The 144,179-nt window shown below is 45.3% G+C and overlaps 2 protein-coding genes across 11 annotated transcripts; both read left to right on the top strand.

The window, feature by feature from the left end:
• Positions 1-43,585: 43,585 nt before the first annotated feature.
• GRB2 (growth factor receptor bound protein 2) lies at positions 43,586-87,249 on the top strand. Of its 2 annotated transcripts, none has more exons than XM_077251707.1 (6): positions 43,586-43,725; positions 67,499-67,709; positions 83,744-83,841; positions 84,758-84,880; positions 84,996-85,200; positions 85,432-87,249. In XM_077251707.1, the coding sequence occupies exons 2-6, from the start codon at positions 67,632-67,634 to the stop codon at positions 85,615-85,617; spliced, it is 690 nt and encodes a 229-aa protein (XP_077107822.1). In that variant the 5' UTR covers positions 43,586-43,725; positions 67,499-67,631; the 3' UTR covers positions 85,618-87,249. The 2 variants fall into 2 exon arrangements, with proteins under 2 accessions (XP_077107822.1, XP_077107824.1); XM_077251709.1 differs by having other exon boundaries at positions 84,996-85,164.
• Positions 87,250-92,914: 5,665 nt separating this feature from the next.
• On the top strand, positions 92,915-118,899 carry SLC25A19 (solute carrier family 25 member 19). 9 transcript variants are annotated; one of them, XM_077251715.1, is made up of 8 exons: positions 92,915-93,032; positions 93,716-93,773; positions 96,412-96,556; positions 97,595-97,750; positions 97,845-98,015; positions 102,294-102,468; positions 113,013-113,143; positions 114,228-114,656. In XM_077251715.1, the coding sequence occupies exons 3-8, from the start codon at positions 96,425-96,427 to the stop codon at positions 114,426-114,428; spliced, it is 966 nt and encodes a 321-aa protein (XP_077107830.1). In that variant the 5' UTR covers positions 92,915-93,032; positions 93,716-93,773; positions 96,412-96,424; the 3' UTR covers positions 114,429-114,656. The 9 variants fall into 9 exon arrangements, with proteins under 9 accessions (XP_077107830.1, XP_077107831.1, XP_077107827.1 ...); XM_077251711.1 differs by having other exon boundaries at positions 92,954-93,032; positions 102,294-102,477; positions 114,228-115,234; XM_077251713.1 differs by having other exon boundaries at positions 93,028-93,143; positions 102,294-102,477; positions 114,228-116,161.
• Positions 118,900-144,179: the final 25,280 nt, after the last annotated feature.

Consider the following 144,179-nt stretch of genomic DNA (forward strand, 5'->3'; position numbering starts at 1 on the left):
AACCCCGAATTACAAAAGAAAGGAGAAACCAAAGTAGCAGAACTAGCCCGATTATTAAGGGCAAACTCGGCCAACGGCAAAAAAGTAACCCAGTCGTCCTGATCAGCAGAAACAAAACATCTTAAATAAGTCTCCAAGGTCTGATTAGTTCGCTCGGTTTGGCCATTCGTCTGAGGATGGAAGGCCGATGAAAAAGACAAATCAATGCCCAATTTAGCACAAAAGGTCCGCCAAAATCTAGACACAAACTGGGATCCTCTGTCAGAAACAATGTTCTCAGGAATCCCGTGCAAACGAACCACATTTTGAAAAAACAGTGGAACCAACTCGGAGGAGGAAGGCAACTTAGGCAAGGGCACCAAATGGACCATCTTAGAAAAACGATCACACACCACCTAGATGACAGACATTCTCTGAGAGACCAGGGAGATCTAAAATAAAATCCATGGAAATGTGCGTCCAAGGCCTCTTCGGGACAGGCAAAGGTAACAGCAAACCACTGGCTCGAGAACAGCAAGGCTTAGCCCGAGCACAAATTCCACAAGACTGCACAAAGGAACGCACATCCCGCGACAAGAAAGGCCACCAAAAAGACCTGGCCACCAATTCTCTGGTACCAAATATTCCAGGATGGCCCACCAACACCGAAGAATGAACCTCGGAGATGACTCTATTGGTCCATCTATCCGGGACAAACAGTCTCTCCGGTGGACAGCGATCAGGTCTATCCGCCTGAAACTCTTGCAGCACACGTCGCAAATCTGGGGAGATGGCAGACAAAATCACCCCTTCTCTAAGAATACCAGCCGGCTCTGAATCTCCAGGAGAGTCAGGCACAAAACTCCTAGAAAGAGCATCAGCCTTCACATTCTTCGAACCAGGCAGGTACGAAACCACGAAATCAAAACGAGAGAAAAACAACGACCAACGAGCCTGTCTGGGATTCAGCCGCTTGGCCGACTCGAGATAAATCAAATTCTTGTGATCAGTCAAGACCACCACACGATGCTTAGCTCCCTCGAGCCAATGTCGCCACTCCTCAAATGCCCACTTCATAGCCAACAACTCCCGATTACCGACATCATAATTCCGCTCGGCAGGCGAAAACTTTCTTGAAAAGAAAGCACATGGCTTCATCACAGAGTCATCGGAGCTTCTCTGCGACAAAACAGCCCCCGCTCCAATCTCGGAAGCATCAACCTCCACCTGGAAGGGAAGTGAGACATCCGGCTGACATAAGACCGGAGCCGAAGAAAACCGGCGCTTCAGCTCCCGAAAGGCCTCCACAGCCGCAGAGGACCAATTAGTCACATCAGAACCTTTCTTGGTCAAATCCGTCAAAGGCTTAACAACACCAGAAAAATTAGCTATGAAGCGACGGTAAAAATTAGCAAAACCCAAGAACTTCTGAAGACTCTTAACCGATGTAGGCTGCGTCCAGTCATGAATAGCCTGAACCTTGACTGGGTCCATCTCAATAGTAGAAGGAGAAAAAATGAAACCCAAAAAAGAAATCTTCTGGACTCCAAAAAGACATTTTGAGCCCTTCACAAATAAAGCATTGTCACGCAGGACCTGAAAGACCATCCTGACCTGCTTAACATGAGACTCCCAATCATCCAAAAAAAACAGAATATCATCCAGATACACAATCATAAACTTATCCAGATATTCACGGAAGATGTCGTGCATAAAGGACTGAAAGACTGAAGGAGCATTAGAAAGTCCAAAAGGCATCACCAGGTACTCAAAATGGCCTTCAGGCGTATTAAATGCAGTTTTCCATTCATCATCCTGTTTTATACGCACAAGGTTATACGCACCACGAAGATCTATCTTGGTGAACCAACTAGACCCCCTAATGCGAGCAAACAAATCAGTTAACAATGGCAAAGGATACTGAAATTTGACCGTGATTTTATTCAAAAGGCGATAATCAATACAAGGTCTCAGGGAACCATCCTTCTTAGCCACAAAAAAGAATCCCGCACCAAGAGGGGAAGAGGACGGGCGAATATGTCCCTTCTCCAAAGACTCCTTTATATAACTCCGCATGGCAGCATGCTCCGGCACAGATAAATTGAAAAGTCGTCCCTTAGGAAACTTACTACCAGGAATCAAATTTATAGCACAATCACAGTCCCTATGAGGAGGTAGAGAATTGAGTTTGGGCTCCTCAAATACATCCTGGTAGTCTGACAAAAATGTAGGGACTTCAGAAGGAGTGGACGAAGCAATTGACACCACAGGAGCGTCACCATGAATTCCCTGACAACCCCAACTTGACACAGACATAGCTTTCCAATCCAGGACTGGATTATGAGTCTGCAACCATGGTAGACCCAACACGACAACATCATGCAAATTATGCAATACAAGAAAGCGAATCACCTCCTGATGAACAGGAGTCATGCACATGGTCACTTGTGTCCAGTACTGAGGTCTATTCGTAGCCAATGGCGTAGAGTCAATTCCCCTTAGTGGAATAGGGAATTTTAAAGGCTCCAAATCAAAACCACAGCGCCTGGCAAATGACCAATCCATCAGACTCAGGGCAGCACCTGAATCTACAAAGGCATTAACCGGGTAAGATGACAGGGAACAAATCAGGGTAACAGACAAAATGAACTTAGGCTGTAAAATACCAATGGTGACAGATTTATCAACCTTTTTTTGCGCTTAGAGCATGCTGAGATAACATGAGCTGAGTCACCACAGTAAAAGCACAACCCATTTTGCCATCTATAATTTTGCCGTTCACTTCTGGTCAGAATTCTGTCACATTGCATAGATTCAGGTGTCTGTTCAGAAGACACTGCCAAATGGTGCACAGGTTTGCGCTCACGCAACCGCCGATCAATCTGAATGGCCAGAGTCATTGACTCATTCAGACCTGCAGGCGTAGGGAACCCCACAATGACATTCTTAATGGCTTCAGAAAGACCTTCTCTGAAATTTGCAGCCAGGGCACACTCATTCCACTGAGTAAGCACCGACCATTTCCGAAATTTCTGGCAGTACACCTCTGCTTCATCTTGCCCCTGCGAGAGGGCCAATAACGCTTTTTCAGCCTGGTTCTCAAGATTAGGTTCCTCATAGAGCAATCCAAGGGCCAGAAAAAAGGCATCCACACTGAGCAATGCAGGATCCCCTGGCGCCAATGCGAAGGCCCAATCTTGAGGGTCACCACGCAAAAAGGAAATAATAATCCTAACTTGCTGAACGGCATCACCAGAGGAACGAGGTTTCAAAGAAAGAAACAACTTACAATTGTTCTTAAAATTTAGGAACCTAGATCTATCTCCAGAAAACAACTCCGGAATAGGTATCCTAGGCTCAGAGATAGGACTGTGAACAACAAAATCCTGAATACTCTGAACTCTAGCAGCAAGATGATCCAGACTGGAAGCCAAGCTCTGGACATCCATGTCAGCAGCTGAACTCAGAGCCACACCAAGATTAAGAGAAGGAGAGAAGCTAGCACAGCAGCTAGACACACGGCAACAACAAGAAAAAAAAAAAAAAATTCTCAAGGCTTCTTTTCTTCTGCTTCTGCCATGCAATTAACACTTTGCGGGCCGGCTGTACTGTTATGAACCCTAGTGGCTGAGGATCACAAATAGATCAGCAAGTGATTAAACTAAGGACGAGCTCTAGGGAGATGGTAACTGGACTGATCGCAAATCTGAACCTATCCAAAACAACTAGAGGTAGCCGGTGAACGTGCCTAAAAAATTCCTAGACGTCTCGAGCCAGCCTGAGGAACTAGCTACCCCTAAAGAGAAAGAAAGACCTCGCTTGCCTCCAGAGAAATAATCCCCAAAGATATAGAAGCCCCCAACAAATATTAACGGTGAAGTAAGAAGAAGGCACATACATAGGGATGAAATCAGATTCAGCAAAAGAGGCCCACTAGTACTAGAAAGCAGAAAATAGAGCAGGGGTCTATGCGATCAATAAAAAACCCTTACAAAATATCCATCCTGAGATTTCAAGAACCCACACACCAACTAACTGTTGTGATTTTGCTTTTTGCTCCCTCTAGTGGTCATTAGTGATTTGACTCTGGAGCGTCTGTCTTTTCCTATATCCTCACCTGGGCCGTTAGTTCAGGGGCGTTGCTATATAAGCTCCCTGGACCTTCAGTTCAATGCCTGGCATCGTTGAAATCAGAGCTAATCTTTTGTGCTCTTGTCCTCTGATCCTGGTTCCTGTTTTTCAAGCTAAGTCTGCTTCTTTGCTTTTTGCTTTTGTTTTGTTTGGTATTTTTGTCCAGCTTGTTCCTATCTGTATCCTGACCTTTGCTGGAAGCTCTAGGGGGCTGGTGTTCTCCCCCCGGACCGTTAGACGGTTCGGGGGTTCTTGAATCTCCAGCGTGGATTTTTATAGGGTTTTTGTTGACCAGATAAGTTATCTTGCTTTATTCTGCTATTAGTAAGCTGGCCTCTCTTTGCTGAACCTGGTTCATTTCTGTGTTTGTCATTTCCTCTTACCTCACCGTTATTATTTGTGGGGGGCTTGTATCTTGCTTTGGGGTCCCTTTCTCTGGAGGCAAGAGAGGTCTTTGTTTTCTTCTCCTAGGGGTAGTTAGATTCTCCGGCTGGCGCGAGTCATCTAGCGATCACCGTAGGCATGATCCCCGGCTACTTCTAGGGTTGGCGTTAGGAGTAGCTATTTGGTCAACCCAGTTACCACAGCCCTATGAGCTGGATTTTTGTATCTTGCAGACTTACACGTTCCTCTGAGACCCTGTCCACTGGGGTCATAACAGTATGCCAGGCCAGTATTAAATGTTTAATGCATTGCAGAAGTGGGATTATAAGAAAGAAAATTTTGAGGTTTTTTTTTTTCCCTCTCTCATTTTTTTTTTTCTTTTCCCCTTTACCTCAGAGTGGCTTAAGCTTGCTGCAGACATTAATGTCCAGACCTTGATTACAAGTGTGGACCAGCTTGCCGCTCGTGTGCAGGGTATACAAGATTATGTTACCAGAAATCCTAGGTCTGAACCCAAGATTCCGATTCCTGAACTGTTTTCAGGAGACCGATTTAAGTTTAGGAATTTCAGGAATAATTGTAAATTATTTTTGTCCCTGAAACCTTGTTCGTCTGGAGACTCTGCTCAACAAGTAAAAATTGTTATTTCATTCTTACGGGGTGACCCTCAGGATTGGGCTTTTTCGTTGGCGCCAGGAGATCCGGCATTGGCTGATATTGATGCGTTTTTTCTGGCGCTCGGTTTACTTTATGAGGAACCCAATCTTGAGATTCAGGCAGAGAAAGCCTTGCTGGCTATGTCTCAGGGCCAGGACGAGGCAGAGGTGTATTGCCAAAAATTTCGGAAATGGTCCGTGCTGACACATTGGAACGAGTGTGCACTGGCCGCTAATTTTAGAAATGGCCTTTCTGAGGCCATTAAGAATGTTATGGTGGGTTTTCCCATTCCCACAGGTCTGAATGATACCATGTCCCTGGCTATTCAAATTGACCGGCGGTTGCGGGAGCGCAAAACCGCAAATTCCCTCATGTTGTTGTCTGAACAGACACCTGATGTGATGCAATGTGATAGAAAAACCGCAAATTCCCTCATGGTGTTGTCTGAACGGACACCTGATTTGATGCAATGTGATAGAATTCTGACTAGAAATGAGAGGAAAATTCATAGACGCCGGAATGGCTTGTGCTACTACTGTGGTGATTCTACACATGTTATCTCAGCATGCTCTAAACGTATATCTAAGGTTGTTAGTCCTGTCACCGTTGGTAATTTGCATCCTAAGTTTATTCTGTCTGTAACTTTGATTTGCTCACTGTAATCTTATCCTGTCATGGCGTTTGTAGATTCAGGTGCTGCCCTGAGTCTTATGGATCTCTCATTTGCTAAGCGCTGTGGTTTTATTCTTGAACCATTAGAAAATCCTATCCCTCTTAGGGGTATTGATGCTACGCCATTGGCAGAAAATAAGCCGCAGTATTGGACACAGGTTACCATGTGCATGACTCCTGAACACCGCGAGGTGATACGTTTTCTCGTTCTACATAAAATGCATGATTTGGTTGTTTTGGGGCTGCCATGGTTACAGACCCATAATCCAGTCCTTGACTGGAAGGCTATGTCAGTGTCTAGTTGGGGCTGTCGTGGTATTCATGAGGATTCCCTGCCTGTGTCTATTGCTTCTTCTACGCCTTCGGAAGTTCCGGAGTACTTGTCTGATTATCAGGATGTCTTTAGCGAGTCCAGGTCCAGTGCATTGCCTCCTCATAGGGAATGTGACTGTGCAATAGATTTGATTCCAGGCAGTAAGTTTCCTAAGGGAAGACTGTTTAATCTGTCGATACCTGAACATACCGCTATGCGTTCATATATCAAGGAGTCTCTGGAGAAAGGACACATCCGTCCGTCTTCTTCCCCTCTTGGTGCGGGATTCTTTTTTGTGGCTAAAAAGGACGGATCTTTGAGGCCTTGTATTGACTATCGGCTTTTAAATAAGATCACTGTCAAATTTCAGTATCCTTTGCCGCTGTTGTCTGACTTGTTTGCCCGGATTAAAGGTGCCAAGTGGTTTACCAAGATAGACCTTCGTGGTGCGTACAACCTTGTGCGCATTAAGCAAGGGGATGAATGGAAAACCGCATTCAATACGCCCGAAGGTCATTTTGAGTACTTGGTGATGCCTTTTGGGCTCTCTAATGCCCCTTCAGTTTTTCAGTCCTTTATGCATGACATTTTCCGGAACTATCTGGATAAATTTCTGATCGTTTATCTGGATGATATTCTGTTTTTTTCTGATAATTGGGACTCGCATGTGGAGCAGGTCAGGATGGTCTTTAAAATTTTGCGTGAAAATTCTTTGTTTGTCAAGGGCTCAAAGTGTCTTTTTGGTGTACAGAAGGTTCCCTTTTTGGGGTTCATTTTTTCCCCTTCTGCTGTGGAGATGGACCCAGTCAAGGTCCGAGCTATTCTTGATTGGACTCAGCCCTCGTCAGTTAAGAGTCTTCAGAAGTTCTTGGGTTTCGCTAACTTCTACCGTCGTTTTATCGCTAACTTTTCTAGCATTGTGAAACCTTTGACAGATATGACCAAGAAGGGCTCCGATGTGGTTAATTGGGCTCCTGCTGCCGTGGAGGCTTTCCAGGAGTTGAAACGTCGGTTTACTTCGGCGCCTGTTTTGTGCCAGCCTGATGTCTCGCTTCCCTTTCAAGTTGAGGTGGATGCTTCAGAGATTGGAGCAGGGGCCGTTTTGTCGCAGAGAGGCCCTGGTTGCTCTGTTATGAGACCTTGCGCCTTTTTCTCTAGGAAGTTTTCGCCTGCGGAGCGAAATTATGATGTGGGCAATCGGGAGTTGTTGGCCATGAAATGGGCATTTGAGGAGTGGCGTCATTGGCTCGAGGGTGCTAAGCATCGTGTGGTGGTCTTGACTGATCACAAAAATCTGATGTATCTCGAGTCTGCTAAACGCCTGAATCCTAGACAGGCCCGCTGGTCATTGTTTTTCTCCCGTTTTGACTTTGTTGTCTCGTATTTACCAGGTTCAAAGAATGTGAAGGCTGATGCTCTTTCCAGGAGCTTTGTGCCTGATGCTCCTGGAGTCGCTGAACCTGTTGGTATTCTTAAGGATGGTATTATCTTGTCAGCTATTTCTCCAGATCTGCGACGTGTGTTGCAGAGATTTCAGGCTGATAGGCCTGATTCTTGTCCATCTGACAGACTGTTTGTGCCTGATAAGTGGACCAGCAGAGTCATTTCCGAGGTTCATTCCTCGGTGTTGGCAGGTCACCCAGGAATTTTTGGCACCAGAGATCTGGTGGCCAGATCCTTTTGGTGGCCTTCCTTGTCTAGGGATGTGCGGTCATTTGTACAGTCCTGTGGGACTTGTGCTCGAGCTAAGCCTTGCTGTTCTCGTGCCAGCGGGTTGCTCTTGCCCTTGCCTGTCCCTAAGAGACCTTGGACACATATCTCCATGGATTTCATTTCTGATCTTCCGGTGTCTCAAGGCATGTCTGTTATCTGGGTGATATGTGATCGCTTCTCCAAGATGGTCCATTTGGTTCCTTTGCCTAAGCTGCCTTCCTCTTCCGATCTGGTTCCTGTGTTTTTCCAGAACGTGGTTCGTTTGCACGGCATCCCTGAGAATATTGTGTCAGACAGAGGATCCCAGTTTGTTTCCAGATTCTGGCGATCCTTTTGTAGTAGGATGGGCATTGACTTGTCGTTTTCGTCTGCTTTCCATCCTCAGACTAATGGACAGACGGAGCGAACTAATCAGACTTTGGAGGCTTATTTGAGGTGTTTTGTCTCTGCTGATCAGGACGATTGGGTGACCTTCTTGCCGTTAGCTGAGTTTGCCCTTAATAATCGGGCTAGTTCCGCCACCTTGGTTTCGCAGTTTTTCTGCAACTCTGGTTTCCACCCTCGTTTTTCTTCGGGTCATGTGGAACCTTCTGACTGCCCTGGGGTGGATTCTGTGGTGGATAGGTTGCAGCGGATCTGGAATCTTGTGGTGGACAACTTGAAGTTGTCACAGGAGAGGGCTCAGCGCTTTGCCAACCGCCGCCGCGGTGTGGGTCCCCGACTACGTGTTGGGGATTTGGTGTGGCTTTCTTCCCGCTTTGTTCCTATGAAGGTTTCCTCTCCCAAATTTAAACCTCGTTTTATTGGTCCTTACAAGATATTGGAAATTCTTAATCCTGTGTCCTTTCGCCTGGATCTTCCTGTGTCGTTTGCTATCCACAACGTGTTTCATAGGTCCTTGTTGCGGCGGTACGTTGTGCCTGTGGTTCCTTCTGCTGAGCCTCCTGCTCCGGTGTTGGTTGAGGGCGAGTTGGAGTACGTGGTGGAGAAGATCTTGGATTCTCGTCTCTCCAGGCGGAGGCTTCAGTACCTGGTCAAGTGGAAGGGCTATGGTCAGGAAGATAATTCCTGGGTGGTCGCCTCTGATGTTCATGCGGCCGATTTAGTTCGTGCCTTTCACGCCGCTCATCCTGATCGCCCTGGTGGTCGTGGTGAGGGTTCGGTGACCCCTCACTAAGGGGGGGGTACTGTTGTGATTTTGCTTTTTGCTCCCTCTAGTGGTCATTAGTGATTTGACTCTGGAGCGTCTGTCTTTTCCTATATCCTCACCTGGGCCGTTAGTTCAGGGGCGTTGCTATATAAGCTCCCTGGACCTTCAGTTCAATGCCTGGCATCGTTGAAATCAGAGCTAATCTTTTGTGCTCTTGTCCTCTGATCCTGGTTCCTGTTTTTCAAGCTAAGTCTGCTTCTTTGCTTTTTGCTTTTGTTTTGTTTGGTATTTTTGTCCAGCTTGTTCCTATCTGTATCCTGACCTTTGCTGGAAGCTCTAGGGGGCTGGTGTTCTCCCCCCGGACCGTTAGACGGTTCGGGGGTTCTTGAATCTCCAGCGTGGATTTTTATAGGGTTTTTGTTGACCAGATAAGTTATCTTGCTTTATTCTGCTATTAGTAAGCTGGCCTCTCTTTGCTGAACCTGGTTCATTTCTGTGTTTGTCATTTCCTCTTACCTCACCGTTATTATTTGTGGGGGGCTTGTATCTTGCTTTGGGGTCCCTTTCTCTGGAGGCAAGAGAGGTCTTTGTTTTCTTCTCCTAGGGGTAGTTAGATTCTCCGGCTGGCGCGAGTCATCTAGCGATCACCGTAGGCATGATCCCCGGCTACTTCTAGGGTTGGCGTTAGGAGTAGCTATTTGGTCAACCCAGTTACCACAGCCCTATGAGCTGGATTTTTGTATCTTGCAGACTTACACGTTCCTCTGAGACCCTGTCCACTGGGATCATAACACTAACGGTGTGTGGGGAGAAACTCAGCCCACTAGAGCAACCAGCAAGCGAGGGAATTACATATTAGCAAGCTGGAACAGAAAACATGATAAACACTGCTGATCAAAAAATGAGCAAACAAAACTTAGCTTATCCTGGATGGACTGGGAGCAAGGTAGTCAGAAGGAATCTGAGTAGCACTGATTACATCGACAGCCAGCAACAAGTGGAAGTAAAACAGAGCTATATAGGAACCTCACAGAGGATAACGAACCAGCTGATAGCCAGAGACCAGCAGGATAACAGGCAAAGCCACCAGGGGGAGCCCAAAGCAAAAGTCACACCATACCACCAGTGACCACAAGAGGGAGCCTGAACACAGAGTTCACAACAGACGAGATGTCTCGGGAGTGACAGGAACATTCCACGGCTACTTCTAGTGTTGTGTTAAGTTTAGGATCTGCGGTCAGTAAAGGTACCACCTCCTCCAGAGCACATCCCATGTTGCTCCTAAACCACCAGATCATAACAGTTTCCAGCATTTAGCTTACTGTGTGCGCACGGAGCACTACTTCCGGTAATGCGCAGTGGTGTGGCACGCAGGCTACAGCCTTAACGTGGAACGCTGAAGTTACCAGCTCTAGACGGAGGTTAGACTTCCGTTCATGCGTACTAGAATGGAAGCACGCTGCAATTTGAATTTGCGTTAAAGGGGTTGTCCACTACTTTCAATTACCCCCCCTATGTATCCCCCCGGGGCCCCTGATGATTTGTGTAAATACCTTCTTTAGCCGTTTTCCCCTGTGAGCGGCGCTATGCTGGTGCCTGAGTCCGGGTCACGTGACCCCCAGGCTTCAGCCGCCGCTCATTTCCGCCGACGTCACGTCAATTTCCAGACTCTGGAAATTGACGTGACGTCAGTAGCAGGCGTGTCCCCAGGCTCCACAGACAGCAGTCACTCATAAAGAGTGACTGGGCTGTGGGCGGGGCTGAGGCTGACTGCGGGGCTGTGCTGGGGGCGGGCGGGGCTAGGCAGGGATGTGCGGGCGGGCGCCGGTGCTGTGCGGTCCCGGGCGCCGGCGATGTGCGGTCCCGGTCCCCGGCGCTGTGCGGTCCCGGGCGCCGGTGCTGTGCGGTCCCGGTCCGCGGCGATGTGCGGACCGGTATGTGCTGGGGGGTGGTGTGTGTGTGTGTGTGTCTGTCTCTGTGTGCAGGCATCGTCCGATGGGACAACAAGTCCCATCGGGCTCTGCCTGCTACAGTGGCAGTGAGTGACACATTAGCCAATGATGGGACAGTAGTAGTCCCATCATCCGGCTAATGTGTTGAATGTAAAAAAAAATATATATATACAGTACATACATACATACATACAACACACGACATGCGACGACACTCACCATGCGACGACATGCGCCATGCAACTACATGCACCATGCGGCGACATGCACCATGCGGCGACACTCACCATGCGGCAACATGCGCCATGCGATGGCATGCGACATGCAGCATGCGATGACATGTGCCATGCAACAACATGCGACATGCAGCATGCGACGACATGCACCATGCAACAACATGCGACATGCAGCATGCGACAACATGCGCCATGCGACGGCATTCGACATGTACCATGCAATGACATGCGCCATGCGACGACATGGGACGACATGCGCCATGCGATGACATGCGCCATGCGACAACATGCGACATGCAGCATGCGACAACATGCGCCATGCGACGGCATGCGACATGTACCATGCAATGACATGTGCCATGCGACGACATGGGACGACATGCGCCATGCGATGACATGCGCCATGCGACAACATGCGACATGCAGCATGCGATGACATGCGCCATGCAACAACATGCGACATGCAGCATGCGATGACATGCACCATGCGACGACATGCGGCATGCGACGACATGCGGCATGCGACGGCATGCGCATACAGTACATACATACAGTACATACATACATTACATACATACATACATACATTACATACATACATACATATAGACATACAGTACATTAAACATAGATTACATACTCACTATCACTTGTCACTTTGATCCCCGAAGCCATTGTCATCTGTAAAAAATATTAAAATAATAAACAAACACTATACTCCCTGATCCGCAGAAATCCAATTAAAACGAGTGTCCCTCGACGATCTCCCGTGGAGAGCTGGAGCATCTGCTGATGCAACCACTCACCAGGGGCTCCAGGAACACAATGAGGGGAGGAAGGTATCCTTCCACAATGTATTCCCCACAATGTATTCCTACGCCCCTGTGAGAAAATAGTCCCTAGTCTCACTTTATGGCATGCTGTATGAGAAAGCTCCCATGCAGCTTTTTGCCATAAAGTGAGACCAGTGAACTTTAGTAACCTCAGTGATACACTGCAGGAGCCATTGCCTCCTGTCAGTATGTCACTGAGGGTCCTATAGAGCGGTGACATCAACCCTAACCCTAACCGTAAACATGACAGAAATACGTGGCACTTTAATACGTGACACTGAAATACGTGGCACGTGGCACTTACATACGTGGCACTTAAATCCGTGGCACTGAAATACGTGGCACTTACATAGGTGGCACTTAAATCCGTGGCACTGAAATACGTGGCACTGAAATACGTGGCACTTACATATGTGGTACTTACATAGGTGGCACTGAAATACGTGGCACGTGGCACTTACATACGTGGCACTTACATACGTGGCACTGAAATACGTGGCACTTACATAGGTGGCACTTAAATCCGTGGCACTGAAATACGTGGCACTTACATAGGTGGCACTTAAATCCGTGGCACTGAAATACGTGTCACGTGGTACTTAAATACGTGGCACTTACATATGTGGCACTTACATACGTGGCACTTACATACGTGGCACTTATATACGTGGCACTTACATACGTGGCACGTGGCACTTATATACGTGGCACTTATATACGTGGCACTGAAATACGTGGCACTGAAATATCGTGGCACTATGTCAGAAAATGTTCATTAAACGGTTAGGGGTGAGGTTAGGGGTAGGGTTAGGGCTTGGATCCCTTTATCACCCTGATGGTGGTGGGTGATGTTTCAGTGTTTTTTTCTGGTTTTTTCTATAAAAACGCATGCGTTTTTAACGCAAATGCATGTTGCTTAAAAACGCATGCGTTTACATAGACAGCAATGCATTTTTTTGCCGCAAATAAACGCATGCGTTTTTTTGCGGCAAAAAAAAAAGTATGAAACTGAGCTGTGAAATAATGAATCCGGCCTTGGAATCTGTTTTTTCATGCATGTTTCCATTCAAATCATGCACATTTTCCGTTTATTTACTTATTTCCAAAAACGGCATTAAAACCGCGCATAAACCGCACCAAAAAAAGTATCAAAACTGCACCAAAAACTGCATCAAAACCTGGTGCAGTTTTGCAGTTTTGGTGCGGTTTTGATGCAGTTTTTGGTGCGGTTCTGATGCAGTTCTTGGTGCGGTTTTGGTGCAGCTTTTTCTGCAGCATGTGCACAACAAGTCTGCGGCTCCCATAGACTTACATTGGTTGTGCACTACACTGCGGATTTGATGCAATTCAGTGCAGCAAAAAACGCTGCGGATCTGCAATCAGATCCACAACGTGTGCACACAGCCTTAGCATTTAGTGAACCTAGCCAAAAAGCCAAGCAAAAAACAAGTGTGGGATTGCACTTTTTTGCCATTTCATTGCACTTTGAATTTTTTTCACATTTTCTGCTACACGACATGGTAAAACCAATGCTGTCGTTCAAAAGTAGAACTTGTCCCGCAAAAGATCACATGGCCATATTGACGGAAAAATTATGGCTCTGGAAAGAAGGGGAGTGATAAACGAAAACAAAAAAGCTCCAGGGGGTGAAGGGGTTTAGAAACATGGATATGGACATATCTATGGAAATAGACATAGATCTATCTATCTATCTATCTATCTATCTATCTATCTATCTATCTATCTATCTATCTATCTATCTATCTATCTATCTATCCCTCTATCTGTGTGTAATGGAGTGTGGGTTGGACAAATGTAAAAGAGGAGGTCGGACAGAAATGACATCACAAATCTTTTTGAAGCTAGAGGAGGGAGGGGTTGGGTGTGTTTTGGAGAGGGTGTGCTAGGTTCAGGCTTAGTAGCAGTGCAATGCATCATGGAACTTGTAGTATTAGAGCACAATGACTCAGGAGAAAGGAAGTTGTCGATTAACCCCATGAGAGCTGAATCCAGCACTAAAATGTGCTGCTACAGCATGATAAAAGGTAATATTGCTAAAATAAACACAGTAGATGTTTTCAGTGGCCCATAATAGCAAGATTTATGAAAAAAAAAAAAAAAAAGGTTATAGTAGTGGACAACTTCTTTAACAACATTGAGTGGACTTCCGCACTTGCGCAGTAGGTTTACATCCACGCCGGAGCAGCATGATCTTCTTTGGGATTTGGCAGGTAAACAATCTATCACCCAGGTTGCGTTTTGCCATCATTAATTAGTGATGGCGCTGATTGGAGCACTCGTATGAACGGGGGTACTTAACTCCACCCGTTTAAGCCGCTGGTTATGCTACTCATCCATGGCATCTGGTATCTGACATTTTTCTGACGGGCCTCCTGATGAACCGAACCACGGGGAAACGCGTTGAGGCACAACGTATTCTGATAAGTAACACGCATCATTGCGGATACTTTTGACATACCCTATAGTTTGGCTCAGTGTATCTCTATGGGCATTCTATAGTAATAACTGATGTTGTCAGCCTCATCTATGGGCAGCTATTGGACTGATGATTGATATATATCTGTGCTCAAATCGGCTAGACAACTTACAGGATATAATCATGTGTGGTATGGGTAATAGTTCTTGTTTATACTGAAGTACTATGTTTATGTGGCATATCTGGTAGCATACCCACTGCAAATTAGCAGTATTTAGCGATTAATGTATCGAAGGGGCTGGATCCCTGTAAAAAAAATTACAGCATTTATCCTGCTCCTGCCTTTTTTTTGCTAATTTCATTATATTGTGTTTTTTTTATTTTTTTTACCTTTTTTTGATTTTCTTCATCTCTATTCTTATACATTATTGTTTTCTCACCTGCATAGTAGGGTGAGATAGGGCAGTGAGGGTTAGTCCACGTTGAGTGGGGGCGCCAAAAAATCGTTATTAGGGTGCCAACCTCCACAGCCAGGCAGGTGACAGGAAAGGTTATTGCAGGGTATGCGCTAGACCTTGGTCTTTTTTGTATCTTTTAGGCAGATTTTTTTTTTTTTCCCTGCCATTAAGCACTGGGTTGGTACATTAATTTCTGGAGAATGTCAGTGGGGTTAAAATAGTCGCTACACCCCTAGATGATTTATATGAGTGTGTTTTGCAAAATGGGGTAACTTTTTGGGGATTTATGCTATTTTGGAAGCTTAGGGACTCTGCAAATGGTGCCTACAACTACTCCATGAAACTCAGTTCCTGCCATACACCCAAACAAAAGTGTATGACACATATAGGGTATTGCTGCATTTGGAATATATTGCTTTATAAATGTTTGGATCCATTTCCAACATATTAGTTTTTATAATAATAAAAAACTCAGGGCTATAATAACATTTTCGTGTTAATAAATGTCATTTTTCATTTTCAATGTTATAAAATTCTGTGAAGTACCTGTGGGTTAAATATGATCAACATACCCTTAGATGAATTTGTTCAAAGGTGTAGTTTCCAAAATGAGGTAATTTGTGGGGCAGTTTACTGCTCTTCTGGAAGTACAATGGCTGTATAAACAAACAAATTGGGCATTCCATTTTCTCTTTTTACCCTTATGAAAACGAAAAATTTGGGGCTAAAGCAACATTTTTGGGTTAAAAAAGGGAGCTCTTAATTTTCATACCCCAATGTTTTAAAATTCCATGAAGCACCTGTGGATTCAAGATGCTCACCACACCGCTAGATGAATTCCTTCCCTTCCGAGCTCTACCGTGTGCCCAAACAGTAGTTTTCCACCACATATGGGGTATCTGCGTATCAGGAGAAATTGCATAACAAATGTCGGGGGGCCATTTTCTCCTGTCACCCTTTTCAACATAAAAAAATTTGGTCTAAAACAACATGTGTGTTGGAAAAATGTGAATTTATATTTTCATGGCTCAATGTTGTAAAATTTTGGGAAGCACCTGGTAGCTCAAAGTACTCACCACACTCCTAGACAAATTACTAGAGCAGTCTGCTTTCCAAAGTGGGGTCACTTGTGAGGGTTTCCACTATTTCGACACGAGGGGCTGTGGAAAAATTGCATTGGCGTCTGCTATCGATTCAAGCCAATTTTGCTCTCCAAAAGTCAAATGTTGCTCCTTTTCTTCCATTCCTGCTGTGTGTCCAAACAGTAGTTATCCATCACTTATGGGGTATCGGCATACTCAGGAGAAATTGCACAATAAATTTATCCTGAAAATGAAAAATTTTGAGCTAAATATTTTATTTCTGTAAAGTGCCAGGGCGTGATGGAGGAGCAGCAGCTCTGTCATGACTACTGATTGTGGTCACTTTACATATGAAGGTGAGGAAGAAGAGGAACAAAGAAAGGAACTTTCCACTTCAGTATTGAAAGAAATTTGTGCCCGATGGTCAGAATTGCAAAGTATTTTTGAAAAGAATCACTAACAGAGCTGGAACAAACTGTATTATTAACTGAGGGAATGACCATATTATATCGAACTTTAGAATGATCCTTAAGAAAAGACTAAAGCAGGTTTCTAGAGAGGTTTTTAGTGAGGTGGCCATCTACGCCTAAGTTGAAGAACGACAAGCATAAATGCAGACTAAAGAGTAGAGTCCAGAAGGTAAATTATCTTCAATCATTATTGAAACGGTGGACCCCTTCCAAACAATATCTTCTTCCTCCATTCCTCACCACCATTCAACGAAGCCATCTATTCTCTTTTTTTTTTAAAGTGAGGTATTTAGATTTATGGTACTGTAATGATAAAATTGATTTTTTTTTTTCAGTTAAACATTTGAAACAAACCCATCTTTTTACATATGCTGTACTATGAATAATATAAGGTATTTCGTTTTTGGTATGTGCTAGAAGTCAGTAAATACATTTTCATTATTTTTTCTGAGAAAAAATGTGCTCGGCACTTGAACTTATCAGTTCTCGACTCGCATTCCAAAACGGATTGTGGTCAAGTGCTGAGGTAGCACTGTAATTCTAAAGGATACTCAATTACTAAGAGGAAGTTATCATAGCTTGACCAAGTCCGAGAAAGGACCATGCAGCAGTAATTTCCAAGGATCCTCATAGCACAATCTAACAGCAGATAAAAACCAAATTAACAAGATTAACTCCGTAGCTTCTCGACTGGCCAGAGCCACAAGTTCCATGAATAAAAAGGTTCGATGCTATCAAGCATCACCAGCAGCAAGTGTGGCACCGACTAGAGGCCGAAGCAGAAACCGGAACAGATGTTACAGGAGAGCTCCAAGAGGGGAAGGTTTAGGGAGACTACGATGAGCTCTTTCTACCGCAAACATTACTGAGAACTTGACTCTGCAAAATACATTTGTAATTTTACCAAAAATGCTTACAGTGCAAGTTCCTCTGCCTTTTCAGGGAGCTCATTAACATAGAATTTACACCTGCAAAGGCGGTACTCCTGGTCACTATGATGATGGAGCTTCGTTATGTTTTCTTCTGCTTCCCTTAATGGCAAGTCAAAGGTGTAGCTTGGTCTTCCAGTGTTCTTACTCAGTATTTGGAGCGCCCCCACTGTCGCAGGGTAGAGGGGTACCCGGTACCGGGCCTCTCTGTCTCAATTCGGGGATTGTCACGGTGGCTAGACCCGGTCCGTGACCCTGCTGAGGGGCGTCCAGTAAAAGTTGAGAATGATGTGGTGTGGTGCAGGTCGCGATGAATAACGAGGACACCAGGTTGCAGTCTCTTTACCTCTTTACTGAAGGCTTCAGGATCCTCAATCCAGAGCACGGTTAACAGGGCTGTCTGAGACCGGCCGGTCCGATGGCACTTCCAGAGTTCCCTTTGCAGGTGGAAATCTGTGCCTTCCTTCTAGCGCTTGTGTGTTGTAGTCCTTCCCTGCTGAGCACCACGGGATAGTCCTCACAACTGTTGTGTCTGTTTCTGATGTTCCCTCACAACTGATTCTGATGTTCTTCTCCGTCCCTCAGATGATATGGCTAGGACGCACCCGTATGACGGGTAGGCTCGGAGCTCTTCCTGGACCCTAGTGTCGCCCCTCTCCCACTGTTGCCCCCTATGTCTGCTTAGGTGATTTAGGTGAGACAGCCCGCCTATAACTGACTGTCCTGCCGTTGGTTTGAAGTAAGGCTTGGAGCCAGTACTTCCTCGGCGTTTCCGGCCACCGGCTACGCGCCTCAGTAGGATGTTGCCTCGATCTTACAGCACGACTCCTACTGGTGTTTTCTCCTTGTTGCGTTGATCTCGTTTCTCACTCTTCACAATAAACCTCGCTTCTTGTCCTTTCTTGGGGTACCGCCGCAATGAAGTGCAGGCGCGGTCCTGTAACTTTCTTTCTGTTCGCTAGGCTTCTGTCAGGATCCCACCCCTGACAGGGACCCCCCTGAAACTTCCCCTGCAACACCCTCTGTCACAGGATGTTGCCTGGCTCCAACCCAGTCAGCTTTCTGTCTAATTTCCTATCTAACCCCCAGTTTTACCAGATTGTGAGGAGTGGCCTAATACATAGCACCCTTAGCTCCCCCTGGAGGCCAGACTGTGAAGTGTATTGGTGTCTGTGATACCTGGTCAGGTGAACTCCTTCAGTGCCATCAGATGTACCAACACCCACCTTAGCGGCGGAGCATCAGTACTGTAACGACCAGGACTCTGGGGCGCTGCATATTCAACCTTTGATACCCTCACAGGTGTGTTGTGCAACTTCATGAAGTAATGAGATATCTTCATTTCTTTGTTATTATGGTTTTGGTAGCAAACTTTCAGTACTTTCATTGTACCCGGGTTTAGCTCATTGGTGCAAGGTGCAGGTGGTTCTTAGTTCGTTGGAGGTGACTTGTTCTGAGAGAGTTGGGGCACAGATGATTAGTTTCTGTTCTCTAAAACTTGTCCACTGTCTGGGATTTTACTTTAGGAGGCCCTATGTTTCGTTCTCATTGCTGATTAATAAAATTATATGATAATGGATCTTAAGTAGTGATGAGCGAGTATACTCGTTGCTCGGGTGGTCTCCCGAGTATTTGTAAGTGCTCGGAGATTTAGTTTTCTTTGCCTCAGCTGCATGATTTACAGCTGATACCTTGAATACATGTGGAGATTCCATAGCAACCAGGCAACCCGCATATGTACTCAGGCTGTCTAGTAGCCGTAAATCATGCAGCTGCGTCAACAAAAACTAAATCTCCAGTTACAAATACTCGGAGACCACCCGAGCGTGCTCGGGAAAACCCGAGCAATGAGTACACTCGCTCATCACTAATATTAAGCATTACTCTCCAGAGAATATAAAACTTTGGGGCTAAATAGGGAAATATTCAATTGCATCTGAGGGAAGTTACATGACATACCCAGAATAAGAAGTAGGATCTTGTCTCTCTGCTTCCTTCTCCTCTTGGACTGATCTTTAATTCTCAAAATTTTCAATAGAGACAGATTTTGACATTATGGAAATAGGAGAGAAAACATTTGTGAATTATGAGATTCTATGCAACGTGGGCTGTCTGAGGCAGAGCTCCACCCTCACCACTTCCCCCAGCTACATAGAATGTTATCAGGAGAAGACAAAATAAATGTGCACAAAGAACACAAAACTTATAAAAGGTAAATCTTTATTGATAATATTTAATAAAAACAGGTTAAAAAGTGGGTGTAACGATGGTGTTGGGACTGTGGGCGATAACCAGGTCCCTAAAACTAGGGGAGTCCTAGTTTATCCCTGTCCCCGGTTTACTCTTGAAGGTGGAGACGCTGGGTTCTTGTGTCTTGCTATGCTTCTATATCCACCCTTATCTGTCTCCTCCTTCACCCAGAGTAGAGGGAAGCTGAAGTGTATAGGAACACACTAACAGACAAATAAGGGAAAAAGGATAGGGAAAATGAAAATACCAACCATGAAAAATACACACCAACCAAGTGTGGGACAAAAGGGAGTTAAAGAAAGGAGAACGCAAATAGGAGAGGATGATGATGTGCACACAGACAAAACTCCAAACAACAATCTCCAAATGCCAACTCCAAGCACAAACTACACCACCAACTGCAGAACCAAGCAAGAAAAACTAACACTGGCAATCCCTAGGAGCCAGAGGTGAGAAAATACATCAGAAGGGAGTAGCCAATACTGAACAGCTAAAACAATCCAAGTAGGAAAGCTCCAGGAGCTTCAACTGAACAGATTAACAACTGCACTGCTAGAGAGAAAAAAACCTGCAAAGTTTAATACGATGGTAAAGTACTTCTAACCAGTGCAGGAGTATGCAAAACCAGATGCCGCAGTCCTATAGCTTCTCTCTGTCGTGGTATCCCAATGACAGTACCCCCATTTCTAAGAAGGATCTTTGGAATCTCAGGGTGTTTATCAGGGTGTGTAACACCGGACCAACCTGACAGCATAGACATCAGATGCTGGTACCCACATTCTTTCATCAGGACCGTAACCCTTCCAGTGTACCAGATACTGAGGAGATCAAAGAACCAAATGAGAATCGTTAATCTTAAATTCCAAATTTCCATCAACAACAACCAGGGAAGTTTGTGGTGGAGATGGTTCAGAGGAATCAATGTATTTTTTGGAGTAGAGATTAGAGATGGGTGGACACCTGGATATTTGGGTTCGGCAGAACAGTTAAAAAAAAGTTTGGGTTCGGGTACTTGGGTACCAGAACAGGACCCAGACCCCATTCAATTGAACAAGGTCTGGGTCTAGAACATCTAGTGTTTGCCATGCTGTCATGTGCATGACAGCGCGGCAAACACTGCTTCTGATTGATGGTAAAATCATTACTGCCGGACAGAGAGCCGCGGTTCCCACGCTGTCAAATAACAGCATGTGCCCGCAGCTGTGATCGGAGGTGTAAAGTTTACCTCCGTCACTGGCGTGGGCTGATGGGACTACTACTCCCAGCACTCTACGCCTGCTGCTGCTAATAACAGCGAGAGCAGGAGCGGCTGATGGGAGTATTCATCAGCTGGTGCCTGCGCTCTAAATAATTTTTTTTTTAAACGGTGTGGGTTCCCCTGTATTTTTTATAACCAGCCATTCAAAACTGACAGCTGGGGGCTGCAATCCTCAGCTGTCAGGGTTAGCAAGGCTGGATATCAAGAAAAGAGGAGTCCCCACACTGTTATTTTAATTATCTAAATAATTTTTAAAAAAGGCGTGGGGTTCATTCCATTTTTGACAACCAGCCTTCCTAAAGCAGACAGCTGGAGGCTGATATTCTCATGCTGGTAAGGGGCCACGGATATTGCCCCCCCAGCCTAAAAATAGCAGCCCACAGTCGCCCAGAAAAGGTGCATCTTGATGCGCCAATTCTGGTGTATTTGCCTGCTCTTCCCACTTTCCCTGTAGCGGTGGCTAGTGGGGTAATATTTTTTGGGGTTGATGTCACGTTTGCATTGTTTTATCAGCCAATGCCAGTGACCTGAGATAAACTATATACCTCCGATCACAGCTGCGGGTTCACACTGTCATTTGACAGTGAGGGAACTGCAGCTATCTGACAGGCAGTAATGATTTTGCCACCGATTAGAAGCAGTGTTTGCCGAGCTATCATGCACATGGTAGTGCGACAAAAAACACCCAATGTTCGGGGGGCCAAACCCAAACAGTAACACCGACTTCATGGTGAAGTTCGTGTTCGGTGTCCGTGCCCAAACAGTAGGTGTTCGGTAAGGAAGCCGAACTTTACTGCTCAGGTTCGCCCATCTCTAGCAGAGATCGGTGAAACACATTATGAATCCTAAAAGTAGGTGGCAAAGCAAGGCGAAACTCTACTGGATTGACGACAGCCACAATCTTATAGGGACCATTGACCCTGGGCCCCAATTTTCAAAAAGGTACTTTAATGTCCCTTGAGGACAACCACACCAAATAACCAACACACAGGTCCGAACCCACCAAACGTCTCCGATCAACCACACTGTTATATTTGAACCCCATCTTCTTCAACTTATCAAGAACACCTTGCCACACTGATGTAATAGCTGAAGAAGACCGTTCCTTCTCAGGTACTCTTGAAGAATGATTCCTATTAAAAGAGTAGGGCTGAGAATTAAATCTGTTAGCCCCGAAGAATGGGAACTTGCCAGTAGAATCATGACAACTGTTATTCCCAGCGAATTCAGCTAGAGGTTAGTACCGTATTTTTCGGACTATAAGACACACTTTTTTCCCAAAAATGGGGATGCATTTTATAGCCGGAATGTACTTACAGTTAGTGTGGTGGGAGCAGGAGTCGGACGATTCTTCTGGTGGTCCGAAACTGCAGGGCCATGATCTCGCTCCCATCCCAGTCTGGTGTGGCTGGTGCTGCAGTTTTGGTGGTGCTCGGTGGTGCGTGGGGCTCAGATGACATTTTGTGATAACCCCCGCACTTCTATTGCCTTGATGCTGTGGCCTCCGGGAAAATGGCTGCTGGAGGCGGCGCATGCGCAGATTGAAATCTCGGCTGCAAGATTTTGTCCCCGAGATCTCAATCTGCGCCTGGGGAATCAATCTGGCCTCCGTAAAAATGGCCGCCGGAGACGGCGCAAGCGCAGATTGAGATCTCGGCTCAAGAAATCGGCGGACATTTTCCCCCGAGGCCACAGCATCAATAGACTATCACAAAATGTCATCGGAGCCCCACGCACCACCAAACCTGCAGCACCAGACTGGGATGGGATTTCCTGGAGACTACCGCATCGCAGCAATGGATGTGTGGGGGCTCTGGGCTTTCATAAAATGTCATCATTGCCCCCCGCACCGCCGACCAGTCTGGGTCATATCTTCGCTGGACTACCAAACACCCCCTGTGACTCCGCTACACCAGTGCTGCTGATCCCCCCGGGTAAGCTGAATTCAGAACTATAAGACGGACCGTTTGACGTATTTTTTTTTTCCCCCATTTTCATTCTGAAAATTTGGGGTGCGTCTTATAGTCCGAAAAATACAGTATAAGTAACTCAATCTTCCTGATTTTCAGACACAAAGCAACTAAGATAAGTCTCAAGATTCTGGTTTACATGTTCAGTTTGCCCATTAACCCGTGGATGAAAGGCTAAAAAAAAGAAAGATGATCCCCAAACAAGTGCAAACTGCTTTCCAAAATTTGGGAAAAAACTGCAGCCCCTAGTTGGACATAATATCAGTAGGAATCCAATGTAACTTCATGATTTCTTTTCCAAAAATTTGAGCCAAGTTCTTGGCGGCAAGTAAAGTGGGTAATGCAATGAAGTGAGACATCCTGCTAAATCTGTCCTTGTCCACCACCACCAATATTACCTGCAGATACGAGTAGATCAGTAATGAAATCTACTGACAAATGCATCCAAAGTCTACTGGGAATCGCTAAGGGTTGAAGACAGAGCCCCAGACTGATAAGTACTGCAGGCAGCTACATACTCCCGAACATCCTTGTGCAAACCAGACCATCAAAAACACTGAGTAAGGAGATCTAAGGTGGCTTTACTACCAGGATGCTCAGCCAAGATCGAACCATGATGTTGTGATGCAAGTCACTATAGTAAATGTTAGCCCCAGAAGTGTAGAGAAAGACTACAATAGCAGAAAGTAAAAATATACACTACTTACTGAATAAGGAGGTCAAACAATCTGAGGTCAGGTCCAGGAAATGGCGCAGCACAACAAGGGGAAGCCAGAGACAAAATCCAATTCACTAGCTGAGGTCAGGAAAACCAGAAAGACAAGATAGTTTTACAGGGAGCAGGCACAAGAGAAGTCAGGTAACAATCAAGGAGTCTAGGTCCGGGAAGGGAATAAATTCAGGCTGGGTCAGGCACAAAGCACAGAGGGATCAGTCTTACACAGGCAGCAGCAAGTGTACGATTTAGGCTACTTTCACACTAGCGTCGTTCGACGCACGTCACAATGCGTCGTTATGTAGAAAAAAACGCATCCTGCAAAGTTGCCCGCAGGACGAGTTTTTTTCTCCATAGACTTATACATAGCGACGCATTGCGACAGAGTGCCACACGTCGCAACCGTCGTGTGACGGTTGCGTCGTGTTTTGGCGGACCGTCGGCACAAAAAAGGTTACATGTAAAGTTTTTTTGTGCGTCGTGTCCGCCATTTCCGACCGCGCATGCGCGGCCGGAGCTCCGTCCCCTCCTCCCTGGACATTACAAAGGGGCAGCGGATGCGTTGAAAAACTGCATCCGCGGCCCCGGTTGTGCTAATTAACACACTGTCCGTCGGTACGTCGGGCTGACGGTTTGCGACGGCCCATACGGACGGACTAGTGTGAAAGCAGCCTTAGGCCGGCCTCACATTAGCGAGTTTTACGGACGTATGAGCGCATAAACTACGTCCGTAAAATACGCATTAAACATGGCCCAATGATTCCCTATGTCCCAGCTCCTATCTGCCGTATTTTACGGATCCGTAATATACGGTCTTGTACGGCCGTAGAAAATCGCAGCATGCTGCGTTTGTCACCGTGTTGCGCAAAAAAATCGCCAATGAAAGTCTATGGGTGCGCGAAAAATACGGATTACACACGGACCAGCAGTGTGACTTGCGAGAAATACGCCAGACATCTCCAGACAACGCCAGGTGCAAGGAATTGAGCCAAGCCCTCAATCATGAATCCCAGACATGCTAATTAGCTGAAAAAGCCACACAGACATCCCGGAAGTCTGGTGCTCGCCTCCACAGAGTTGCATGCATCATGGCCAGTCTAATTAATGTGGACATGCTCCTCATCCTGGTCCAAGAAAGGCCAGAAATATGGGACCAGCGGGATCCAAACTACTCCAACCGGGCCAGGAAAGAGGCAGCTTGGAGGGCCATCTGTGGCCTCCTATTCCCTGATTATGCCCAATGGCCACGTGCGGAGCAGACAAGACTAAGTAAGTACACTCATGTATTCCCCAGATTTGACTTTACAAGATGCTTTCCCTACATGATGACTTGAAGAATCATTTTTAGATATCTGTGTCATTTATGGCCATTTTGTCAAATCCCAAAGCTGATTAACAAGGCCAAGTGTTTATGTACATAGGTAATCTTGATGTTGCGCGGATAAATATTTATTGGTACTCATACCTCGCCCAGAGGGGTGTTGCCCCTTGTCTTTATTTGTCCTAAATTGTCACATTAGGCTAATTCTTGCAGAAGGCATTTTTATTTCACATTCACAATCCGACCTAATGTATGTTTGCAAGAACAGGGTTCTCTCCCCTCCCAGTCTGTGACTGTAAAGTTTCCAACTGTGACCGATAGATAGACCACTGCATGTAACCCCTTTCACATCTGCTGCACCATGTAAATAATGGTGCAAGAAACCCCCCCACCAAAAAAACAAACAAAAAAAAAAATCACTGACAACTGTAAGAAGCTATGTTCCTACTGATCTTGCTCAATATTTTGGAACATGTAATTGCAGTGGATGATGTAATGACACGATGGCGCAGCATCCGGGACCAATACCGGCGTGAAAGACAGCAGCGGGCAAGAAGTGGGTCATCAGCCCCACTCAAGAAGCGGAAATATATCTACTATGACCGTCTTTCATTTTTGGATGTCAGTATAAAATCTGAGGCAGTAAGTAATAACCTCTCCACACATTTTGAGTGATAATCAATCTTATCTTGTTATTTTTACGGTTCTTACATTGCCAATTACATCTAAGGATGTGTAAATATAGTGCAAAATATAATGTAAACAAGGCTAAATTCAAAAAGGATCCTGGATGAGAGAGGACCCTGCCCGCCAAACATCACTACCTACTACAAGGGATGGATGAGAAGGTAGTAGGCGAGATTAGAAATGTTCATGCAGTGGTTTGTTAGTTGGTTTGTTACTGGATGTTCTGTGATTGTTTGAAGATGTGGGTCTTCCTGTTTTTGTTTGAGCTTGAAATGTTAGGCCACATTATGATGTGTTGTGATAGTGTTGTTAACCTTTGGTGTGATCCCACAGAAAAAACTGGTATATTCATGTGTGAATTTAAGATAAGAGTGGAGTAGATGTTGGTCTGATATGAGGTTGTGTGTATGTTTTTTTACACAATATAGCTCACAGATGTGTAATTAAACAATGGGCAAAAAATAATACCTTTTTTTTTGCCTTTTATTAACAGAACACAGTCTAACCTCACAGAGAGGGAGACCGGGTCGGAATCGGAGGCTCTGATCGATCCTGTAAGTGTTGATGAAGAGGTGGCAGGCCCATCTTTCCAAGCTTCAGCATCCATCCTTGAGGACCCATCAGCATCATCATCACAGCAGGCAGCAGCAAGTGAGGAAGATGCAGCAGCACCACCACCCTCAGCACCACATGATGCTGAAAGGCCTGAGGAACATGCCCAGAGCAGCAGCCCTCCACACCCACTGGTGTCATCCCCACAGGCAGCTGGGCCTTTACGGAGAGCCCGCCGAAGGAGAGAGCTGCAAGCAACAAGAAATGATGTTGACGCTGGGGTCCTCAATTATTTGGCCAGGGCAGCAACGGATGATGGAGAGGAGGCCTTTGCCCGCAGCCTTGCCCGTTACCTTAGACCCCTTCCCCGTGAGGTGAGGCTACGTGTGAGAGGGTGTATGCAAATCCTGATTGATTTAAGCACAGCTCCAAATAACCCCTATGAGGTGTTTGAATATCTTGAGCGAAGGCAGCTTTCCCAAACCAACCTCTTGCGCCTTCAATTCCCTCAACAGGAGCAAGATCAATCAGGATTTGCAGCACCTCCTCCACGTATGCCTCCACCTCAACCCCTCCCACCACCAAATATACAAAGGCCATCAGTCTACCAAATGGCACCCTACAACCCCCAATCCCAATATGGCAACTTTTCCAGACCCAGTGATGTAGGCTGGTCCCAACCTGGGTTTGGACAACATGGCCATTTTGGGCTTGGGTATGATGCAAGCCAATATGTCCGTCAGCATGAGGCACAGAGACAATTGGCTTATGGACACCACCCAACTGGCCAATATGGACAAGGCCAGTATTCTGTGCCACAAGCCAGTGCATCCTCACAGGATGAAGTCACATTGGCCCAACAAAGGCCCCCTGACCAGGACCCAGAGCAGGCACCATCTCCCCCGCCAACTTACAGGGATTTGTAATGTATTGTTGTTTTGTGGCCTAATCTTTATTTTTGGGAGCTGCATACCATGGTTTTGTGTTATTTTTGGCACCATTTAACCTTTTCTGTTTTTTATGGTTTTAAACTTCACCCTAAAAAAGGAAAACTAACATATGAAAAAAATATGTTAACAGGGAAACCAAAAAAGGCTGGATATTTAACTAAAATGTTTTTGAAAAAGCTAAATGATGTTTTGGTCAAAATCATTATTGCATCACACACATATTCTAGAAACATAAACATAGGGTCAATAAGGAAACACAACACACACAGTACTTTTTCTGGGGCATAAAAAATTATATTTGACAAAGACATCAAGAAAATAAGAAAATTACAACTGAGAAACAGCATAATCTTGCCAGGGAGTAGAACCCTGAGGAGATACAAAATAATTTGTCAAAACATCCCTAACTTTGATTCCAGAAAGGGGACGGCGCGGAGGAGGGCCATGTGGTGTTGGCCTAATTACACTACGCAACATGTGTTCATCATTACCATCTGCAAAGCAATCATGTATGCGGGTAAAGTTGTGCAAAATGACTGATGCTTTGATAACTTCAGTGACGGTAGACTCACTGAGCTGTATGGCAGTCTGGAGGACACGCCATTTTGCCACCAGAATACCAAATGCACACTCAACCAGTCTCCGCGCCCTAGAAAGGCGCAAATTAAATATCCTCCGACGGTGGTCCAGGTTGCGCCGGGGATAAGGCCTCATGAGGTGTCTGGTCAGTTGGAACGCCTCATCACCAACCAAAAAAAAAGGCATTGGTTCTGCAGTGGAGCCTGGGAGTGGTTGTGGTGGTGGGAGATGTAACTGGTTGTCACGTAGCCGCCGACCCATTATAGACGAATTGAATACCCTAGAGTCTCCAGTTCGGCCATAGGCCCCAATGTCTACAATTATAAACCTGTAGTTACTGTCAACTACAGCTAACAGTACTACAGAGAAAAACTGCTTATAGTTGTAGAATTGGGAGCCAGAGTTCGGTGGCTTACGTACCCGGATATGTTTCCCATCCACCGCTCCAATGCAGTTTGGGAAGTCACAATTCACCTGGAACCCATGGGCTATTTTGAGCCAATCAGCCTGTTTTGGCTCAGGCATCACAAGGTCCTTGAGTCTATCCCATATTTGCCGACATGTTAAACGCACAATGCCAGAAATGGTTGATTGGCCAATCAAAAACTCCAGGTGGAGTCCCGCAAATGACAATCCAGTGGCCAGGAATCTGAAAGAGAAACACATACCAAAAAATTACATATGGTTCAAGAGTGCACACAAAACATTTTTCATAAAAAAAACCAAAAAAATGCTGGGAAAAAACAAAATTCAAAAGGGAGCTTAACTAAAATATTTTATGATCTTTGTCACATCTGCTTGTGACCTAATGTACACATATTCTGGGTCAAAAATAAAGGAAACAAACCCATAAATACAACAAAAGGTATGTGAGGATGTAGAATACATACCGTAATGTAAGGAGAAGACGTTCCTCGGCGGAGATGGCTTTGCGCATCATTGTGTCCTGAAATGTTATTCCTGGGCGTAATATCTCCAACAATCTGTCAAATGTTTGGATTGTCATGCGGCAGTAGAGATAGAACTTTTCTGGATGTGCCCGCAGAGCTGTATATAGCCGATGAAAATGGCCTTTAGTGAGGCGTTGGGTCAACAGAGGATGCACCCACATTCTTCTGCTCCTCCTTCGCGGATCCACAATCACAGGGTATGCCTGGCCAAACCGACGCGACAAGACCCAGTTAAACAAAACCCGCTGTGTTGGGGTGAACTGCAGGTGGTCAGACATGGTCCAAATGTTAACCCAACACTCCAACAGATGGAAAACCACAAAATGACCATATGGGAGGGAGCCACCTGTTGTAGGGGCCTTAAATAGGGTTGATGATGGTAATTTAAATCAAGTTCAGCCTCAAAAACCGTTAATTGTCCATTTTGTCAAGTTGCGTGAAAAAATGCAATACGGTGGACATACGGATTACATACGCAACATTACCTGCGCAAAATACGCCACCACACCTTGCCTACGGAGTTCGTACGGATCACCGTATTTCGAAGCTTGAGGCGTATTACGGCCGTAAAAAACGGACCGTAATTTTATACGCTGAGTGTGAGGCCGGCCTTACACTGGATGTAGGAGCTAGCATGCTTAATTAGAGGACTAATCAAGGAAAGTGAACACAGATGATTGCAGCACAGGCCCAGCACAACCAAAACAGACTGACAGCCTCTACACAAAGTAACATAGCAGACAGGAACAGAATGGAGATCGTGACAGATGTTCACTTAAACCATTAACCCCTTCATGACCTTGGGATTTTCCTTTTTTCCGTGTTCGTTTTTCGCTCCCCTCCTTCCCAGAGCCATAACTTTTTAATTTTTCCGTCAATATGGCTATGTGAGGGCTTATTTTTTGCGAAACAAGTTGTACTTTTGAACAACATCATTGGTTTTAGCATATCATGTACTAGAAAACGGGAAAAAAATTCCAAGTGCGGTGAAATTGCAAATAAAGTGCAATCCCACACTTGTTTTTTGTTTGGCTTTTTTGCTAGGTTCACTAAATGCTAAAACTGACCTGCCATTATGATTCTCCAGATCATTATGAGTTCATAGACACCTAAAATGTCTAGGTTATTTTTAATCTAAGTGGTGAAAAAAAATTCCAAACTTTGCTAAAAAAATAAATTGGGCCATTTTCCGATACCCGTAGCGTCTCCATTTTCCATGATCTGGGGTCGGTTGAGGGCTTATTTTTTGCATGCTGAGCTGGCATTTTTAATGATAGAAGTTTGGTGCAGATACGGTCTTTTGATTGCCCGTTATTGCATTTTAATGCAATGTCGCGGCTACCAAAAAAAACTGGCGTTTAGAATTTTTTTCTCGCTACGCCGTTTAGCGATCAGGTTAATCCTTTTTTTTTATTGATAGATTGGGCGATTCTGAACTCGGCGATACCAAATATGTGTAGGTTTGATTTTTTTTTAATTGATTTATTTTGAATGGAGCGAAAGAGGGGTGATTTAAACTTTTATACTTTTTTTATTTTTTTTCACATTTTTTTACTTTTTTTTTTTTTTACTTTTGCCATGCTTCAATACCCTCCATGGGAGGCTAGAAGCTGGCATAGCCTGATCGTCTCTGCTACATAGCAGCGATCATTAGCAGAAATCCAGGTGTGCTATGATCTCTGACCACAGGATGGCGCTCACAGCAGGCCGGCATAAGTAACAGGCCAGCATAAGGTCTCAAGAACCTCTATGGTTACCATTCTGACGCATCGCTGACCCCCGATCATGTGACGGGGGTCGGCGATGCGCTCATTTCCGGCCGCCCGGCCGGAAGCGCTGGTTACATGTCGCTGTCAGCGTTTGACAGCGGCATTTAACTAGTTAATAGCAGTGGGTGAAATCCGCCGCTATTGCGGGCACATGTCAGCTGTTCAAAACAGCTGACATGTCCCGGCTTTGATGCGGGCTCACCACCGGAGCCCTTCATCAAAGCGCGGTATCTGACCTCGGACATACTATCACGTCCGAGGTCAGAAAGAGGTTAAGACGGAGATTCATCAGAATAAACAGTTTACCTAAAGGACAGGCAGAAAAGGCATCCCACTGATCCTCTAAAACCTCCCTCACCATATCAGAACACATAGTTGCCCTAATTACCCTTTTCTGTCCCACTGATCCTCTAAAACCTCCCTCTCCATATCAGAACACATCTATTTATATAATCGTCTAAGGTCCACTTCCGTCTGTTTGTCTGTTTCTCTGTCACGGAAATCCCGCGTCGCTGATTGGTCGTGGCCACCTGGGCGCGACCAATCAGCAACAGGCACAGTCCGGCCGTGAATTGGCCCCTCCCTACTCCCCTCCAGTCAGTGTCCCCTCCATACTCCAGTCAGCGCCCACATAGCGTTTTGGCAGTCCGTTAAACGGACTGCGTTACACCGCGGCATAACACAGTCCATTAACGCTGCCATTAACCCTGTAAGTGTGACCAACTTTTTACTATTGATGCTGCCTATGCAGCATCAATAGTAAAAATATATGTTAAAAATAAAAAAAATTATTATATTCTCACCTTCCGGCGTCCCCGGCAGCCTTTCCCGCTTCTCGCGACGCTTCGGTCCCAAGAATGAATTGCGGCAATGACCCCAGATGCCGTAGCGGTCTTGCGAGACCGGTACATCATCACAGGTTATTGCCACAAGGCATTACTGGGAACGGAGCATCGCTAAACGCCTGGGCTGGATCCGGGGGCCGCCGGAAGGTGAGTATATAACTTTTTTCTTTTCTTTTTTTTTTTAACAGGGATATTGTTCCCACATTGCTATATACTACGTGGGCTGTTATATACTGCATAGGCTGTGTTATATACTGCGTGGGCTGTGTTATATACTACGTCGCTGTGCTATATACTACGTGGGCTGTGCTATATACCACATGGCTGTGCAATATACTACGTGGCTGTGCAATATGCTACGTGGCTGTTATATACTGTGTGGGCTGTGTTATATACTACGTCGCTGTGCTATATACTACGTGTAACAACCCTGCCGGCATCACTGCATGGCCTTCCATTCCCCACCTGCCTGTTACATCAACTCTCACCCAGTGCCATGCTGTGAGATCTGTCTGCTGCCGGCTCCATGCCATGTGCTTCATGGCGGCTTGCTCTGTGTACACTTCCTGGCTGTGTGCATAGGGGGGCGGCGCCAGCCACTCCGGATTCTTATTGAGACTGTGTGCACCTCCCTGGGGTGTTCCTGGCCAATAGCCTTGAGGCCTCTGATACTTAAGGAATCCTCACCCATTGGAGGATGCCTGAGCAAACTATTCCCCTCAGTTAGCATTTGCTACTGAGCTGCCAGGTCGTGTCTGTTTCCTGTCTCTGAGGGCTGCAATACTGCAGGCCTTCATCTGTGTTCTGTTTGTGTATCCGTGTCCGTTCCTGTCTGAACTCTGGTCTATGTCTGTTCCTGTTCCTTCTTTGTCATTTATCATTTCCCACTCTGCTGTGTGTACCTCCGCCTTATCTCTCTGCTCTGCTTGCCACTATCAGTGGTTCTGCATCTCTCTGCTCTGTTCTGCCACAACCTGTGGTTCTGTGCTTCTCAGCTTTCCTCGCCACAACCTGTGGTTCTGCACTCTTTTGCTCTTGGCGTTACCTCCTGCGGTTCTGGCTCTTGGTTCCGCCTCCAGCGTCTCCGCTCTTGGCTCCGCCTCCAGCGTCTCCGCTCTTGGTTCCGCCTCCAGCGTCTCCGCTCTTGGCTCCGCCTCCTGCAGCTCCGTCCTTGGCTCTGCCTTCTCCTTCTCTACTCTCTGCTCTGCCTTCTCCTTCTCTACTCTTTGCTCTGCCTTCTCCTTCTCTACTCTTTGCTCTGCCTTCTCCTTCTCTACTCTTTGCTCTGCCTTCTCCTTCTCTGCTCATAGCTCTGCCTTCTCCTTCTCTACTCTTAGCTCTACCTCCTGCTCTTACTCCGCCTCCTGTGATTCTGCTTTGCTTCCACTCTTGCTCTATCTTTATTCTGCAACTTGCTGTACTGGTCTCTGCCTGTTTCTTTATGTTCTCCAGTCTGAACAGGTTCTTACCTGTTTCCATACAACTATCTGAATACCAGTTCCTAACAGAGTATCAGTCCTGTCTGCCAGTGCCAGCCGTGCCCGCCTGTTTGCCTGAGTGCCAGCCGCGCCCGTCTGCCTGCCTGTATCTCCGTCAAGCCAGTCCGCCTGTCTGGGCCTCTGCCAAACCCGTCTGTCAGCCAGTGCCACAACCGTGCCTGCCTGCCTGTGTCTTGTCCCCGGAGGGATCAGCATCCACAGTCCAAACTTCCCTGGAAGGGGCGTAACTAAGTAGCTTCCTAGGTGTTCACTGGAGCCTCTGATGGTGAGGACAGACTTGTGCAATAGGAAGCTACCAGGTACCACTCCAGGGTGGAGTCGGACTGTGGTCCAGTGGGGCCACACCCCCAGGTGCCCGCGCCAACCAGTCTCGGCGCATGCGTTACACTATGTGGGCTGTGCTATATACTATGTGGGCTGTGTTATATACTTCACGGGCTGTGCTATATACTACGTGGCTGTGCAATATACTACGTGGCTGTGCAATATACTACGTGGCTGTGCAATATACTATGGCTGGGTTATATACTGTGTGGGCTGTTATATACTGCATGGGCTGTTATATACTATGTCGCTGTGCTATATACTACGTGGGCTGTGCTATATACTATGTGGGCTGTGTTATATACTGCGTGGGGTGTGCTATATACTATGTGGTTGTGCTATATACTACATGGCTGTGTTATATACTGCGTGGACTGTGTTATTTACTACGTCGCTGTGCTGTATACTACGTGGGCTGTGCTATATACTACATGGCTGTGCAATATACTACGTGGCTGTGCAATATACTACGTGGCTGTGCAATATACTACGTGGCTGTGTTATATACTGTGTGGGCTGTGTTATATACTGCGTGGGCTGTGTTATATACTACGTCGCTGTGCTATATACTACGTGGGCTGTGCTATATACTATGTGGGCTATGTTATATACTGCGCGGGCTGTGCTATATACTATGTGGTTGTGTAATATACTACGTGGCTGTGCAATATACTGCGTGGCTGTGCAATATACTACGTGGCTGTGCAATATACTACTTGGTTGTGCTATATACTACGTGGCGGTGTTATATACTGCGTGAGCTGTGTTATATACTACGTCACTGTGCTATATACTACGTGGGCTGTGCTATATACTACGTGGGCTGTGCTATATACTACGTGGGCTGTGCTATATACTACGTGGGCTGTGCTATATACTACGTGGGCTGTGCTATATACTACGTGGCTGTGCTATATACTACGTGGCTGTGCTATATACTACGTGGCTGTGCAATATACTATGTGGCTGTGCAACATACTACGTGGCTATGCTATATACTACGTGGCTGTGCTATATACTACATGGCTGTGCTATATACTATGTGGGCTGTGTTACATGCTACGTGGGCTGTTGTGAATTCCGTTCTCGGACTCCCTCCTGTGGTCATGAATGGTACTTTGGTTGGTTCTGCTCTTGGACTCCCTCTGGTGGCTTCGAGCGGAACTGCTGGTCACTGAGGTTGGCTTTATCAGCTGCTCTCGTTTATTGCTATTCTGCTTCCCTATTTAACTCCACTCAGATCGTTACTTCATGCCAGCTGTCAATGTTTCAGTATTGGTTCAGATCTCTCTTGGACTTCTCTGAGGACCTGTCTACTCCAGCAGAAGCTAAGTCTTTGCTAGTTCATTTGTTGTTACTGCTAATTTCTAGTCCAGCTTGCTATCATGATATTCCCTTGCTAGCTGGAAGCTCTGGGGTGCAGAGTGGCACCTCCACACCGTGAGTCGGTGTGGGGAGTCTTTTTGCTTACTCTGCGTGGTTTTTTGTAGTCTTTTGTGCTGACCGCATAGTTCCCTTTTCTATCCTCTGACTATTTAGTGAATTCTGGCCTCCTTTGCTAAAACCTGTTTCATTCCTGTGTTTGTGACTTTCCTCTTAACTCACAGTCAATATATGTGGGGGTCTGCCTTTACCTTTGGAGAATTTCTCTGAGGCAAGGTAAGGCTTCTATTTCTATCTTTAGGTGTAGTTAGCTCTTAGGCTGTGAAGAGGCGTCTAGGGAGAGTTAGGTACGCTCCACGGCTATTTCTAGTGTGTGTGATAGGAGTAGGGTTTGCGGTCAGCAGAGTTCCCACTTACCCAGAGCTAGTCCTGATTTTGAATTTACTCATCAGGTTATTCCGGGTGCTCCTAACCACCAGGTCCATAACAGTGGGCTGTGAGACTCTTTCGCCCGGGGCCCTCAAAAACCTGGAGCTCGCCCTGGCTTCACTGATTGGTCACGCCACGTACAATCAGCGACAGATGCAGTCCGTCTGCGAATTGGCACGGGATTTGAACCACGCTTCACTAATTGGTCGAGCGCGGCCGGCCAAATCCTGTGTATTAATTGCATTATTCTGAAATCTTCATAAATAAACTACTCTATTCTAGAATACCCGATGCGTTAGAATCGGGCCGCCATCTTGTAGTTGCAATAACTACCCCTTTCTGTAATATAGGAGCCGGTTCACAATTTTCTACTCCTCCATGAAAACAACGAGATAAGACATCCACTTTAATGTTCTTATTCCCCGGCCAATACCTCACAAAAAAAGTTAAATCTTGTGAAGAACAATGACCATCTTGCCTGTCTAGGTGTTGGATGCTTAGTAGATACCAAATATAAAAGATTTTTATGATCGGCGATTACCATGACCGGATGGATGTACTGCCCCCTCCAGAAAATGTTGCCATTCTTCAAAAGCCACTTTATTGTCAAGAGTTCCCTATTACCCATATCATAATTTTTCTCAGTGGGCGACAGTTTCCTGGAAAACCACACAGACGCCTTGGAGATGCGCCCTGCGACAATACAGCCCCCACACCCACTTCAGACACATTAACCTCTACAATGAATGGCTAAGTGATGTCAAGCTGTATAACAATTGGTGCAGAAGCAAAACATTTCTTTAAAGTACCAAATGCCTCACTGGTTCGACTGGACCACTTAGAAAAGTCCATCACTTTCCTGGTGACATCCATAAGAGGTTTGGCCACTACCGAAAAGTTTTTGATTAACTTACGGTAGTAATGGGTGAAACTTAAAAACCTTTGTAAAGCCTTAAACTCCTCAGGGCGATCCCAATCCAGTATGGCCCGGACTTTCGCCGGATCAATGAGACAACCGGAAGATGATAATATCCCAGAAAGGGATGTCCTGAACAGAGAACATGCATTTCTCTGGTTTGACAAATAATTTATTATCTATGAGTATCTGTAAGACCTGTCTGACATGTACCTGATGTGACTTGAGGTCAGGCGAATAAATCAATATGTCATTAAGATAGACCACCACAAACCTACCAGGTGCCAAAAAATGTAATTTACCAAGTGCTGAAAGACAGCAGGGCATTAGTCAACCCAAATGCATCACAAGGTTTTCATCGTGTACCTTTGGTGTATTAAAGATCTGCTACAGATGGATCTAGATAAGTTGGAAACTTGGGCCGAAAGGTGGCATATGCGGTTTAACAATGATAAATGTAAGGTTATACACATGGGAAGAAGGAATCAATACCACCATTATACACTGAATGGGAAACCACTGGGTAAATCTGACATGGAGAAGGACTTGGGGATCCTAGTTAATGATAAACTTACCTGGAGCAGCCAGTGCCAGGCAGCGGCTGCCAAGGCAAACAGGATCAGGGGTGCATTAAAAGAGGTCTTGATACACATGATCAGAGCATTATACTGCCTCTGTACAAATGTCTGGTTAGACCGCACATGGAGTACTGTGTACAGTTTGGGCACCGATGCTCAGGAAGGATATAATGGAACTAGAGCGAGCACAAAGGAGGGCAACAAAATTAGTAAAGTGGATGGGAGAACTACAATACCCAGAGAGATTAGCAAAATTAGGATTATTTAGTCTAGAAAAAAAGACAACTGGGGGCGATCTCATAATCATGTATAAGCATATAAGGGGACAATACAAATATCTCTCCGAGGATCTATTTATACCAAGGAAGGTGACGGTCACAAGGGGGCATTCTCTGCGTCTGGAGGAGAGAAGGTTTTTCCACCAACATAGAAGAGAATTCGTTACTGTTAGGGCAGTGAGAATCTGGAATTCCTTGCCTGAGAAGGTGGTGATGGCGAACTCAGTCAAGGGGTTCAAAAGAGGCCTGGATGTCTTTCTGGAGCGTAACAATATTGTATCTTACAGTTATTAGGTTCATTAGAAGGACATAGATCTGGGGATTTTTTCTGACGGAATATAGGATGAACTGGAATGACAAATGTATTTTTTCGGCCTTGCTAACTATGTTACTATGTTAAAGGCTGTGCTGTTTTCCACTCATCTACCTCCTTAATTTGAAAGAGATTATATATTCCCAAGGTCCAGTTTAGAAAATCATTTTGCCCCGACGATCTGGTTAAAGAGGTCCAGAATAAGAAGGAGACCATATGGATCCCGGACTGTGTTCTAATTAAATTCACGGAAATCAAGGCAGGGGGGTAACCCCTCACCTTTTTTGTTAACAAAGAAAAAATCAACTGCAACGGATAATGAGGAAGGTCTGACATGACCCTTTGCCAGACTTTCAGTGATATATAGTCCTTCACAGTGCAACCCTAAGGATGATGAGGAGGGAGTTCTTGACATCCCTGTTCGAAAAACACATCACCAAAGTCAGACAGGTATTTCGGCAGAGGCTAACCAGATGCCCAAGCAGTGTCCTTGACAGTATTCACTCCACCTTCTCACCTCCCGAGTCAGCCAGTCCACTACAAGATTATGAAACCTCAGCCACAATTGATCAAGAACCACAGGAGAAGGCAAGCCCTCCAGTATGTAACAATCAAATTCCGAGTGCATGGTCCCTACCTGCAGATGTATCCCTCGGATGACTTCAGTATTTTACCCTTGGCTCAAGGCTGCTGAGTTAGTGGCAATTATGGGTAAAGGTCTAGATAGCTTATATGGCTGGAGACCCTGGTCCTGGATAAATCTGGTGTCAATCAAATTAAACCCTGCCCCACTGTCCAGAAAAGCTGAAAAAAAACCTCCTTACATTTGTCAAAATGGATCTCAGCCGGTGAAAAAAATTGTGACCTACCCACTAAGGAAATATATACACCAGAATTGCTAACCTCTCCGTAACCCGGGCTCCTTAGTTTTTTGGCGACTCTTTGTGGTTAGCTATGGAAGGACAAGTACCCACAAAATTACCCTTCTCAACACAGAAAAAAACACACTCCCCTTTATGCCGAACTACAGGACCAGTAAAATGAGTCATCCCCCCCAACTGCATGGGTTCCACGGTTGACTCAGCCCTACGTTCCTTTGACCCCAGGCCCCTAGAAAGTTGGGGAGTCTCAAATATCTCTGATAAAGGCGGGGTTCCACACACATAGCTAGAGACATGGCAGCTTCCAGAGAAACTGGGGTCTCATATAGAGCAAAAGTGTCCATTACCTTCACAGAAATCCACTGACAGAACGGACTACGGAGTGCAGGGTCATAAAACTTAGTATCCGTGTACCACCTAAGGAACCCAGAATAATATTCCTCAGCTGGCCAGTCACCCTGCTGAAGCTGCCATAGTATAGATGTGGCCTGATGGCCTGAGAGACACGGTCAGGGTCATTGTATATATAACCAAGAAAAAAATCTTCAAGGGTCTGAAGCGACAGCGTCTGACATGAGAGGAAATGCCCAGGCTTAGGGATCACTCTGGAATAGAGAAATTACGATTCCCACCCGTTGTTATACACTTCTGCTCCTGATATCACGCCTGCCTTTTTAGAAAACACCAGTGATTGTCTTACCGCTGTTTCTAACATCATGTCCTCCCTCTATCTGACACTTAACCTGTCAAAAACTGAACTCCTCGTGTTCTCTCCCTCTACTAACCTACCTTTGCCTGACATTGCCATCTCCGTGTGTGGTTCCACCATTACTCCCAAGCAACATGCCCACTGCCTTGGGGTCATACTTGATTGCGAGCTTTCATTCACCCCCACATCCGATCACTGGTTCGCTCTTCTTCTCTGCATCTCAAAAACATTTCTAGAATTCGCCCTTTTCTTACTTTAACTCTGCAAAAACTCTTACTGTTTCACTCATTCATTCTCGTCTGGACTATTGTAACTCTATGCTAATCGGCCTCCCTCTTACCAAACTCTCCCCTCTCCAATCTGTCCTGAATGCTGCAGCCAGGATCATATTCCTCACCAATCGTTATACCGATGCCTCTACCTTGTGCCAGTCATTACGCTAGTTACTCATCCACTCCAAAATCCTGTCATGTCGGACGCTGTTCAGACCAGGTCGTTCGACAGACAGCGGTAATTCCGCTTTTGACCACTATTTGCTCATTGGCGTCGGCTAGATTTTATCTAGCTGTTCCGGGGTTAATTTACCTGATCCTCGGATTGGAAGCTGGGCCATGCCCATTGCCTTTAAATAGTTCTCCTGATCATTGGGCGTCGCCGATTATAGCTTCTGTCTTGTGCGTTGTTATCTCGGTCTGGAGTGGAGAGCTGGTTGTTGGAGATTCGTTGCTGGAGGTGTATTTTCCTTAGTCTTATTTACTCCTTCCTATATTTGTATTTATTTTGCCCTGCACATTTATAGTGTATTCCTGAGTGACTGCGGCGTGGTGTATATTTTCCTTTATCCTTGTCTGTGCTAACTGTGGGTATTGGTGTATTGCCTCTTCACTGGGTGGTGGGCGGAGGTTTCAGCCTAGGGTTGAAACATGAGACAGGGTGAGGTTCGAGGCCTGGACATGCACACCATCAGTGTAAACTTCAGGTAGAGGATCAGTCAGGATTTCCCTAGTCTGAGGGAAATTGCAGGGGCCCGGTGTTATGGTTACCCCAATGACCATGGGAAAAAAATACAAAACGGACTAGCTCTCGGGTGATGGAAACTAAGGTCGACCGTGACCTGAACCTGACCCAACACTTACAGTAGCCGGGGGATGTACCTACGATGCCCTAGACACCACGCGCCAGCCGGAGATCTAACTACCCCTATAAGAGGAATATACAGGCCTGCCTTACCTCCAGTGAGGAACCCCAAAAGATGATAGTAGGCCCCCACAGATATTGACGGTGAGTTCAGAGGAAATGACATACGTAGGATGAACAGCAGATTTAGCACAGTGAGGTCCGCTTACTAGATAGCAGAAGGACAGGAAAGAGTTACTTCACGGTCGACCTAAAAATCACTATTCAAAAACACCATCCAGAAATTACTTTAAACTCCAGTGACAACTCATGCCACTGGAGTAGTAATTTTCTGTCCACAAGAGCTTCCAGCACTGAAGAGTCACATCGCAGATAGCTGGACAAAAATAGCAAAACAAGAAACAAAATTCAACTTAGCTGAACTGGAACTTAAGGCAGGTGAATGCAACAGAATGCTACTAGCACATTGTTGGCCGGCATGTGACTAACAGCCAAGCAGCCTTAAACAGGAAACTCCCCAAGAGGGTGGCGACAGGTAATCAGAGATGGAGGAAGGCACACAAGAGACACTACCATAACAGACCACCGGGGGAGCCCACAAACCGAATCCACAACAGCCCGGGTTATTAGCTCTCGCTCACCTAGTTCCCCCGTGACAAATCCAGTACAAAACTATTACCCTCATCCGCAAAGCACTCCATGGCTCAGCACCGCCCTACATCTCCTCCCTGGTCTCAGCCTACCACCCTACCCGTGCTCTCCATTCTGCTAATGACCTGAGGTTAACATCCTCAATAATCAGGACCTCCCACTCCCATCACCAAGACTTTTCAAGTGCTTCGCCAATTCTTTGGAATGCACTACCCAGGTTAATACGATTAATCCCCACAGTTTGAAGAGTGCCCTAAAAACGCATTTGTTCAAACTGGCCTACCGCCTCAACACATTAACCTAACTATCCCTGTGTGGCCCATTCACAAAAAAACCAAAATCAGGATCCTCGCATCATGTTCTCATACACTTTATGCATCTAATAGCCCTCTGTGTCTGTACTGTTACATGCTTAGGCTGATAACTGGTTCATGCAGCTTTATATGAACACTCGATTCTTACACTATGGCTGGTCCGAACAACAAAAGCAATTGTTACCATCCACCTCTTATGTCTCCCTTTTCCTCATAGATTGTAAGCTTGTGAGCAGGGCCCTCAGGCTATGTGCACACGTTGCGGTTTTTACCGCGGAACCGCAGCGTTTCTGCAGCTGCGGGTCCACAGCAGTTTCCATTGCGTTTACAGTTACATGTAAACCTATGGAAACCGCAATCCGCTGTGCACATGCTGCGGGAAAAAACGCGCAGAAACGCAGCGGTTTACATTCCGCAGCATGTCACTTCTTTGTGCGGAATCGCGGCGATTCTGCACATATAGGAATGCATTGATCGATTGACGATGCGTGAAGTAAGCGGATCATGTGTGGATGGTACCCGGGGTGGAGGAGAGGAGACTCTCCTCCAGGCCCTGGGAACCATATTTGTGTAAAAAAAAAAAGAATTAAAATAAAAAATAATGATATACTCACCTCTCAGCGCTGCACGCGGCCGTCCGGTCGCAGGGTTGCTGTGCGAGCAGGGCCTGCGATGATGTCGCGGTCACATGACCGTGACGTCACGGAGGTCCTTTTCGCACAGCATCTATGGAACCGGACCGCCGCATGCAGCGCCGAGGACATCGGGATGTCAGAGGGTGAGTATATAACCATTTTTTTTATTATTTTTAACATTACTATTGATGCTGCATATTGCTGCATATGCAGCATCAATAGTAGGAGTAAACCCGCAGCGAAAACCGCAAGACAAACCGCGATAAATCTGCAGGGATAACCGCAGCGGTTTTGCCCTGTAGATTTATCAAATCCGCTGCGGGAGAACCCGCAGAGGACCCTCCCTACGTGTGCACATAGCCTCACTCCTCTTGGTATCTATTTTGAACTGTGGTTATTGTTATGCTGTAATGTCTATTGTCTGTACAAATCCCCTCTTTAATTGTAAAGCGCTGTGGAATATGTTGGCGCTATATAAATAAAATTATTATTATTATTTTGTTGCTCTTTGGTACCTGAGTGAGGAGGTAATGTAAAATAGAGTTTGTAGGCCTTTCTGAAAACAGCAAACTTATCCTGACCCACAGAAAACTTATCTGTAGAGAGATCTTAGGCTCCACCAGGGGTTTTCCGAGAACTGTGGGCCCTAAACCTGAGGCACTGGTGGACACAGACAGAAAAGGGCCTTCATGCAATATATGGTCCCTTTGCAGCCTGAGAGCTCCTGAAAATGCAAAATTGCATGTGTTTTTGCGGTGGAAAATGGGCCTCCTTACCTCTTGGGCCCCTGTGTGGCCGCACAGGTTGCACCAATGATATGTCCGCCCCGATGAGGTGTTTGGGTGCTGCAAAATAACAGTGCATAAGTCTACCACCTCTAAGCTGAGTTGCAGCAGATGCCCTAGCAGAGCAGCCACCATCCATAATGGATCAAAAAAGGTATGGGCCAGGATTGATGTCACGATGGTGTTGGGACTAAAGGCGCTAATCAGGTCCCTAAATCTAGGAGGGCCCTAGTCTATCCTTGGTCCCCAGATTACTCCTTAAGGTGGAGACACCCAGTTCTCGTGCCTTGCTATGCTCCTATATCAATCCCTATCTGTCCCCTCCCCCACCTAGGGTAGAGGAAAGCTGTAGTGTATAGGATCACACTAACCAAACAATGGAAAAAGGACAGGGATAAATGAAAATACCAACTATACAAAATACTCACCAAAAACATAGTGGGACACAAGGGAGTTTAAGGAAGCAGAAACCAAATAGGAGAGGATGTGGACACAGACAAAACTCAAAGCAACAATCTCCTGAACAATTTCCAATCACCAACTGCAACCACAAACTACCAGAACCAGGCAGTAAGAACAAACATTGGCAAAGGCAAGCATATATAGCAGAGGGGAGTGGCCAACACTGAACAGCTGAGACAATCCAGGTAGGAAAGCTCCAGGAGCTTCAACTGAACAGATGAACCCTTGCACTGCTAGCAAATAAAAAAAAAAGGCAATTTAATACAATGTTGAAGTTCTAACCGATGCAGGAGTTCGTGAAACATACACCATGGTCTTCTGGCTCCTTTGTCGCGGTATCCCCATGGGAGAGCAGCAAAAAAGTTATGGCTCTTGGAAGGAGACAAAATGCAAACATGAAAATGAAAATTGGCTGCAAAGGCAATGGGGTGATCTCCGGTCACTTCACTGTTGCCTGTCCGCTTGCTTCCTCCAGCGGTCACGTGCCTTACATTATTCGCATGACCGCAGCAATCATTCGCCTCAGTGATCGCACAATATATTGCAAACGTTACTACTGAGACCTGCGATTGGCCTCGGTGGTCACGTGCCTTACATCATTCACTGACCGCTGCAGCCAATCATTGCCCTCAGTGGTCACGTACTATATTGCCAATGTTACTGAGCTCAGCGATTGGCTGCAGCAGTCACGTGCCTCATATCATCTGCATAACAGAAGCAATCATTGGCCTCAGTGGTCATACACTATAGCGGAACCATCACTACTGGGACCTGAGATTGCCTGCAGCGGTCACATGACTGATATAAGGCACATAACCCCTGGAAGACAGGCAACTAGTACTTTTTTCATTCAGGGGAATCACTTTTTATTCAACCCTGTGTTGCTTTTGGTTAATGTTACAAATTCCAGAAAACTCCATGGACCGTGGGCTCCCGTTACCACGGTAACACCGTAATTAGAGAGCAGAGTGTCGTGAACAGGGCAAAAGGGCACAATGCCCACGACTGAGATGGTTGCGTAGTGGCCGCACGTCACACGTCAGCTTCTCCTCGCGGCGGCGCAATGACGCAGTGCGTTCTACGACCGCGGGATCTGACGCGGCCCCGGAAGTCTCGCGGGAGGATCTGTCCCGGGGCGGAGCGGAAGCGGCCAGAAAGAGAGAGGAGAGAGGCGGCTCCGCGGAGAACGGTGAGACCGGCGGACGGGGGATTTTCGCCATGTGTTGGGGGTGGTTTGGTATTGTTAGTGACGGGAGGATGAGGATTGATTAGACTGGCAACCTCAGCGAGGAAGTGAGCAGCCATAACGGCCAGGCAGGCACGGGGTGTCATCCTGCTTCTGGGTGGAGTAACCCGGGGAGCGCTGCCTCATCGGATGACAGTACATGGCAGCTGTGGATGCTGGTCCTGCGTGACATCAGTGCACGGGAGGGTGTGAGAAGTCCTCAGCTGGCCCCCCGTGCACTGAGCGATCCCTGGGGTGGGACCTGACAGCCAGGCTCCTGCTCAGCCAGGGCACCATCCCAGGGCACCATCCCAGGGCACCATCCCAGGGCACCATTAGGGAAGATGCTGGCAGTCCACCCTGGCCGCCCCCTCGGATGTCCTCGTTACAGCATGTCAGTGGGTCCACAGGGCTCCCCACTAATGACCCAGCACCCAAGGGCGGACATACCATCAGAGGGACCACATCTACCTAAAAGAAAAATGGTTCTTGCACCTGGGCCGGTTCTGTCTGTGTCCGCCCTAGTTCCCCATGTACTAGTTGCAGACCCGGCGGCTGTCACCGATGAGGAAATCTCCCAGTGATGAAAGAGGAAGATCCGGCCGTGGGGTTATGGGGTTTGTGCTGCTGCTAGTTGGCGGGACAGGAGGCGGCGTTGTGAGCGGGGAGCTTATTACTACATATTCACTGTACAGCTCATCCTGGTCCTTTCTGCTGCACATTTTCCATTTGTGCAAACAAAATCTGCATCTGATTACGGTACCAGCCGGGAATGTAACGGTTGTCAACCACATCTTATTAATTATTTATATAGCACCATTAACTCCATGGTGCTGTACGTATTGTGGAATCTCTCCACGTGGGGCGGAGGTCAGAACCCACCACATTTCAGTGCCTGCTCTTCTATTTCACCTCTGCTCAGTGTAGATCGGTGAGGTTTTCTGGTCGTTTCACCTCCCGAATGTGCAGCACAGTCCACATCACACCCAATTTGCTGGCGGCGTTGTGACCGTTTCTTTTACTTATCGGTCCATGTAGATATGACCTAAGGGTATGTCCACACAAGATGGAACCGCAGCTTTAAGCACTTGTTGTGGTGGATCTCATTGCTGTTATTGTGGTGGTCCAAGTTACCAGTCAAGAATCACACAAATATCTGAGAAGATAGCCCTTAGAATGATCTGACCATTAGGGTTGGGTCTCTTAGACATGTCATCTTGATTCATTAACCAGCTTTCACTACAGAGCAACCCATCCCCCAATCATGCTGTAATGATATCTCAAGGCTAAAGCGGCACCAATGGTTCCTTGTTCATGATCTGGAATTTGTTGCTTTCATGGCTGAGAAGGTAACCCCACCGGTGATGGACCTTGTACCTTTCCCACTGCTGAGAATGGCCAAATTATTTCCATGGGAGTAAGGCACCCGGAGTAGCTCAGCTGCTCGCTGCTGTTTCCGTGACTCCAGATCCGGTAATCCGAGCTGGACAGTTATTCCCATCTCATCCATGAGCGGCTATGGTGGGAAGAGCCTGATAAGTAATAAGGAGTCCTGAGTTGATTTCTCGCCCTGGCTTCATAATCTGAAAGATCTGCTAATGCAGCGCTCTTCATCTTCTGAAATCGCTGAGTAATGGAATTTTAGAAAACCTCGATGTAACTAGCAAAGTGACATATGTGCACTAATTATAGAGATAGCATCTTTCTACATGCATGGTTAATCTCAAGTGTGATTGTCATTTTGCCAATAGACCTTCATTTTTGGTGGGGGGTTTTCCTCGACTGTATAATGGTTTCCTTGTTGGTCATATTTACAGCTTCACTGACATTAATTGCAGACACATTAATCAATAATGTCTAAAAGGTGCAACTAAAGACTAAAACGTGGCCCTAAGTGCTTGCAGACAAGGCTCCCCCAATACCCAAGATTACAGTACTTGTCAGCTGGATGCGATGTACAGAGGTAGCACATTTTTGTGTTTTGGTGCACATTTCTTATTGCAGTCAATTTTAGCACATATTTAATGATTTGCAGAAATCTGCTGTGAAAAATACATTGTATTGGGGCTGGAAGCGCCATGAGCAGTAAAAGTGTAGCCAACAATTGCCGCATCCCCTTAATTGTCAGGATTGGTGGGTTCTAGAGTTTGGACTCCGAAAGTGATGGCATACATCAAGTGGCGATACCACTTTATTAAAGTGGTAGTCCCATTTTATGTCATTTTTTTTGATAATACATGTTGATATAGGGCAGTACTCATAAAATGGTTCTTGCAAAGCCTTTTTGCACACCTCACAATCTCTTTGCATGGTGCTGTTGTCCAAACATGGTGATCCCGCTGCCAACCCCCTTAGATGACGTGGTTGATGTTGACTGCTGCAACTAAGGGGTTAACTGCCGGCAGCAGAGGTAGCCTCGCATTACTTCTGTGCTGAGCACTCTACATTAGGCAGTGCATACCAGAGCGTCATCATTTGGGAACCAGCACCCGTCTGTGACATATTTGTCCATCATAGGACATCAAGGTGTTAGAATTCTGATGACATGTTGTTCTCATGTACACATTGTTTCTAGGTAATGTTGTTTTGTTAGTAAGGTTACCTGTAAGTAAACACCCGCACAAGGAAACACGGGGAGAACAATCGCAGAGATGTGACTAGATGATGACGATGGAATGTGCAAATCCTGTTCCTCAATAAATGACTGTCCACCTGTTAATACCTGAACTGTCTTACAGGGGTTTTCCACTTCTAGAAAAATGGAAATCAATTGATCAGATAAAAAAAAAAAAAATGCAAATTATGATAGTCCTTGCCCACTCTCGGTCCAGCAGTGTGTTAGTGCCACTGCTTTTCATTCTGTGTTTTAGTTGCAATGGTGAGCTCATGAATGGAGCATAAATCACTACTGCAGCCAATCACTGAGCTCCACGGCCCATGGCGTCACCAAGAGCAGAGCTGCTGAGCTCAGTGAGTGGCTGGGGTGGCGATGCATGCTGTAGTTATGACATCACTGCTGCAGCCAATCACTGAGCGCCACGGCCCATGGCGTCACCAAGAGCAGAGCTGCTGAGCTCAGTGAGTGGCTGAGGTGGTGGTGCATGCTGTAGTTATGACATCGGAGCTGCGTCGGAGAGCCAGCACTGACTGAGGGAGGGTACGTATGATCTTTTATTTTCTAATTGGTTTATGTCCATTTATGTAAAAGTGTAGAGCTCCTTTTTAAGGCCCTCATGCCCATTACCTTGCAGTTGATGGCTTAGGTGACCACTATCTCTCCCAACTCCCCTATACACAGGATTGCTTAGAGTCTAAGCCTAAGGGCTTGTTTCCATTTGCGAGAAACACGTCCGTGTCTCGCATGTGGAAACCAAGCTCTGGCGCCGGCACTCCAGAGCGGAGCGTGCGGCTCCATGTGTTCCTATGCGGCCGCACGCTCCGCTCCGGAGTGCCGGCACCAGAGCTTGGTTTCCATATGCGAGACACGGACGTGTTTCTCGCAAATGGAAACAAGCCCTTAGACGGACATTCTCTATGAGAAAGCCACTGCCAGACTCCTAATACCTCTGCCTAGATCAAGAGGAGTGGAAATCCACCAGACTGGATACTTCTCTGCCAGAAGTGTGGAAGTGAGGAGGCCTACATGCACATTAGACTGCTGATCCTGGTATTATCGGTAATTTGGCAGACTTTTGTCTCATGCATATAAGGTCCTTTACCTGCATCCTAGAGGTTAGTCCTAATCTATTCTATGGATGCACTGCACAGAACGAAGCTGGCCTATCCCATTTTTGTAGACACAGACTACACCACACTGGTATAAGAACAATATGTAGGCAGAATTTTCATTACATGTATATTGCAAGTGTATAATTTTCTATTCTAGATACACATAATAATTCGTAAATATGATTTCATTGACTCAGATGAGTGGATCCCACTGAATTGGCAAGATATGCCTTCAATCAAAGCTGCATGGACATTATAGAAATTAGCATATCACCTGAGAGAGAGATTATTGGCTTGTTCTACCCCAAATCTGCTCTTTTCACATTTCAAAGTCTGTGTTTCTTAGGAGTTTTTCATCCTTGCCCTAAATACAGGTCAAGAGAAGGCTTTTCGGTAATTTAAAACCAGTTTTTGTGCCATGTTGTTGATGACGGTAATAATACGGAGGACATAGAGCATGCTTCTTCTAATAACCCGAAGAGGGGAAAATACAATATATCATTACAGAGGAAATAGGCAGATAAAGGAAATTAGATTAATACTGTCCGAACCAATGGCAGCATGAATCGGAACCTTTGCCGCTCCATTGCAGTCAGGTATGGTTTACTCTGAAAAGCTTCTGGGCTATAGGGAGATACCTGAAAAGTCTGGGTTCTCCCTGCCCTGCTTCAGTTGAGTGATAGGTCTTTCCTTGTCAGGAGGATCATCGCACTCGAAACACTGTCTGACCGGAACAGGGACCCACTTCCTCATTACAGCGGTGATTTGCCCAGAATTGTGAGGAAATAGCAAGAGGAGTCTGGCATATGTGCCCCCCCATCTCTCCATGTAGGCATGTAGCCAGAGAGCGGTCAATAAGCCTACATTCACACACCTATCACTATGGGTCTGCGTGGTACTGCAATATATCAAATTATATAATAAAAGCGATCAGATGATCTCAGGTTCCAGTCCCCTAAGAGGAGTAAAAAATATATTTTAAAAAAATAATATATCAATAGCCCTAATTGTCCTCCATTCAAAATTCCTATTTGGTATCCCAGCGTCTGTAAATGTCCGATTTACCAAAACATAAGATTAACTCGATCGGTAAATGCTGTTAGAAGAAAAAACTCAAAACAATTTTTTTGGGGGTAATTACCTCCCTAAAACTACAATGTAAAGTGATTGTTATTGCCGTACCCCTCTTCCCTCGTGCCCCCCTCTTTTCTTTGTATTGTTTTTCCGATTTTCTCTTTTTCTTTGCTTTCGTTTGTCTGATGTGTTGCAATCAGCTTTAGCAATTTGACAGTTTTTTCATATCCTGGGTTTTTAATGCTCATATGGTGTTTTTCGCATCCTGTATAAACTTCAGGACTTGAGTAGTCAATATTTTGTTATGGTTGATATTGCTACATCCTAATAATTGCTTGTTTCTTTGTATATACCTCGCCACGGTTAGTGCCTTGTGGTTGTATGTTGCTTTTCTCTTTATATATTTAATAAATAAAGATATAAAAATATCATATGTACCCCAAAATATTACCAATGAAAACGTCAGCTCGGCATGCAATAAAACAAGCCCCCACACAGCTCCAATGCTGGGTGAGTAATAATGTTATAGGTCCTGGAAAATGGCCATGCAATTTTTTTTTATTACTAAAAATGTATAATATTTTTTTCAATTACTGGGGAAAAAAAAGCAAGATTAGTCTCCCGCTAATTATCCTGACTTGGAGAAGCAACTTCCAGGTCGTTCTACCACACAATGAACGCCATGGAAACAAAAATTAAAAAAAATGTTGGAATTACATGTTTTCACCATATCACTTAATTTGCAATTTTTCAGTACATTACATAGTAAAATGAATAGTGTCATTCAAAACTATATATATTGTCCAGCAAAAAAAGAAAAAAAAACAAGGAGAGGAGGAGAAAACGAAAGCGCAAACATTAAAAATTGCTTGGTTCCGAAGGAGTGAAAGTCAATGGGAATCCATGCAAAATGGATGACACACTGAGAACGTGCTTTGTACTTCAGGATTCAGTCCGTTTTTCACTGATACAGATTGTTAAAAAGTGAATGGTTGAGTAAAAGTTCAGACAGTCTCCCTGCTTTAGGGGGAGAAAAAGATGGCTAACACAAGAAGGTCTGCTTCTCATGGATATACAGGTCCTTCTCAAAAAATTAGCATATAGTGTTAAATTTCATTATTTACCATAATGTAATGATTACAATTAAACTTTCATATATTATAGATTCATTATCCACCAACTGAAATTTGTCAGGTCTTTTATTGTTTTAATACTGATGATTTTGGCCTACAACTCCTGATAACCCAAAAAACCTGTCTCAATAAATTAGCATATCAAGAAAAGGTTCTCTAAACGACCTATTACCCTAATCTTCTGAATCAACTAATTAACTCTAAATACATGCAAAAGATACCTGAGGCTTTTAAAAACTCCCTGCCTGGTTCATTACTCAAAACCCCCATCATGGGTAAGACTAGCGACCTGACAGATGTCAAGAAGGCCATCATTGACACCCTCAAGCAAGAGGGTAAGACCCAGAAAGAAATTTCTCAACAAATAGGCTGTTCCCAGAGTGCTGTATCAAGGCACCTCAATGGTAAGTCTGTTGGAAGGAAACAATGTGGCAGAAAACGCTGTACAACGAGAAGAGGTGACCGGACCCTGAGGAAGATTGTGGAGAAGGACCGATTCCAGACCTTGGGGAACCTGAGGAAGCAGTGGACTGAGTCTGGTGTGGAAACATCCAGAGCCACCGTGCACAGGCGTGTGCAGGAAATGGGCTACAGGTGCCGCATTCCCCAGGTAAAGCCACTTTTGAACCATAAACAGCGGCAGAAGTGCCTGACCTGGGCTACAGAGAAGCAGCACTGGACTGTTGCTAAGTGGTCCCAAGTACTTTTTTCTGATGAAAGCAAATTTTGCATGTCATTCGGAAATCAAGGTGCCAGAGTCTGGAGGAAGACTGGGGAGAAGGAAATGCCAAAATGCCTGAAGTCCAGTGTCAAGTACCCACAGTCAGTGATGGTGTGGGGTGCCATGTCAGCTGCTGGTGTTGGTCCACTGTGTTTCATCAAGGGCAGGGTCAATGCAGCTAGCTATCAGGAGATTTTGGAGCACTTCATGCTTCCATCGGCTGAAATGCTTTATGGAGATGAAGATTTCATTTTTCAGCACGACCTGGCACCTGCTCACAGTGCCAAAACCACTGGTAAATGGTTTACTGACCATGGTATTACTGTGCTCAATTGGCCTGCCAACTCTCCTGACCTGAACCCCATAGAGAATCTGTGGGATATTGTGAAGAGAAAGTTGAGAGACGCAAGACCCAACACTCTGGATGAGCTTAAGGCCGCTATTGAAGCATCCTGGGCCTCCATAACATCTCAGCAGTGTCACAGGCTGATTGCCTCCATGCCACGCCGCATTGAAGCAGTCATTTCTGCCAAAGGATTCCCGACCAAGTATTGAGTGCATAACTGAACATTATTATTTGATTGTTTTTTTGTTTGTTATTAAAAAACACTTTTATTTGATTGGACGGGTGAAATATGCTAATTTATTGAGACAGGTTTTTTGGGTTATCAGGAGTTGTATGCCAAAATCATCAGTATTAAAACAATAAAAGACCTGACAAATTTCAGTTGGTGGATAATGAATCTATAATATATGAAAGTTTAATTGTAATCATTACATTATGGTAAATAATGAAATTTAACACTATATGCTAATTTTTTGAGAAGGACCTGTAAAAATGGACAGATGTGTGAATGTAGCCAGTACAGCTGGCTTTACTGTGCATGCACAGGGTGCCGGTAGCCACTTCTTAGGGCTTAGTAGTTCGGTGGGATTGGGAGAGCTGATCTACTGACATACATCTAGCAAGTGTTTCTCTCCCATTTGAAAGGGTCGACCAGACATCATGATGACCCCTCTCATGTAAAGAAGGATGGATATTGCATGAGGTCAAGTATGTCAGTTCCTCAAATAGTGCAGAATTCCGGTCCTGTGGCTGGTAGCAGGTCAAAATGCTGTAGTGTAGATCCTGTGGAAACCCCACAAGACCGGACTGTGAAATGATGGCTGCACTGTGGACTTCGCTTACATTTTTGCAGATTCACCTGATGTGACAAGTAACGTGTCTGCAGACATGACCGTTCTAGCCTCAGGCACACTTAGCCTTTCAGTGACGCTCAGTGGAGGAATTTCTCTGTTATAGCGCTGGTAGCTTGGTGAATCCAGTATGGTCGCCAGTACAATGTCAACAACCTGTCTTTCCTTAAAGGGAACCTGTCACCTGAATTTGGCGGGACTGGTTTTCGGTCATATGGGCGGGGTTTTCGGGTGTTTGATTCACGCTTTCCTTACCCGCTGGCTGCATGCTGGCCGCAATATTGGATTGAAGTTCATTCTCTGTCCTCCGGAGTACACGCCAGTGCAAGGCAATATTGCCTTGCGCAGGCGTGTACTCCGGAGGACAGAGAATGAACTTCTATCCAATATTGCAGCCAGTGGGCAAGGAAAGGGTGAATCAAACACCCGAAAACCCCGCCCATATGACCGAAAACCGGTCCCGCCAAATTCAGGTGACAGGTTCCCTTTAATATGAGTAGTGAATCTTGCTACTTTCGCAGCAGAATAGGAATGAGGACTTAAAGCTATAACTAAGCAGTTTTTAGATTTAAAGGGATGGCAAGGTTGTCATACAGGCTGCCATCTAGGTAGTGATACAGGCTGCCATCTGGGTAGTCCGCACAGGCTGCCATCTGGGTAGTCCGCACAGGCTGCCATCTGGGTAGTCCGCACAGGCTGCCATCTGGGTAGTCCGCACAGGCTGCCATCTGGATAGTCCGCACAGGCTGCCATCTGGGTAGTCCGCACAGGCTGCCATCTGGGTAGTCCGCACAGGCTGCCATCTGGGTAGTCCGCACAGGCTGCCATCTGGGTAGTCCGCACAGGCTGCCATCTGGGTAGTCCGCACAGGCTGCCATCTGGGTAGTCCGCACAGGCTGCCATCTGGGTAGTCCGCACAGGCTGCCATCTGGGTAGTCCGCACAGGCTGCCATCTGGGTAGTCCGCACAGGCTGCCATCTGGGTAGTCCGCACAGGCTGCCATCTGGGTAGTCCGCACAGGCTGCCATCTGGGTAGTCCGCACAGGCTGCCATCTGGATAGTCCGCACAGGCTGCCATCTGGGTAGTCCGTACATGATACCAAGTAACCGATGAAGCAAAAAATACTCGATGGAAGAGGACGATTTTACATTTGCTTATTTCAGTAGGAAATCTTCTAAGAGTGATTTTGCATACAGCGTCTTTATCGAAAATGCCATTGCAGGTTTTGATGCAGATTTTTTTTTAGCTAAAGTCAGAAATGGTTTCTAAAAGAATGGGAACCGTAAAGGAAGGACTTACACTTCTCCCAGCTAGAGAGACTTCTCGCTTAAGCCCCAAAAGCTGCAGTGGTGTTTTTCTGAATGCTGTGTGTGATACCGCCCAAGGCTAGATTCACACATTTTCTTTGCAGTGTTAGGCAATCGTGAAAGATTCAGTAAATGTCAAGCGAGCAAATTCTCGCTGATCATACAGATATTTATGTTAATGATCGTCCCAATTAATTGACATATTGCAAATAAAACTAAGCAATCTCCTTTTTGCAAAATGACATGAGAGGAAGGAGCACAAGGAGTATGAGGATGGAGAAGGATGATCGTATGTCCCCCATGATCAATGTGATGTCTTCATGGCGACAGATGCACATGAGGGGCAATAACCTGCTATGCTTCATCGTTTGCAAGTCTGAATGACAGATGCAGCTCATGTCATGTCTGTGCAGATTTTTCGCTGTATGAAATGAAATATGTGGTTTCCTGTAAGATGGTGTATATATCAAAACATTTGTGGAATATTCTGTCTTGTTTTTTTTTTTTTTTTTTTTAAGCTATTAGACAGTTCATATGTCAGCTTAGGCTTCTTTCACACTTCCGTCTTCCAAATATGCACAGGATCCGTCAAGACGTTGAAATGACGGATCCTGTGCAGATTGTGGAAAACGTGTGCACTGGGCCGGTCTTTCTGACGGACCCGTCGAGGCTGTGTGCACCTGTTGTGTATACGTCATCGCAGTGGTTTTCCGCTGCAAAAGCGCATACACAACACAAACCAGGTTAAAAAAAAAAAAATCACAGTATTCTCACCTACCGGCGTCCCGCTCAGCGATGCTCCCGGCAGCTAGCGTTACTTCCTAGTAATACATTGCGAAATCTCGCGAGAAGTCGCGGTCTCGCGAGAAGTGGCGGTTTTGCGAGATTTCGCGATGTATTACTAGGAAGTAACGCTAGCTGCCGGGAGCATCGGTGACGCTGCGCGGGAACGCCGGTAGGTGAGAATATTGTGATTTTTTTATTATTATTTTTAACATTATATCTTGTTACTATTGATGCTTCATAGGCAGCATCAATAGTAAAAAGAGAAAGAGCGCGAGAGAGAATTTCCCTGACGGGAAATTCTTCCACGCATGCTCTCTTTGAAAAGGCGGGACCCGTCGCTGGATTCCTGCTTTTCACAGGCAGCGATGCATCCTGCGCCCATAGGCTTCCATTGTAGCCAGTGACTGGCAGCTCAGGCTGCGTCGCTGACCGATTTTCCGACGTACAGAAAAAGCATTCCTCTAAGGCTGTGTGCACACGTTGCAGATTTTTCGCATTTTTTCCCTATAAAAACGCCATAAAACCGCAAAAAATCTGCATACATTATGCATCCCATCATTTTTAATGAATTCTGCAATTTTTGTACACATGATGCGTTTTTTTTTCCGTGAAAAAAACGCATCGCGGTAAAAAACGCAGCATGTTCATTAATTTTGCGGATTTTTCGCGGATTTCCCACTATATAATGCATTGGGAAATGTCCAGAAAAATCCTCAAAAAAAAAACGCACCAAAAAGGCGCAAAAAACGCATGCAGATTTCTTGCGTATTTTTTGCAGAAAATTTCAGTATTTTCTCAGCAAATCCTGAACGTGTGCACATAGCCTGAACGTTTTCTCTGCCCGAAGGACGTTTTTTTTATGCAGGATCCAGTGAAAGACGGATGAAATGGCCATCCGTCACAATCCGTTGCTAATACAAGTCTATGAGAAAATGCAGGATCCTGCTGGGAGCTGAAAGACGGAAGTGTGAAAGAGGCCTTAGGGAGCGTGATTTATTCAAAGAGATGGGTTTACCGCCTTATTGTTTTATTTTTTATCAGGTTGTCACAAATCTTTTACAGATTTCACCCCAAGTCCTGAGGGGCATATGTCCCTACAAATGCAATGAATCATTTCCTTCTCCCTTTATGATTCAACGGGTTCTCTAGTAATGTCAGTCGCTTTTACAATAAAAGCCTGGCGATCAGCTGGTATAGCAGAGGAATAGTAGTAATATATCCAAAGACATACTGATAGGGAATTTAGATTGTTTTTCCCCAACGGGGACAGCGATGATAATGTGTGCAAACTGTAAAGCGCTGCGGAATATGTTAGCGCTATATAAAAATAAAGATTATTATTATTAATATATGGTAACCCTTCAGAAAAATTGCTGATTATGTATTGCATGAAAAACCTAAGTCTGCTAGAACAGGAACCACTCCTTAAAGGGGATTTTCACTACTATTTATTTTACTTAATTATATAGCACCATTCATTTCCACTGTGCTTTACCGACATGGACATCCCTGTCCCCATTGAGGCTCACAATTTAAATTCCCTATATTATGTATTTGGAGTGTGTGAGGAAACCCACGCAAACACTTGGAGAACATACACCTCTTGCAGATGTTGTGCTTGGTGGGATTTGAACCCAGTGCTGCAAGGCTACAATGCTAACCACTGAGCCACCGTGTTGCCCTATGAGATTGATCCTGGAATAGATCGGAGGGGTCCGGCACCCACACTCCATTGATCAGCTGTTGTCCGCTTTGGCAGTGGTCAGTTGTAAGCTGTGTACAGAGCTGAACTCAATAGCTCCAAACACTGTGCAGAGGCCGACTCTAGGTACTGCAGCTCTGCTCCTATCCCTTTGAATATTTTGAGATTTATTTTTTTTTAACAAACTCAAGAATGGAGAGGAGACTTTTAGAAATGATGCTGGATTTCTCATTCAGGGTTGCTGTAACCAATTCATTACTATGAAATCATTCTGGACTATTTTAACTCCTACTTACACACCCTTTTCCTGTGTGTGGTGTGATGGTAAATTAGTAATGACATACGCTCCTGTAAAATGGGGCACTTCTGCATTGAGACTTAATGGGTGACTACTGTAGCTATTACCCTCTACCTGGTCACATGCTACAGCCCAAAGAATGGACACTGGTAAGAGACAATCTGACCAGTTCATTCATTTTACCTAAGCAGCGGGTAAAGCGTGTCCAGTCCCCTGTCCTGAGCAGGACCCTTAGGTAGGGCCGTAAACAAGTCCGATGAAGATGATACGTGTGTATGTATATATAATATGTAAGCACTAGTGTAGTCAAGTATTTTTTTTTTCTCTTTTTATGGGCATTCCTTTGTCCTAAGCTCAAGGACAGCTTATTTAAAGGGGTTTCCCGAGGAACAAAGTTAATTGTAATCAATAGATCTTCAAATAATATTAAATTCCACAATTGGATGTGTTTGCAAAAAATGTTCCTGTGCGGAGATAATCTTATAAATGTGCCCCTGCTGTGTACTGTGTAATGGCTGTGTACAGGAACTTGGTCTGATCATACCACAGCTCCTGGACAGGGAGGACGCAAAGAGTATATGGACAGGACAGCGGGGAATCGCAGTTGATGCTTTCTTTTCTGTAAAACATTGCTTAAAAACAGGCAGGGAAATGTTTTGCCTCTCAAAAAGAATCAGTTGTGATCCCATGCTGTCCTGTCTGCATACTCCCTTTTTTTTCTCACTGCCCAGGAGCTGTGGTATGATCAGACCATGTTCCTGTACGGTTAAGGCCCCGTCTCACATAGCGAGATCGCTAGCGAGATTGCTGCTGAGTCACTAGTTTTGTGACGCAACAGCGACCTCAGTAGCGATCTCGCTATGTGTGACACATACCAGCGATCAGGCCCCTGCTGTGAGATCACTGGTCGTGTCGGAATGGCCTGGACCTTTTTTTGGTCGTTGAGGTCCCGCTGACATCGCTGAATCGGTGTGTGTGACACCGATCCAGCGATGTCTTCACTGGTAACCAGGGTAAACATCGGGTTACTAAGCGCAGGGCTGCGCTTAGTAACCCGATGTTTACACCCTGGTTGCCAGCGTAAATGTAAAAAAAAACAACCAGTACATACTCACCATCTGAAGTCCGTCAGGTCCCTTGCCGTCTGCTTCCTGCTCTGACTGAGTGCCGCCATACAGTGAGAGCAGATCACAGCAGTGACGTCACCGCTGCGCTCTCACTGTACGGCGGCACTCAGTCAGAGCAGGAAGCAGACGGCAAGGGACACCGAAAGGCGAGTATGTACTGTTTGTTTTTTTTGGTAACCAGGGTAAACATCGGGTTACTAAGCGCGGCCCTGCGCTTAGTAACCCGATGTTTACCCTGGTTACCTGGGTGCTGCAGGGGGACTTCGGCATCGTTGAAGACAGTTTCAACGATGCCAAAGTCGTTCCCCTGATCGTTGGTCGCTGGAGAGAGCTGTCTGTGTGACAGCTCCCCAGCGACCACACAACGACTTACCAACGATCACGGTCAGGTCGTATCGCTGGTCGTGAACGTTGGTAAATCGCTATGTGAGACGGGGCCTTCAGACACAGCCATTACACAGTACACAGCAGGGGCACATTTATAAGATTATCTAAGCACAGGAACATTTTTTTAAAACACATCTAATTGTGGAACTTATTTTATTCCAAGATCTATTAATTAAAAATATCTTTGTTTGTGGGAAACCCCCTTTAAATCTGCGTTCTTTACTAAAGTTAATAAAGAAAGCGCAGACCCAGTTTCCTCTTTAAGTTTGTTGTCTCTTTAAATATACACATTTATGCATTATTATCCTAATTGTCACATAAATAAAGGATACACTTTGTGTATTATTTATTGATAGATTGTGCCTCTCAGCAGATGGGGATCACAGTAGTCATCCAAAAAAGGAAATCCCTCCCATAGAATGAATGCAGGTCCCAAGCAGATGGCCTGAGAGTATGTAACTGTGGCCTGGGACAGGCTCTGAGCTTCCAGAAGAACAAAAAACCTGTCAGCCATTGATGGGTTAAGCCACTATTCTATTTTAAGAGGAAGTGAGAATTTTAGCATAACTTCAATTTAAAGGGCTACCCTTGCCTCCTTCTTATGTGTTCTGTCAAGGATTACTCCCCCACAGCGCACAATAGAGAGCCTGTTCCCCGACTACTCTTTATTTGGTTCGCAAATAGTGAGCTAAAAAAGTGCATTAATATGCAAGAACGGTAGAAGTGTTTGGAGAGGGCTTGGATTTTACTGAATGGATTATTGTAAATATATCTATATTTCTGGTGGCTACACTGATGTTTTGGCATATGATTAATGTGGAGTAAGAGAAACACGCACAGTCCGCAATAAATAGAAATGTCCCTGCAAAAATGGGCAGGTTGTTTCCCAGGTGAGAAGCCTTATTAAATAGATCAGATTAACAGAAATACTCCGATCATATAGAATATTGGCAAGAAATTACCGTGACATAAAAATGTGACATCAGATAGAATATAGTGACCCAGGTACAAACAAACATGGTACTTATGTCCAGCAAATGGGTCCATATACACAAAGTACCGGAACAATTTTTTTTTCTTTTTTAAGGGGTCACTGATTTAAACTGTGACTTATACTTTTGTGTAGAATAATGCAAACTTATCAGTTACAAATGGATTACCAATGTAGCGGCTGATAATTACGGTAACTTGTGTTTTAGGGAAGTGGCATGTACAGATGTAGTGGACTTTATGTAAAAAAAAAAAAAAGTGGATGTCATGCAGATAGATAAAATGGACATATGGATTGCATACAGATGTAAAATCATTATTATTTTTTTTTATGGGCTTAACAAGCATATGCAAAATCATGCCTTTTATGTGAACCCAGCCTAGAGACAAGCTGTATAAATCCCGCATACAATATTTGGCTCAGGCTATGATTACACTATATTGCTGCCAATAATGATTTTCTCCTAGGACAGGACATTAGCGCAGTATTTTTTTTGTACATGTGCACTGTTGGAGAAGGACACTCAGATCAATGAAACCCCTTGGATAGAAATGCTTTTAGCCAAATCCACAAAACCTCTTAACGGAGTGGCTGCTGAGATCGCCTGCAGTGAGACCCCAGCTAAATCACAGGTCAGGGGGCTGATCTGTCGGCAATGTGCAACGACTGGTAGGAGCAGCTTTAGAGGTGCTATTTTATTTTGTGCACCAATTTCATAGGAACCCAATCAAGTCAATGGTAGTATGCTGCAATTGGAACAAATATTCCCCCCACTGCTGTTGTCCAGGACATTTAGTCTTGCACATTGGGCAGCGATTTATTTATATATATACCGTATGTATGTGTATATATATATATATATATATATATATAATGTGTGTGTGTGTGTGTTTGTATTTAGCCTGCCACTTTGTTAGGTTCCAAAGCCTCCCTGAGGTTTTCCTTTTATCCCCAAGGCAATGGTTTCTAGGCGATTGATTGGTTACATTGTGATGCATATGAGTTCAGCCCACAGCACACCAACTCTTTTCTTTGCCTGTGACAGGTTCCATTAAAATAGTTATTCCAGCTGTCGAGGATGTGTTGTTCTAAATGGCTGTAACATCCAATGAAAAGCCCATTCTATTAACATTAATAAGTCCCTCCTGCTCCTCTTTTGCTCCCATGCTGTCCATTATTTGTATGTTCTGCAGCACAGAATGTATTGCTTCTTCTCAGTCCTCGGTCTATGTCTTTGGAAATCAAACTTTAAAGGGAACCTGTCGGCACAAGTTTGTAATGTAAAGACATTGCTGTATTATTGCTGTAATACAGGTTAAATTGATACTTTTTGAGAATAAATCCGCTTTGTTGTTCTTGTTTAATCTCCATCTGAAGGTTTCTACTAGTTAGATTTTTGGTGCACAGGGGCCGGACTGTACATGGGGTCTCCTCCTCGCTGTTTGTGATTTCCGTCCCCTCCGCCTGTTTCTGGTCGGTGAACGATCTACCTCCTCTGTAATCTCAGCAGTAACCTGTCACACAAAGACCGGAGGCAAACAGAGGGCCCGGGGAATCATAAACACCGAGGAGAAGACCCCCGTGTACAGTCCAGCCCCTGTACACCAAAATTTCATGTGGTGATTAAAGAAGAACAACAAAGTGTAATCAGTATTGCAGCACCATTACAGCCATGTCTTTACATTACAAGCTCGTACTGCCAGGTTCTCTTCAAGGCCACAAGGCTTGATTTCTCCACAATGGCACGTCAGGTGACTACAAGACTACCATAATTTGTTATTTTTCTACTAGGGTAACTGTACAGTCATACTGCTAGTTTCAGTGGTGAAATCGCCCTAACAGTATCCATTTAAGACATTTTCCTTGTCCATTAGGTAATCTGTAGGTCCTTTGTCAAGGATAACAGTCGGGGGGGTCACACAGATCCGCTGCCACCCTTGGTTTGTCACGGATAACAATGAGGAGATCACACAGATCCCACCGCTGTCACTAGTTTGTCAGAGGACGTAACGCCGCTGTCAGGACAATTATGCAATTGGCTGCTGAATAATGGAAGAGGCCGCAGCTGCTTCCACTACTGGGCCAGTTATTGGGGAACTTGCTGTGAGTGTATGGTACAGTTAGGTCCATATATATTTGGACAGAGACAACATTTTTCTTATTTTGGTTATAGCCATTACCACAATGAATTTTAAACAAAACAATTCAGATGTAGTTGAAGTTCAGACTTTCAGCTTTCATTTGAGGGTATCCACATTAAAATTGGATGAAGGGTTTAGGAGTTGCAGCTCCTTAACATGTGCCACCCTGTTTTTAAAGGGACCAAAAGTAATTGGACAATTGACTCCACGGCTATTTCATGGACAGGTGTGGGCAATCCCTTCGTTATGTCATTCTCAATTAAGCAGATAAAGGGCCTGGAGTTGATTTGAGGTGTGGTGTTTGCATTTGGAAGGTTTTGCTGTGAAGTAAACATGCGGTCAAAGGAGCTCTCCATGCAGGTGAAACAAGCCATCCTTAAGCTGCGAAAACAGAAAAAACCCATCCGAGAAATTGCTACAATATTAGGAGTGGCAAAATCTACAGTTTGGTACATCCTGAGAAAGAAAGAAAGCACTGGTGATCTCATCAATGCAAAAAGACCTGGGCGCCCACGGAAGACAACAGTGGTGGATGATCGCAGAATAATCTCCATGGTGAAGAGAAACCCCTTCACAACAGCCAACCAAGTGACCAACACTCTCTAGGAGGTCGGCGTATCAATATCCAAATCTACCATAAAGAGAAGACTGCATGAAAGTAAATACAGAGGGTTCGCTGCACGGTGCAAGCCACTCATAAGCATCAAGAATAAAAAGGCTAGACTGGACTTTGCTAAAAAACATCTAAAAAAGCCAGCACAGTTCTGGAAGAACATTTTTTGGACAGATGAAACCATGATCAACCTCTACCAGAATGATGGAAAGAGAAAAGTATGGCGAAGGCGTGGTACAGCTCATGATCCAAAGCATATCACATCATCTGTAAAACACGGCGGAGGCAGTGTGATGGCTTGGGCATGCATGGCTGCCAGTGGCACTGGGTCACTAGTGTTTATTGATGATGTGACACAGGACAGAAGCAGCCGAATGAATTCTGAGGTATTCAGAGCCACACTGTGTGCTCAGATCCAGCCAAATGCAGCCAAACTGATTGGTCGTCGTTTCATACTACAGATGGACAATGACCCAAAACATAAAGCCAAAGCAACTCAGGAGTTTATTAAAGCAAAGAAGTGGAATATTCTTGAATGGCCAAGTCAGTCACCTGATCTCAACCCAATTGAGCATGCATTTCACTTGTTAAAGACTAAACTTCAGACAGAAAGGCCCACAAACTAACAGCAACTGAAAACCACCGCAGTGAAGGCCTGGCAGGCAGAGCATCAAAAAGGAGGATACACAGGGTCTGGTGATGTCCATGAGTTCAAGACTTCAGGCAGGCATTGCCAACAAAGGGTTTTCAACCAAGCACTAAAAATAAACATTTTATTTAAAATTATTGAATCTGTCCAATTACTTTTGGTCCCTTTAAAAGCAGGGTGGCACATGTTAAGAAGCTGAAACTTCTAAACCCTTCATCCAATTTTAATGTGGATACCCTTAAATGAAAGCTGAAAGTCTGAACTTTAACTGCATCCGAATTGTTTTGTTTAAAATTCATTGTGGTAATGTCTATAACCAAAATAAGAAAAATGTTGTCTCTGTCCAAATATATATGGACCTAACTGTATATACATCTCTGATTCCAATGCATGGCAATATATATCTATATCTCCCAGTATGGTAACTGCCAACTCCACAATAACAAAAAGCACCATTATTAGCTGCCACCACAAACCAGTTATGCAGGCTGATTGGACAGTGTATGGCTTCAGGGGTGTAGGTTACAGAGCATGAGGAGCTATTACGTTTTATATATTTAGTCCAGAAAAGTGGGCAGTGTTTATAAAAAGAAAAAAAATACAAAGATGATACAAAATGGGAGCAAAACAATAAGATATAAACAATCCCGTAAAATAAAAAGGAATAACGAAAGAGAATTACTAAACCTGATGTTGCAGAAATAGTTCTTCCCTTTATTGAGGGAAGCACTCTGATTGGGAAAATGGTACACATTCACAGCAAACTAAGTCTTCATTGTGGGATGTTCTGGGTCTGTTAGAATTTCATCAGATCCCTAACTTTCGGGATATCTTCGCATCTTGAGGTCCCTGGGTGTTGTCGTTGTCGTCGTGTTTCTTTTTGCAATTTTATCTGACTATAAAGATGAAACATGGCATGGATAGCACCACTCCTCAGAACAATATTAAGTGAGAGGGGTGGTGCCGACCTTATGGTGATGTGAATGAATGCGTTATATACTTCCATTCGCTGCGACACAATATTCATCAGTGACCACTGGCTCAAAAGGTCTAGAAAGATTCTTTGATCAGAGGAAGCTCTTTGGTTTGGAAACGTGCTTCCCCGCCTCTGCATAAACGAATCTCAGACTTTGTCTTCTTCCCAGCAAATCTCTCTGCTGTAATTACCTGGTCACTGCAAGATTCCCCTACTTCAATGGAGGTCGACATTTTATGTCTTTGTCTTACTTTAAGAAACTTTAAGAAAAAAAATGACGGTCTTGAAACATGGACAACCATTTTAAGGTATGTGGGGATATGGCTTCAAAGTGACCTTTTCAATTTTAAGTCACTAATATGTCAATTCCAAATCAGTGGGATCCAACATGACTTTTATAAAATTGGAAACCATGGTGTTGTTGTAACAAATAGCTGCAACTTGTTATCAGTGATTTATTTTGTCAGTGCTGAGCCCCTCCTGGTACATAACTATGTAAAGCAAGAAGTGAAAGAAGTTGTCAGTGGCTTCAATAAAAATCTATCCAAAAACCATAAGGTCTATTAGCATTTTTCCAACTCCCCGAATAAGCACTTTGAGACGCAATCCATATTCTGGATGCCAGCGATTCCCCAGATTGTGCAAATGGCTGGCACGGTTCAGTGCAGTGCGAGCATTTCTATAAACAGTGATCAGCTGCTGTCGGACAATTTAGTCTGCTATGTATACATCATATTCCAATTTCAGTCTGATTAAAGCAGTGTGCGAAACCAGAATAGTAACTATTGTTCATAGATTGTAAGCTTGCGAGCAGGGCCCTCACTCCTCTTGGTATCTGTTGATTTATGTGATTATTGTTATTCTATAATGTCTTTTATTGTGTGCACAAGTCTCCTCTAAAATGTAAAGTGCTGCAGAATATGTTGGCGCTATAGAAATAAAATAATTATTATTATTGTAAAATTGTATTGTCATACATACATAAGAGGTGAGAGGCGCTGCTGGCGTAGTGCACATGGCCTCCTGCAGCTATCGGCAGGGGTAGTGACCTATAATAATTGTCGATGGAACGTCAGCAGTGCCTCTCAACTGCTGACAAGGAAGTGAGAGTTACTGGATAGCCTATTTAAAGGGGTTGCAAAGTGCATGAAAAACAAGAAACTTTGCAACATACCCCTTTTTAAACTTCAACCTACTCTTAATAATGTACAGATTTTTAATTCTATTGTGGACCACTTGTTGCCTGGGCTACCGGCCACCTCTGCAGTCAATCAGCATTGTCTGGCTTAAGCAAAGGGGGAACATTTGCAAACTGAAAAAGCTATCAAGTGCTCCGGTTCCAGCCAACTCCAATGCTCATACGCTATTTCCATGTTGCAGCGGCAAAGCATCTGCTGCTAGCAGCATTAGCAAGTGGTGTTCTGACGCCGCTGCTCTGTATGAAGTGTTTATTAGGTTTTTTTTATCAATTAACAGGATGAAAAGTAAATGAACAAAAGAGAAATGTAAATCAAATCAATACATGGCATGACCAGCCTTTGTTTTCAGAACAGCATCAGTTCTTCTAGATACACTTACAGGCGGTTTTTGAAGGATCTCGGCAGGGAAGATGTTCCAAACATCTTGGAGAACTAACCACAGATCTTCTGTGAATGTAGGCTTGAGCTTAATTCTTCTATCTAATCCCAATCAGACTTGGTAATGTTTAGATCACGGCTCTGTGGGGGCCTTGTCATCACTTCCAGGCCTACTTGTTTTTCTATACACTGAAGATGGTTCTTAATGACACTGAGATTTGCCAAATCACATCACAGGAGGCAGATTCTAATGCAGATCAACTTTCCTAAGCCGTCTATATGGGCTGAATAAAATGATACCTTGATATCTGCGATCCGATGTCTTATTCCAGAGAAATCCATGTTATTCTTAATATGTAAATGAGCCATTAAGATCTATGGGTGGGACACTGATCTGCATTAGAATCTGCCTCCTGTAATGTCTTTTGGCATCTCTGCTGCTAGAGATGGATTACACTTGACAACAGGCAGTGGACAGCAAGTTACACAAGAGAGACACTTAATGGCCATCACTTGGGATTGATATTTGTCAGGGGTAAGGCAGACAAATGTATACAGTGATTTGCATATCGCCTATGTAGCCAATTATCTATTAAATGAGATCAACTTGTCTGAAAGCACAGTGACCATTTAACCCCTTCACCCCCGGAGCTTTTTCCGTTTTTTTCGTTTTCGGTTTTTGCTCCCCTCCTTCCCAGAGCCATAACTTTTTTTATTTTTCCGTCAATATGGCCATGTGAGGGCTTATTTTTTGCGGGACGAGATGTACTTTTGAACGATACCATTGGTTTTACCATGCCATGTAACAGAAAACAGGAAAAAAAATTCCAAGTGTGATGAAATTGCAAAAAAAGTGCAATCTCACACTTGTTTTTTGTTTGGCTTTTTTGCTAGGTTCACTAAATGCTAAAATTAACCTGCCATTATGATTCTCCAGGTCATTACGAGTTCATAGACACCTAACATGTCTAGGTTATTTTTTATCTAAGTGGTGAAAAAAATTCCAAACTTTGCTTAAAAAAAAATTAATAAATTGCGCGATTTTCCGATACCTGTAGCGTCTCCAATTTTCGTGATCTGGGGTTGGGTGAGGGCTTATTTTTTGCGTGCCAAGCTGGCGTTTTTATTGATACCATTTTGGTGCAGATACGTTTTTTTGATCGCCCGTTATTACATTTTAATGCAATGTCGCGGCGACCAAAAAAACATAATTTTGGCGTTTTGATTTTTTTTCTCGCTACGCCATTTAGCGATCAGGTTAATCCTTTGTTTTTATTGATAGATCGGGCGATTCTGAACGCGGCGATACCCAATATGTGTAGGTTTGATTTTTTTTTAATTGTTTTATTTGATTGGGGCGAAAGGGGGGTGATTTGAACTTTTATATTTTTTTTATATTTTTAAACACTTTTTTTTTTTTTTAATTTTCGCACCCTTCAATAGCCTCCATAGGAGGCTAGAAGCAGGCACAGCACGATCGCCTCTACTACATAGAGGTGAAGTACAGATCACCTCTATGTAGTAGAAATGGTGGTGTACTTTGAGCACCGACCACAGGGTGGCGCTCAAAGCAATCGGTCATCAACAACCATAGAGGTCTCAAGGAGACCTCTGGTTGTTATGGCAATGCACCGCTGACCCCCGATCATGTGACGGGGGTCAGCGGTGCGAGCACTTCCGGCCGCGCGGCCGGGAGCGCTAGTTAAATGCCGCTGTCAGCGCTTGACGGCGGCATTTAACTAGTTAATGGGTGCGGGCGGATCGCGATTCCGCTCGCGCTCATTGCGCGCACATGTCAGCTGTACAAAACAGCTGACATGTCGCGGCTTTGAGGTGGGTTCACCGCCGGAGCCCACCTCAAAGCAGGGGATCTGCCAGCTGACGTACTATTCCGTCAGCTGGCAGAAAGGGGTTAAAGGGGTTGTCCCCTTTCAGAAACTACCAGTCCCTAAGTGCAGTTTGTTAAAATTGTTACCCTCGGTGTCAGATGGCACCATCCGTTGTGGTATGAGCCAAAGTGGACTTCATGGGAGACAACCAAGGAGGACACCATTGTTGAAAAACAATTATTAAAAAGCCAGACTGGAATTTGCCAAACTACATGTTGAGAAGCCACAAAGCTTCTGGGAGAATGTCCTATGGACAGATGAGACAAAAATGGAACTTTTTGGCAAGGCACATGAGGTCTATCTTCACAGACGGAAAAATAAAGCATATCAAGAAAAGAACACTGTCCCTTCTGTGAAACATGGAGGAGGCTCTGTTATGTTCTGGGGCTGCTTTGCTGCCTCCGGCACAGGGTGTCAAGAATCTGTGCAGGGTACAATTAAATCTCAAGACTATCAAGGGATTCTAGAGAGAAATGTGCTGCCCAGTGTCAGAAAGCTTGGTCTCGGTCGCAGGTCATGGGACTTGCAACAGGATAATGACCCAAAACACACAGCTAAAAACACACAAGAATGTCCAAGAAGAAAACATTGGACTATTCTGAAGTGGCCTTCTATGAGCCCTGACCTAAATCCCATTGAGCACCTTTGGAAAGAGCTGAAGCATGCCGTCTGGAAAAGGCAACCTTCAAACATGAGACAACTGGAGCAGCTTGCTCTTGAGGAGTGGCCCAGAATATCTGTCGAGAGGTGCAGAAGTCTCATTGACAGTTACTGGAATCCTTTGATTGCTGTGATTGCCTCAAAATATTAAGTTAAGGGTACCATCATTTCTGTCCAGGCCTATGTCATGAGTTTATTTTTTTTTATTCTGTGGAAGCATGGTTGAAAAGCAATGTCTGACTTACATTTGTTCAGTTTCATAGAGCTTTTATTTATTATTACTTTTGTCAGATTCAAGTTATTTCTGTGACCTTTGTGGGGTTTTTTGTCATTACACGAGGGGTGCCAACAATTTTGACCACGTGTGTAACACTACACGCCTCTAACACTGAGATGTTTTGTGGTTATTGGTGTCGTATACCATTTACACTAATATTATTGAGAAGTATAAGGCAAGGGTTACACGCCGACGTGCCACTTGCTGTCATGCAACTATTTTAAAGCTGTGAATTTGCTGTAAATATATGGCCAAATTGGGCAAGAGGCATTCGCATGTGACTTGCATAGAAGTCTTTGGTAAGTGAGACGTACTGTATGTGACTTGTCACAGGAGATCCAACACATTTAGAAACATTTGTGACTCTCGCCATAGGAAACCATTAGATGAGATGTCACAGCGCAATACTGCGTTTTTAGTGTCTCGGGCCGTGTAGCTCTAGCCTTATGTTTGCCCATGATATGATTAACTCTTTAAAATAACGGGCTCTTCTTTTCTGCAGGCCGCAAGCACGGAAACGTGAGGTGGGTGACGAGCCGTTCGTGCTGCGCCAGGTGGCATTGACGTGGTGTGGGCGGCAGAGGGGTCCAGCCCTGTTTTGAAGGCCCCCGCAGGGCAGGGACTCTGCGGCAACCATGGAAGCCATAGCAAAATATGACTTCAAAGCGACAGCAGATGATGAACTTAGCTTCAAACGAGGAGACGTACTGAAGGTGAGTGGTACCAGCGAGACACAACGGATCCCTGGGTAACGGGGAGCATGCTATCCGCCTGCTTTGTGGTGTATTGTGAAAGGTTCTACAGAATTGCTGGAAACCACATCCACTGTAACTTCCTGTCAGACATTGGTGTTCTTCTCTCCAAGATTAAAATATTCCTCATTTCACATGATGACATCTTACAGCACTTAATGTTTAGTGTTGCAACAGTTGAAAGGTTTTTTCCCCCTGCTAAAAACCATTTCCTTTGTACACAACAGTTGGTGAGATTAGTAAAAGGGATATTTATTACTTAATGTTGTTCATGTCACATCCATAGGGCTCTGTTTACTTAACAGAGCTCAAAAAAGGCTCCTCTTGGTCTATTGGTAGATGTGGGGCTTTTAGCGTAATGTGAACAGTGCTTAAAGGTAGAAAGGGGCAATCGATTCGCAGGACTCTGGTCCATCGGCCTGGTCAGTAATCTGGGAAAGCTGGACGGGAGCCTGGTGAATCTTCTGACCTCCTGGCCTCTTTTTTTTTTTTTTTGTTTGTGTGTGATTTCTTCCGGGTAACTGGACTTTCGGTAAAGTGGCCATGATGCATTGTGACGCTATTTATTTGTAGATTAACACTATGTCTGCAGGTCAATAGCATTTCCAGTGCTAAGGTGAACTTAAGGAATGATAGTTTGGATATCCAAAAATATACTCTGATCCCCATAGATTTGCTGTATGCCAGAGTAGCCTTTTCTTTTCAGTGGAGCATATTTATATCAGTGATCTTTTTTCTGTATAAGGATAATGTAGCTGGCTACACTATTTCAGCGAAACCTGTCACTGTACAATGTAGTCCGATCTGTGTACAGCATGGTATAGAGAAGGAGAAGCTGAGAAGAGTGATATATACCGTAGGTTTGCTGGAAAAGACAGTATAACTGGTATTTTATTCACTACAATCCTGGTGCTTGTATTTGAAGGAGTCCAGTGGGCGGTCCTACTAGTGATAGACAGATCTCTCTATGCATAGACATGCATGCAGTGCCGAATCAATAGTAGGACAGCCCATTGGACTCATACATACAGATACTTGGGATTTCAATGAATAAAATTGAAGGTTTACTGAAACTTTTATTCACTTCCTCCTATAACATCTTGCCTGCAAATCACTGGAGACATGCCGCTGTCGCACAGTTGCCCACTTTTTTTGCATAGAGTTGAGTACTATGTAGAAATGAACGAATCAATTTGCAGGATCATGGTCCAGCGGCCATGTCCGTATTGATTAGTAGGCCCTGCCTGACGACCTGCATCCATCACTCTGCAACAATGGCTCCATTCCGGGCCTACAAATTAAAAGAGGCCCCGGGGAATCCAGCCTTCGGTAGGAGGCAGTTCGCAGGGCTCCAGTCCGGTGGACATGCATTTGCATTATTGCTAAGGCTGCCAATGCACCCTCTAAGGCAGTGATGGGCAACCTTTTGAGCTCGGTGTGTCAAAATTCGCCAAAAAACCGAGCATAACTTGGGTGGTGTGTCACCTTGATAAAAAAACAATTTTGCGACATGTATAGTTTAAATAACAAATATGTATAATTAGAATTAACTTACCTGCTTAGTGACTTCTTTGTTCATCTGTCAGTTGGTTTCTTTTGTTGGTCTTGCTATTATTTAACTTGTGTGGGGTGCCGTGAACTAAGATAAGTGAGGGGGAGGGGGAATTCTTCCAGTGATGGCGAACCTGTGGCACTCCAGCTGTTGCAAAACTACAATTCCCATCATGTCTTTACAGCCAAAGCCTTTGCTTTGAATGGCCAGCCATGATGGGAATTGTAGTTTTGCAACAGCTGGACTGCCACAGGTTCGCCATCACTGATGCCTCCCTCTCACTTATCTCAGTAATGGCCAATGACACCCCACAGTTCACTGGATGATGGTTGCTGTAGTAGTCACAGGGCCTGAGTCCAGACAGCTATCACAGGGCCTGAGTCCAGACAGCAATCACAGGGCCTGAGTCCAGACAGCTATCACAGGGCCTGAGTCCAGACAGCAATCACAGGGCCTGAGTCCAGACAGCTATCACAGGGCCTGAGTCCAGACAGCAATCACAGGGCCTGAGTCCAGACAGCAATCACAGGGCCTGAGTCCAGACAGCTATCACAGGGCCTGAGTCCAGACAGCAATCACAGGGCCTGAGTCCAGACAGCAATCACAGGGCCTGAGTCCAGACAGCTATCACAGGGCCTGAGTCCAGACAGCAATCACAGGGCCTGAGTCCAGACAGCAATCACAGGGCCTGAGTCCAGACAGCAATCACAGGGCCTGAGTCCAGACAGCTATCACAGGGCCTGAGTCCAGACAGCAATCACAGGGCCTGAGTCCAGACAGCTATCACAGGGCCTGAGTCCAGACAGCTATCACAGGGCCTGAGTCCAGACAGCAATCACAGGGCCTGAGTCCAGACAGCAATCACAGGGCCTGAGTCCAGACAGCAATCACAGGGCCTGAGTCCAGACAGCAATCACAGGGCCTGAGTCCAGACAGCTATCACAGGGCCTGAGTCCAGACAGCAATCACAGGGCCTGAGTCCAGACAGCAATCACAGGGCCTGAGTCCAGACAGCTATCACAGGGCCTGAGTCCAGACAGCTATCACAGGGCCTGAGTCCAGACAGCTATCACAGGGCCTGAGTCCAGACAGCAATCACAGGGCCTGAGTCCAGACAGCTATCACAGGGCCTGAGTCCAGACAGCTATCACAGGGCCTGAGTCCAGACAGCTATCACAGGGCCTGAGTCCAGACAGCTATCACAGGGCCTGAGTCCAGACAGCTATCACAGGGCCTGAGTCCAGACAGCTATCACAGGGCCTGAGTCCAGACAGCTATCACAGGGCCTCCAGACAGCTATCACAGGGCCTGAGTCCAGACAGCTATCACAGGGCCTGAGTCCAGACAGCAATCACAGGGCCTGAGTCCAGACAGCTATCACAGGGCCTGAGTCCAGACAGCAATCACAGGGCCTGAGTCCAGACAGCTATCACAGGGCCTGAGTCCAGACAGCTATCACAGGGCCTGAGTCCAGACAGCTATCACAGGGCCTGAGTCCAGACAGCAATCACAGGGCCTGAGTCCAGACAGCAATCACAGGGCCTGAGTCCAGACAGCAATCACAGGGCCTGAGTCCAGACAGCTATCACAGGGCCTGAGTCCAGACAGCTATCACAGGGCCTGAGTCCAGACAGCTATCACAGGGCCTGAGTCCAGACAGCTATCACAGGGCCTGAGTCCAGACAGCTATCACAGGGCCTGAGTCCAGACAGCTATCACAGGGCCTGAGTCCAGACAGCAATCACAGGGCCTGAGTCCAGACAGCTATCACAGGGCCTGAGTCCAGACAGCAATCACAGGGCCTGAGTCCAGACAGCAATCACAGGGCCTGAGTCCAGACAGCAATCACAGGGCCTGAGTCCAGACAGCAATCACAGGGCCTGAGTCCAGACAGCAATCACAGGGCCTGAGTCCAGACAGCAATCACAGGGCCTGAGTCCAGACAGCAATCACAGGGCCTGAGTCCAGACAGCTATCACAGGGCCTGAGTCCAGACAGCTATCACAGGGCCTGAGTCCAGACAGCTATCACAGGGCCTGAGTCCAGACAGCAATCACAGGGCCTGAGTCCAGACAGCTATCACAGGGCCTGAGTCCAGACAGCAATCACAGGGCCTGAGTCCAGACAGCAATCACAGGGCCTGAGTCCAGACAGCAATCACAGGGCCTGAGTCCAGACAGCTATCACAGGGCCTGAGTCCAGACAGCAATCACAGGGCCTGAGTCCAGACAGCAATCACAGGGCCTGAGTCCAGACAGCTATCACAGGGCCTGAGTCCAGACAGCTATCACAGGGCCTGAGTCCAGACAGCTATCACAGGGCCTGAGTCCAGACAGCTATCACAGGGCCTGAGTCCAGACAGCAATCACAGGGCCTGAGTCCAGACAGCAATCACAGGGCCTGAGTCCAGACAGCTATCACAGGGCCTGAGTCCAGACAGCAATCACAGGGCCTGAGTCCAGACAGCAATCACAGGGCCTGAGTCCAGACAGCTATCACAGGGCCTGAGTCCAGACAGCTATCACAGGGCCTGAGTCCAGACAGCAATCACAGGGCCTGAGTCCAGACAGCAATCACAGGGCCTGAGTCCAGACAGCTATCACAGGGCCTGAGTCCAGACAGCAATCACAGGGCCTGAGTCCAGACAGCAATCACAGGGCCTGAGTCCAGACAGCTATCACAGGGCCTGAGTCCAGACAGCTATCACAGGGCCTGAGTCCAGACAGCTATCACAGGGCCTGAGTCCAGACAGCTATCACAGGGCCTGAGTCCAGACAGCAATCACAGGGCCTGAGTCCAGACAGCTATCACAGGGCCTGAGTCCAGACAGCTATCACAGGGCCTGAGTCCAGACAGCAATCTCCTCAGGCCTCAGAAGTGCAGCCTGGGACTTCTGGTCGGCGCAGCAGGGAGCAGCGCAATGTCGCCCAAACACAGATCCGACGCAGAGGCCTGGGACTTCCGGGAGCTGCGCCAAGCCTACCGGAAGTCCCAGGCCTAGACGCTCTGCACCGGAGCTCTGTTGTTTGGACCCACAGACCTCCTGCATGGCATCCGATCCGATAAAAAATCGGATCGGATGCCATTGTTTAGTATTCCGATACCGCAAGTATCGGGTATCGGCCGATATTTGCTGTATCGGAATTCCGATACCGAGATCCGATACTTTTGTGGTATCGGGTATCGGTATCGAAACAACATTAATGTGTGTAAAATAAAGAATTAAAATAAAAAATATTGCTATACTCACCTGTCCGACGCAGCCTGGACGTCCGCGAGGGAACCGGCAGCGTTGTTTGCTTAAAAATCGCGGTTTTCCTTCCTTACTTGAAGTCCCGGCTTGTGATTGGTTGCGTGCCGCCCATGTGACCGAGACGCGACCAATCACAGCAAGCCGTGACGTAATTTTAGGTCCTTCAGGATTTTAAAATTACGTTCCGGCGTTGTGATTGGTTGCGTGCGGTCACATGGGCGACGCAACCAATCACAACGCCGGAACGTAATTTTAAAATCCTGAAGGACCTAAAATTACGTCACGGCTTGCTGTGATTGGTCGCGTCTCGGTCACATGGGCGGCACGCAACCAATCACAAGCCGGGACTTCAAGTAAGGAAGGAAAACCGCGATTTTTAAGCAAACAACGCTGCCGGTTCCCTCGCGGACGTCCAGGCTGCGTCGGACAGGTGAGTATAGCAATATTTTTTATTTTAATTCTTTATTTTACATATTAATATGGTTCCCAGGGCCTGAAGGAGAGTTTCCTCTCCTTCAGACCCTGGGAAAGAAGCAATTTCTATGGGGCCGCGGCCGGCGGCCGGCGTGTCACTGAAAATGACTACGCGTGTCAGCACTGACACGCGTGTCATAGGTTCGCCATCACTGCTCTAAGGTAAAAGTATCATCCGCCAGGTGCTCATTAAGCCAAGTTATTGGGGCAGCAACAATCAGGAAAAAAAAAAGCAAATCCCCAACTGCACGTTCTATAGATGTCCACACTTTCACTTCTTCCATCATGCTTGACTGATGGCTGTAGACATGGATTAAAGAACTGTCACTGTCAGAGATTTCCCATTTTGATTCATCAATCCACGAGGGCTACGGATGCCCAGTTCCAATTCTCTAGTGCAAGTTTTCTTTTCTCAGTGATGAAAGCTATATTTCCTATCAGACTCGTAGATCCTGATTCATCATTGCTGCTTCTCCAGTTTTCTGGAGTAATTTGCTCTTCTATTAACGGCTTTAGTATTTATGCCTTATTCTCTGTACTTTATACATCATTTAAAAAATAAATGCCTCAACAGCTTTGTTTATCCAGATGTTTGAGATAGAATCATGAAATGTGACTGTTACCAAATGTCGTATTTTTTATTTTTTTTGTTGCGTCTCTCTTCAGTCACAGAAAATTCTCAAAAACACAGGTTATAGGGAATCTGTAATGTAAAAAAAGCTATAAACCAGCAAATATGGGATTAATATGGTTAATAGCAGTCTGAACCTGCCTGGTGCTCGCACTGAGAGCCCCACTGCCAGGAGGAAATTCACTTTATTTCACCCCCCAGGTTTGGGTTTGCAGTCATGTGGGGGCTTCAGTCAACTCTCAGTACATGGTGAGCGGTGGCTGAAACCACATCTCTGGCACCGACTGACAACCGGCTCTATATGGTACTGTGCCGGGGGCACGGTTACAGCCGCCACTCACTATGCCGAAAGCGGTAACTGAAGCCCCACCATGACTGAACACCCGAGCCTGCCAAGGGGAATAAAGTAAATTTCCTTCCGGCAGCTCTCAGTGTGAGCAGGTTCAGTACACTACTATCCTGCAGATTAATCCCACACCTGCAGGTTAATAGCTTTTTTTACATGACTGGTTCCCTTTAAAGATAAATATAAAATGTATGAACCCCACATTCTATTTTGGAGAATTTGGAACTAAGAACATCAGCAAGTACCTCTAGACAATAAAAAGAAAAGTGACTTTAAAAAAAAATGATTAATTGGGGCCATAGTTATCTCTCATGGAAGAAAGGATGAAATCTTTAATGGGCTTATTCTAAAACAATGCAAATTAGGTCATGAAAGTAGGATGTTGGGAGTATAACCATCTCCAATGGGGCATACATCTTAACCCTTGAGCAGCCACACTAAAATATAAGTGGGAACCTTAGAAATAGCTGAGCACGCACACTTGTGGCATGGAGAATCCCTGTAGGAGGTGAGCTATCGGACATTATCGGGCATCAACTGGCTTTCCTATAATTTGCGTTCACTTCCCAAAGAAGTATGGATTTTAATGAGGAAAATCAATATTTAAAAAGAGTGTGGTCAACCTGAGCCACCTGCTGTTTCCCCCATTTGAAATAATGTGGATTTATTAGCCATGCAAATGATGCCTTTTTTGTTCTTTATCACTTGCTATCAGTACCTGACAAGCGGCGTCACGCTCCTTTAGTCAGCACGTACATGACCTGTCTCCGCTCCCCTGAAACGTCTGTTTTAATAATTGGTTGTATTCCCCATGAAATAAGAATTCTGATTCCTCTTTTTCTCCTAACTCTGCGTTGTCATTCCTCTCTCATCCCACCTAGAAATGTGTGAATAATTGACAACTGGGTGTTACCATTCTCCTCTGGGGGGTGTCTTTTCACAATCTGACACTGACAGCACTGATTGGGTCATAGGAGACACGCCCCTACTGATAAAACACAGTCATGGATGTATTGTAAAGGTAGGAATAAGAGAAGAATGGCACAAGGTGGAGTTATTGTGCAGCGTCTGACGTTTCCATGGGGCCAGACGACTTGGATCTCAGTCAGTGTTTTCGTTTAGTCTGCGCTGCTGATCCATGGGTGGGATGATAATCGGCCATTTATTTTTTGCTCCTCATCCTCTGGCTGGCATCATTTTACTGTCATTAACATGCCGCTGCCTTTCCTTCTTCTTCTATATTTGTGTATTGATCTGTACGGTTTCCTGTTCTAACTCGCTGCTCTCATCCATTAGCTGCCAGCCATTGCAGATTAGGAGCTCTTGGCTTTCTGGCCTATTCTATATAATCTCATTTCTGTTCCTTTATCCTATTATCCCATGTCTGTGTAACCCCGTGAAGCCGAGCCACCGTCTTTTTAATAATCATAGGAAATTGTTTGATCCTTTGTATCAGCTTAACATTTTCCTTTTTTTTATTATCTCAGGACATTGAGGTAATATGATGTCCTTTACATTGCCTTTGTGAGTAAAAAGAAAGAAATTGTAGAGACCAAATATGTCAGTGACACCATAACACCTAGATTCCAGCTTTTAATTGTCCAGTGCCGGTTTCAAGTAGGAAACAATTCCCACAATCTCCTTTTCCTTAATCGATTGATTTGGTCACCAAGACTGAAGCCCTCTATACACAGATGGCTGTCTGCCAAATGATGCTTCACCGATCCTTCACCCGACAGCCATCCGCTCCCATGTACAGGAGCGCTTGGTCCCGGTGTTCTTTACGAGAGCCAACTGATGACATATCAGCGAGCAGCTTATCTCTGGGAAATTAATTCCATCGGCAGAGACCTGTCCAGTCGACTGTCCCAGTTAGCCGGCACCCTATAGACATCACACTGTCGGCCGAACCTGTGATAGTTACTGGTGGAACATCGCCTGTTTACGTAGGACGATGAGCTGCAGAGAACAATCATTTCTAAGTTCTCTTAAAAACAATCTCTCCCAACGAGTGACCGTTGTGCTCTTTTGGCATGTGTTTGCATGCAAGTTGATAACTACCACATGAAGAACCAGAAAAACTAATTAAGAAGCGAAAGTATAACATTAGTTCCCTTCTAATATAGCGTATATGAGCAATATGGGGGTCGTGTTTATACTATGTGGGTAATCAACCTTTTATAACTACGCACATCGCTGGCGTACTGAAGCTGGGCAGATCAATACGGTTTTGTTTGTTTTCACTGCCCAATGTTATGCCCTATGGCTATATTAGCGAAGTCTGGGCTTCAAGTAGGAGCTCAGTTGCAGTTTTTTGCATTGGCATCTACACCTTGAATGGAGTTTTGCTACAATTACTGTATCCAGCATTCACTAAAGCTGATAGCATTGGATCTGAGGGGGTGTTGGACCCCCGAACGTTCTGATATTGATGATGTATCCTAGTGATGGGCCATAATATCATTAGACTGGATAGCCTCTTTAAAGGGATCATATACTTACACTGTGCGCCACAACACTGCGATTTAATGAACACGTGAATGCGAGTATTGCTATAAACGTTAAAAACGTAAAGGTAGTTAACATTTTTTGATCAAGAAACTAAAAGACCATCCAACAAGGTGTACCTTAATTTTGGATGGTCCTTAATGCCACTTAATGTGACCAAACAGACCTCATGTGACCTGGGGAAAAGATGGGATTCGGGCTTGACTCTTAATTAAAACCTCTATGGGAGTATTAAACCTGACCCCAATTTTTCTAAGTAAATTTATTTCTTAAGGTGCTATTGACATGAAATTCTCACCAGATGTTGGTAACAACCCATCCAATCAACACAGGCAAAGCAATCAAACTATAAATCTCTATAAATTAAGTTATGCAAAATAAAGAGACATGGCACCGCAAAACAGTATTGAACACACTAAAGGTACCTTCACACTAAACAACTGTCCAACGAGAACGACAACGATCCGTGACGTTGCAGCGTCCTGGATAGCGATCTCGTTGTGTTTGACACGCAGCAGCGATCTGGATATCACTGGTCGGAGCTAGAAGTCCAGAACTTTATTTGGTCGTCAGATCGGCGTGTATCGTCGTGTTTGACAGCAAAAGCAACGATGTCAGCAATGTTTTTACATGGAGCGTGAACGATAAGTGAGTCGCCGTTACGTCACTGGATCGCTCCTGCATCGTTCTGGAGCTGCTGTGTTTGACGTCTCTACAGCGACCTAACAGCGACGCTGCAGCGATCTAGTTTAGGTCGGATCGTTGTCTATATCGCTGGAGCGTCGCTAAGTGTAACGGTACCTTTACTAAAATTTAGTAATTCGTACACAAGTCTTTGTTGGTGATGACCGCTTCAAGACACTTGAATGTCCCGTGGGCTCCTCCTATGAACTTTGAGATTTAGCTTTATTTTCTCTCTGAAAACAATTGAGAATTTCCTTTGTTGTGTGTTTGGGATCATTGTCTTGTTGAAATGTCCACCCTAGTTTCATCTCAATTATCCTGGTAGCAGATTTTTATCAATGTCACTGTACATTTGTCCATTCATCCTTCCTATGAAGTTTGCTAGTGCTGCATGCTGAAAAAACAACCCCACACCATGATGTTCCCATTTCCAAACATCATTATTGGTATTGTGTCTGGGGTTTGTATTATATTATGGCATCCAAGGAGTTCAATTTTCATCTTATCTGACCAGACTATATTTTTCCAGTATTTCACAGGCTTGTCTAAATGTTGAAATAGCTTCAAACACTCTTGAACATGATTTTGGCATGAACCAATTGTACTTGATGATTCCAGGTCTTTCTGTAGCTCTCCACAGGTGGTTCTTTTATCTTGTACAACTCTTCTGATAATTTTTTTCACTCCTCTGTCTGAAATCTTGTGGGGAGTATCTGGTCATGGCTGGTTTATGGTGAAATGATGTTTTTTTCCACTTGTGGATTATTACCTCAAAATTGCTCACTGAAAGGTTCAGTAGTTAATAAATTCTTCTGTATCCAATGCCATCAGTATGTTTTCCAACAATAAGGTTGTGAAGGTCTTGAGATGGCTCACTGGATTTACCCATCATGAGATGTTTCTTGTGTGGCACCTAGGTAATGAGACACCTTTTTATAGTTGAACCAGTATATATTATTTTTCACTAAGTGGCAAGATTGCTTTCTAATTACTGATAGATCGCAGCTGGTGTCATGACTTTCCATGGCTTTTTGCACCTCTCGCTTCATGTGTTCAATACTTGTTGCCTTTGTCTTTTCTCATCATTACCCATAACTTAATTTATGGACATTTATGGTTTGATTTCTTTGCCTATGTGGATTTGATGAGTTGTTACCCACATCTGTTGAGAATTTCATGTCAATAGCACCTTTAGAAATATATTTAGAGATGTATTCAATACTTATTTAACCCGCTGTACATACATTTTTTTTTCTTTAACTTTTAACAATGTTTAATTCCCCATATCACAATCTATATTAGAAATACAAATTAGAAATCTTGCAATTTTCACACTGGCCACTGGATTTTTTTTAGACTTAACTTCCTGTTTTAGGAAACAACATATGTACAAATAATCCACACTATGGTCAGATCCTGACCGTATCTTTTGTATTGAGTGTCTATTGAGCCTGTGCAAAGATCATTTTGAAGGGAAAGGGAGCAGGATCAGCTGTGACATCACCTTTTGCAATTGGTAGATCCTGTGTTATTGGCTTTGTATAGCGATGTTACCTGTCATTGTAATCCTTTAGTCTGATGAAATCTGTTCCTGAAAGAAGAGGTATTGTAAGTCTAAAATAGGCTGTGTGTTTATTGTTAGGTTACTAATTTTTTAAAATTTAAATAAATAGGTGAGATTATTATAAAAAACACGGCTTTTTTTCAATTCTTTTTCTGATTTATTAAACAGTAAAATATTTTCTGATGACACGTTCCCTATAAGAGCTTTCTTCTACTGTATGTTCCTATCCAAATCACAGGATTGTCCTTGACTATATATCATGTGGACTATATTCAGACTGTCGTATATCCATCTCCGCATAGTCGAAAATTTCCCTGTCATCTGTCTCCTGCTTCTCACTCTCATCTGACACTTTACTTTCTATTTAAGGCAAGAAATATCATAAGTGCATGATAAATGGAATAGACAGACTATATTATGCATTACCATCTGTTTTTCATTTGCTTGGAAGTCGCTAACAGATTGCGGCTCGGTTGCAGCTGTTTCTTCTCTTCTCCGAATGTATTGGTTCCTGTAATATCGTAGGCTATGTACAAATGTCCAGTAGTGATCGGTTAGATCTGATCCAGCAGCAATCTGTTGGCAAAAAAAGTTTTGCAGACAACTTTTAAGTCCGTTTTTAAATAACTGATCTCTGCTGAATACGTTTTCCTTTTTATTTTTATTTTTTTACATCGAAGTCTACGGAAAATGGATTCATTATTTAGCCATCCATTTCTCTTTTATTTGTAGTGGATCCGTTTTTTGCTTACTGGATCCAGTAAGCAAAAAACAGATCCGTTACAAGTGAAAGAAAAATGGACAGCTGAACTCACACGGTGCTAGCGGGGATGTCACCGAGGTCACGGCCTTTCAGCCCGGCTGGGAATGGAGCCTCAGTGACCAGAGGTAACCTCGATGATGTCACCGCCAATCACTGAGGCTGCTCGCAGCAGTTCAGTCACCAGTGGTTCTCAACCTGGACTTTCGCATCTTGGCACCGTTCAGGTTGAAAACTGTTTTTCCCCCAGACATGGATTACGGTGTGGGACAGAATGACGGGTGAAGGATATTGTCGTTTTTTATTTTTGGTTTATTACAGGAGAATGAGGGATTCAGAAGAATTAGGCGAGGTCGTAAGTATGGTTTAATTGAGATTTTTTAAACGAGCCTGTGTAATTTTTTTCAGTTAAAGGACTTTATTCTTGGTGTCTGTGTTTTCATACAGTGTGACTATGGGGTTAATTATGGAGGGGTCCCTTATTGACGCCTCTCCATTACTAACCTTGGGGCTTGATGTCAAACCCCCCAACTATCACTCCACTTGCCACCGCTACAGGGTAAGTGGGAAGAGCCGGGCAAAGCACCAGAATTGGCACATCTAATAGATGTGCATTTTCTGGGCAGCTGCGGGCTGCTATTTTTAGGCTGGGGGGGTGTCAATATCCATGACCCCTTACCAGCCAAGAGAATACCAGCCCCCAGCTGTCTGCTTTAGCAAGGCTGGTTGTCAAAAATGAGAGGAACCCACGCCGTTTTTTTTTTATTATTTATTTACAGCGCAGGAGCGGCTGATGAGTACTCCCATCCGCCGCTCCTGCTCTCACTGTTATCGGCAGCAGGTGTTGGATGATGTGAGCAGTTGTCCCATCAGCTGACACCAGTGACCGGAGGTAAACTTTAAGGTACCTTCACACTAAACGATATCGCTAGCGATCCGTGACGTTGCAGCGTCCTGGCTAGCGATATCGTTGAGTTTGACAGGCAGCAGCAATCAGGATCCTGCTGTGATATCGCTGGTCGTTGGTTAAAGTTCAGAACTTTATTTGGTCGTCAGATCGCCGTGCATCGTTGTGTTTGCCAGCAAAAGCAACGATACCAGCGATGTTTTACACTGGTAACCAGGGTAAATATCGGGTTACTAAGCGCAGGGCCGCGCTTAGTAACCCGATGTTTACCCTGGTTACCAGTGTAAAATGTAAAAAAACAAACAGTACATACTCACCTTCGCGTCCCCCGGCGTCCGCTTCCTGCACTGACTGAGCGCCGGCCGTAAAGTGAAAGCACAGCACAGCGGTGACGTCACCGCTCTGCTGTTAGGGCCGGCACTCACAGTCAGTGCAGGAAGCGGACGCCGGGGGACGCGAAGGTGAGTATGTACTGTTTGTTTTTTTACATTTTACACTGGTAACTAGGGTAAACATCGGGTTACTAAGCGCGGCCCTGCGCTTAGCAACCCGATGTTTACCCTGGTTACCCGGGGACCTCGGCATCGTTGGTCGCTGGAGAGCGGTCTGTGTGACAGCTCTCCAGCGACCAAACAGCGACGCTGCAGCGATCGGCATCGTTGTCTGTATCACTGCAGCGTCGCTTAGTGTGAAGGTACCTTTATACCTCCGATCACAGCTGAGCGCTCACGCTGTCTTTTGACAGCATGCAGTCGCGGCTCTCTGACCAGCGAGGATGATTTCACCACCAATCAGAAGTGGTGTTTGCCGCGCTCTCATTTACATGATGGCTTGACAAACACCTGGTGTTCAGGCAGCTGAACCCGAACTTCTTGGTGAAGTCAGTGATTGGTGTCCGTGTCCGAACAGTAGGTGTTCTGTACGGATGACGAACTTTACTGTTCGGGTTCACCCATCTCTAATCTTTAAAAAAAAAAAAAAATAAATAATGAAGGAAACCGCTGATTTCCGAAACGCGTAGGATAAGTTTGGTCCTTACGGCGCCTCGTGTCTGCGGCAGTCACATGGGCTGCACGTAACCAGGTCCTGCAATCTCCGGTAACCATCCTACCACAGGACTCGACCGCAGCACCTGAACATCCACGCCTGCCCGGTAGAGCCGCACGGAGCACCTGTCACCGGCTGGGACAGCGCTCTGCTCCTCTCCTTGCCTCATCTACTCCACAGCAATACCTACAAACGGCATCTACTCACCGCTTCCACATTGGTATGCAGCCACAAATCCGGCAAAAGCTAATTATTACATACATATTGTATGGCTCTCACGGAATTACATTTTAAAATATGTGGCGTTCATGGCTCTCTCAGCCAAAAAGGTTCCCGACCCTGCCATATAAGGTACTTGTGCCGTTAGAATAATAAATAATAATAATAAAATAATTCCAAATGTCCCCATATAAAATAATAATTCCATGAAGACTGCCTGAAAAAGAATTATTGTCACAAGTGCTTTCTTTGAAATTAATATTGCCTGAATGCCTCCTGCCTCTGTTAACAGAACCAGACCCCAATCAGAGACAACAAAACATTCACTCCAAGTCCTAATCTAGGAACTTTCCAATATTTATGGACACAACTATTTATCACTTATCACTCTCCCATAATGACAGTTCTGTGCTGTGTTGTGTATAAATATGTGATTCTTCAGCATTTGCTTTAGTCTGTGCCTGATGAAGAGACATGCGTAGTCTGGAAAGCTTGCAATTTGTTACCATCTTTTCAGTTAGCAATTAAAAGGTATCAACCACTGAGGACTCTCAATTCTAAATATTTTCCTTATAAAATAATAATCCTCCAGCCAAGTATGCCCTTAAAAAATAATAATGACCCGAGTGTGGCTTCCAAAGTAATAATGTCCATTCAGTGCCCTTGTAACAAGTAATAATGCCCCAGTGTATAACAATACAGTTGAGTGATACTTGAGCAGACAGCCGGGAGCCACACATGAGGGGCCCGTGAGCCACATGTAGCTCCCGAGCCATAGGTTGGAGACACCTGCTTTTTAAGGTTTCTAAATTTTAATGGGATAAGAACGATATTTCTGATTTTGTTTTCAGAATTGGAAATGTGAGTTGAAATACATTGAAATCTGTTTTTGCTGCATTGTAGTTTTGACCACCCCATACCAGTCTTCTAAAGCTGACCATACCTAAGATGCTTGTTGGCCAAACAATGGTTCCAAAGACTGGTTCTTCCAGTATCCCCCATAGATATAGGCCCTCGACTGGGTGTTTTTGTTTTTTTTTATCATGGGGAGAGAGGAGAAAGCCACTTCCAGGCATCTCTGCCTTATTTCTCATGAAGTCAAAAGGATTGGGCTTTGAAATTCGAGCTTCCTGATCCTTCAAATGATGTTGGGGAGAGCTAGGAAGCCTCATACATATCAGATGGTCGTCCGGTCTGGACAACCTTTATCAAATGTGTATGGAAACCTTTTGGCTGCTGGCTCAGCTATAACTTATGCTTGTATAGGAAGTTTGCCCGAGTGGTTATCTGTTACATAACTCCCCGTTACATAACTCCCCGGCCAGTGTTTATCTCTTGCGTAAACAAGGATCAGACATGTTGAAATCCAGCATGGTCAACTCTTGATTCTCAGATAGGACTCATGCATGTTAGGTTGTCTTTTTTTTTTTTTTTCATTTCAATTGTAGAAATTTGAACAAAATATCAAAGATAAAACAGCAGCGTACATACAAAAGGTCAACGTGCAAAAATGCAATATGGTACCTTCACCAGACTTTATGGTCACATTTGTCTGGTGTGCATTGCTAGCTTTACATATAGGTATTAAGGTTGAAGGAAGACTTTAAGTCCATCTAGTTCAACCCATAGCCTAACCTAACATGCCCTAACATGTTGATCCAGAGGAAGGCAAAAAAAAAACCCATGTGGCAAAGAGTAACTCCACCATCGGGAAAAAAATTCCTTCCCGACTCCACATACGGCAATCAGACAAGTTCCCTGGATCAACGTCCTATCAAGGAATCTAGTGTATATACCCTGTAACATTATACTTTTCAAGAAAGCTTTGTCGTAAACTTTGATAGGACAGTCCTGGTTTTGTTTCCAGGCAGCTGTGTGGTAATCCTGGTATCATTGCATGTGGTGTTATCCAGACTCCAATACAATGTGTAACCTATAAACACTTTGGAGGGGTCGGCTAAAGATCACATCCTATTAGAAAGTTGTTTTTAATGAATTCTATAAAGAAGCCCCCCTCTCCACCAACTGTTTTGTTTGTAAATCATTGCAGGTCTTGAATGAAGAATGTGACCAAAACTGGTACAAAGCTGAGCTTAATGGTAAAGATGGATTTATTCCCAAAAACTACATAGAAATGAAACCACATCCGTGAGTATTGTTTGGGATGGATTGAGAATAAAGTTTGGTGGTGTATAAGATTCCTTCTCTTGCTGTTGAGGTGCGGTATGTGTGTGACTTATTTCCTAATTAGGAGAGGTATGGGCTGAACTTTTATTGTATGGATTCTGTGTTGCCACATGAATTAAAATTATAAAAAAGGGCAAGTCCTCCAATCCCATCAAGCAAAAGGACAATAATAGAAACTGTGCTGCAATGCCATATATCCACAGAGAAAAAAGTGCAGTGCATCCCATTCACCACCACTTTATAGTTAACGGGAAAAGAAAAAGAATGCCAGCAGATTGTTTTATGTCCATTGGTGATATCCGTGAAGAAATCCTCAGGTGTCTATACAAATAGCTTTTGATCCGGTTACATGTTAGATCAAATAAAAAGATGATTGAAAAATCATTGTGTAAATCTTCCAAATTTTGCATCAGGGAAGAAATATTTTTTTAGTTATGCCCACTGACATGGATAAAAAAAAAGTGCTTTGTGGAAACTATGATGTTAAGCGCAGTTGCCCTGGAAGAAGCAGAGACTGCGGGCGAAACTCTGGGTCAGGCTGATCAATCATCGTTGCCATGAGCTAGTTCTATACAGAATATTGTTTTTATTTAAAAGGGTTTTTTTTATATGCAGTTTTAGCACAGTGGTTTTCTCAACTTCATATGTTGAAATTTGGTCAAAAATACCTTACAGCTATACCCAATCCTTCCTCTCATTAGCCAGAAAGAACAGACGAGATAATACAGCCAGCACACACTGCCCCACTCTTGAGGGCTATCATTTATCAGCCGGGGGTCCTGGGAAGCAAATCCACTCCTATAAGGATATGACAGTAAATCTTTTTTATTTTTTCTTACTTGTGCACCCGATTTCTTATCTTCTACTAATTTTACAGGTGGTTTTTTGGCAAAATCCCACGTGCCAAAGCAGAGGAGATGCTGGGGAAGCAGAGACATGATGGTGCCTTTTTGATCCGAGAGAGTGAAAGCGCTCCAGGAGACTTCTCCTTGTCAGTCAAGTGAGTAGTTTTAAATGGTTGTTACTGTATGATCGCAATCTGCTCCATCTTTAGTTTTCAGGCTGCCAAGCTCTCGGTAGCTTCATATATAAAGTTGTCGTCACTTTTCTTGTAGGTTTGGCAATGATGTACAACATTTCAAGGTCCTGCGGGACGGCGCAGGAAAATACTTCTTGTGGGTTGTAAAATTTAACTCTCTGAATGAGCTGGTGGACTACCATCGGTCCACATCCGTGTCTCGGAACCAGCAGATCTTCTTACGTGACATCGAGCAGGTGCCACAGGTACACGGGGGAGACAGAGCCACAAGTTTACCACAGGTATATAGAGGGGGGAATCTAGGAGACAGACTGTTCAGCAGATTTGAGAGGTGTATCTTTATCTATTCTGCCAAGGTATTTAAGGTGTTAAGTTCTCAGTTTAACATTAGATCATTTCGTAGTTTAACCCTTCAACTTCTCTGTTCAATAACATATCTTCCTCACCTTGTATGTATAGCATTATTATAAAAATGTAACACACAACTAACCTTTCAACATTTCCCTTTACAGCAACCTACATATGTTCAGGCACTGTTTGACTTTGACCCCCAGGAAGATGGGGAGCTTGGATTTCGACGAGGAGATTTCATCCAGGTGGTAGACAACTCAGACCCCAACTGGTGGAAAGGGACATGTCATGGGCAGACCGGCATGTTTCCACGCAACTATGTGACACCTGTCAACCGCAATCTGTAACTAAAGCCTTCACCGGACCAGAAGCCAAGAAGGAGCACAGGCAGACGTACCTGAGAGGGATTGACTACGACGCCAATTGGAGCATACAGATTGACTTTGGGGTGAATGGGCACATGGACGACCAAATAGAAGAGCATGGACCGACTACCGACAGAGAGGGGAGCACGAAATAAATTGCCCATCTATTAAAGGAACAGGTGAAAATAAATCAAATTCAAAGGTATTATAAAAGGACAGGACATGGGGGTAAAAATAAATCAGACTTAAAAGTGTAGGGATTTCTCTTAAACTGACCAGTAGAGATGTGGCTGATATGACTTCGGGAATAAAAGACTAGCTCAAAGATGCAGGCAGAGGCTGAGAAACATGAATGTGACACGTAGGCTTCCTCGGTTGTCTGTCTGTGCTGTATGCCATTGCTTCTTGCAAGGGGAATGACCATTTGCCTCTGCGTGGAACTCCTTTTGACAGGGCGGGAGGGTGGGCAGTTGGGATGTTGCAGGCTTCACGGGGAGGGATTATACAATTGTGGGGATTGATTTAGAATGCCAAAACTTACCTATAAATTAAACCGGAAACAAGAGACTTTTTTTTAAATTAACAGATTCCCTTTACTGCTGCTGTTCCACCTTTTATTTCATTTCTTTCCACATTTTTTTCTGTTTACCATGCATGTGTGTTTGCAACGCATTCGATCCAACACGCACCTGTAAAATAAAATGTACAAAATCCAACCATTTTCTTTCTATGCAAATCGTGGGCTCCTGGTGTATTTGCAAGGAACATTGAAAATCGTGTCCTCAGATTTCAGGTCTTGAGGTTAAAGGCAAGTGTTACAGGGATGGCACCCATCATCTAACCTACAACAGGTAATGCTTTCCAATTCCCCCAAACCAATTTACTTATCTACTCTTTGAAGATGGAAATTGCTCCTGTGTTTTGCAGCGAAGAGTTTGCTTTCTGGTTAGAGATCTGACAAAGGGAAGGTCGCACTACAACAATATAAAGTATATGGCACTTCCTCCTTCATTTATCAGCCTTATGATTTACATAATACAGATAGTAAGAGACAAATAAAAAGGGAACTCTGTCCTGTGCAAGCTACACATGTAACTCGTATTCTTCAGAACTCCGTGTGTTAACATTAGAGGTAATGATACAAGTGCCAACGTACGAGGGCTGAGCTTTGGCCTTGATGCAGCCATATACATTACATTAAATGGTCCCTCTGAGAGGGGCTGTGGACACCCTGGGTGCCTGTGTTCTGAAATACAATACGCTTAGAAAATCCGCTAGAGATCTAACATACAGTGATTACAATATCTACAGTACAACTGTAACGCATCTTTCTGCCCCTTTCTTTTGACGCTGTGTCTTGGCCCATCATAGTCTGCTTCCTTCAGGCCTAAGTGAATAGGGTTAGGAACGCACTGGGACCATATGATTGTGTATTTGGGGGATTTGTGTATATCCTGCATCCTTTGCAGATGAATAATGTGTGTGTATATATATATAAAAAAAATCAAATCAGTGTTTAAATAATTAAGAACAGCTTCTGTATTTAATCCTTCAATGCATCATTTGGTAGATAGTTATTAACTGTGAATAATAATAAAAAAATCATGTATTCTTCATCTGACTGCTAGTGACCTCATTTCATATCTATGCATAATTAAGTTCTAGTTAAATAAATGTCCCCTTCATTTTCCTATATACGTGACTGGTGGACATAGATTTCATTGTTTTTACATTTGCTAAATGATATAAGTATTTATTGATTTTACTAAAGCGGAACCTACTGAGATTAGCCAAGCACTGTACCTGGTCTGTACCGCCACTCGCTCAGTCTTTGACCACCACAAAGTCCTCACTATGGTTGTGCTGGGGCACGGGACACCTACTCTATCAGCTATTCATTATGTACGTGATATTAATGTCCATTGTGGGAAAACCGTTTCAAAGACAAGGGGCTCAAAAATGTAGACCTTAATTATTGCTTGGTGCCGTATCATCATTATCATCATCCAGTGCGCTGTACAAAACCTTTATGAACAAAAAGTGAATAAAGATCAAGTGCAAACAAAGGCTTAGATGCATGAGGTGTGAGAGCTTCTCAGAGTAGGTGTCTGAAACTGCTGCCAGCACATATTTCGAACTGCAACCAGTCATATGCACAGATTGGGGCAGGTTTCCTGTAGAAACAATGCTGGGGACAAGTGTCTCTATGCAATGAGGGAGCAGATTTCTGTGTGTCTGAGGGGTGGCATCGTGAATAAGCATAACTGATTTTTGAAACTCCGCCTGACAGGTTTACGAATGGACACATGGTAGAGCTGAAGCAGGAGAAATCTAACTGCCAAAAAAAACCCTTATAAAATGTAACTTTTAATAAGTTTAGTTTTAAAAAAGAATTTCTTACCCAAAACAAAGGTGAAAAATGCAACATGCAAAATATGTATTTAATATATACATGTAATTTTAAAGGGCTAATAAGAACAGAAGGTAGGCTGGTATGATGGATAGAAACCTAACCCTATACACTTCTGTCTAATACAGTAGTATAGTTGATTACAACTGGAAACAGTGTCACCTATGAAGTTTTTGTACCCGATAGACTTCCTTTAAGCTATTTGTGTTGCGTGGCTGCACACAAGCCATTTTACAAGGGTCTGCCATTAGCCTATAATGAAGGGAAGGAAAAAAGACAAGGCTAATGATGGTAAGCACATCCATAAGTAAAAATAAATGAATAACCTTTATTTAACCCTGAGCAATCAATTTAAAAACATTTAAAATACAACACATAACCCAATACACTTCACCCCCATATGTGCAAAATAGGACTGAAGGTACCTATAAAAGGTCCAAATATACATATGAAACCACATAACCAACTTGAAGAATATCTTTATAGCGGGTACCAGTGAGAAGGGGGGGGCCCTTGAGGATTTGTTTTTACGTGGGAATCTTCTATCTGAAGTAGACTCATTCTCCTCTAAAAGTTCCATCAGGTCCAAAAAGGTCTGGCGTTCATTCGACGGCATAGATTGTATCAAATCCAGTTTCCTATAAATGACCTGAAAGGTAAGATTCCTGTAGAAGAGGTAAAGGTCTTTGATCAGGGAAAATTTATCAATCCTATTCGTGGGTGCAAAAGTCAAAACCCTTTTGTAATACAGACAATTCTGCAGATGATAATATATGCCCTGAAAGATTAATCACCTGTAAACCATTCGTTCCCGCAGTAGAATCATGCATATCGGAGTTTTGAAAAACCACAGCACTCACTTCCGTCTGGTCGGATAATTGTGTCGATACGGGGTTGTACGACCCTTGTAACGATTTGGCCGTCTTTTGGCGATTTTTGCGCCCTCTACTCCTGGTCCGCGGTCTAGTTCGCTCCCCATTGAGGATAAAAAAAATCACTAGAACTAGCCTCCCTCAATGATGGTCCCATTGTGGACGGGGAGGGAGCTTCTATTGGATTTGTTGTGCCGGGCATTGCCCCTACGTTTCCACTTAAAGACCATGTTATGTTCATAATCAGTCTTATCTCTTTGAAATTTCCCACGTTTTCTCAGGGTAACCTCTGCTTCCTATTTATCCAATATATCCTTCAATCTGCGCTTAAAGGCATTTACTTGTGTAGCCTCAAATTTGTTCAATTTGGTTTCCAAATCTTTAATTAATGTTTTACTGGAAGCAAAAAGATCTCTATTATGTTCCAAAAGTAGATTAATCAATATACCGTATTTGAACAACGTGCCAGACCCTGCTCCCAGGTTTGTTGAAATGAAGCAGAAGGTTCCCAAGCTGGAAAAATTGAAACACGTAAACCCTGTGGTATAAAACCAGCTTTCAAATATTCTTCTAAGCTTCTCATATTCCACCAAAGCCTCACCCCAGTCTTGTGGGCTTTGGTTAAATCAGAGCACAACATGGAAAAACCTGAATCTGATGTTGGAGAATCCAGTGCCTGGAACAAACAGGATGGCTGTGCCAATCAGGCGGCCTCTCTATTAGCCTATAGCACAGGTTTAGACAGTTGTACAATAAGAGAAGCTTTATCATTGTTCACTAGCTGTTTGGCTCCCTTTTAGAAGCTGTGCTATTCTGAAATTTTAGGGGGGGGTCTAGGGAAAAAAAAGAGAAATATAATGCATTCCAGAATAAAGAAAAAACTGCAGCCAAGCGGGCACTAAGTGACACAAGTAGCTCTTTCGAAATTACCATAATAGCTTGTCACCGTGTCAAGTATGACTTTAATGCTGTTACTGTCAGGATCAACACTACTGCGGCCACCAATCAGTCACAGATACTACTGGGGAGGGGGACAATAGGCTGAGCGCATCCCAAAAGCCACGTCTCACATCCACTGCCACCACTTGCCATTTTGATAGACCAGTGAGATGCGTGCATTGGGTCACATATTAGCACACACGCTATCCAGCTTTCCCGAACCCCTGGTAGGTGCTCTCCTTAAATAAATATGGTAAGAAAACCAAGATATTCTCACACCCCCCCTTTCATGGTTTAAAGCAGCAGCGTACAAACTTTAGTTCAAACCACAGGCAACATGGACAGATCTGCAATACTCGCTGCTTCTCCTGGGATCTCCGATAATGACATATTATAAAGGAGTTTACCAAACCCGACACTTTCCTCAGCTGACATCAGTGGAGGACAGCTGTTTGCGATTCTAAGGCCAGAGTTTCACTAGCGTTGAATACGGACGAGTGCTATGTGAGAAAACATCACATAGAACTCGGACCAATGTTAATCTATGGGGCAGCTCCCATCACCATTTTTTTCCTCAGGCGTATTATATATGCGAGTGAAGTCGCCGCAAGCTGCGATTTTCACTGTATATTGGCCGAGAATCGCCAATGAAAGTCTATGGGTGCGAGAAAAAAAAAAATCGGACACCACATGGACCATCAGTGTGACTTGCATGAAATACGCACACATTTTCCTCATTTCAACCCATTGAGCCATCAAATTCAATGGTGAAAAGCAATGAGAAATGTAAAGCCGTACACATGTCATACGGATGTCATACAGATACACAGGTGCGACAAAATCGCATCATTGCATTGCAAACGGACTACACACAGATAACCATACGGAGAACACTTGTTTGACCCTCAGCTGAGAGAATTGGACTGATTTTTCATACATTAAGTGTGACCCCGGCCTAATCCAGTTGTAGGCCATTTTTATGCTGTTGGCAATAATTTCCCCCTTGTCCCTGTGCGATGTGCACAATGACAGTGAGCTCTGTTGTCGGCTCAAATCAGCAGTAGCGACCTGGCAACAGAGTGCGCTGTTAGTGAGTGTTGTCAGAATACTGACGTGCAGAGACCAAACTGCCCTGCAAGTGATGTCATTGGTCTCTGGATGCCGAGTTTTCTGACAACGCACACTGTCGCCGGCTCTTTACTGCTGATTTGAGCCATCAGAACGCGCGGTGTCATTGTGCACAACGCACAGCTCTCGGAGACTAGCCCAGCCTCTGAAGCGAGAATCACGATGACACTTTATTTTGGGCAGTAACCACAGCCTTTTAATGCAAGTATGTTAGAAAATAGTTTCACTTATGGCGTTAAATAGAGCAGGATTTAGGAGGAAAATTACTTTGGACAACCCCTTTAAGCCATTCACAACCTAGGTTGATCGCATGAAGGTGCCTTCTGCTCCAGACAGCACAACACCTGTGCTCGTTGCCAAGGGGAATTTTCGCAACTACGACCATTGTGAATGGCTGTTCAATCCTGAACAGCCAATCAGCGATTTCAGTGTTTCGGCAAATCAAATGGCTAGCAACACTGAAGCCCAGCTATGATCGGTGCTATAACAGCACTGATCGTAGGCTGGAGCTATGCAATGGCAGGGTCACCAGCGCCAGCACTGATTGGAGCGATCGGACGATGATGTCCAATTGCACCAGTCAGTGAGCAGATATGCGGTCTGACCCCAAAGCGACCACTCTGCACCTTCTCATTTTACCTTAGAGATGTTGTAGAGCGGTCACAGTGCTGCTTTGCTGATGGATCTGCTTGGACTTGTGGTGCCACATAATATGTTAGCCTGTGCCATCACTTCTGCTGTTGCTTTTTGAAGAAAGAAGACCTGTTCCTGCCAGCTTTATTCCAATCCCACTCACCCCCCCTCCCCCCCTTATCCTGTCCCTAACCCCTTCTGTTGCAAAATGGTGATCATTTGATTGCTCCTTTCTTAAGTAATTTTTTTCCCACCACCTCCGTGCGTGCATCCTGCAGCCGCCGAGTGCTGATCAGTGACGCACAACACTCATAAGCGTTCAGACAGGGGGGGTTTTTACCGTAAATTTTTCACTCCCCCTTTGCATCACCTCCGTACATGTGTCCTGCAGCCACAGAGCCGCTGATCAGTGACGCACATCACTGATCAGCGTTTGTGTGCGCTTTTGGCCAGGGCTTTTTCCCCCTTTGCATCACCTCAATACGTGTGTCCTGCAACCACTGAGCTGCTGATCAGTATCAGTATGTTCATGGGTTGTTGTTTTTTCAATAAAGTGGGAAAAAAATGAATTTGATAAAAATAATTTATATTACTTGATAGGGCTTCCTAAAAAAAAAAATATTGTAGTCATGTTATTCTCTATTGTGTGTGAAACAATTGGCTGATTCAAGGGCATAAATATTAAAAGTTTGAAAATTGATACATTTTTCACCAAATTTCAGATATTTTCACAAATAAACACGAGTCATATTGAAAGACTTTTACCACTATCATGAAGTATAATATGTCATGAGAAAACAACGTCCGAATCACCGGGATCCATGGAAGCGTTAGAGTTATTACCATAAAGGGACAATGGTCAGAACTGTAACATGTGGCCTGGGGGGTGAAGGGGGCAATAACGATTAATGCCCATGGATACCCAGACATGCGAGACTGGCACTCGCCTGAGCAGACCACCAGAAGTTCCAGGCTGGGGGTCTATGATGTAGGCGGATACACCCAGTACATTGGATTCTGATGACTGTACGCAGCTGCCTTTCGTGTCTGTACAGGGGCTTCTGTAGGAAGCTGTGTCTGCAGCCTCCCCTCACCACACAGCTCTGGAGGAGCCGGGCCCAGTGCATGAGCCGGGCCCAGTGCATGAGCCGGGCCCAGTGCATGAGCTGTACGAGCCGTAGGGTGTGAACTGACACAAGCGCACACAGCCGGTACCTGCTCACCTCAAGAGCACGGCAGGCTGGGGCCTGACTCCTCCTACACACGTGACCGATCACATGACATAACGTCCTAAGACAATACGGAATAGACCAGGTTCTCATTGGAGGTTGAAGGAGGCCTGGCCCCACATTCACTTCCTATTGGTTAGTCTGGTAGGCGTGGCTTGTAGAGGAAGTGTGGTGTGGAGATAGAAGGTGAGTGTGCTGCAGCCAGGGCAGGCTGGTGCTGGGGAGCCGCCCTCTGAGCGTTATGCGGTTCCTCCTATAGTGCTGCCTGGCAGCCGCTGCCCACAAGGAAGCTCTCCTGTAAGAGCATTAGCAATCATAAGGAGTTCTGTGACTAAAGCGGCTGAAGGCTGAGCATGGCTACAAAACACTGCAGCTGCTGAAGAACCTCTTCAAGAGTTGTCCAACATTCAGTTAAAGGGGCTGTCCAGTATTTTATATTGATGGTCTGCCCTTAGGATAGGTCATCAATACTAGCTGGGTGGGGGTGTGACATTTGGCTACCCTGCTGATCTGGGAATCGGGCAGCTTTAACTCGTGAGTTAAAGGAACCAGAGTTAGTAGCAGCGGCCCCTCCTAAACCCTCGTCCCTCATCTTTAAATTCACCAATGCAGAAAAATAGGGCGAGAGGATTGTGAGCAGTTGCCACTGATGGCTCAGGACACCTTACACATGGAGGAACGATCAAGGGACACCCAGTGATTCGTGTTGTGGCAAAATCATTTATTTCATTTTTCTAAGTTATGCTTAGGTTCCAATAACAAAAAAGAGATGTTGGAGTATAATCTTGCTCTGTGCCACAGATTCCTGTTTACTGAAATGCGAAGTCAGCGGTAACAGGCAATTTCCTTTTTTTCTTATTTAATTACAGCAAATCAGTTCAATATTCAGTTGAAGTCCAGAGTAAATGATTCCGGCTTTCTGTCCAGGTAGTGTAGCCAGTGTTTCTTTAACTTTGAACTTCCAAACTTTGCTTCCAATTTATTTAATGCTTTTCCTATATATTTTTTATATCTCTTTCCTTGTTTGTGCAAGCAATGATCTATTCTCTTAAAGGGAACCTGTCACCCCCAAATCGTAGATGAGCTAAGCCCACCAGCATCAGGGGCTTATCTACAGCATTCTGGAATGCTGTAGATAAGCCCCCGATGTATCCTGAAAGATGAGAAAAAGAGGTTATACTGTTGAGGGCAAAGTACTGCAGTGCGCAGGCGCCGGGAAAGGTCAGAGAGTCCAGGCACCTGTGCACTGCAGTACTTTGCTCTGCCCTCAACAGGGCAGACAAAGTACGCCTGCGCCGGAGCTGCAGCGTGAAGACAAGAAGAGGACGTCATCTGATGAAGATAGGAGGCACCGGACCATGACACCCACCGCAGCGGGACCGCCCCTGGGTGATTATATTCTAACCTCTTTTTCTCATCTTTCAGGTTACATCAGTGGCTTATCTACAGCATTACAGAATGCTGTAGATAAGCCCCTCATGCCAGTGGGCTTAGCTCATCTACGATTTTGGGAGTGACAGGTTCTCTTTAAAGGGAACCTGTAATAAGATTCACGTTGCCTCAACCGCAGGCAGCGTGAATCAGAGTCTGGCTATGCAGTTGCAGCCATTTGTGTCAATGTTCCAAAGAAAACATAGTTTGTAAAAAGTCCAGGTACTATAGGGAGAGACCTTCCTAGTTCATCGTGGTCCCTGCCTAGTTTGTCCCTGCGTCCTCTGCTAGAATAACAGGTCTCTCCTATTTGTGTACTTAGGGAGAGTCCTATCAATCAACTGTAGAGGGGTAGGGAGAAGTCAGCAGTGGACCCAGATCAGACTTGCCAGGTCTCTCCCTATAGCCCCTGGATGTTTTTACCAACTGTGATTTTTGCAAAATACGGACCTACCTGGATGCACCTGCCTGGCCAGACTCTGATTCAGACCACCTGTGATTCAGGCAGCATAAGGGTATGTGCACATGTTGCGGATTTGGCTGCGGATCAGTAGCAGTTTTCCATGCATTGTACAGTACCATGTAAACATATGGAAAACCAAATCTGCTGTGCACATGCTGGAGAAAATTCCACGTGGAAACGCAGCGGTTTATTTTTGGCAGCATGTCAATTTTGTGCCGATTCCACAGCGTTTTATACCTATTCCGTTATAGGAATCCGCAGGTGTAAAAACGCAGACGAAATATGCATAAAATCTACCCAAAATCCACAGAAAACCCACAGGTAAAACACAGGTCATTATACCTGCGGATTGTGCAGAATCTGCGTGGAAAATTCTGCAATGGAATCTGCAACGTGTGCACATACCATTAATCTAATAACAAATTCCCTTTAACTTTTTGGACATATGGTGGGAATGCTCACTGGTTTCTGGGTGCTGGAATTCAATTTTCTTTCTATACAATAGTCTCACCGGTAGCAGAGTCACACCTTCCCCCCAAATAGTCCTACTTTCCATTTACTCCAGATTCAGTCTCAAATTCAAAGAAAGCTATCCTAAGGCACTTTCTACCAGCTGTTCATTCAATTATTCCACATCACTGGAAAGCCACAAAAACTCCCACTTATGGTGAATGGGTAGAAGAGGTTAACAATATCATGAAAATAGAAAACATGATAACAATCGCCTGGAAGTTTTTCATCATCAGTGGACATGTTGGATATTATTCAGTGAGGGGAATGACCTGGCAATCTGGTTATCAGAAAATAATACTTAAAGTAGAGTGTCGCGGTAGAAGTGGTCTCCTCTGAAGTGCTGGTTTCAGTTGTGGTTGTATTTTGTTTTGCTCCCCCTCACACACCTCTCACACCGTCACCCTTTTTTTATTGTTATTCTTTATCATAATTGGAATGTTATGTTTTCATATCAATCTTGTTAAAACCCAATAAAAATATTTAAAGTGCAAGAAACCCCCCCCCCCCTTTTGGACTACCCTGCCACCCCCACCCCGATAACCCCCAAATATTAGTGAACCAGAAGCTACTGCCCATGAGGAAAGGGCTAAGAGTGGTCAGGATTGCCTCCAGACGCTGGGGTCTGGCTATACATCAGGTTTGCAGCAGGTCACAACAGCCATAGGGCCTCTGCAAAGTACTACAAACCCTTGTTATGGAATTGGTTAAATTATCCCAAGACTGAAGTAGTCAGTAAAATGGCATTTTGTGTAAGTTTGGAGAAAACGCTTGTTATATCAGTTGTGTTGAGCTATTCAATTTGTTTATTAATTTATTGCAAACAGCAGGATGCGTGTAAATTTTGCTAATAAAACTAACTTGCAATGGGGGGGGGGGGTGAATGATTTTGGTTGCAGCTGTATATTCCTTGTTACACTTCTGCTAATATCCCATCAGAACTGGTTTAGAATGACTGCCTGACGTCTATATCTGCTCCAACAATGTGTGATGGGTGTTGCATGTCCTACTGGTGCCCTGTCCCTAGAAACCCAAGGTCATAGCAGTTTACTATTGGATTTTTCCACTCCATGACTAGAGGTGCAATCCTGTGACTGAGTAAGTAGTGAGAACCGCAGAACACGCCACCATTCTCATGTCATTTTTCATATTTTCTTTTAGGCCTCCTTGAAGGATGGTGGGATATGACCCCAGCTCAGAGGGGCGACTTCTTTCTGCAAGTGAAGTGGCTACTGCGGGATCTCTTTCTGGACTTGTCACAAGGGCGGCTATAAGCCCTCTGGATGTCATTAAAATTCGCTTTCAGGTATTTTTCTATTTTCTTTTTAGCGGCACTGAAACTTCTGTATCCTCTCTACTTGTTCTCATTCCTGAAAATTCTAAAATGATTGGGAACCTGTCAACTGATTTGTGATGCCCGAACCACAGACAGCATGAATCCGAGCATGTCGTCATGATTGCAGCAGGTTAATTTAATTTCTGTAAAGCTGCAGCGTTCCGGAGATCTGGATGGGGATCATAGCCAAAGACGAAAAAAGTCCGGCACGTTCTCCAGCCAGATCCTCAATACCTTTCCAGGTGATTGACAAGACTCTTGTTGTGAGAGAGACCTGTCAATCACATCTAGACATACTGGGAGAAGCCGGCCAGTGGCAGTGCCAGACTAGTGTGTTTCTGGCTAGGATCCCTGCAAAAAAATATACCTGGCTGCACTTTTGGGACATCATGAATGAAGTGACAGGCTCCCTTTAACACTCACACATTGAACAACAGCGCTACGCTTGTCCATGGGCAATGTCTGGTATTGCAGTTTACGCACATCCCAGTGCATGAGAATGAGCTGCAATACCAAATGCCGCCCATGGACAATAGTGGCACTGTTTCTCTAAGAAAGCAGCCATACACAGTAAAGTAAACCCCTATAATCACATCTAAATACTACAAATATCTACACTTATTTTAGGTCCGCAATGAACATGTGAGAAAAAAATGCATGGCAGAATTGATTGTGTCTTTAATTAATCAATTAATTAATCTTTAAAAAAAATTAGAGAAATTTAAAAAATTAAAAGAAATTACAACTGCATAAAACACAAGAAATAAGATTAATAAAATAAAATATTTGTAGTTCTCTGAGGCAAAAATAAAAATTGTTGGGTGATCCTGAAGACCAAAAATTACTTGGCACCAATTCTCCAATAATTCCACTTTTTGTCACTCTTGCAGACATTGCCTCCCCAATAAAATAGAAAAAAGTAGGTGTTTCTGTAAGAAAATTCCAGATAATTCTCAATTTCTAAATTGACTGAACGTGCGAGTTATCTCTGTTTTTAATTTCACTCAGCTTCAAATTGAAGATGTGACTGGACGTGGGAGACCGGGCAAGTACAGAGGCATTCTCCATGCGGTGAGACTGATTCTGAGAGAAGAAGGGGTCTCTGGGTTCTGGAAGGGGCACATCCCGGCTCAGCTCTTGTCCGTGTGTTACGGGGCTGTACAAGTGAGTGTGTGTCTCCCCTATACCTAAGATTAGATAATGTGCTTCTAGAAATCGGACTAAATCTGTTCTCCCTTCTTGTCTTTTCTCCCTCCAGTTTGCAAGCTTTGAGACATTAACTAAAATGATTCATACCTCCACGTCTCTGGATGCTCGCGCTCCGGCAGTGCACTTTTTGTGCGGTGGTCTTGCTGCCTGCTCAGCCACACTAACCGTGCAGCCTCTGGACACCCTAAGGACACGTTTTGCTGCCCAGGGAGAGCCCAAGGTATGAAATTATCCGGTTAATGGATAAATTGTAGCATCTTGGCAATAGATCTTTATTGTTTTCTAGTCTTCCCTTCTGTGTGGTATAGAAGGATGCCATAGCAACACTTGGAAACTGTCAACAAGCAGGTTGTTATATACTTTATTATTCTAAATTACTCAGCCAGGCCACCAATGCTTCCTAAAGCTGCTGCCTTGGGTGTTTGCATATGATGTCAAATCCTCATCACCTGTTCTGGGGCCTAAAGGAAGTAAGGCAGGTCATGTCATTGACATTAATCATTATGACCTCATGATTTCTGGACATATTGGTGTGGGGAGCCACCAACAAATGTCCATGACACCCGCACCTTCTAGTATTCAGTCCACACATTTCACTCCTCCGCCATGGGCTACCTTTGAACCTGGCTAATACTGTGCCAGGCAACTGTTTGAAAGCTGCTGGTACTAGTGTTATGCCCCATCTTCATCACCTATTTAGTGCCTTAATAGGGCGCATGTTGGGCGACGTTGAAGGCTTACTTCCATCTTCATAAATGGTATTGTCAGATAGTACTAGTAAAGACAAGCCATTTTGCAATTTGCTGCTTATTAATGTTTTTAGCCTATCTTGAGATATAGCCACTTTTCTTTTCTTTTCTTTACAGCTTGCTGCCTTGGAGACCGACCACCTCTTGTAGATAGCAGAAAATGTGCAGTGCTTACAAGCACTATTCTGTTGAGTTTGTAAGCACTGTTTTGGAGCTGGTCAGGATCACTACAGTGCACTGTGACTTGCTAGTCCCAGCCAGCTTTATCACAATCTAGACAGCAGTGGTCGCCAGTCTCTTAGGTAACAGCAGAAAACAATAGACAATTGGTAATATCACATGAACGGCAGCAAATTTTAATAAGCAGTAAATTGTAAAGGTGTTTGTTTTTTACCAGCACTATTCGACAAGACCCATCTATGAGTATGGGAATATCACTTTAATAACATTGCCCATTATGATGTCCTGACTCCTGCGATCTATGGTGTCATCATGTGTGCTATTGCCCTATAGGGGACCCACCAACCCGTGGCCCAGAGAGGCCTACCGTATGTGTGGTGGCCTCCCTCTCCTGAGCTGGAGATTGCATTTGAAGGCTTCTCCAGGCTGGTGTCCATAGGTTGTGACAGCTGCCTAGTGGGTATGAGCTTTAGGGCTCGCACAGCACTCGGCCCAATATTGTACTATGGGTCAGTGCAGATATGATATTATCTTCTCATGCCGATAATGTGATCACACTCGCCCATTCAAGTCTATAGGTGAGAGTGAAACATCGGACTGCACTAGGATGTCATCAGAGTGCAATCTGATTTACGTGCACAGAGATAGTGTGGAAAATTTCTCATCTTCTCTGCACCTGCCATACTATTTTCTCATGCGAGAGGAGAGGATCACACTTTGACACCAGAGAATTGACTGCTGTGTGACCCCAGCCTTAATGACACTAAAAGAGGACCTGTCATGAGATCAAAAGTAGCCAGTTATTTGTCGTATTTTATTCTCGCTGCTCTTCGGAGTGTAGTTTTTAGTTGTTTTTATTTTTTAACCCGTCAAAAGGTTCCAGAGATATGGACCTTTTAATTTAGTGTTGATTTTTCTGGGCTTTACCAATGGGCCTGTTGCTCAGTTATGCAGAGATGCCTAAAGACAAGACCCCAGAGAGATCAGTGAGCCACAGCCCATTGTAAAGACCGCAAAAACGCAACGTGTGCACACAGTCTTAAAATCCATCTTAGTCAATATTTCAATATTGAAAATTAGCGCTCATTCAAAATAATTTTTTTTCACTTGCGAGAAAAACAGTCCTGGTTTCATCACTGATTTTTGAGTTCCACCAGAGTGCCTACTGAGTTGTCATCTAAGTGCTGACTGATTATATATACGTATATATACGGTATATAATATTACAAAAAGTATTCAGACCCCTTTTAAATTTTAAATAGATGACTGGAGAGGGGAATATGATTGTGGTAGGAGTTTAGGTAAATGAGAGGTCCCCAAGAGCCAATTTTGGAAAGTCTAGGGACACTGGCGCTTTCCCAAATTGTGCGCGCATTGCATAGCAAAGTTGTACATATAGGAACTTAGTGGTATCAGGAATCACATAATCTAGCTTAGAAATCAAGCAAGTATGAAAGGTGAATTTGACACCATACCTCATCCAGAGGACCACGTCAGGCAAAGATTATAAATGTGGAAGTTGAGAATTAAACCAAAGCAGCACCCTGGGCGACACCATTGGCGTATCTGAACCCCTCAATAAATTCTCTATTGGCCACACTCTAGCTACAGTTTTTAGAGGGGTTTGAGCTGATGATACTGCATTATATCTATGGAATAGGTTAGTTAACCCTTTAAAAGAAGGTGAATTGTTCCTCTAGTAATTTTTTTAAATCTGACCAGTGTGACTTTATGTGGTAATAACTCTGGAACACTTCAACATATCCCAGTGATTTTGAGTCTGTTTTTTTCGTGACACATTATACTTTATGGTAATGGTAAATTTATATAGATATTTTCTCCATTTATTTAAAAAAATATCAGAAAGGTTACAAAAATTTCCAAAAATTAGCATTTTCGAACTTTCAATGATTATTCCTTTAATTCAGATAGTCATACCACAGAAAAACATTAATAAATAACATTTCCCACATGTCTGATTTACATTAGCACCATTTGTAAAATGTTCTTTTATTTTGTTAGCATTTTAGAAGGTTTTAAAATGTAGCAGGCAGGAATTTTTCATTTTTTCAAGGAAATTTACAAAACATTTTTTTAGGGACCTTTTCAGTTTTGAACTGACTTTGGGGGTCCTGTATATTGGAAAACCCCACAAAATGATACCATTTTAAAAACTGCACCCCTCAACGTATTCAAAATAGCTGTCAAGTAGTTCATTAACCCTTCAGGTGCTTTTCAGGAACTATGGTAATGCAAAGTTGCATAACAGAAATGAAGAAATGTATTTTTACCATCTAAATGTTAATAACTTCTGAACAGGCCGCTATGGCTGGAGGACTTTAAGGACATTATTTTGTCCCTGAATTGCCATGGCAAGCATCATGACCACACAGTCAAGATCCCAGGGGTGTCTTTGGTGTTAAAGAGGGAGCCCCCACACACTGCTAACCAGCTAGATGCTGTAGTCTTTATTGACGTCACCATTTAAGGGGTTAAGAGACTATAGTTAGTACCATCACTAATCGTGGCTAATGCAGCAAGTTGTCAGTATAATGTCCCGCTGACAGCTACAGGATTGTCACCCGTCGGATGAGGCTAGTGTCTTATATCACAGGTCAGTAAAAAGATGTATTGGTGGTCTCCAGTAGGTTAAGCCACAAAATGACCCAAATTCATTCACCAACCTTGGCAAGTAAGTCAGGGAAGGACCAAATTTGAGCTGCGACAGTAATGAATGTATATATTGTATAGTCAAAGGTTTTACATGCATCCAAGGACATAGCAAAACCGATAGAGGGATCATGACGAGCAGCTGCCATATTTAAGATTAACCGTTAAATGTTAATGTCTGTCGCTTTACCTGGAATAAATTCAGTTTGGTCGGGATGTATTCGTGATGACCGAACCCGACTCCGTCTCAAAACAAGAATTTTAGCTCGATTTAGCTGATTGCTTATGGCACCAAAGGGGAAGACCGGATAGAAAGGAGTCTACAACCTAGGAGACACGGTCACATTCAGAAGTATACAAATCTTGATAAAAATCTCATTAATCACATTAGGGTTGGTATGCCATTCCCCATTTGGATTCCTGCTACCCAGAATGGATACAGCAGGCCACCCAGCATGAGCCAAGTAAGCCAATAACTTCTCATTTTTATCTCCAACCTCAAAAATGGCAGACTCCTTCGCCAGAAGTTTCTTTCGAGTCTGCTGTGCTGTCTATTTTCACAGACCCGTTGAATTGCATTGCCAATTTTTATCTGACACATCAGATATGTGCATAACCCCATAGACTCTCATAGGTAAGCGTGTTATCCCTGAAAAATATGGATAGATCTTGTACCCAAAAAGCGTACATCTGAATGAGCCCTTACAAAGAGTACCTGCTGATGAAAACTAGTGAAAAAGCAAGATACCTTTATTATGATAGCTAGAAATAGTGCTAATCCTCATGTACACACGACCTCGTGTTCTGAAGAGTTGTCTGAAATAACAGGCATGCTTTAGAAATTAATAATTAACAATAAGTAATAATAATATGGATGAACCCTTCTCTTTGTTACACAGGTGTATAGGACTTTGCGCCATGCCATCATCACTATGCACAGAACAGAAGGAGTACTTACATTCTATCGCGGCCTGTTTCCTACATTGCTGGCAGTCTTCCCCTATGCCGGCTTACAGTTCTCCTCCTACAATTTATTGAAGAGACTCTGGAGTTGGCTGGAGCCATGTAATCATGGTAAGAGAGGTATATAAAAGTAATCTGGTCTTCAATGTGTCACCTGTACAATATTATGTGTGTGTGTATGTATGTATGTATGTATATATATATATAAGTTTTTGGCAACGCCAGCTTAGGCTAGGTTCACATTACGTTACATGGGCTGCTGTAACGCAAGTGCCGACTTTGGCAGCACGCTAGCGCAGGTAGAGCATCTGCTAGCTCTATCTGCGCTAGCAGTGACAGACCCAGAAACGCTGCAGCCCGCGTCTCAGGGTCCGTCACTCAATGACGGCACATCCCTAGGGCACACCCATTGTGGGCGTTCGCTAGCGATGCGTCCGACATTGCTTTCAATGGCGGCGTTAACGGACTACGTTACACCGCCTTATGCCGTGGTGTAACGTAGTCCGTTTAACGGAGTCACTGAACGTAATGTGAACCCAGCCTTACCGCTTTGAAGAAACCGGAATACATCCAACCTGTGGTTACAGTTCGCACGGAAAACGGATTAGGACAAATCCACACATGTAAAGAAAAAACTTTTTGTTTCTTCAGCGATCAGTCCAATGGTAGAGTAAAATATACCTTTCTCCTACGTATCATTGGGGGACACAGGACGAATGGGTGTTATGCTGCTGCCACCAGGAGGACACTAAGTTAAACACACACAAAAGATTAACTCCTCCCCTGCAGTATACACCCACAGGCTGGACAATCCAGAGCCAGTTCTTACTTAGTGTCTCAGGAGGCACTTGGGTCCTCAGGACCCCACCAATTTTTGGTTTTAACGGAAGGGAGCGACAGGCAAATTTTCAGCTCTGATCTCTCCCGCACCAACAACGGGCAAGTACATGGAGCGTTCCTCCTGTATCCTTTCCCGCGACGATGGATGCCAGCCCTGGCTCACCTTCCAGTGTGGCGACGGCTCCTAAGCGTTCCGATCTCCCTCCCTCCCTTTCAGGCGACCACGGGGACTAATCATCCACCTAAGTCTCCTGGAGCCAGGGCACAGCCGGACAGAATGTCATGGCGTCCGTGCAGCCGCCCACTGCATCACCACTGAACAGAGCGGAGGTTGCACGGCGGCAGAAGCTCTCCACCCTCTCCCTACTAAGGTGAAGGTGGATGGAGCATCGGCCCCATCGCACAAGGTAAGTGCGGGGGCCGCCCAGCTGATAGGGGACCGCCCGTTCAGGGATCCCTCATCCTCTTTCTAATGCGGCGCTGCAGCCGCGGGGCAACTTTTTTATAAAGGCATGGGGAGCAATCCGGCGCTCTGTTAGTGCGGTGGCACAGTTTACCGGCCCTGGGCCGGACTACAACTTCCCTCTCTCATACAGCAGCACGGCGGTGGCAATGGCAGCGTTCCGACGCGCATAGCAGGGAATCCACCGCCCGCCCACGACACGCCCCCCTCTCTCTCTCTCTCCCTGGGCGCTTCTCGTTCCCGAGAAGCGCCCTTCTCACATCTCGGCGGCCATCTTGGACCAGGAAGTGCGCTGTCGGCTCTGCAGCACCACAGCGCACAGGACTTCAGGATCTCCCTGCCAAACACCGCAGAACTTGGTGAGACGCACTCAGTAGGATTGTCTCTTCCCCTGCCAGTACGCTCACTTCATGGTAAAGATGTCACAGTCTAAGCAAAAACGGACTGGTAAGACCCATTCTGTTATTTTTGCTGTGTGCACCTCCTGCAAGGTATCTCTGCCCCGAGGTCACACTACCCCGCTGTGCTCCGCCTGCGAAATGTCTGCGGCACAGGATACTCCGGCCTCTGACCCGGAATGTAGTGAGCCTAGTACCCCCGCATGGGCGTCCTCCCTTGCTCGCTCTGTGGCATCTTTGGAAAGGACGATACAGTCCCTCCGTGACCCGTCCCTTACTCAGGGCACTTCCACGGAGGATGTAACGCGGTCTAAGAACCCCTCTCGGCCTAGAGGTCGTACCGTTTCCAGAAGCCCTCTCTCATCTAGAAAGAAGTCCAGGGTAATATCTCCGGTCCGTGATCAGCCCTCCGGCTCAGAGAGCGAAGTCTCCCGTCATTCATCCCCAGCTCATAGCAGGGAATCCTTTCTGGACGACGCATCCAGCGTGTCCTGTTCCACAGAGTATCGTCACGACCAAGAGACCCTAGATTCTCTCATAGACTCTGTAAGTCAGACGCTACAGTTAGAGGAGGAAACCCCGTCCAAGGCGGTTCATCCCGTGTCATTCGGACGAACCACAAAGGCTCATAGATTTTTTCCTACGCATCCTCAATTCAAAGACATTGTCGATCTTCACAGAGTCCGTCCGGATAAACGCTTCTCAGGTCAGAAGGCTATGCAATTGAAGTATCCGTTTGCTCAGGACCTTGCTAAGGAGTGGTCTCAGTCACCCTCCGTGGACCCGCCAGTGTCGCGGCTAGCCACCAAGGCGGTTCTATCCTCCTCCGAGGGCGCGTCCATCAAGCATCCCACTGATAGACAAATTGATCAGATGGCTCGCTCGGCTTTTGAAGCTTCCTCGGCTTCTCTCTTCCCTTCTTTTGCCGCCACATGGGTTGCAAAAGCCATGACCCATTGGGCCGAGTCTTTAGCCTCTACAGCTCTACACGCTGACTTACCCCCCGAGGTTTCACACCTGGCCACTCAGATTGCCAGAGCAGGGGACTTTGTAGTTTCCGCATCTTTAGACGCGGCTAACTGTGCCTCACAGGCAGCGGCCAATGCTGTCACGATCCGCAGATCCCTTTGGCTCAGGGACTGGAAAGCGGACTCAGGATCCAAAAAATCTCTCACGTCCCTTCCATACCAGGGCGAACGCCTTTTTGGGGACAAACTAGATAAAATAATTGCAGACTCCACAGGGGGAAAGGGCAAATTCCTTCCCCAGCAACGGACCTTTCGCCCCTTTCGCAACCAACAGGGCCGAGGCCGATATTTCCGTTTCGGCTCCAATTGGTCCAATCCTTCTTCCGCGCCACCCGGCGTCGGGAGAGGTCAGCGCAAGGATAGAACCTCCCAGCCATCTTACAAACCCTCTCCCTCTTGGAGAGGCAGACCCAGACAACAGGGGTCCAGGGGGCCCAGATCCAACAGGTCTCCACCTCAATGACTCTTGGCAGACGCCAAAGGACACCGACAGAGTTGGCGGCCGCCTACTCTTCTTTCGGGACGCGTGGCTCTCGGTAGTTCCCGACCGATGGGTCCGCGATCTGGTATCCTTCGGTTACAAGATAGAGTTTGTCTCTCTTCCCCCATCTCGTTTCTTTCAGTCCCCTCCTCCCAGAGCAAGGGTCCGTCAGTATTTTCAGGCCATAAGATCGCTATGGGAAGACGGGGTCATCATCCCGGTACCTCAGAACGAGAGGTACCAAGGTTTCTATTCCAACCTTTTCATTGTACCAAAGAAGGACGGCTCAGTACGTCCAATATTGGACCTCAAGCTCCTCAACAAGTACTTCCGTGTACGTCAATTCCGAATGGAGTCCCTTCGTTCGGTAATTGCCTCTCTGGAAGAGGGCGAGTTTCTTGCATCTTTAGATGTTCAAGACGCTTACCTGCACATTCCCATTCTACCGTCTCATCAGCGCTTCCTCCGCTTCGCGGTCCAGGGGCACCATTTTCAGTTTGTCGCCCTACCTTTCGGGCTGGCCACCGCTCCTCGGGTGTTCACCAAGGTCATGGCAGCTGCCGTGGCCATTCTACATGCTCGAGGCATAGTGGTGTTGCCCTACTTGGACGACATTCTCATAAAGGCCCCCTCTTTCCGATCTTGTTCAGAAGCGGTAGACGTCACAATAAATACTCTTTTGCGCCTGGGCTGGAAAATCAATTTCAAAAAATCTTCCCCAGTCCCGGCCCAAACCATATCCTACCTGGGAATGATCTTAGACTCTTCTCAGGGTCTAGTACTTTTGCCTCCGGAAAAAGTAGCCACTCTACAGAGAGAAGTCTGGAAGCTTTCTCAACCTCGCTCTCACTCCCTACGCTTCTCCATGAGGGTACTCGGCAGGATGGTGGCGGCAATGGAGGCAGTGCCCTTTGCGGTTTTTCACCTCCGGCCCTTACAACACGCCATTCTGGCAGTATGGGACAGGAATCCCGCCTCACTCGACCGCCGTCTCCTTCTCTCTCGCCCAATCAGACAGTCCCTCAGGTGGTGGACCAAGAGGTCCTCCCTGACTCAGGGGAAGTCTTTCCTTCCGGTGCACTGGCTGGTTGTCACAACGGACGCCAGTCTCTTCGGCTGGGGTGCAGTGTTCCAGCGCCACTCGACCCAGGGTCGCTGGTCTCCGCAGGAGTCTCAGCTGCCCATCAATATCCTGGAGATTCGGGCAATCAGACTGGCTCTCCATCATTTTCAGCCTTTCCTCTCCGGCCGTGCGGTCAGAGTCCAGTCCGACAACGCCACTGCGGTAGCCTACATCAACCGCCAAGGGGGCACTCGCAGCAAGGCGGCCATGGTAGAGGTGACGCTAATTCTCCGCTGGGCCGAGACACATCATTCCATACTCTCAGCAGTTTTCATCCCAGGCGTGGAAAACTGGGAAGCGGACTTTCTCAGTCGCCACAGCCTCGATCCCGGAGAGTGGTCCCTCCATCCCGCAATCTTTCACCAGATATGCGCTCGATGGGGGACCCCGGACGTGGACCTAATGGCATCTCGCCTCAATTGCCAGGTTCCCGTCTTCATGGCCAGGTCTCACGACCCCTCAGCCTTCGGAGCCGACGCTCTCGTCCTCTCATGGCAGGGTTTCAGACTCCCATACATCTTTCCCCCAATTCCTCTTCTGACAAAGGTGATCAGGAAGATCAAGGCAGAACGGATCCCAGTAATTCTCATCGCTCCAGACTGGCCGCGCAGGACATGGTATGCCGAGATGGTTCAACTGGTCTCAGACGTACCTTGGAGGCTGCCGAGTCGCGCAGACCTCCTGTCTCAAGGGCCCATTTACCACCCGAACTCAGAGGCCCTGTGTTTAACGGCGTGGCCATTGAGTCCTGGGTACTGAGGCAGAAGGGGTTGCCCCAGACGGTGATATCTACCATGCTCCGCGCACGCAAGCCTTCTTCTATGCGCATCTACCACCGCGCCTGGAAGGCATACTTCGCCTGGTGCAGGAAGCAGGGACGTTTTCCCCTCCGTTTTTCTATCCCTCACATTTTGGAATTCCTCCAATCAGGCGTAGACTTGGGTCTTGCTCTCAGCTCTCTTAAGGGCCAAATTTCTGCTCTCTCGGTTCTTTTTCAGAGAAAGATTGCAAACCGATTGCAGGTCAGGACCTTCATCCAGGGTGTTTCTCATATGGTTCCGCCTTACAAGATGCCCTTGGAACCATGGGACCTGAACCTAGTTCTCTGTGCTCTTCAAGAGCCCCCCTTTGAGCCCTTGCATGAAGTGTCTTTGCTGTTCTTGTCTTGGAAGATTGCCTTCCTCGTGGCTGTCACGTCTATTAGACGTGTCTCTGAGCTGGCAGCTCTGTCGTGCCGACCTCCTTTTCTCGTGTTCCACCAGGACAAGGTGGTTCTGCGGACATGTCCGACTTTTCTTCCGAAGGTCGTTTCCTCCTTCCATCTTAATGAGGAGATTGTTCTTCCCTCACTGTGCCCTGCTCCTTCCCACCGCACGGAAAGGGCGCTCCACACTCTGGACTTAGTGAGGGGTCTCAGACGTTACGTCTCCAGGACTGCGTCTCTCCGTAGATCAGACGCCTTGTTTGTTCTTCCGGAGGGGCCACGGAAGGGACTACCCGCTTCCAAGGCCTCCATTGCCAAGTGGATTCGTTCCGCCATCCAAGAGTCCTACCGTGTCAAGGGTCACGCCGCACCTCCGGGGATCAAGGCTCATTCTACCCGGTCAGTCGGCGCGTCCTGGGCCATCCGGCACCAGGCATCGGCAGCACAAGTCTGCAAGGCTGCTACATGGTCTAGTCTACATACGTTCACGAAACACTACCATGTGCACTTTCAGGCCTCGGCAGACGCTTCCGTCGGTAGGCGAATCCTACAAGCGGCTGTGTCTCATCTGTAGTTGTAGGCTCGCACAGCATTTATAACTTCTGGTGACCCACCCAGGGACTGCTTTGGGACGTCCCATTCGTCCTGTGTCCCCCAATGATACGTAGGAGAAAAGGAGATTTTTGTGTACTCACCGTAAAATCTTTTTCTCCAAGTCATCATTGGGGGACACAGCACCCTCCCTGTTAGCCTAGTTGGCTCAATTGTTCTTTTCAGTCTGTGTTTTGACTATGACATGTTTTCTGTTTGTTAACTGGCTTACTCCTACTGCTTTGTTACCGAACTGGCTCTGGATTGTCCAGCCTGTGGGTGTATACTGCAGGGGAGGAGTTAATCTTTTGTGTGTGTTTAACTTAGTGTCCTCCTGGTGGCAGCAGCATAACACCCATTCGTCCTGTGTCCCCCAATGATGACTCGGAGAAAAAGATTTTACGGTGAGTACACAAAAATCTCCTTTTTATTAATCCATTCAAAAGTTCCAGATTTCTTCAGTTACAATATTGCATACATTCAATCCCTTATGGACGACATGTTTCGACACCACATGTGTCTTCCTCCAGGTCCAAATGAGTACTAAATCAAGACCGCAAACATATGTATGCAATATTGTAACTGAAGTAATCTGGAACTTTTTAATGGATAAATAAAAGGTATATTTTACTCTACCATTGGACTGATCGCTGGAGAAACAAAAAAAAATAAATAAATATATATATACTAGATGGCAGCCCGATTCTAAAGAATCAGGAGTCTAGAATCCATATATACTTTATTTATTCAAATGTAAGAATAATACAATTAATAAATAATAGTAAGAAAGAACAAAAAATGGCTGCACTCACCAGCTCTTGACAATTCTTGACAGTACGGCACATTTCTGATTGGTCGCTCGCGGCAGGCGGCAACCAATCAGAAAAGTGCCGCGCACCACGAAGGCATATATCTTTGTCCACCCTGAGCGGGTGTAGGACGCTGGTGACGTCACTTATCTCCGGACATTATCTCCGGACAAAGCCACGGAAGTTGGCACAAATTGCCGGAAGTAGTATTCTAGGCAATTATATATTAGATTTTAATGTTATCAGTGTTTACCTTTGAACGTTTATATTGTATTGTCCTGTCACCAGCCATGTGTACGATTATCGGCCGAAAGCCTCTCTGGAACCAATAATCACCCCATGTAAAGGTATCTTTATAAGTTAAAGATTCAGAATACTATGACTTTTATCATATCCTGAACAGTCAAGTTTTTTATGAACCGTTAAGGTTTTCTGGTTGAAGTAAAAAAAACTCTGAGTGTTTACAGTTTGAAACCATAAAATGTTGAAAAATTATGTCATTCTTGAGTATATCACTCAATGGTGCTCATAAACGTGTCAAATTTGATCTATAATATACTTTAATATACGTTACTTTAATCTTTAATATACTTAAGAACAGGGCCCCAGACATCACACAGGGGGTCTGAAACACCGCACAGTGGTCCAAAATATCGCTGTGCTCTGCCTGGGGCCCCATATGCTGCCTGGGGCCCCTGTGCTCTGCCTGGGGCCCCATATGCTGCCTGGGGCCCCTGTGCTCTGCCTGGGGCCCCTGTGCTCTGCCTGGGGCCCCATGTTCTGCCTGGGGCCCCTGTGCTCTGCCTGGGGCCACTGTGCTCTGCCTGGGGCCCCATATGCTGCCTGGGGCCCCTGTGCTCTGCCTGGGGCCCCATATGCTGCCTGGGGCCCCTGTGCTCTGCCTGGGCCCCATAGGCTGCCTGGGGCCCCTGTGCTCTACCTGGGACCACTGTGCTCTGCCTGGGGCCCCATATGCTGCCTGGGGCCCCTGTGCTCTGCCTGGGGCCCCATGTTCTGCCTGGGGCCACTGTGCTCTGCCTGGGGCCCCATAGGCTGCCTGGGGCCCCTGTGCTCTGCCTGGGACCACTGTGCTCTGCCTGGGGCCCCATATGCTGCCTGGGGCCCCTGTGCTCTGCCTGGGGCCACTGTGCTGCCTGGGGCCCCATATGCTGCCTGGGGCCCCTGTGCTCTGCCTGGGGCCCCATATGCTGCCTGGGGCCCCTGTGCTCTGCCTGGGGCCCCTGTGCTCTGCCTGGGGCCCCATGTTCTGCCTGGGGCCCCTGTGCTCTGCCTGGGGCCACTGTGCTCTGCCTGGTGCCCCATGTTCTGCCTGGGGCCACTGTGCTCTGCCTGGGGCCCCATAAGCTGCCTGGGGCCCCTGTGCTCTGCCTGGGACCACTGTGCTCTGCCTGGGGCCCCTGTGCTCTGCCTGGGGCCCCTGTGCTCTGCCTGGGGCCACTGTGCTCTGCCTGGGGCCCCATATGCTGCCTGGGGCCCCATATGCTGCCTGGGGCCCCATATGCTGCCTGGGGCCCCTGTGCTCTGCCTGGGGCCCCTGTGCTCTGCCTGGGGCCCCTGTGCTCTGCCTGGGGCCCCATGTTCTGCCTGGGGCCCCTGTGCTCTGCCTGGGGCCACTGTGCTCTGCCTGGGGCCCCATATGCTGCCTGGGGCCCCTGTGCTCTGCCTGGGGCCCTATATGCTGCCTGGGGCCCCTGTGCTCTGCCTGGGGCCCCATAGGCTGCCTGGGGCCCCTGTGCTCTACCTGGGACCACTGTGCTCTGCCTGGGGCCCCATATGCTGCCTGGGGCCCCTGTGCTCTGCCTGGGGCCCCTGTGCTCTGCCTGGGGCCCCATGTTCTGCCTGGGGCCACTGTGCTCTGCCTGGGGCCCCATAGGCTGCCTGGGGCCCCTGTGCTCTGCCTGGGACCACTGTGCTCTGCCTGTGGCCCCATATGCTGCCTGGGGCCCCTGTGCTCTGCCTGGGGCCACTGTGCTCTGCCTGGGGCCCCATATGCTGCCTGGGGCCCCTGTGCTCTGCCTGGGGCCCCATATGCTGCCTGGGGCCCCTGTGCTCTGCCTGGGGCCCCTGTGCTCTGCCTGGGGCCCCATGTTCTGCCTGGGGCCCCTGTGCTCTGCCTGGGGCCCCATGTTCTGCCTGGGGCCCCTGTGCTCTGCCTGGGGCCACTGTGCTCTGCCTGGGGCCCCATATGCTGCCTGGGGCCCCTGTGCTCTGCCTGGGGCCCCATATGCTGCCTGGGGCCCCTGTGCTCTGCCTGGGGCCCCTGTGCTCTGCCTGGGGCCCCTGTGCTCTGCCTGGGGCCACTGTGCTCTGCCTGGGGCCCCATGTTCTGCCTGGGGCCACTGTGCTCTGCCTGGGGCCCCATAAGCTGCCTGGGGCCCCTGTGCTCTGCCTGGGACCACTGTGCTCTGCCTGGGGCCCCATATGCTGCCTGGGGCCACTGTGCTCTGCCTGGGGCCCCATATGCTGCCTGGGGCCCCATATGCTGCCTGGGGCCCCTGTGATCTGCCTGGGGCCCCTGTGCTCTGCCTGGGGCCCCTGTGCTCTGCCTGGGGCCCCATGTTCTGCCTGGGGCCCCTGTGCTCTGCCTGGGGCCACTGTGCTCTGCCTGGGGCCCCATATGCTGCCTGGGGCCCCTGTGCTCTGCCTGGGGCCCCATATGCTGCCTGGGGCCCCTGTGCTCTGCCTGAGGCCCCTGTGCTCTGCCTGGGGCCCCATATGCTGCCTGGGGCCCCTGTGCTCTGCCTGGGGCCCCTGTGCTCTGCCTGGGGCCCCATGTTCTGCCTGGGGCCCCTGTGCTCTGCCTGGGGCCCCATATGCGGCCTGGGGCCCCTGTGCTCTGCCTGGGGCCCCATATGCTGCCTGGGGCCCCTGTGCTCTGCCTGAGGCCCCTGTGCTCTGCCTGGGGCCCCATATGCTGCCTGGGGCCCCTGTGCTCTGCCTGGGGCCCCATGTTCTGCCTGGGGCCCCTGTGCTCTGCCTGGGGCCACTGTGCTCTGCCTGGGGCCCCATATGCTGCCTGGGGCCCCTGTGCTCTGCCTGGGGCCCCATATGCTGCCTGGGGCCCGTGCTCTTCCTGGGGCCACTGTGCTCTGTCTGGGGCCCCATAGGCTGCCTGGGGCCCCTGTGCTCTGCCTGGGACCACTGTGCTTTGCCTGGGGCCCCATATGCTGCCTGGGGCCCCTGTGCTCTGCCTGGGGCCACTGTGCTCTGCCTGGGGCCCCATATGCTGCCTGGGGCCCCTGTGCTCTGCCTGGGTGTAGGACACTGGTGACGTCACTTATCTCCGGACATTAGCTCCGGACATTATCTCCGGACATTAGCTCCGGACATTATCTCCGGACATTAGCTCCGGACAAAGCCACGGAAGTTGGCACAAATTGCAGGAAGTAGTATTCTAGGCAATTATATATTAGATATATATATATACCGAACAATTACCTCAATTAATGTGTGAAGCTTTTCCAACCAGCAGTCCAATGGCTCCTTACAATAGAATAAAAAAGAAAAACAGCACAAAAAATATAGAAAAGTGGATTTTATTGCCCAATGGCGTGGCGACGATTCTGATGTGGTACCCTTTCTCAATGTTAATTGTTGGTTTATATACTGTACACTGCAAGGCTTTTTTGCTTTCTTAATGAAGAAGAAAATCTCTGTAACATTTGGGTAAACAGTATTTTCTTTTTCCCTGAACAAGATAACCTGAAGAGCCTGCTGTGCGGCAGTGGAGCTGGAGTGATTAGTAAAACTGTTACCTATCCACTTGACCTCTTCAAGAAAAGACTTCAAGTCGGGGGATTTGAGCAGGCGAGAGCAGCCTTTGGAGAGGTAAGTAATACCTTATTGCATCCAAGAATCATATCGAACTCACCTATTCACGTGGCTGCAATTTGATGTCATCCGAGTGCAGTCTGATTACCACAGAGACCTGCAACGGAGGAGATAAAGAAATTACTTTATCCATTTTTATTTTCCCCGCACCTGTGCTGCGATTCTCTCATGTGAGAGAATAAGATCACACTAAGGTGACACTCGGAACAAACTTCTCCACAGTTTCATCCGAGTGTCATTGTCAAAATTGGCCCCAATTTCTTGCAAGGGAAAATGTGCGCTCGTGTGACACTGTGCCTAGAAGTGTAGTTAACAACTAGACCATTTTGGGCATCCAGCAATTGGCAGTTTTGGGATTTTTTTTTTTCAATCAAAAACACAACATTTGAATTAAAAAAAAAAATCTATAAAAGCTGTTCCAGGAACATTCTCTATTTGACATATAAGTAGACGTTTACCTGCTTTTTTTTTTTTTATAAATGTGTTTACTTCGTATATCCATTAACAGTGAAAAGTGGATTTGTCCATCTGTTGTGCCTCCCAGATGTATTTGGCTTATCACAGAAAAAAACAGCTTTGCCAACTCCTAGGCAGATTACCAATGCACGCTTTTCTATTTGTTTGCAGGATGCAGCCAGGCCCTGCAGTGTTGGTTGGGTGACCTGGGGTGTCTGTCCTTGTGGGGTGTACTCATATAGTGCTGGGCAGCCCGCCAGATCTAACATGTATGGTCGTCATTACTAGGTTGCAAGCCGGACTCTGTTCATCACATGTATCCGTGTGACTGACGCCCTACACAAGCCTCATCTGTGTGCATTTTTAATACTGGGGAACAGCCCCCCTTCATGAATTGGTAGGTTCGTAAGTGCTTGCTCCATCAGTATTTATCACCTGTGATGCCCTAGCTTTTATTATGGGGGGGGGTCTGGTAGTGCATTGGAAATTTGACGGGGAGTTGGTAAGTTTTTTGTTTTGTTTTTTTTCTGTGATTTTTCTTGATTTTATGTCCTATGTGAGCCCACATTTGGCTTATTCATTTTTTTACCCATTCAGACAATTTTTACTTTTTTTTCTCTGCCAGGTCAGGACATACAAAGGGCTGGTGGACTGTGCTTGCCGTATGCAAAAAGAAGAAGGCTTTAAGGGCCTTTTTAAAGGACTGTCTCCTAGTTTGCTGAAAGCTGCTGTTTCAACTGGACTCACCTTCTTCTCCTATGAGATGTTCTGCAGTATGTTTTTGAGCATGAAAAAAACAAAAAATACACAAAAACGACAAATGTAGGAAATATGAACTGAATGACAGCCGCAGTCATCTTTCGCTAGCACCATACTGTTATATACTTCATGTTGTATTTTTATATATTTTTTATTATATTCTATCTATTGCCTTCATATTGTTGACTTTTGTTGAAAGTGTAGAAAAATATTTATTTTATATATGTCTATGACTAGATATGCTATGCTATATAACTTTGTTTTATATGTAACTCTACTTGTCAAAAGTTTGGACAAACCCATTCATGCAATAGTTTTCCTCCTTCTTATTGGAATGTGCACATTGTAGATTCTGACTGAAGGCAGCAAAACCACAAAGGATCACATATTGAAACATGGAGTAAAGAAACACATGTGAAACAAACCCGGATATGTGTAAAACTTAAAATTCTTTCTCTTATTCGGATAACAGCTTTATGCAACTGTTCTAAGCCAGAATATGAAGAAACATTCAACTAAAATAAACAGCAGTCTATCATTAGGATATGAAATTAGTTAATCCGGACATTGCTAGAACCTTAAAGGTATGCTTAAGCGCACTCATGAAAACATCAATTGTTTTAAAAGAAACTTGCTCTCATGAGGACTGCCGAGGAAGGGGAAGGCCAAGAATTACTTCTGCTGCAGAAGAGGAGTTCAACAGAGTTACCGTCCTCAGAAAATAGAAATTGGCAGCACCTCAGATAACAGCCCTTATAAATGTGCAGAAACATCAAGTAGCAGGCAGATCTCAATGTCAACCATCCAGAGAAGACTGCGAGAAGCAGGCCTTTAGGGTCAAATTGCTGCAAACAAGCCACTACTGAGGATTCCAAACAAGGAAGAAATTATTATTTGTGCCAAACAACACAAGGACTTGACCGTAAACCAGTGAAAATCTGTACTGTGGTCTGATTAGTCAAAATTAGGAATTTTTGGTACTAGCCACCATGTCTTTGTGAGACACAGAAAAGTTGGGCTTTCCACACATGTGCCCACCAAGAAGCATGGAGGAAGAGGTGTGATGGTGTGGGGTTGCTTTACTGATGATTCTGATGTGATTTATACTAAGCATGCCCAGCATGGCACCCACAGCATTCTGAAACGACATGCCATCTCATCTAGTTTGCATTTATTGGGGCCAGCATTTGTGTTGTCACAGGACAATTACCCCCAAACACTCCTTCTGACTATATAAGGGTTATGTGACCAAAAAGATGAGGAATGGACTCCTGAATCAGATGTAATGTCTACACAGTCATCTAACCTCAACCCAATTAAAATGGCTGGGGATGAACTAGACCGCAGAGTGATGGCAAATCATCCAACAAGTGCTGAGCACCTCTGGGAACTCCTTCAAGACTGTTGGAAAGCCATTTCAAGTGACTAACCTGATGAAGCTACATGAGAAAATGTCAAGGAAGTGTAAAGCTGTCAAAGTTAAAATTGGGTTACTTTGAAGAATCCAAAGTTGAACACACATTCTGGTTTGTTATGCACTTGTTTCTTTACTCCTTGCTTCCATATGTGATCCTTTGTAGTTTTGCTGCCTTCTGTCTGAATTTACAATGTGCACATTTTAATATGAACAAGTGTTTTCAAACTTTTGTCCGATACTGTATATGTTCTAATATGCTCACATATAATTTAAAGATCCTTTGTCAACTCCAAAATTATTACCATAATAAGTTTTGGTTCTTGTAAAGAACTTTGCGCTAAGAGGAGACCTTTGGTAAAAATTCCACTTGAAAAGTTTTACATAAAAGATTCTTTGCAGTAATATGTTCAGGTTGGATGGGGCCACATGCTCTGCAGTACCTTTTACTCCAGCTATTACCCTCTGCCACATTGTTTGACAGCATTGAGCTAGTTGGCGGAACTGTCAGAAAAAGTATACTCCCGGATGATGCGGTCTTGTCCACCGTGCTCTGTGTAACACATTTGTACATGATTTTCTCTTTTAAAGGTATAACTCCTCATAGTGAAATATCTTCTATAAGGAACTGTGCTTTCTTTAAAAGGAACCTATCACCAGGTTTTCCCATATGAGGTAAGGCCAGTACCTGTAAGCCCTCATATGCAGCATTCTGTACAATAAAAGGTCTTTTTATTTTCATGCAGACTTGGTTGGGGGGCATATATACAGTATATTAGAAATGCTGTGTATGAGGGCTTACAGGTACTGGCCTTACTCCACATGGGAAAACCTGGTGACAGGTTCCCTTTAATACGAATCTGGTATGACAGATTTCCATCCATATTAGAACATTTACAATAGATGTCAGGGGTGCCAGTTCTTTGCACTAATAACAAAGGCTTTAATTGGTGGCAAATATGTTTGAAACTTGATGGGTCATTTTGTAGTAATTAAGGTTTATTGAAGAACCTGAGGGCAGCCATAACATGCATGTTCCACTTATCACTACTCATTTCTGGAGTACACGTGCTGAAAGGCTGACATGTTCTTAAGGGCTCACACACCGTAGAGCCCTCTGCACACAACCTGTGCAGCTCTTTAAAGGGATTATCCCGGAATAAGAAAACCAATATTGGAAATGTCATTATAAATTAAGTACATTTAGTTTGCAACTCATATATTCGTTTTGTCTAGAGAAGTAATCACTATAGAATTAAAATGGCCGCCGTCTCATTTCACTGAGAGAAAAATGTCCTAGATTATTAGAACAGATGCTTGCGAGCATTTGCAGTAGTAAGCTCTGCCCTCCTTCATATGTAGGAAGATGGGCTCCGCTAACACTACTGGAGATACCAGAGGTGCTGAGGTAAGAAGAGGCTGCTCATACGTCTGTGTAACAATATACGTACCCCCCAGGTCACAGCAGGAAACTCCCTTACTGCACATTCTCGGACAGGTTTCTGTCAGTGCAACAAGGCGGTGGCCATTTTATCTTTAGAGTTATTACTTCTCTAGACAAAACCATTGTGATTTACTAATTAAATGTATTTGTGATGATCTTTCCTTTTTATTTTTGCTATTCCCAGAGAACCCCTTTAAGGCTATCTGCACATTGAGCTAGTGTCAGCTGCACCTGTCGACATCAACTGTTTCAGCTAACGCTTTAATGTATATTGGGGCACCACCCAACTGATCGTCGAGGGAGATGTCGATTTGGATATATCTGATTTCATAATACTGATCACTTTGTTCACCCGTAGATAAGCAAACATGTATGTCGGTGGCTTTGTCAGAGATCTCAGGAGCACTAGGCTGAGGGAGCGCTTCTGTGTATGGGAGAGATAGCCAAGATGGTGGTTGACCAAATAGTTGGCTGAAGTATCATTCGGCTGTCCGTTATCTAATGTGTGTGGACTGCTTTAACATGCAGTTGTACAACCTCTGGCCTTCGCCATACTGATCCCTGGTTGACTCCGTGTTTCTAAGGTTGATACCTTTACATACTTTAAGTGTGATGCAGAATTGCAAAATTTTTTCCTCTGATGGATTTTTACAGCATAGCAGATACAACTCTCTATGCATTCTACAGTAGGGGGACTCTTCTTTCACACTAATATGAAAAGCTGCTGCATACAACATATCCATCTGCACACATTTCATGGATTTTATCATTTGTAATTCCCAAATATACTTGTCATGCGGGTTGAACCCTGTGCTTTGTGGTCGGCTTCTCTATCCACTGAACCACAGCAGATACATCTTTTTTCCGGGTGTTTAGTTTCTGTTATCCTTGCTTCCGTCTTTTAAGGGTAATGGGTGTTTTCATTTTAATCATTTCTCTGCCCTATCACATTTCGGATACAGCTTTATATACTTTCCCCAGCTGGTATTTCCTGCTGGTGACAGTCTCATTAGGATGTTCAGCAATTCTGCTGTAGTTTTAAGGCAGTCAGTGAAAAACCAGCTAGGGTTTGTTTCTCTGATGTTTGTTTTTTACCCTGCACCTATCTTCTGTTTCTTTTTAAGGAAGTAGGCGGAATATGATCTAACAGTACCACTTTGCTTTCTGTAGGAAATTTTCACTCTGCTCTGCCCTCCGTATTTTTTAGGAGGAACGGGAAGCGCTCAACAGCCTTTCAGGCAGCATAGGAATGAGTTACCTTCGTCTAGTCTTTGATTAGGGCTATCTCAGCTTACGCAGTAACCACTAGGGACTGTGGGGTCAGGATCTCTACTCTGTACAGGAATTGGCAAGGTCAGTTGCAGTTTTTAGTGTGTTAACAATTTTCCTGAGTGAGTTGCTACACTATCATAACAATACCATAATCGACACAATCCTACCAATTGTAGGCAAACTGGCTATATCATAAATCATGTGGTGCTATTACAACCAGTCCCTCATACATATACATACATATAAGCACAGCCTTCCATACAGTACTATATATCCTGGGTATTATACTGGTACGTATACATAAAAGTAGTATGCACTGACAATTATTTTCTTAAAGACAAATTATTTATCTTTATTGCTTTTGCTGTTTTTATTTATCATCAATAAATGAGAACTTTTTTTTTTACCTAATAACGGATCATTGTATTACAATATATGCGTTAGCTGTGTAATGAAAGGGTTACACTCAAGTTTTATATTTGACAATGTTTTATGTCTAATATGAGTAACAATGGATTGTAAGTCTTCAGGCTCTTGTGTGTGGCCAAACAGTGTGCACAGAACCACAGGTGCTCCGTGTGCTGCAGTGTGTTAAGTTGTCTGTCATTACACCCTTTTACCCTTCGCCACGACAGCACCCCACATGAGAGAGAGGGATCCGCCCCATAGGAACAGGAAACCTACAGAATAAAAGGAGGCGGTCCCCTCTCCTCCTCAGTTTAGGTTTCCTGTTCCTACAGGGACCCGGCTTACCTACAGATGAAGAGGATCCCTGGGCCATGCACCCGCCTGCGCCGGTGTCTGAGGGAACGGCAGGGGCTGCGGTTCCAGAAGCAGCGGCGGGGGAGCCCCTGCTTGCAGCCTCCCCCCCTCGTCTGGCCAAACATCCACGGTCCGGGTCCGGTCACCGTGGGTCCTCCCGGCACCATGAGGACGCGCGCGCTGCAGCGGCCGGCTTAATACTTCTGGCCGCCGCATGGATAGTGAGAGCGGCGCGTCTAACCCGGAAGTCGTTGGAGCACTTCCGGGTTGGTCCGGGGAGGCAGGAGAATGGGCGGCAGTTTTAAAAATGCAGCGCTAGCGTCGGGCCGGTGTGTGTAAGATTGCTTCACCGGCCGACGAAGCGCACCTGCCCGCAGTGCAACAGCGTTCTCCCAGCAAGGAGAGAAGCGCTAGGAGCAGCACAAAGAGTGGTGGTCGACCTCCAGAGAAGGGATCTACCACCAAACGAAATCCGCCTCCAGAACCGGTACCTGTCAGCTTCACTGGGTGAGTTTTTGAAACAGTCTCTTCCTATATGCTGATATATGTTCCTCCTGTATCCTTCCTCTAGACTAAGAAAAGGACACACAAGTCCAAGCACAAGGAATGTGCTTTATGTACGCAGCCCCTCCCGGATGATTACGCTAAAAAACTGTGTTCGGAGTGTATCATGCAAACCTTACGGCAGGAAAATATAATGACTCCATCAGATGTCAGAGCCATAATCCGGGAAGAAATGCAGGGTTTGGCGCAGACAAGTAGCACCAGTACCCGTCAGCTTAGCAGGTCCCGATCTCCAGTTAGTTCAGAGTCAGAGGATGTACGTATATCCTCAGGCGAAGCGGGATCTCAGCCGAGCTCATCCGAAACTGAAGGGGGGCTTTGTCTTCCCAACAGCAGTGTGGACAACTTAATAAAATCTGTCAGGAGCACGATGGGGTGCTCAGATGAAAAAGAAAAGAAATCGGCTCAGGACATAATGTTCGCGGGGCTAGGACAGAGGAAACGTAGATCCTTCCCCGTCATACAAACCATTAAGGAAATTATTAAAAAAGAGTGGGATAAGCAAAACAGAGGTTTCCTACCATCATCCTCTAAAAGGCGCTATCCCTTCAGCGACGAGGAGCTGAATTCCTGGTCAAAGGTGCCGAAGGATGATGCCGCTGTAGCCTCCACAACCAAGCAGTCGGTCCTACCAGTGGAGGATTCAGGGGTCCTGACAGACCCGCTGGACCGTAAAGCAGAAGCTTTACTAAAAAGGTCGTGGGAAGCCAACACGGGGGCGTTCAGGCCCGCCATATCTAGTACCTGCACTGCAAGGTCGCTACTAGTGTGGATGGAGCAACTGGAGGAACAGATTAGAGGTAGAACTTCGAGAGAGTCAATCCTGCTGAAATTCCCTCTAATTAAAGAAGCAGTAGCATTCCTGGCTGATGCCTCCGTGGATTCGCTACGTCTTGCAGCCAGGTCAGCCGGCCTAGTGAACACAGCCCGGCTAGCGCTCTGGCTAAAAAATTGGAAAGGGGACGCACAGGCCAAAGCAAAACTTTGTGCGATCCCCTGCCAGGGTGAGTTCCTTTTTGGAAAAACGCTGGATGAACTCCTGAATAAAGCAGGAGAAAGGAAGAAAAGCTTCCCTAACCAGTATCTTCCATCTTACAGGAGAGCCTTCAGAAGACGCCCCTTTACCAGGAACAAGCCGTTCGAACAAAGGGAGCGATGGGAGTCGAAGGACCCGAAGCAAAAAGGTGCCTTTTTTAGCGGGTCCCATAATCCGAAGCGCAAATACCGCTAACCAGGAAGTGGGCGGCAGATTAAAATTATTCCTTCCCAAATGGGAACAAATAACATCCAGCCAATGGATTCTGGACATTGTGAAATATGGCCTAAAATTGGAATTTGACCGAATCCCTTGGGATTCCTTTATAGTAACATCACCAAAAGGTCAAGACCAACAAAGGGCTCTGGAATCAGAGATCCTATCTCTTCTATCTAAAAAAGTCCTGATAGAAGTTCCCCAGGATCAAGAAGGGAAGGGGTTCTATTCCCCTTTATTCTTGATCAATAAGCCAAATGGTTCATTTAGAACCATCATAAATCTCAAGAGATTAAATTCCTTCCTGCGTAATCATACCTTCAAAATGGAATCCATTAGTTCTACCATAAAACTCTTATTTCCTAGGTGTGTCATGGCCGGAATAAACTTAAAAGATGCCTATTATCATCTTCCCATACATGCCGAACATCAGCAGTACCTAAGGGTAGCAGTCACCCTGGAGGGACAGGTTCGTCACTTTCAGTATGTAGCAATGCCATTTGGGCTTTCTATGGCTCCCCGCGTCTTCACTAAGGTGATACTAGAAGTGATGGCTCATCTACGCCAACGAGATACCTTGATAATACCCTACCTAGATGACTTTCTAGTAGTAGGAAACTCTATACTTCAGTGTAAAACTCGTTTATCTAATACGATCTCGTCCCTACAGGAGTTAGGTTGGATCGTCAACTTCGCAAAATCCCGGCTGAATCCAGAAACCGTTCAGACATTTCTAGGAATCCAGCTAGACTCCGTAAGTCAGAGATGCTTCCTTCCTCAGTCAAAAAGACTGACTATACAATCAAGGGTATCAGACGCAATACGCAACCCCTACATGACACTAAGGAAAGCCATGTCCTTACTGGGGTCATTATCATCATGTATCCCTGCTGTACCATGGGCACAATTTCATACTCGTCAATTGCAGTATGAAGTATTGTCGGCTCAGGGAAAAGACGGATATCTAGAAAGTAGAATAACTCTTTCCAAAGATGTCTTAGAATCACTATCCTGGTGGCTAGACATGGACCACCTTTCAGGGGGTGTGCCATGGATGATAGACCCGTCTAAAATAATTACCACCTCCGATGTCTCTGATTCCTCTAGTGATCAGAAAAATCAGGAGGGAACAAGCAAGAGTAATCCTCATTGCACCATTCTGGCCGAAAAGACCATGGTTCTCTTGTCTCCAGACCATGTGCCTATGCGATTTATGGATTCTCCCATCAGACAAGGAGCTGCTGTCCCAAGGCCCCTTTTTCCACCCGCAAGTGAAAGGTTTGACGGCGTGGAATTTGAGAGGCAACTATTAAGTTCAAGAGGGTTCTCAGCAGAACTAGTAAACACCCTCTTATTGAGCAGAAAAAGATCTACCACCCTAATATATAGTAGGGTATGGAATAAATTTTTAGACTTTTACACGGTACCGTTCACTAAGCAAGTTCCAGTCACACCTATTCTAGAGTTCTTGCAAAAAGGCCGAGAGTTAGGGTTATCTGTAAATACCTTAAGAGTTCAGGTCTCGGCCTTAGGAGCCCTATATGGATGCAATATAGCAGCTAATAGGTGGATCTCCAGATTCATAAAATCTTGTGAACGTAGTAAACCGGTCCATATTCCCCGTCTACCTCCGTGGGATTTAAATCTAGTATTAGAGGCCTTAACCAGCTCCCCATCTGAGCCACTAGATTCAATACCTTTAAAAGTCCTGACTAGGGTTGAGCGACTTTTGCTTTTTTAGGGTCGAGTTGGGTTTTGTGAAACCCGACCTTCTCGAAAGTCGGATCGCGTGAAATCGGCCGATTCTACTGTAAAGTCGGGCCCCGGACCGGAACACGAAACCCAATGCAAGTCAATGTGGATTATTTTTTTTTTATTCTCTCTCTCTCTCTCTCTCTCTCTCTCTCTCTCTCTCTCTCTCTCTCTCTCTCTCTCTCTCTCTCTCTCTCTCTCTCTCTCTCTCTCTCTCTCTCTCTCTCTCTCTCTCTCTCTCTCTCTCTCTCTCTCTCTCTCTCTCTCTCTCTCTCTCTTCCTTGCAAAGCATATGTTGTGTTTGACTGCGGAAATCACTGCAGCCCAAACGGTAATATGGCTCTATGACGCCGCAGAAACCAGGCCGGAACCTATGTCATCACGCTGCCCACACTCCTTAATTGGCTGAAAAAATGGCGGGGAAGGCGTCATACAAAACGCGACTTTGGCGCCAAGATCGCCGACCACGTGGCCGACCCCACGCTGGAGTCGGGTCGGGTTTCACGAAACCCGACTTTGCCAAAAGTCGGCGACTTTTGAAAATGAACGATCCGTTTCGCTCAACCCTAGTCCTGACATATAAAGTAGCCCTAACCTCAGCTAGACGGGTTAGCGACATCCAGGCCCTATCAGTAGACTCACCCTTCTTACTGATTATTTCATGATCGGATAGTCCTAAAACCAGACCCCTCATACCTCCCTAAGGTAGCGTCCACCTACCACAGGTCACAAGAGATCTTTCTCCCTTCCTTTTCTGATTCACCTGTAACTCCAGAACAACATAAGTTCCACACCTTAGATGTCAGAAGAGCCATCCTGACTTATATAGAAAGGTCTCAGACGTGGAGGGAGAGTAGGGCTCTGTTTATCTCCTTTCAGGGCCACAAGAAAGGACATGGGGTCACGAGAGCTACCATATCTCGGTGGATCAGAGATGCTATCTGCTTGGCCTATACGTCAAAAGGCGAGATTCCTCCAGTGGGTATAAAAGCGCACTCAACACGAGCCATGGCATCCTCCTGGGCGGAACAAGCAGATGTACCGATCCATTTAATATGTAAGGCCGCAACTTGGTCTACACCTTCTACCTTTTACAACCATTATAGACTTGATCTATCTACATCTTCTGATCTGACCTTTGGTAGAGCTGTTCTTAATACAGTAATCCCACCCAAATAATGACTCTCTGAAAATCTCTCATGTGGGGTGCTGTCGTGGCGAAGGGTAAAAAGCCGGATTACTTACCGGTAATGCTCTTTTAATGAGTCCACGACAGCACCCATTTACTACCCTCCCTAAGTTATGCACAGCTCTTCCTTTTAAGTTCACAAATAATGGTTGTATAGAGTTTAAGATATTTATGTTGCTGAATAAGAATTAATACTAAAGCTTTTGCGGTTCCCTTTTTGTACTCTGTAAACTAAACTGAGGAGGAGAGGGGACCGCCTCCTTTTATTCTGTAGGTTTCCTGTTCCTATGGGGCGGATCCCTCTCTCTCATGTGGGGTGCTGTCGTGGACTCATTAAAAAAGCATTACCGGTAAGTAATCCGGCTTTTCTCATCGGAGGTGATCGTTACTAATGACATGACCCCACACAAAAGTAATGGGGAACGTTATCGAAACTACTCACCTCCAATGTGGAAGTGAGTGGTGCCAAAATATCCCTTTAATTGCAGAATTACAAGGAAGCCATTGAAACAAATGGCGGTTCATCCAGTACAAGGTCAGCTCCAGTCTACCAGAACATGATCCACTCTAATCCCTAAGTCGCACTAAACATATGAAAAATCGGTCCGAGTCTCCCTGTCGAGAGTCGCACGAGTGTAATGCAAGTGCAATCCGATTTTTTTACACCTAGCATCCAATTTGCATCCGAATGCAGTACGATTGCAATGCGATTCTAACATGAGCTTTTACATAGCGAAATTCTCCATTGTCATATGACGTGCTATCCCGTCGAGGTGACCTGGGACTTAATTCCCAGGGACGGGATAGTACGTCATGGGCGATCAGCCGCGCTGATTATCACAGCTGACACGGACCGCTTCTGGCGCATTAACTCCCAGAACACTGCGATCAAACATGATCGCAGCGTTCCGGCGGCACAGGGAAGCATCCCTGAGACCCTTGGAACAACGCTATGTGATTTCATTGTTTTGAGCGTCTCCTCCCTGCAGGCCCCGGATCCAAAATGGCCGCGGGGCTCCTTCCGGGTCCTGCAGGGAGGTGGCTTGCAAGTGCCTGCTGAGACAAGGTGCCGGCAAGCCTGTACCACTGGCTGTCAGATCGCTGATACACTATACAACCATGTCCCTGGGACAAAGAAAAAAGGAAAAAAATATATATTTACATGTGTGTAAAAAAATAAAATAATAATAATAATTTCTAATTAAAGAAAAGAACAATTGTTCCAATAAATACATTTCTTTAAATAAAAAATAAAAGTACACATATTTAGTATCGCCGCATTCGTAACGACCCGACCTATAAAACTGTTCCGCTAGTTCACCTCTTCAGTGAACACCGTAAAAAAAAGAGGCAAAAAAATGCTTTATTATCATACCGCCAAACAAAAAGTGGAATAACACGTGAATAAAAAGACGGATATAAATAAACATGGTACCTCTGAAAACGTTATCTTGTCCCTCAAAAAACGAGCTACCATACAGCATCATCAGCGAAAAAATAAAAAAGTTGTAGTCCTCAGAATAAAGCGATGCAAAATTACCCTATATACTCGAGTATAAGCCGAGATTTTCAGCCTATTTTTTGGGGCTGAAAGTCCCCCTCTCGGCTTATATGCGAGTCATACCCATGGGTCGGCAGGGGAGGGGGAGCGGGGGCTGTCTAATTATACTCACCTGCTCGCGGCGCGGTCCCTGCATGTCCCTGGCTCCCCGGCGCCCCAGCTTCTTCCTGTACTGAGCGGTCACATGGTACCGCTCATTACAGTAATGAATATGCTGCTCCACCTCCCATAGGGGTGGAGCCGCATATTCATTACTGTAATGAGCTGTAACGGTGACCGCTCAGTGCAGGAAGAAGCTGCGGCGCTGGGAAAGCAGGGACTGCACCGCGCCAGGAGCAGGTGAGTATAACGGGGAGGGGAGCGCAGCGCGATATTCACCTGCTCCTCGTTCCGGGCGCAGCTCCTTCTTCAGCGTCTTCTGCAGTGACGCTCAGGTCAGAAGGCACGGTGACTTGGTTAGTGCGCTCCCTCTGCCTGAACGTCAGTGCAGAAGATGCTGAAGATGGAGTGGTGCCGAAATGAAGACAGGTGAATATTGAAACTGCCGAGGGCCTGAGTGACGGAGAGGTATGTGATTTTTTTTTTTCTATCGCAGCAACAGCAAATGGGGCAAGTGTTTGTTTAGAGCATCTTATGGGGCCATAACGTTTGTGCAGCACTGTATGGGGCAGGGGTCGATATGGGGCCATAATCAACGTTTGTGCAGCACTATATGGGGCAAGTGTCTGTATGGGGCCATAATCAACGTTTGTGCAGCACTATATGGGGCAAGTGTCTGTATGGAGCATCTTATAGGGCCATAATGTTTGTGCAGCACTATATGGGGCAAGTGTCTGTATGGAGCATCTTATGGGGCCATAACGTTTGTGCAGCACTGTATGGGGCAAGTGTCTATATGGAGTATCTTATGGGGCCATAATTAATGCTTGTGCAGGATTGTACGGGGCAAATGTCTCTATGGAGCACCTTATGGGGCCATAACGTTTGTGCAGCACTCGATGGGGCAAATATCTTTATGTAGCATCTTATTGGGCCATAATTAACGATTGTGGAGCATTATATGGGGCAAGTGTCTGTATGGAGCATCTTATGGGGCCATAATCAAGGTTTGTGCAGCATTATATGGGGCAAATGTGTCTATGGACCATCTTATGGGGCCATTATTAATCTTTATGCAGGATTATATGGGGCATATTTTAATATGGAGCATCTTATGGGGCCATCATAAACTTTATGGAGCATTATATGGGGCTCCTGATTCAATAAGAATATTCAAAAACACTTAACCTACTGATGTCTTTTGACATTTACCGGTAGCTGCTGCATTTCCCACCCTAGGCTTATACTCGAGTCATTAAGTTTTCCCAGTTTTTTGTGGCAAAATTAGGGGGGTCGGCTTATGCTCGAGTATATACGGTAATTATTTTTTATCTAAAATAGTTTTTATCATATAAAAGCGCCAAAACATAAAAAAATTATATAAATGAGGTATCGCTGTAATCGTACTGACCCGAAGAATAAAATTGCTTTATCAATTTTGCCAAACGTGGAATGGTATTAACACCACACACACACCCCCCCCTCCCCCCAAAATAAATTAATGAATAGCTGTTTTTTGGTCATTCTGCCTCACAAAAATCGGAGTAAAAAGCGATCAAAAAATGTCACGTGCCTGAAAATGGTACCAATAAAGACGTCAACTCGTCCCGCAAAAAACAAGACCTCACATGGCTCTGTGGACCAAAATATGGAAAAATTATAGCTCTCAAAATGTGGAGACGCAAAAACTATTTGTCACGGAGTTACCAAGACAGAGCAGTACCAGAAGACTGCAGCGTCTGATGGCTCCTGCTTCACCGTGGAGAAGAAGTACTTCTGGCCAGATCCTTGTCTGAGATAGTTAGACCTGGAGTAGTGAGGAGCTGGTGTTTGGAGAGCTGGAGGAGTTTATTGTGCGACAGTTGTTTGGTTTGTACGCTTGGAAATTCCTCATCGTTACCTGCCTTATTTTCTTCCCTTGTCCTTCACACCCTGGTGTATACCTCTGTTATTTGTGAGAGTATATTTTGTGCGAGTGGAGTTTTCTTTTACCCTTGTCTTGGTTCCCCTATTTGTCGGGTTTGTGTTCTACGGTACACAGTAGCGCCTCTCTTCCCCGGGTGGGGAAGGGGACAGATGCAAGGCTGCAGTTAGGAGACAGGACAAGGGTGGAGGCCCCGGCATCCTCGCCATCAGAGGTATCCCGGGGAACAGGGCGAGTTAGGGCGCCCCTTAGTGCTAGGGCCAAGAAAGGTGCCCCTGGTCCTAGTTTACTCGCCAGACACACTATTTTTTGCAATAAAAAGCGTCTTTTAGTGTGTGACAGATGGCAATCATAAAAATCCGATACAAAACCCTGCTATAATTATTAAATCAAACCCCCCTATACTTAGTAAATCAAACCCCCCTTCATCACCCACTTAGTTAGGGGAAAAATTAAAAAAAAAGTATTTATTTACATTTTCCCATTAGGGTCAGGGTTAGGGCTAAAGTTAGGGTTAGGGTTGGGGCTAAAGTTAGGGTTTGGATTACATTTACGGTTGGGACTGGGGTTAGGGGTGTGGTTAGGGTTGGGATTAGGGTTAGGGGTGTGGTTTGGATTAGGGTTAGGGGCGTGTTCGGGTTAGGGGTGTGGTTAGGGTTATAGTTAGGGTTTCCACTGTTTAGGCACATCAGGGGCTCTCCAAACGTGACATGGCGTCCTATCTCAATTCCAGTTAATTTTGCATTGAAAAGTCAAACGGCGCTCCTTCCCTTCCGAGCTCTGCCATGCGCCCAAACAGTGGTTTACCCCCACATATGGGGTATCAGTGTACTCCGGACAAATTGTACAACTTTTTGGGTCCAATTTCTCCTGTTACCCTTGGTAAAATAAAACAAATTGGAGCTGAAATAAATTTTTTGTGAAAAAAAAGTTAAATGTTCATTTTTATTTAAACATTCCAAAAATTCCTGTGAAACACCTGAAGGGTTAATAAACTTTTTGAATGTGGTTTTCAGCACCTTGATGGGTGCAGTTTTCAGAATGGTGTCACACTTGGGTATTTTCTATCATATAGACCCCTCAAAGTCACTTCAAATGTGATGTGGTCCCTAAAAACAAAATGGTGTTGTAAAAATGAGAAATTGCTGGTCAATTTTAACCTTTTATAACTCCCGAACAAATCTCTCAAATGTGTGACATATCTCTGTGATTTAAGGGCATAAAAATTAAAGTTGGAAAATTGCAAAATTTTCTAAATTTTTCCCAAATTTCAATTTTTTTCACTAATAAACGCAGGTAATATCAAAGAAATTTCACGAAGTACAATATGTCACGAGAAAACAGTGTCAGAATCACCGGGATCCGTTAAAGCGTTCCAGAGTTATAACCTCATAAAGGGACAGTGGTCAGAATTGTAAAAATTGGCCCGGTCATTAACGTGCAAACCACCCTTGGGGGTTAAGGGGTTAAATGAGTTGCCAAATTAATTTAAAATCTAGTCCAGACATTGACAAGGTTTGAAAAAAAGATTTTTATTTGAAATAATTTTCTCCAGAATGCTCCCTTTGCAGCAGTTACAGCATTGCAGACCTTTGGCATTCTAGCAGTTAATTTGCTGAGGTAATCTGGAGAAATTTAACCCCATGCTTCCAGAAGCCCCTCCCACAAGTTGGTTTGACTTGATGGGCACTTTTTGTGTACCATACGGTCAAGCTGCTCCCACAACAGCTCAATGGGGTTGAGATATAGCGACTGCGCTGGCCACTCCATTACAGATAGAATACCAGCTGCCTACTTCTTCCCTAAATAGTTCTTGCATAATTTGGAGGTTTGCTTTGGGTCATTGTCCTGTTGTAGGATGAAATTGGCTCAAATCAAGCGCTGTCCACAGGGTATGGTATGGCGTTGCAAAATGGAGTGTTAGACTTCCTTATTCAAAATCCCTTTTACCTTGTACAAATCTCCCACTTTATCAGCACCAAAGCAACCCCAGACGATCACATTACCTCCACCATGCTTGACAGATGGCGTCAGACACTCTTCCAGCATCTTTTCAGTTGTTCTGCATCTCACAAATGTTCTTCTGTGAGTTCCAAACACCTCAAACTTGGATTCGTCTGTCCATAACACTTTTTTCCAATCTTCCTCTGTCCAATATCTTTGTTGTTTTGCCTACATTAATCTTTTCCTTTTATTAGTCAGTCTCAGAAATGGCTTTTTCTTTGCCACTCTGCCCTGAAGGCCAGAATCCCGGAGTCGCCTCTTCACTGTAGATGTTGACACTGGCGTTTTGCATGTACTATTTAATGAAGCTGCCAGTTGAGGACCTGTGAGGTGTAGATTTATCAAACTACAGACTGTAATGTACTTGTCTTATTGCTCAGTTGTGCAGCGGGGCCTCCCACTTCTCTTTCTACTCTGGTTAGAACCTGTTTGTGCTCTCCTCTGAAGGGAGTAGTACACACCGTTATAGGAAATCTTCAGTTTCTTGGCAACTTCTCGCATGGAATAGCCTTCATTTCTAAGATCAAGAATAGACTAACTGTCGAGTTTCACATGAAAGTTCTTTGTTTCTGGCCATTTTGAGAGTTTAATGGAACCAACAAATGTAATGCTCCAGATTCTCAACTAGCTCAAAGGAAGGTCAGGTTTATAGATTCCCTAATCAGCCAAACTGGTTTCAGCTGTGCTAACATACTTGCACAAGGGTTTTCAAGGGTATTCTAACAATCCATTAGCCTTCTTACACAGTTAGCAAACACAAAGTACCATAAGAACACTGGAGTGATGGTTGTTGGAAATGGGCCTCTATACACCTATGAAGATATTGCATTGCAAGCCAGATGTTTGCAGCCAGAATAGTCATTTACCACATTAACAATGTATAGAGTGTATTTTTGAATCACGTAATGTTGGCTTCATTGGAAAAAAACTGTGATTTTCCTTTAAAAATAAAGACATTTCTAAGTGACCTTAAACTTTTGAATGTGTGTGTATATATATGTGTGTATATATATATATATATATATATATATATATATATATATATATATATATACAGTCATATGAAAAAGTTTGGGCACCCCTATTAATCTTAAGCTTAATGTTTTATAAAAATGGTTTATTTTGCAACAGCTATTTCAGTTTCATATATCTAATAACTGTTGGACACAGTAATGTTTCTGCCTTGAAATGAGGTTTATTGTACTAGCAGAAAATGTGCAATCTGCATTCAAACAAAATTTGACAGGTGCATAAGTATGGGCACCCTTATCATTTTCTTGTTTTAAATACTCCTACCTACTTTTTACTGACTTACTAAAGCACTTTTTTTGGTTTTGTAACCTCATTGAGTTTTGAACTTCATAGCCAGGTGTATGCAATCATGAGAAAAGCTACTTAAAGTGGCCACTTGCAAGTTGTTCTCCTGTTTGAATCTCCTCTGAAGAGTGGCATCATGGGCTCCTCAAAACAACTGTCAAATGATCTGAAAACAAAGATTATTCAACATAGTTGTTCAGGGGAAGGATACAAAAAGCTGTCTCAGAGATTTAACCTGTCAATTTCCACTGTGAGGAACATAGAAAGGAAATGGAAGAACACAGGTACAGTTCTTGTTAAGGCCAGAAGTGGCAGGCCAAGAAAAACATCAGAAAGGCAGAGAAGAAGAATGGTGAGATCAGTCAAGGACAATCCTCAGACCATCTCCAGAGAGCTGCAGCATCAACTTGCTGCAGATGGTGTCACTGTGCATCGGTCAACCAGCGTAAACGTAAAAAAACCCAAACACTACATACTTACATTCCGGTGTCTGTCCCCCAGCGCTGTGCTTCTCTGCACTGTGTGTTGCCAAAATGGGAAAGAAAAAGGATGTGTCGGCTGCTGAGAAACAACAAATTGTGGAGTATTTAGGTCGAGGCATGACTACAATCAACATTGCCAAGACACTTCATCATGATCATCGCACAATCAAGAAGTATGTAGCTGATTCCCAGCACACATGTGTGCTTGCTGATAAGGAAAAATTGAGGACTCTTTCCAACAGGCAATTGCGTAAGGTTAAAAGAGCAGCTGCAAAAATGCCTTGTCATAGCAGCAGACAAGTTTTTGAAGCTGCTGGTGCCTCCAACGTCCCCAGAACAACAAGATGCAGGGTCCTTCAGAGGCTTGCAGCTGTGCGTAAGCCATCCTGTCGACCACCTCTATCCACTGCAACAAGCAGAAACGGCTCCAGTGGGACAAACAATACATGAAGACCGACTTCCAAACTGTTTTGTTCACCGATGAGTGCCGTGCAACGCTCGATGGTCCAGATGGATGGCGTGGAGGATGGCTGGTTGATGGACACCCCATGAAAACATGGCTAAGGCGCCAACAAGGAGGAGGTGGAGTAATATTTTGGGCTGGAATCTTGGGGAGACAAATTGTCGGCCCCTTTATGATCCCTGAAGGGGTAAAGAACTCCATAATCTATGTGGAGTTTATAAAACAACACTTCCTGCCATGGTTCAAGAGGAAGAACCGTGCTTTCCGCAGCAAGATCATTTTCATGCATGATAATGCACCGTCTCATGCTGCAAAAAAAACATCTGCACCTCTGGCTGCTATGGGCATAAAAGAGGACAAACTTATGGTGTGGCCACCATCTTCCCCTGACCTCAACCCCATTGAGAACCTATGGAGCATCATCAAAAGGAGTGTCTATGATGGCGGGAGGCAGTTCACATCTAAGCAACAGCTCTGGGAGGGTATTCTGTCCACATGCAAAACAATTGAAGTAGAAACCATCCAAAAACTGACAAATTCAATGGACGAGAGAGTTCAGAAGCTTCTTTCGTACAAGGGGTCCTATATGCAAATGTAACATCACATAGAAAAAAGTTTTCACTTAAAAAGTGTTTGATTTCATTTTGTAATAAGCTGATAATGCTTATAACTTCACAATTGGCCATGTTTTTGTTAAAAAAAAAAAAAGGTTGAAAACTCTGCTGTGCATAATAATTTGGAACATGCATTTTGAGTGTTTATTTTTTTTTTAAAGATACTGTATTCATAGGCCGTTTGTTCCAAAACATTGCAATTATACTAGAATAGTAGATGACTGAAAAATAACAATGACTGCAATTCAGATAGGTAATTTAGAGAAAATATGAAATATTATTTGCATAATAATTTGGAACACAGTGTAGATGTCAGTGACATATACAATTAGTACAGTGTATGTGCAGCTTACTGTACATGTAGTTAATTAACCCCTTCAAGTCGCGGCCCTTTTTCGTTTTTGCGTTTTCGTTTTTCACTCCCCTCCTTCCCAGAGCCATAACTTTTTTATTTTTCCGTCAATATGGCCATGTGAGGGCTTATTTTTTGCGGGATGAGTTGTACTTTTGAACAACACCATTGGTTTTACTATGTCTTTTACTAGAAAACGGGAAAAAAATTCCAAGTGCGGTGAAATTGCAAAATAAGTGCAATCCCACACTTGTTTTTTGCTTGGCTTTTTTGCTAGGTTCACTAAATGCTAAAACTGCCATTGTGATTCTCTAGGTCATTACGAGTTCATAGACACCTAATATGTCTAGGTTATTTTTTATGCAAGTGATGAAAAAAAATTCAAAACTTTGCTTAAAAAAAAAAAAAAAAAGCGCCATTTTCCGATACCCGAAGCGTCTCCATTTTTCGTGATCTGGGGTCAGGTAAGGGCTTATTTTTTGCGTGCCGAGCTGACGTTTTTAATAATATCACTGTTGTGCAGATACGTTCTTTTGATCGCCCGTTATTGCATTGTAATGCAATGTCGCGGCGACCAAAAAAACGTAATTCTGGCGCTTTGAATTTTTTTCTCGCTACGCTGTTTAGCGATCAGGTTAATGCTTTTTTTTATTGATAGATCGGGCGATTCTGAACGTGGCGATACCAAATACGTGTAGGTTTGATTTTTTTTTTAGTGTTTTATTTAGGATGGGGGGAAAGGGGGGTGATTTAAACTTTTATGTTTTTTACGTTTTTCATATTTTTAAAAACATTTTTTTTTTACCTGTGCCATGCTTCAATAGCCTCCATGGGAGGCTAGAAGCTGGCACAACTCGATTGGCTCTGCTACACTGCAGCGATCATCAGATTGCTGCTATGTAGCTGAAATGCAGGTGTGCTGTGAGCACCGACCACAGGGGGCGCTCACAGCAGGCCGGCATCAGTAACCATAGAGGTCTCAAGGACCTCTATGGTTACTGTCCTGACACATCGCCGACCCCCGATCATGTGACAGGGGTCGGCGATGACGTCATTTCCGGCCACCCGGCCGGAAGCTTTAGTTAAATGCCGCTGTCTGCGTTTGACAGCGGCATTTAACAGGTTAATAGCGGCGGGTGAATAGCGATTTCACCCGCCGCTATTGTGCGCACATGTCAGCTGTACAAAACATGCCCATGGAGCTTCCCAGGGTACCCGACCTGTGACACAGCGTATGCGTCATGAAAGTCGGTGCCAATCCGACCTGTGACGCATATGCTGTGTCACAGAATGATCGCTTCCCTGCAGATCGGGTGAAAGGGTTAACTCCAATTTCATCCGATCTGCAGGGACAGGGGGAGTGGTACTTTAGCCCAGGGGGGGTGGCTTCACCCCCTCGTGGCTACGATCGCTCTGATTGGCTGTTGAAAGTGCAACAGCCAATCAGAGCAATTTGTAATATTTCACCTATGAAAATGGTGAAATATTACAATCCAGCCATGGCCGATGCTGCAACATCATCGGCCATGGCTGGAAATACTGGTCTGCCCCCCCCACCGCCCCCCGATCTACTCCCCAGTCCTCCGTTCGGTGGTCCGCTCCCCTCCGTCCTCCTGTCCGCTCCCCCGTCCTCCTGTCCGCTCCCCCCATGCTGCGATCCACCCCCGTGCTCCGATCCCCCCTCGTACTCCGATCTCCCCCCCCCTTCATACCTACCGAGACTCCCGGTGTCCATCCGTCTTCTCCCTGGGCGCCGCCATCTTCCAAAATGGCGGGCGCATGCGCAGTGCGCCCGCCGAATCTGCCGGCCGGCAGATTCGTTCAATGTACATTTTGATCACTGTGATAAAACCTATCACAGTGATCAAAATAAAAAAAATAGTAAATGAACCCCCCCTTTATCACCCCCATAGGTAGGGACAACAATAAGATAAAGAAAATATATTTTTTTTATTTTTTCCCCCACTAAAGTTAGAACTAGGGTTAGGGTTAGAACTAGGGTTAGGGTTATGGTTAGGGTTAGAACTAGGGTTAGGGTTAGGTTTAGAACTAGGGTTAGGGTTAGAACTAGGGTTAGGGTTAGGGTATGTGCACACGTATTCTGGTCCTCTGCGGATTTTTCCGCAGCGGATCTGATAAATCCACAGTGCAAAACCGCTGCGGATTTACCGTGGATTCACCGTGTTTTTTCTGCGGATTTCATTGCATTTTTACAACTGCGGTTTTCTATTGGAGCAGGTGTAAAACCGCTGCGGAATCCGCAGAAAGAAGTGACATGCTGCAGAATGTAAACCGCTGCGTTCCCGCGCTGTATTTTCTGCACCATGGGCACAGCTTTTTTTGTTTCCCATAGGTTTACATTGAACTATAAACTCATGGGAAACTGCTGCGCACCCGCAGCTGCGGAAACACTGCAGATCCGCAGCGTTTTCCACAGCGTGTGCACATAGCCTTAGAATTAGGCTATGTGCACACAGTGCGGATTTGGCTGCGTATCCGCAGTGGATTGGCTGCTGCGGATTCGTAGCAGTGTTCCATCAGGTTTACAGTTCCATGTAAACCTATGGAAAACCAAATCCGCTGTGCCCATGGTGCGGAAAATACAGCGCGGGAACGCTGCGTTGTATTTTCCGCAGCATGTAAATTCTTTGTGCGGATTACGCAGCGTTTTACACCTGTTCCTCAACAGGAATCCGCAGGTGAAATCCGCACAAAAAACACTGGAAATCCGCAGTAAATCCGCAGGTAAAACGCATTGCCTTTTACCTGCGGATTTTTCAAAAATGGTGCGGAAAAATCTCACACGAATCCGCAACGTGGGCACATAGCCTTAGGGTTAGGGTTGAAATTAGAGTTAGGGTTGGAATTAGGGCTAGGGTTGGAAATAGGGTTAAGATTAGGCTTGTGGTTAGGGTTATGGGTGTGTTGGGGTTAGGGTTGTGGTTAGGGTTGGGATTAGGGTTAGGGGTGTGTTGAGGTTAGGGTTATGGCTAGAGTTGGGATTAGGGTTAGGGGTGTGTTGGGGTTAGTGTTGGAGTTAGAATTGAGGGGTTTCCACTGTTTAGGCACATCAGGGGTCTCCAAACGCAACATGGCGCCACCATTGATTTCAGCCAATCTTGCGTTCAAAAAGTCAAATGGTGCTCCCTCGCTTCCGAGCCCCGACGTGCGCCCAAACAGTGGTTTACCCCCACATATGGGGTACCAGCATACTCGGGACAAACTGGGCAACAACCATTGGGGTCCAATTTCTTCTTTTACCCTTGTGAAAATAAAAAGTTGCTTGCTAAAACATCATTTTTGAGGAAAGAAAAATGATTTTTTTTTTCACGACTCTGCGTTGTAAACTTCTGTGAAGCACTTGGGGGTTCAAAGTGCTCACCACTTATCTAGATGTTCCTTGGGGGGTCTAGTTTCCAAAATGGGGTCACTTGTGGGGGGTTTCTACTGTTTAGGCACATCAGGGGCTCTGCAAACATAACATGATGCCTGCAGACCATTCCATCAAAGTCTGCATTCCAAAACGTCACTACTTCCCTTCCGAGCCCTGACGTGTGCCAAAACAGTGGTTCCCCCCCACATATGGGGTATCAGCGTACTCAGGACAAACTGGACAACAACTTTTGGGGTCCAATTTCTCCTGTTACTCTTGTGAAAATAAACAATTGCGGGCTAAAAAATAATTTTTGAGGAAAGAAAAAAGATTTTTTATTTTCACGGCTCTGCGTTATAAACTTATGTGAAGCACTTGGGGGTTTAAAGTGGTCACCGCACATGTAGATTAGTTCCAAGGGAGGTCTAGTTTCCAAAATGGGGTCACATGTGGGGGAGCGCCAATGTTTAGGCACACGGGGTATCTCCAAACGCGACATGGTGTCCGCTAACGATTGGAGCTAATTTTTCATTCAAAAAGTAAAATGGCGCTCCTTCCCTTCTGAGCCCTGCCGTGTGCCCAAACAGTGGTTTACCCCCACATATGAGGTATCGGCATACTCAGGAGAAATTGCCCAATAAATTTTAGGATCCATTTTATCCTGCTGCCTATGTGGAAATTAACAAATTGAGGCTAAAAGAAATTTTTTGTGAAAAAAAAAAGTACTTTTTCATTTTTACGGATCAATTTGTGAAGCACCTTGGGGTTCAAAGTGCTCACTATGCATCTAAATAAGTTCCTTGGGGGGTCTAGTTTCCAAAATGGGGTCACATGTGGGGGAGCTCCAATGTTTAGGCACACAGGGGCTCTCCAAACGTGACATGGTGTCCGCTAACGATTGGAGCTAATTTTTCATTCAAAAGTCAAATGGAGCTCCTTCCCTTCCGAGCCCTGCCGTGTGCCCAAACAGTGGTTTGTAACCACATATGAGGTTTCGGTGTACTCAGGAGAAATTGTCCAACACATTTTAGGATCAATTTCATCCTGTTGCCCATGTGGAAATGAACAAATTGAGGCTAAAAGAAATTTTTTGTGGAAAAAAAAGTACTTTTTCATTTTTACGGATCAATTTGTGAAGCACTTGGGGGTTCAAAGTGCTCACTATGCATCTAGATAAGTTCCTTGGGGGGTCTAGTTTCCAAAATGGGGTGACTTGTGGGGGAGCTCCAATATTTAGGCACACAGGGGATCTCCAAACACGACATGGTGTCCGCTAAAGATTGGAGACAATTTTTCATTGAAAAATATGAGGTATCGGCGTACTCAGGACAAATTGTACAATAACTTTTGGGGTCCAGTTTCTCTTTTTACCCTTGGGAAAATAAAAAAATTGTAGCTAAAAGATCATTTTTGTAACTAAAAAGTTAAATGTTCATTTTTTCCTTCCATGTTGCTTCTGCTGCTGTGAAGCACCTGAAGGGTTAATAAACTTCTTGAATGTGGTTTTGAGTACCTTGAGGGGTGCAGTTTTTAGAATGGTGTCACTTTTGGGTATTTTCAGCCATATAGACCCCCCAAACTGACTTCAAATGTGAGGTGGTCCCTAAAAAAAATGGTTTTGTAAATTTTGTTGTAAAAATTAGAAATCGCTGGTCAAATTTTAACCCTTATAACTTCCTAGCAAAAAAAAATTTTGTTTCCAAAATTGTGCTGATGTAAAGTAGACATGTGGGTAATGTTATTTATTAACTGTTTTGTGTCACATAACTCTCTCATTTAACAGAATAAAAATTAAAAATTTGAAAATTGCGAAATTTTCAGAATTTTTGCCAAATTTCCATTTTTTTCACAAATAAATACAAAAATTATTGACCTAAATTTACCACTAACATGAAGCCCAATATGTCACGAAAAAACAATCTCAAAACCGCTAGGATCCGTTGAAGCGTTCCTGAGTTATTACCTCATGAAGGGACACTGGTCAGAATTGCAAAAAACGGCCAGGTCATTAAGGTCAAAATAGGCTGGGTCATGAAGGGGTTAATATCAGCTCCCAACTGTATACTTAGCCTTTACTGGCTATTAAAATGAGGTACCCTAAAAAAAAAGATGCAGCGTCCCCTTATAATTAATAACCATCAAAGGCTATGCAGACAACTGCGGGCTGATATTAATAGCCTAGTAAGGGGCCATGGATACTGACCTCCCCAGGCTAAAAACATCAGCTCACAGCCACCCCAGAAAAGGCTCATCTCTAAGATGCGCCGATTCTGACACTTGGCCTCGCTCTTCCCACTTGCCCTGTAGTGGTGGCAAGTGGGGTGATAGTTGGGGGGGTGATGCCACCTTTGTATTGTCCGGTGACATCAAGCCCAAATGTTAGTAATTTAAAGGTATCAAGAAGACACCCCCATTACTAACCCCGTAGTCACATTGTATGAAAATAGACACCCAGAATAAAGTCCTTTAATTGAAAGAATGACACAGACTCCTTTAATAAATCTTGATTAAACCATACTTACAACCTCGCCCATTCTACCGACTTCCTTGTCATCTGCAAAAGAGTTGCAAATAAAAAACAACAATATTCCTCACCTGTCCGCAGAAATGCTGCTAATCCATTACACTATGTTCCAAATTATTATGCAAATTACATTTTTATCGGATTTTCCTAAAAGGTTGGTGCAAATGACAGTCAGCCTAATAAAAGTCATCACCTGTTAGAGTATACATCGAATTTTATTGAAGAAACCTCCCAATGATAACAGTATAATCTCCAAAATGAATAAAAACTCAAAATGCACTGTTCCAAATTATTAGGCACAGTAGAATTTCTAAACATTTGATATGTTTTAAAAAATTGAAAATGTTCATTTGTGGAATTTGCAGCATTAGGAGGTCACATTCACTGAACAAAAAAGCTATTTAACGCCAAAACATCCTAACAGGCAAAGTTACATGTTAACACAGGAACCCTTCTTTGATATCACCTTCACAATTCTTGCATCCATTGAACTTGTGAGGTTTTGGAGAGTTTCTGCTTGTATTTCTTTGCATGAAGTTGGAATAGCCTCCCAGAGCTGCTATTTTGATGTGAACTGCCTCCCACCCTCATGGATCTTTTGCTTTATGATACTCCAAAGGTTCTCTATAGGGTTGAGGTCAGGGGAAGATGGTGGCCACACTATGAGTTTATCTCTTTTTATGCCCATATCAGCCAATGGCTCAGAGGTATTCTTTGCAGCATGAGATGGTGCATTGTCATGCATGAAGATGATTTTGCTCCTGAATGCACATTTCTGCTTTTTATACCATGGAGGAAAGTTGTCAGTCAGAAACTCTATATACTTTGCAGAGGTCATTTTCACACCTTCAGGAACCTTAAATTGCCCCACCAGCTGTTTCTCCATGATTCCAGCCCAAAACATAACTCCTCCACCTCCTTGCTGACGTTGCAGCCTTGTTGGGACATGGTGGCCATCTACCCACCATCCACTACTCCATCCATCTGGACCATCCAGGGTTGCTCAACACTTATCAGTAAACAAGACTGTTTGGAAATTAGTCTTCATGTATGTGTGGGCCCAATACAACCATTTCTTCTTGTGAACACTGTTTAAGGGTGGCCGAATAGTAGGTTTATGCACCACAGCAAGCCTTTGAAGGAGCCTACACCTTGAGGTTTGAGGGACTCCAGAGGCACCAGCAGCTTCAATTATCTGTTTGCTGCTTTGTAATGGCTTTTTAGCAGCTGCTCCCTTAATCCGATGAACTTGCCTGGCAGAAATCTTCCTCATTATGCCTTTATCAGCACAAACACATTTGTGCTCAGATACAACCACAAATCTCTTAACAGTACGATGATCACGCTTAAGTTTTTGGGAAATTTCTAATGTTTTCATCCCTTCACCAAAGCATTGCACTATTTGATGCTTTTCAGCAGCAGAGAGATCCTTTTTCTTTTCCATGTTACTTCAAAACTGTGACCTGCTTAATAATGTGGAACATCATTTTTAAGTAGTTTTCCTTTAATTAGAATCATCTGGAAAACCAATTATCCCATGTGTTTAAGATTGATTTCAGTGATCCATTGAGCCCTGAGACACAATACCATCCACAAGTTTAATTGAAAAACAAAACAATTAAATCTTTATGACACTTAAATCCAATTTGCATAATAATTTGGAACACAGTGTAGTTCCACGACGGGTCTAGCTCTGCTACATCTAGATGGCAGGCTGCATGGTTGCACAATGCGACCATGCAGCCTGTCATCCAGCAGAGACACTGAGCAGTGTGTGCTCAGTGTCTCCATGTGAACTCCTATTACCTATCTGACGGCTCCACAAGCATGAGAAAGTTCTTCTGCTCGTGGTGCTGTCAGACAGGGAATAGGAGTTTACAGCCAATGAACTCACTTCACCTAACTGATGTGCACTCCCGCTGTACTCTGTGCATAGGCATCTTGTTGTTGTATTTAAAATATGTTTGTGATTTATTACTGGTTTTAAATTTATTCAATAAATGTAATATTTTTAATACATACATCTCCAATCAGCTTGTACGCAGAGGGAAGCATGAAGTGCTCTAAGTAGGTCTTTGAGAAGGACGGCAGAGACTGGGACCATCTGCTCCTGTTCTTGCTTTTCTTCATTAGAGAAGTTCCACAGGCCTCCATGGGGTTCTCGACGTTTGAGCTTCTGTACGGGTGACATCCACGAGGGCTCCTGGATATCACCAAAGAAACCTGGGAAGCCGAGGTCACACCACATCGAAGCGTGATAGAGCATGTCACCCAGCTGCAGGAAAGGATGGCTCACATAATGCCTATCATGAAGGAACATCTGCTCCAGGCACAGGAGGCCCAAGCCAGGGTGTACAACCAGTCAACCATGCTGAGGCAGGTCCAGCCCGGCGACTGCATGCTAGTACTCATACCAACAGTGGAGAGCAAGTTCCTGCTAAGTGGTAAGGCCCATATGAGGCCGTGGAGAAACTTGGGGACATGAATTATAAGGTACACCAGCCCGGTCGCAGGAAGCCGTACCAGGTGTACCATGTGAACCTGCTCAAACCCTGGCGGGACTGTGAACCGCTGGAAGCTCCTTGCCTGGGGACCCATCCCCAAGCCAAAGTCGAGGAGGTCGTAATTGTGGAAATGTTAACAACGGCCCAGAAGCAGCAATGTTGAAAGCTGCTAGAGCAGAACCGTGATCTATTCTCGGAATCGCCAGGCCACAGACAGGTAGTTGAACACGACATTTTAACGGAACCGCAGGTACGGGTGAACCTAAAACCCTACAGAATCCCCGAAGCACGCCGGGAGATAATCTCACAAGAAGTAAAGAGGTAGCTAGATCTTTGGGTAATAGAGGAATCAAAAAGTGGCTGGTTCAGTCCCATCGTCCCCGTACCAAAACCCAATAGTGAATGGCGGTTTTGCAATGACTACCGCAAGCTCAATGAGGTGTCCAGTGTTGATGTATATCCCGATGCCCTGCATGTAAGAACTGATTGAGCAACTGGGACCCGCAAGGTATATCACCACCCTAACGACCTAACGAAGGAGTACTGGCAGATTCCCATTGCGCAGAGCGCCAAAGAGAAGACTGCTGTCTCAACCCCGGATGCCTGCTTCCATTACACCAGGATGCCATTCCGTCTGCAGGGGGGCCCCGCTATGTTCCAGAGGGCGATGGATCGGGTCTTGGTGCCACATAGGAAGTATGCCGCCACTTACTTGGATGACATGGTCATCTTCAGCCATGACTGGAGCTTGCATCTCCCGAAAGTACAGGCGGTCATCGATACCTTGAGGAAAGCGGGGTTTACGGTAAACCTCAAGAAATGTGCCATCGGGAAGGAGGAGGCGAGGTATTTGGGCTGCATCGTCGGGCGAGGAGTAAATAAGTCCCAATGGAATAAGATAGAGGCAATTCAGGAATGGCCGCAACTACTGTCCAAGAAGCAAGTGAGAGCATTTCCTGGGATTGTGTGATATTACCGGCGGTTTATCCCGAACTTCGCTATGATTATCGCACCGTTAACGGACCTCCTCGGCAGAACCAGGCCGTCTGTGGTGAAATGGGCTCTGGACACAGAAAAGGCATTTCAGGAATGCAAGCGGGCTCTGTGTAGGCATCCGTTCCTGGTCGCACCAAACCTTAAGAAGGAGTTTGTGTTACAGACCGATGCTTCAGAGGCTCAATTAGGAGCGGTACTCTCACAGGAAATATCTATATCTGAGCCGAAAACTCTCTTCTTGCGAGAATTATGAGATTGTGGGGAAGGAGTGTATGACCATAAAGTGGGCCATAGATACACTAAGGTACTACCTTCTGGGCCATAGATTCAAATTAGTGACAGACCATGCCCCGCTGAGATGGCTGAGTGAGAAGAAGGGTAGGAACGCCTGGATGACTAGGTTCTTAGCTCTTCAGGACTTCTTGTTTCAGGTCGAACACAGGCCAGGGAAGTTACATGGCAATGCGGATGCCCTCTCCCGAATTCACTGACTAGTGTCTGATGGTGCCAAAACCCTCGGATTTGGGCAGAAGGGGGGGAATATGTGACAGAGTCACTGGCTTTGTGGAGGAAGGGAGGTATGTGTCACTGCGTATGCAACGCTCAGTGATGTGAAACCGGAATGTTTTTGTGTTTCCAGCACACTAGGAGCTGAGAGTCTGTTACAGAGTTTTAATGGGCCGGTTTTATGTGAGCACCAAAAAGTGCAAGTGGGAAGGTGCTCACCATACGTGTTTTCCCTGCAGGACCTGCAGGTGTATGGGGATTTGCTGTGATGTCATGATCACATGACTAGTACATTTGATATATACCTGGACCCGTGCTGCAGTCGGGGGTTTGGTGTGTTGGGAGAGAGGTGGAACTCCCACATGGCTCCCATAGGAGCTAAGGACGCTGTATGCGTTTTTTGCAGGGAAGCCTGCAGGACAAAGACTCTGATAGACTTTACCTTTGTTTTACCTTTTTGCCAGAAAGGCTTTGTTTGTTTTCATGAACCCTGCAAAGGTTTATGCTGTCTAAAATAAACCAGCAGGTGAATTTCTACTAGGACTGTTCCTGTGACTACCTTTGTGAAGCAGCGGAGTGAGTCAACTACTAGCTGCCACCAACAATCATTTACAGAGGCCAATTGGACACCTGTTACAGGTAGTGTATGGCTTAAGTGGTGCGGTTTATAGAGCAAGAGGAAAACAGCTATTAAATTTTATGTATTTAATCCGGAAAGGTAATCAATGTTTATAAAAATATATATAATGATGTTACAAAATTGGAACAAAACAATACTGTGAAGTATATACATTCACATTAAATAAAATGGATAACACTAAAAAGAAAAAGTACTAAACCTGTGTCACAGAAAAGGCTCAGAGCTTAGTGGAGGGAGGTACTCTTTAGGAAAACAGACAGAACTACAGCAAGCTGCACCTTCCAGGGCTGACAAATGACAGAAACCTAAACTCTGTTTTTCATTAGATCAAGGTTGCGCCCACATATCGCCCCTTTGTGAGCTCATATGGGGGTGGGTCATGGGATGGGTTAGGGCTTTTAAAAGTTTATGAGATCCCCAACTTTCAGGATATCTTCACCCCTGGGGGTCCCAGGCAGGAGATATTGTTGTCATGTTTCTTATCACGTTTTTATCTTTCTATACCGATGAAACATGGCATGGATAGCATCATCCATCCATCTGATATTAAGTTGAAGGCATTCGGAAGGCTTTATCGTGATGTGAGTGAATGAGTTATGTTCATCACTTCGCTACAACACCGAAAATATATGTCCTGTAAATATCAGATTGATGCAAACATCAATATTTATCTCTGACCACTGGCTCCAGTGAATCTGAGATTCCTTAAAACAAAGAAAGCCCCTGTACTTCTCCGCCTGTGAGTATACGAATCCTAGGCTTGTTGGCTGGTTTTCAGAGAGCTTTTGTTTGTAGTTACCTGTTCACAG

Source organism: Ranitomeya variabilis, chromosome 4 (assembly GCF_051348905.1).
Source record: "Ranitomeya variabilis isolate aRanVar5 chromosome 4, aRanVar5.hap1, whole genome shotgun sequence".
NCBI lineage: Eukaryota > Metazoa > Chordata > Amphibia > Anura > Dendrobatidae > Ranitomeya > Ranitomeya variabilis.

Bases quoted from the DNA above. Each gene is read 5' to 3' on its own strand.
- GRB2 (XM_077251707.1), top strand. From the start codon at position 67,632: ATGGAAGCCATAGCAAAATATGACTTCAAAGCGACAGCAGATGATGAA. The intron at 67,710-83,743 runs GTGAGTGGTACC...AAATCATTGCAG, and splicing joins AACGAGGAGACGTACTGAAG to GTCTTGAATGAAGAATGTGA. The intron at 85,201-85,431 runs GTATATAGAGGG...TTCCCTTTACAG, and splicing joins GAGCCACAAGTTTACCACAG to CAACCTACATATGTTCAGGC.
- SLC25A19 (XM_077251712.1), top strand. From the start codon at position 96,425: ATGGTGGGATATGACCCCAGCTCAGAGGGGCGACTTCTTTCTGCAAGT. The intron at 96,557-97,594 runs GTATTTTTCTAT...AATTTCACTCAG, and splicing joins TCATTAAAATTCGCTTTCAG to CTTCAAATTGAAGATGTGAC. The intron at 97,751-97,844 runs GTGAGTGTGTGT...TTCTCCCTCCAG, and splicing joins TGTGTTACGGGGCTGTACAA to TTTGCAAGCTTTGAGACATT.